Source organism: Lutra lutra, chromosome 3 (assembly GCF_902655055.1).
Source record: "Lutra lutra chromosome 3, mLutLut1.2, whole genome shotgun sequence".
Lineage (NCBI taxonomy): Eukaryota > Metazoa > Chordata > Mammalia > Carnivora > Mustelidae > Lutra > Lutra lutra.
In genome coordinates, this window is record NC_062280.1 from 175,696,353 (window position 1) to 175,840,531 (window position 144,179).

Below are 144,179 nucleotides of genomic sequence, written 5' to 3' on the forward strand. Positions count from 1 at the left end.
AAACCCCACATCTGTCTACTATATTCTATTACACTTAACTTCTCTTAATCTGCCATGAACATAAACATTTCTTCTAGAAATTCTACGGCCAAACAGCTGTTCTTTTCATGCTTCTTTTCTCACTTAAGATGATATGAAATATCACAAAACCAAATAGTTCCCTGGATACTGCTTTTCATTTAAATCATAATGTTTGTATCACAAGACTTAAGCAACATTTGGACACTATTTTAATAGCCATCATATTCTTCTACCTTAAAAAGTAAACAAGATGACTAAGACAAGTAAAAGTAAAACAAAATAAATGTTTGAATGAATGTTTGAATGATTTTTACCCCCAAAGGGCTTTATTCATGAAACAAGAAGCTCACAGAAATGGGTTTTATGTAAAGCTCTTCTCTATTTGGGTGTAAGAATATGTCCTTTAAATACAAGGATGAGGGCACCTGGGTGGCTCCATTGGTTAAGTATCTGTCTTCTCCTCTGGTCATGACTGCAGGGTTCTGGGACTGAGCACCACATCGGGATCCCTGGTCAGCTTCTCCCTCTGCTCTTCTCCCCACTTGTGCTCTCTCTCACTCTCTCTCTTTCTTAAATAAATAAATAAAATCTTAAAATAAATAAATAACGAATAAACACAAGGATGAGATGACATGTTTCTGTATGGAAAACTAATGTGTATACATTCCTGTATTTTCTGGACTGAGAAATACAAGTATGACAATCTATGATTCCTTAGATGTCATACAAGTATGACAATTTCCTTGAGAAATAGGGAGAAATAGGAATAAACACATACAACTTCTGAGAAGAATTTCTGAAAAGTCATATGTGATTGAATTCTAAAATGAGCATACAAGTAAGTACTATAAGAACAGTATATAGGACAACAACAAATATATTTCCATTTTATACATAAAATGGAAATATATTTGTTGTTATATATATACATATGTGTGTGTGTACACACACACACACACACACACACACACACACGTATATAAATGGAATGTGTAGAAAGGAATAGCTTATGTTTTCCTTTTTGCTGTCCTGAAAGGAGAGGAGATGCTTTTTTTCAGGACTGACTGATACCAGCATTTATAGTATCAACACGCAATTATCTCTGTTTGGGAACCTGGTACCCTGACATTTCTTCACAATAGAAACAGATACATTTGTCCTCCACTTCTTCATTATATAATTGTTTATACAAAAAGCTCCTCTTCCTTAAAATACGGAAATTCCTAAAAAATGTTTACATTTGTTGGTGGACCTACTCATGTTCCTGTGTGGCAAAATTTGTGCAGATGTCTAGTTTCTCTTTGTCTTTTTCTTGTGAGGTATTTACCAGGCCTTTTCTATAATTGAATTGTTCCAGAATTCACTACCATTAAAATAAATGGTCTACCTTTGCATATTTTTCTGGCTTGGTAAATAAGTTACTTTAGAAATATAAGATCTAACAACAATTTTTACCTTTATATGTACAACACTTTCTAAAATATAGTACATTTTATTTTTAGTCTGTGATGGAATGGAATTTATCAGACCTTAATATATGAAATCTACATGTATTGCTATTTTATGTTATCTTTCCATAAAATTTAAATATTCCATTTTATTTTTGTTTTTTTATCTCTCTTGAATTTTTTTATTGATTCCAATTAATCAATTTTTTGAAGTTATGACATATCTACATGACAAGGTAGGGTTAGAATCATATGTTAGATATTTTTTAAAAGGGATCACACCCATTTGATGGGTATGGTTATCCTTATTAAGATTAGAATAAGAATTAAACAAGTTCCATAAATATAAGTAAATGACTTTTTTGATATCTACAAAAGATACAACAAATAAAAAGCTACTTCATTTTAACAGACTAATTTTGCATACATTTAAAATAAGAGGAGAAATCTTACAGGAGTACAGTTCTTTAAAATTTTATACTTAGATCGCTTCTCAGTCTTTTGGCTAAGATCAAATGTAAAATTTTATACTTAGATAACTGGCATAAAACAGCTATCATGACAACACTTGTATAGTTTACCCTTGAATGATACAGGGGTTAGGGGTTTTGACCCCATACACAGCTGAAAAACCTTTGTATAATTTCTGACTTCCCCAAAACCTAACTACTAATAGCCTACTCTTGACTGGAAGCTTTACTGATCGCATAATCAGCCCATTAATACATATTTTGTATGTTATATGTATCATATACTATATTCTTCTAATAAAGTAAGCTAGAGAAGAGAAAATGTTATTAAAAAATCATAGGACGCATGGGTGATTCAGTCCTTAAGTGTCTGCCTTCAGCTCAGGTCATGAACCCAGGGTCCTGGGATGGAGCCCTGCATTGAGTTTCCTTTTCCTTGGGAAGCCTGTTCTCCCCTCTCCCACTTCCCCTGCTTGTGTTCCCTCTCTAACTGTGTCTCTCTCTGTCAAAAAAATAAATAAAATATTTTTTTAAAAAACTGTCTTAGACTGTTGGTGGGGATGCAAGTTGGTGCAGCCACTTTGGAAAACAGTGTCGAGATTCCTTAAGAAATTTAAAATAGAGCTACCCTATGACCCAAAGATACAGATGTAGTGAAAAGAAGGGCCATCTGTACCCCAATGTTCATAACAGCAATGGCCACAGTTGCCAAACTGTGGGAAGAACCAAGATGCCCTTCAATGGATCAATGGATAAAGAAAATATGGTCCATATATACTATGAAGTATTATGCCTCCATCAGAAAGGATGAATACTCACCTTTTGTATCAACATGGATGGGACTGGAAGAGATTATGCTGAGTGAAATAAGTCAAGCAGAGAGAGTCAAGTATCATATGGTTTCACTAACTTGTGGAATATAAGGAATAACACAGAGGACATTGGGAGGTGGAGAAGAGACTTGAGTTGGGGGAAATCGGAGGGGGAGACAAACCATGAGAGACTGTGGACTCTGAGAGACAAACTGAGGTGTCTGGAGGGGAGAGGAGTGGGAGATTGGGTGAGCCTGGTGGTAGGTATTATGGAGGGCATGTATCGCATGGAGCACTGGGTGTGGTCCATAAACAATGAATTTTGGAACACTGAAAAGAAATTAAATTAAATTAAATTTTTAAAACTGTAAAAAAATCATAGGGAAGAGAAAATACATTTGCAGTATTGTACTGTATTTATGGGAGAAAAATCTACATGTAAGTGGACTAATGCAGTTCAAATGCCTTACTGTTCAAGGATCAACTGTATTTTGTTTGTTGTTTGTGCATGGAATTATCAATCGAAGAAGCTGTTTTCCTTTACAGTCAATCAATATGAAAAGTCTAATTTACTTGCTTTATATACTAGTGTGATTCCTTAGATGTGCAGGGACTAAAACAGTGAGGTAGTTTTAACATTATGAAACCATATAGTATTTAAGTGCTCACTAAGGTAATTTCTACCTTGCTGGTGAAGCTCAAAAAAACAAAAATCAGCAGTAATTTGGATCCAAGAAATGCTAAACACTTAGATATGTTGTCACTATTACAGAGACAGGAGAATATTGCTTCTGTTTACTCTCTCAATTTATCAAAAACTATGCCCATTATTGAATTCATCGAGAGAATTAGATTAGCATACATTGTACACTTAAAAACTAAAAATGTATTATGGTACATGGTTTTTTTTTAATTTTCCCTAAACTATAAAATAATGTGCTGCTGGTATTTTTACTTATTTCAGCAATGTATATAGACATTTTTTTCAAGTTTCTTAATTATCTATTTTTGATAAATATTAGCATAATTATTTGGTACTTTCTCTCCTGCCTATAAATAAATTTAAGCTTCACCCATTTTTAAGTAAACCAACCGGAAAAACAAAAAACAAACAAAAAGCCCATTGCCTGAACACACACATAAACACCTACTGTATCATCCTTTATCTACAAAAATTTATTTTCCTTTAGAGGTATTCTTCTAAGTGTTCTATACCTGCTGTTTCTCCTTTTCAATGCAACATTCACTACTCAAATCGTATTAATATACTCACTGAGAACTCAAAATTATGTCTCTGCTAAAGATCTTCAATGAACTTCTTTGATTGATTAAATGAGGGGATATATTACTATTATCTTACTTAAATTTGCTATAATGTTTAAAACTATTGATTTTTACTTCCTTATAATATTATTATGTTATATATATATATTATTACCTTTTTCCTAAAAAAATTTTCATGTTACTACTTATGTGGTAGTAATCCCTTAGCTTATATCTCCTTAGTGATTCAAATTTTATTCTGTACTAAGTGGTCTTAAGTCAATAAGACTTACTTATTACTTTTTTGTCTCATTGGTTTGTCAAACTCTGTAAATTCTGCACTTAATAATTCTTCCACCCATAGATTACACAATTTCCTCTGTTTTCTCATTGCTTCCACCCACCTGCACCAACTGAGCCACCTAGGTACCCCTAACGGGCTTATTTTTATATGTCACCTTATGTCACTTAACATCCTGTTCTGTAACATCAATTCAAACAATGGTTTAGCTTTAGTTCTAGAATTAAATGAGTCATTTCTTATTACCATTTCACGTACCGTGACTTATTTCTAATTTATTTATTTTAGTTAAACTTTTAATCAACTGGATCATATTATCAATATGTCTTTAAATAAGAATTCATGAATTTTTTCACACTTAACATTAGGATTTATGGCCTTTATACTTCAATGCCATTTTGGTTACATACAACTTTCTTGGATCAGAGACCTTCCCCAGATCTTTGTAAGCATTTTTCATTATGCTTTTTGATAACCAATTTTGAGATCAGTCTAATATTTCCTCCTTGTATTTAATTTAGTTATTTTACCTTGATGGATTAAGAAAATTTTCCAGTCTCTAAAGTTAAATAATTTAATGGAGACTATGTTGTTGTCCTTATGATTATCCAAAATAAATTCTTAGAACTTTCTAAGTTCTGCAGGTAAAATTCACTTGATGACTTGTTCTGAACTATGTGTTGAGATCTCTAGTTCTAAGGTACCAGTGATAATCCTTATTTTGCATCCTCTTTGCTCTTCACAACTATTAGCTTTCCTCTGATTGCTTTATCCTTTTCTCATTCACTAAAATTATCTCTGCTTATTTCATTACATCTGTAACGTTAATTCCATCCATATATTTGAAGTGCTTTGTTATTTCTACTTATTTTATTAAACTTAGCATGACATTTTGTTTCTCAATATATTTTGTTTTGTTTTAACCCACTGAGCCACCGAGGCGCCCCTTTTGTTTTGTTTTAACACTCATTTCATCTCATTCTGTTGTTCTAGTTCTCATCTTTGAACTTCTAGTTTTGATTCCATATTGTTACCAACTTGTCCTATAATTTAAAGAATTTGAAAGAAATTTCTTTCTGATTATTTATGTTCTTTAAATCCAAAATTGCATATATTCTCCTTCTTCTTCCCTCTCACCTTATCATCACCTTTTTCTTATAATATATTTACGTAGAGTTTCTTTTCATCTCACTCATATTAGACAGCTTTTTCCAGAACTCCAATGTGCTGATATGGTAGGAACATTTCTTAAATCCCTAACTGTTCTAATAATTAGCTTTATTAAGAGCTACTTTTTGCTATTTCATATTTTAGACATAATGTCTTTCTTGACATTCTGAGTGGGGAAGGGAAACCACAGCTCAGTTAGTAGGTATCTTTTTTTTTTTTTTTTTTTTTAGAATAACTGGGCTTTTCACTTGCTTCTTAGTTGCCATGAAGTACCTTGAATGCCTATTTATTCTGCCTAATCGTTGGACATAATTGTATCCATTCCATCAATTCATACAGCAAGGAGAATGAAGTAATCTTACTTTTCTAAACGCCAGTTTAATCCATTACTCCCCAACAGCTCTTTTCAGTATTTCTACAAAGTGGAAAAAGATTAGAAAACAACTGAATTTACTTTGCTCCCTGATTGGAGGTAGTAGAGAAATTTTTCAGAATTTCAAAACTCAACATTTGGGGCTGAAAAGGGGGCAGGGTCAATCTGGGTAGCATTCTGTGCTATGTAAATCCTTCCATATCTTTCTCGAATATCACTTTCTGAGATAAAAATAATTGGATTGTGGATTCCGTACATCATTAATTATCATTAAATTAGTATCAAAATATTAAATTAGTATCAAAATATTACTCGATAGAGTTACCTCTCTTTGCTTTCTGACTTCCTTTTTTCATTTTGTTGCTTTCACACCTAATCATACTTCCACCACAGTGTCTTTCCTTATTGAATTCTCAGAACATGAGGATTCATCCTTCCTCTTGAGAACTTAAGAAGAAAAGAAGTTATCAAAACTCATCATATAATGGAGTGATGTTGCCTATATAGATTGGGACAGATTGGAATAATGAAATAGGTCTACCATGTGAAAGATTAGGTACCGATTTCTTTTTGTTTTCTTCCTCCATTTTTGAAAAGACAAGACTAAGAATTCTTATGTCTGCTAGAAGATGTAAAAGAATTCTACACACTAGAAAATATATTTGTTGTTTTCGTATTTATAGGATTATGAATTATTTGAAGCTGTTTCATTTCTTTGCTTTCTTTTAATACTTTCAAAAATTTTGACTCAGAGATTCTAGTCTCCATGTTGTTTTCTTAATTGATTCTTGCTTACTTATTACTGTGTTGATGCCTTTTCCTAAATAAACACATTTGGCGTAAGAATGACAAACTGGTCCGATTTGCGGAAGAGGAGAGTTTGAGGGAGTACAGAAGATGATTTACTATTTCTGCAACACCAAGGCTTTCTGAGAACATCAAGACTTGAGGACAAACCTAAAATGTTAATGGATGATTAGATACTGAGAGACCTTCCAGAGACCTAAAGTGAGAGACCTCACTTTAGGTAATAGGTATATATTTATATTTCAAAGGACATAAAACCCTTGACAGTAAACTTTCCTTGTAGCGGAGACATTTATTTGATAATGAAAGGCAAGAACCCAGGGTTCTTCTCTTTTCTACCCCAGGAGAACAATTACATTAACAAGATTTTGTCTCCCCTTCTCAAGACTGGAGGGGAAATGTATACATATGCTCCCATCATTGTATAGTTGAGGTTCCTTGTCTGTAATATAGACATAGGACATACAGGTTGCTTTCTGATGTCATTGCACCACCTTAGATGCGGGAATTATTAGGTCAGAGGGAACCAATGTATTATTATTGTACCAGAACTCTGATATTTACTATAGAAAACTTGTTTGCATTCAAGGTAATAAGCATAAATATAGATATTAAAAATTATCTCATAGGAAAGAGAGGGCTAGGACCTCTTTTAATCTGTTATTGAGAAACAGTGTTCATATTCATGTCGCTTTCCAAATCTTCTATCCCAGTTCATTTGAATAGGAATGGATGCATAGAATTAGAGAAGTTTTGCCTAATAATATATATAGCACTGAGAAAGATGAATGTCAAGAACAGAACTCTAAAAAAGATAGAAATTTGAGCAAAAAGCACATTTAGGAGCAGTGCCCCTTCACTTCTAGAGAGTTTATGTTGACTAAATCCATTTTATCTTAAGGACTTCAAAATTATAGTGAGAGAAACAGAGATATTTAGCAATTACCATATGCTAAGTACAGAGATCAAGTCTTAATTATCACACTAAAAGTAGAATGTAAATAAAAGGCAGTTATTATATTCTGGATACAAAAGGGAACAACATATAAAGAAATCAATAAATTCAGTTCACCAGATTGTCATAAGTAGTATTTGTATTCACATTTCACATTTGTACTTGACTTTAAAATAAAGCACTTTATAAATGCAGCATTTCATCTCTTTGGAACAGTTTTCTTCCTCCTTCACAGACCTGAGGTTATCTTTAGACAAAGGAAAAAATATCATTTTGGAAATCATATTTTCATAACTTAAAGAATCTTTAAAGCGTCTATGCAGGATATACTAATTGCTGCATCCATCTAATTATAAAATAAGAGGGGAGGGGCACCTGGGTGGCTCAGTCATTAAGCATCTGCCTTCTGCTCAGGTCATGATCTCAGGGTCCTGGGATCGAGCCCCGCATCGGGCTCCCTGCTTGGCGGGAAGCCTGCTTCTCCCTCTCCCACTCCCCCTGCTTGTGTTCCTTTTCTCTCTATGTCTGTCTGTTAAATGAATAAATAAAGTCTTTAAAAAAAAAAGAATTAGAGGGGAAAACATTGAAGACAATAGAAAAACAGTCATTTACCAAGAGTTTAATTTTGACTTTTCTTCTTTCTGTATGGAAATATGAATACTTTATTGGAGATACTCCTATTTGGAGTGCAGTGGCATAAAGTATGATATTAAGTGACATTTCACAAACAAAATTTCTAGAGTCCCAACTGATTATGCCTTAAAATGGTGGAAGTAACAAAAGTTCCTTCCAAAGTGCACAACAACAAATTATAGGTAATTCCCTAATGTGACCCTCTAGTAAAATACATTCTACTGTTCCATGGACTAAAAATAAATTATTGCTCCTATAATGCACCGATTTATCTGTTTTGCCATTTCATTCTTAAAACTTAGTGTCTTCTTTCCACTTTCCTGGGCTTCTATGCTCTTTTATCTCACTGGGTCCAATTTGGGACCTATGAAGTCAAGAGCCAAAGAATGTATGTCATAAATTGTATGCATTAAATGCTAAGTTGAAGAATTACTGGAGAACCCATGAATTTAATAAAAACTTCAGATTCCTAAAATGATTAACAAAGGTGTGTGCGCACATATGCGTGTGCACACACAGTTCAGCAGAGAGGGCCACTGTCTGTCCAGCCACAGACTTATTGTTTTCCTTTTTCAGTGGTATTAGGGCTGAGATTTTACTGTGGTATTGTGAAGAGTTCTTTTGGACTCAGAAAGGCCAGACCATACTATGAGAGTGTGCCTTTGAGGCAATTTTTACCAATAAAATATTAGCAGATACCCATCGGGAGGCTCTTGAGAAATCTTTTGCTTCCTGAAAAGAGTATAGGTTATCACAAAAAGCACTTGCACTGTTGTCAAGAACTCCCTCTCCATGTTAAATGTGGAATAAATATGTAATATTTAAAGTTGCTACATCCACATGGCCTTTTTTTGTGACCCTAAGAAAAAAGCCAGGAGATCCCTGAATCACAATTTTCAGAGCCCTCACCTCCCTGACTTCTAGAATAATGCTAACAGTTGTCTAATATCATCTTCTTGTCATGTGAGAAAAGTAAAACCTTTTGGATAAAATCTATTAACTTTTTTTTTTTTTTTTTGCTACTTTTACCCCATGGTTTTCTTCCCTATTTAGTCATTCACTAAGGGGAATGTCTTTCCTAACATGTTAACCAGTTCACTGTCATTAAAGTGATAGTATAAGTAGCAAGACATGAATAGCAAGATTTCAACATCTAATCAAATACAAATGTTGCCCAACATGAATAACAAGATTTCACATTTAGTCAAACATAGCATTGTTACCCACGTGGATCTCATATAAGAATATTCGTCCCTCACTCCTGAAACAAGGTACCAACTCAAATTTTAAATCTGTTAAGAGGGATATTCTTTGTATGTGTGTCATCTGGCTGGGCTACTTCAGTTATTAAGCTAAATTTCTTATTTACTTCAGAGATCAGCTGTGTTAAAGCTCACTAAAATAATAAGCAATGCATGAAGTAATTAAATATACAATTTGTAGTTATTTTTGAAAAGTCTCAATGATCACGATGTTTCATGAGGAGAGTCTTTATTGCTTTAAAAGTAAAACAGCACTAGATCAATAATACTTTTTTTTCAAAAGGTTAAGTATTCAAAAAGATGTTACTCCCTGTTTCTTATTTCTGTCTCTTCTCATATATGTAAACATATGTATGTTGTATCGTGAAAATTAGAACCTTGTGATATATCACAGTCTGAAGCAATCTGTAATTCAAGGGACACGGAAAATTCTGAAATGTCTGCTGTTTATTACTTGAGTAACTGAAAAGAAACTAAAGGTAAAATTGAAAATTTTAATTTTAGTTCTGTGCATTTTCTTACTCTCTACTGATCATCAGTAATAGAAAGTCATTGACGATCTAAATAGTTAAAACCACGGCATTGCTATCATTTCTTCTTGATTAGTCTTCTTTGTTCACATTAGAATATGTAAGCAGGAAGGATTTCTAATTTAGTCACACACATTATAATAAAAATTATTCGTTTAGAGTGTACACACTTTCTTATTAAATTATACATTTCAAGATATATGTGTGTGTGCACACACACCTTTAAAAGCATATATATAATATATGTAATTTTAGTAATAGCAATCAGTTTCTTTAGATAACCAACTCTAAAACAACATAACTGAAGGTTAAAAAACCTTACAACTTACATTTATGTTTGTCTATTTAAGATTCATATCATGTCTCTATACATCAAGATCATTTCTCTTAATATTGATAATTCTGTATAATTTTATATATTCTCATGACTTTGTTTCTTTCCATTCCTCAATTATTCTACTGAATTTGCTGTCATAGTTTTTTCAAAAGTCTAATGATAATGAGTAAATAATTTAAATAAACACAATAATTCTGAAAAAAATTTAATTCTCACTTCATCTAAAGTACCTTTTTATTTTGAGATTATGTTTATGATTAAAACTGTAGGCTTTTGTATCAACTAATCTATGGAAAATTCCAATAAATCTTTTTACTAAGAAATTTTCCATATATATCTTAACCACTAAGACTGAAATAACTGTAGCCAGCTGTGTTAATTAAATGTTATATAATGCTCAATGATAATTATTAGAAATAACGTACATTAATGTAGAAAACATCATGATTTTATTTACAACTATATTTGTGGAAGATTAGAAATACATGTGCCTTCAGTGGTATTTAGGCTGTTAGCAAAACCCAGACAAGAAAGAGTGGATCTATGTAATAGCCAATGAAATGAGTCAAAGTATTAATGAATATTTTCTTCCTTCCTTCATTCAAGAACACAGCCCTCCAAATGACAGACTCTCAGCTACTCTTGAAACTATGGGGATTAATTGTATTTCTTACTTATTTATATTCGTACATAGGTAGAGATAGCCATGGGGGGTGGGGAATCACAGAATGACAATATCCCAAATTCATAAATAATTATAGCATTGATTTTCACATGATTGTGTGGGATTGCTTAACTAAGTGTGGCTACATAACTAGGTTAATAACCAATTTCATTTCCCAATTAAATTTTCCAAAATGTCTATTCTTTTTAAGATACTATCATATAGTCTTATATTACATCATTAATTTTGATGTCATAACAGCATTACTAATAAGGTTTAATACTAGACAATATTTTATGTGTTGAGAAAAAAGTTAACAAACCACAGCTAACATTTCGTACAGGGAACATAAATTGTAAAAGTCCAAGTACCTGAAAAGAAATTTCCTATTCATATCATTTGAGTCTTCTATCAGCAAGCTTTAGTGGGAAGTTTCAATAACATGCAGTATAGTATGCTCCATTGAAAATGACTGTAATATTTCACTCAGTTTTAATATTTTGTTTGTAGATGCCAAGTCAAACTATGTATTTGAAAAATGTTATGTGTTTAAGAGGATTATTTTTGTTCTGATAGCAATGCCACAAAAAATGAAAACATCAAATATATAGACATTTGCCATCAGGAATTTTATAAACATTATCAAAAGGTGAAAGGACTTTTAGATATAGAAGACTTAAAGATCTCTTGTCCTTTGTATTTTATAGAGGGCATTTAATCATGACTTAAGAGCACTTTTCTTGTTTTTGTTACTTTTTATTTATTATTCTAAAACTAAGGTTTGTTATAGGAGACTATTGAATGAAGTCAGTATTCCCTTTTTAACTCAGTGTGATAGTAGTGAGATCACAAATCTTCTTGGGGTGATTGCACAGCACCGTTGTGTCCAACATCCAAGAAACACAGCCAGTTTTCCCAGGCTTAGTAATCTAGGCAGAGCTCCAAAAACATGGAGAAAAGCTGCAGAGATCAAGGCTAGTGGGCCTTTGTTATCTACTAATTATTTTTTTTTTAAGGAAAGGAGATGAATCTTGATAAATTCATAATACAATGGCTTAAATATTGCCAGTGGAATTTCCCCAGGCATGTACATCTTTTTTTTTTTTTTTAAAGATTTTATTTATTTATTTGAGAGAGACAATGAGAGAGAGCATGAGCGAGGAGAAGGTCAGAGAGAGAAGCGGACTCCCCGCAGAGCCGGGAGCCCGATGCGGGACTCGATCCGGGACTCCAGGATCACGACCTGAGCCGAAGGCAGTCGTCCAACCAACTGAGCCACCCAGGCGTCCCGCCAGGCATGTACATCTTAAAAAAAAAAAAAAAAAGCCTTTGTATCATCAAGTTACTTTATAAAAAGAATAAACTACCTGAGCAATTTTCCTTGACATCACTACAATAAAAACATAAAAGTGTTCAGAAACATAATACTAGAATACTGTCAGAATTGATTTGTACACTCAAACTAGCATAAGACTTAATTCTTTCAAGGAAATTCACCCATGGTAATAATTAAAAACTTGTATTTGCTGACTTATTTGACTCAGAATTGGGGAAGATTCTGAGAGAAGATTCCTATATATTCACATGTGAAGGTAGATCCTACTGCACTTTTTTCTTTAGACGTAATGAGAGAAAAAAGTCCTCCTTTCTGGAGCCAAATCACCATGAACAAAGAAGTAAAGACAATACTCATCATAAAACTTTGTCTCTAAAACCTTCATTCAAATGTAACACTAGAAATGAGGCCACATTGATGGGAATATCCAATTGATTTCAAGAACTATTGAACATGCACCCATGGAAAACTCAATTCTTATTTTAGACTCCAAGAGATTATATGTAATAAATATTTCTATTCCAAAAATGTGTCAATGATAATTTAAACTTCAAAGACCCAGATATAATTTGAGTCATTAACAGCAAAACAAACAAATGTAAAAAAAAAAAAAATCTGAAAAAATTAGAATCTTTAAGTTCATATTTTGGAGAAGCTCCTATAGCTCTTATAACTCTTAACTGAAATTTTTTAAATAAGTAATTCCACATGAAAAGCTTAACTATGCTATTTCCATCCTTATTAAAATTTGATGCAAAAAGAGTCATCAAAAGAAAACCTAAGCAGCGATTTTTTTTTAAATCAGATTTCTGGGGTCCTACTGGCTTCTCAATGTGATCCATGTCTCTCATTAGCATTATTAAACACATGGCCTAAAATGTGCTACTAGTAAAGCACGAAATTCTTAGAAATACAGAGAAAGGTATATTGTGCTCATAGAAGCATGTAACAAAATACAATGGCTTCAATTACCATAATAGATGTTCAGTGCTTTCAAAAACAGAGACATTTAACAATAGCATCTGAATTGTGGGCAATTAAATGAGAAGTAAAAAGAGAAAAGTCAGGAGTGTTTTAAGAGACAAATATAATATGTTTGCCTCATAGTAAAAATGTTCCCTTTTATGTCTGACCCCTATAAACATGACTCCAGATACAAATATATACATGGTATTCTTGATAGTCTCAATCAAAGTTGAGAACTGGTTTCTGTCATACTTTTTCAACCATCTTTTTTTTTTTTCCAGCCATCTTTGAGAATTCATTTTTCTCATACTTGTTTCAGCTTTTCTCTGACCCAGAACCAGCATCTAACTCAGAGCCAACCATATGAAATTAGTCTCCCATGCTTTCAATTTTAGACTATGCCCCCTCTCATTTGATTTTGATCATATTTCACTCTTACAATGCACTTTACACATTTTAGAGCTAGTTGGAAGGATAAAAATGAGCTAAAAACCTTTTTTATAGCACTACATATAATCCTATGCAAGATCACATAAAAATATATGCAGAATAAGTACAAATTTTTGTTATTTTTACAAAAGGATCTTATAAAATCACTAAAAGAGGGATGAATTATAAATTCCCCAACAATTATGACTTTGTAAAATATTTCTTGTCTATATATTTATAATAATTTAAGTCCAAAGTGTTTATTTCGATAGGAATAGACATCCACAAAATTTAGTTTATTTTTCTATTTAAAAAACTGAAAAATGCAATTAATCAGATAAAATAAGGTCATGACTTCACCTTATCTAGAATAAGATTATTGGAATTTTTTTCTTGAACTATTCATATTTAAGTAAATATGACTAATAGCTTGACCTATTTCATCACCTAATAGGCCATTCCTTTAGGCATTATATTATACCATTCCAAGCAGTGTGCAAATTTCAAGCAGTATTGAAGTCTCATCTTGGGATGTTTTCAAGTGTCAAGAGTGCATATAGATGCATTAATAGAAAATGTTTCCTCTCTGCTGTAAAGTTTAATGTAAAAAACCTTGTAAAATGTCTCAACTCTGTCATTGGGCCAATCACTCAAAATATATTAGACACACCTTGTAAGTAAACATTTTTTTTTTTTTAGATCAATTGTAATACTCCTAGAAAGCCATCGATTTTAAAGACAGGGCATCGTCCAAATGAAAATCATAAATATATGGTCTCAAATGTAGTTTCCTTCCTCCATCTGCTTCAATCTTTTCTTACCATTTCTGTCATTACAGTAATCTAATGCATAAAAACGTTTGTATATACATTATTTCAAGATAAAGGCTTTACTAGTTTTTGTCATGAATAAAGATTATAATATTACATTATAAGATTTTGGCTGAGAACATAGATGAAATTAGCCCATTTTTAGTCACAAGAAATGTAATCATAAGAGAGGCTTTGAAATACATCCTTAAATACTTATGTATTTATGAAATATGTATATTTCTCTCCTGATGATAAAGAATTAAATACATGTGAATTTTTTTAGTAAAATACTGTTTAAAGTTTGCTTACTCTTAAGTTTGAAGTCATGACTATTGATATTATTACATTTTTTATTATGCTTTCCTACGTCTTAGCAGTTTTTGTGTGTGTGTGTGTGTATTGATGATGGTTCTAGCAGTCATTTCCATTCCTTCTTACTTATGGACATCTTAAAGAAAAATTCTTTTGATCTTCCCATTAATGACGTAATTTTTTAAATGATGTTGTTATGTGAATACAAGAGTTCTGCCATAAGTTCCCTACATTTATAGGTCTTATAGAAATATGAAACCAAAACAAATGGGTAAGTTATGTGCAAACGTCTAAAACATAAATGCAAAAGAATACTTAATTGCAACTAAAAAGTTTAAGTTAAGGATTACTCTGTGAAGTAAAGAGATTTATTTTATGTGCAACTTACATTTTAAGCTTCAGCTTTGCTTAGACATTTTTTCTTATATTATCATCCAGCATCAGAGCTCTACAATTAGTTTATTTCTTCAGTGTGTCTTTTGTATATTTTCTCTATTCTCTCCATTGCCAAACATACAACGACAGTAAGTCCCAGTCATTTTCCTCTTCTAAAGGTTATTTGCAAACTGTCCAATTATTGACTGTATTATTTCTGCTTCTCAGGAAAAGCTTGACATTTATACTGTGTTTTCCTCTCCTACACTAAGGAGTTTTCTAATTTTATACAGTATAAATTTAACGTTTATCTTGGTGAGCCAAGAATGAGATGTGTTGGTCTGTCTTTTCCTTTCTGGTGTACCATCATAGCTTATACACAAATGGACTTTGACCTTATAGGTGTGCAGTCCCCTGAATACAAGAGAAACCAGTACAATTTTAATACCAGAACCAAAAATAAGAGAAGCATATTGGATGATCTCAGGGGGGACAAAAGGTCAAAATATATAAGATCTCAGTGCCTTTTGTAAAAACTTGGACATTGCCACTATAAAGTAACTACCTGTTATGGTTCTTGTTACATTTCCCACTTACTTACACATCAAGGTGTAAAAGCAACAGTGGCAAAGTGGGGTAGAGGAATAAGGCTTTCTTTCTTTTCTTTCTTCCTTTCTTCTTCTTCTTTTTTTTTTTTTTTAAGATTTTATTTATTTATTTGTCAGAGAGAGCGAGGGAGAGAGAGCGAGCACAGGCAGACAGAATGGCAGGCAGAGGCAGAGGGAGAAGCAGGCTCCCCGACGAGCAAGGAGCCCGATGCGGGACTCGATCCCAGGACGCTGGGATCATGACCTGAGCCGAAGGCAGCTGCTTAACCAACTGAGCCACCCAGGCGTCCCTTCTTCTTTTTTTTTTTTGAATAAAGCTTTCTTAAACAATATGACCCAACTCAAAAGGAACTGCAAACCACATGAAAATAAAAACTGCTAAAATTGTCAAAGTAAGGAAACTATGATCAATATGAATTTTACCAAATAAAATTTTGTTTTTGAATGATAGATGTCTGCAAATGAATAAGGGGCTATTTTCAATAGACCAATAGAGCTGAAGGAGAAAATAGTGTAGAAAATAATAAAAAGATATGAGGAGCATTCTACAAGACTTCCTTACCATTAACAATATGTGGTATGAATACAGGAGAAAGGCTCATTACTTAGGAATATAGTAGATGCTTATGGACACAAGAGTGAATTATACACAGTTCATATTTTAAGTTTCACTTTTTTTTTTTTTTGTCAGGGATTTGGATAAAAATAGTGCAGGGGCACCTGGGTGGCTCAGTCAGTTAAACGTCTGCCTTCTGTTCAGGTCATCATCCCAGGGTCCTGGGATGGAGGTCCAGATCGGGCTCTCTGCTCAGTGGAACCTGCTTCCCTATTTATTACACTAGTCTGCCCTGAAGAGGACAAGATTCAATGTTTGTTTGTTTGTTTGTTTTTCCCTGCTCACTGTTGCAGGTATGGTAGATAGATTCAAAAAGAAAGAGGAAATATGTAAATTTATAACAAGAAGCCTAAAAGAGGATTATGAACATATAATCCAAAGGGTTTAAAAGGGCTAATATATGAGATAAAATTCTATTCATTTTAAATATTATTGAAAAAAATACCTCCCTCCATAAAGTAATGTATGGCAAATGTAACACTCATAGGAATAAGTATCACAAGAAATATGCTGAATGGATATCAGAAAAATAAAGTATTCCTCTAAATATAAAAGAAGATGAGGGTAAGTGAGGACTCATACTGAGTTACTAAGAATATTATAAATAAATGCACTTATAAAATTATTTATTGTGATTCCAAAAAAATTATATGGGTCATTTTTAATGAAATGAAAGATTTCTAATGGATATCTATGAATACATGGGGGGAAATAAAAACAATATTTAAAATATGTTTTACCCGTCAACATTTGCTTGAAATGTATATAAAAAATACTTAAACAAAATAGAAACATATTTCTAGCTAAACATTTAAAATTCCAGAATGGACATTGTAAGTTTGATTTGTCAGCTCCATGGTGGTAGAGATCTAGGATCCTTCTGTTGTTCTCTGTTATCTTCTATCATAGCTTCCCTTCTCAATTGTTCCTCAAGTCTCACCAGTCTGCTAAACTTCAGTTACCAAATCTTCATTCCAAGAGCATGGGGGAGGAAAATATGATTCAGGTCTTTTTAACATGACTCCCACAAGTTCTGTGCCGTATTTGCATTCCCACAGCATATACCTGACCTCAAGCGATATATGTATGTATAGGTATGTGCATGTGTACCTGTACCGATATCGCCTGTATCTGTAGCTGTATCCCCTATATCTGTACTATAGCTGTCTCTACACTATTGCTCGGGGCTCAGTTACTAAGTAATAGGTAATGAATATTTGGAAAGGCAACTGAAGTATTTCTCACAATAGCTAATGAGAAGAAAAGAAGAAGAAAGGACATGTCTATTAGACATTAAATTAATTTTGTGCTATTTATAATTTAAACTCTGATGCTTATTTAAGTATTAATAAATGTATAAATGGAATAAGAATAAGATATCTTTTAAGGCGAATGTTTTAGAATAATTTCATTAAGAAGGAAAAGCAGTAAATTTTAAAAATCAGTTAAAATTTTTACTTAGAGGGACGCCTGGGTGGCTCAGTTGGTTAAGCAGCTGCCTTCAGCTCAGGTCATGATCCCATCGTCCTGGGATCGAGTCCCACATCGGGCTCCTTGTTCTGTGGGGAGCCTGCTTCTCCCTCTGCCTCTGACTGCCACTCTGTCTGCCTGTGCTCGCTCTCTCTCTCTCTCTCTGACAAATAAATAAATAAAATATTTAAAAAAAAATTTTTACTTAGAGTTGGATAAAATCCCCCCCCCCCTTTTTTTAAAGCCCTATCCCTATTTCCCCCAGTCCCTCAGCTACCAGACTCTACTCTGGTAACCATCAGTTTATTCTCTATAGTTAAGAGACTTGTTTCTTTGGTTGTCTCTCTCTTTCTCTCTCCTTTTTTTCCCTTTGCTTTCTTGTATTTTGTTTCTTAAAGTCCACATATAAGTTAGATCATATGATATTTGTCTTTCTCTGACTGATTTATTTCACTCAGCATTGTACTCTCTAGCTCTACCCATGTTGTCATAAATGGCAAGGTCTCATTAGTGTTTTTGTATTTTAGGGCTAAATACCCAGTACTGTGATTACTGGATTGTAGGGTAGTTTTATTTTTAATATTTTGTGGAACTTCCGTTTTGTTTTTCAGAGTGGTTGCACCAGTTTGCTTTCCTACCAACAATACAAGAGGGTTCCATTTCTCCACATCCTCACCAATACTTGTTTCTTGTGTTGTTGAGTTTAACCATTCTGGCATGTGTGAGGTGACATGTCATTATAGTTTTGGTTTGCATTTCCCTAATGATGAGTGATCTTGAGCATCTGTTCATTTGTCTATTGGCCAACATTATGTCTTCTTTGAAAAATGTCTGTTTATGTCTTCTACCCATTTTCTGGGTTTTGAGTTGTATCAGCTCTTTATATATTCTGGATACCCTTTATCAGATATGTCCTTTGAAAATATTTTCTCCCATTCAGTAGTTTTGTTGATTTTTAGTTTTGTTGATTGTTTCCTTTGCTATGCAGAAGCCTTTTATTTTGATGTAGTGTCAATGTTTTTTGTTTTTTGGTTTTTGGTTTTTTTTTTAATTTGACAGAGATCACAAGTAGGCAGAGAGTGAGAGGGAGAGAAGCAGGCTCCCTTCTGAGCAGAGAGCCCGATGCGGGGCTTGATCCCAGGACCCTGGGATCATGACCTGACCTGAGCTGAAGGCAGAGGCTTTAACCCGCTGAGCCACCCAAGCGCCCTTGCCTTACTTTTATTTCCCTTGCCTCAGAAGACATATCTAAAAAAGTGTCTCTATGGCCAATGTCAAAGAGATTACTGCCTGTGTTTTCTTCTCGGATTTTTGTGGCATCAGGTCTCATATTTAGGTCTTTAATCCAATTTGAGTTTATTTGGGGCATGGTGTAAGAAAGTGGTCCAGTTTCATTCTTTTGAATGTGGCTGTCTAGTTTTCCCAACACCATTTGTTTCTGTACATTGACTTTGTATCCTGCCACGTTGCTAAATTGTTGTATGAATTCTAGTAGTTTGGGGATGGAGTCTTTTGGGTTTTCCATATAAAGAATCATGTCATCTGCGAAGAGAGAGAGTTTGACTTCTTCATTGCCAATTTGGATACCTTTTATTTCTCTTTGTTGTCTGATTGCTGTTGCTAGGACTTCTAATACTATGTTGAACAAGAGTGGTGAGAGTGGGCATCCTTGTCGTGTTCCTGATCTCAACGGGAAGGCTGCAAGCTTTTTCCCATTGAGGATGATATTTGTTGTGGGTCTTTCATAGATAGATTTTATGAAGTTCAGGAATATTCCCTCTATCCCTATACTTTGAAGCGTTTTAATCAGGAACAGATGCTGGATTTTGTCAAATGCTTTTTCTGCATCAATTGAGAGGACCATGTAATGCTTCTCTCTTCTCTTATTAATTTGTTCTATCACATTGATTGATTTGTGAATGTTGAACCATCCTTGTAGCCCAGGAATGAATCCCACCTGGTCATGGTGGATAATCTTTTTAATATGCTGTTGGATCCTGTTTGCTAGGATCTTGTTGAGAACCTTAGCATCCATATTCATCAGTGATATTGGTCTGAAATTCTCCTTTTTGGTAGGGTCTTTGCCTGGTTTGGGGATCAAGGTAATGCTGGCTTCATAGAAAGAGTCTGGAAATTTTCCTTCTGCTTCAATTTTTTGAAACAGCTTCAGGAGAATAGGTGTTATTTTTTCTTTGAAAGTTTGGTAGAATTCCCCAGGGAATCCATCAGGGCTCTTGTTTTTTGGGAGGTTTTTGATCACTGCTTCAATCTTGTTACTAGATATCCGTCTATTCAGGTTGTCAATTTCTTCCTGGTTCAATTTTGGGAGTTTATAGTTTTCCAGGAATGCATCCATTTCATCTAGGTTGCTTAGCTTATTGGCATATAACTATCAATAATAACTTCTGATGATTGTTTCTACTTCCTTAGTGTTAGTTGTGATCTCTCCTCTTTCATTCATAATTTTATTAATTTGGGCTTTCTCTCTTTTCTTTTAGATTAGTGTGGCCAGTGGTTTATCGAACTTATTGATTCTTTCAAAAAACCAGCTTCTAGTTTCAGTGATACGTTCTACTGTATCTCTAGTTTCTACCTCATTGATCTCAGCTCTAATCTTGATTATTTCCCTTCTTATGTGTGGAGTTGGTTTGATTTGTTGTTGATTCTCCAGTTCTTTAAGGTGTAGAGACAGCTGGTGTGTTCTGGATTTTTCACAATGCTTGGAAACTGGAGCTCAATCACAAGGAAAAGTTCGGAAGGAACTCAAACACCTGGAAGCTAAAGACCACCTTCCGAACTTTTCCTTGTGATTGAGCTCCAGTTTCCAAGCATTGTGATCTGAGAATGTGCAGGGAATAATCTCAGTCTTTTGGTATCGGTTGAGTCCTGATTTGTGACCCAGTATGTGGTCTATTCTGGAGAAGGTTCCATGTGCACTTGAGAAGAATGAGTATTCTGTTGTTTTAGGGTGGAATGTTCTGTTGAAGAGACTGTCTTTTTCCCATTGTGTATGGATAGAATAATTTACCAGGAGATGGTTCTTTCCACAGATAATAATTGTAAACCCAAGCAAATACTAAAGCAGCTACCTAACTAGCTTAAAGGTCAGGAGTGAAAAAAGACAGATTTTGAGGGGGAGCCAAATTTTGAAAGAGCAGACAAGCATGAAATAAATTCTCTGTCTTTGAGACATTGACTTAAATGACTAAATGCAAGCTATGTTATGGCAAGGATCCTATGACCAAAACATCAATGGAAAATATGCTGTTTTTATGTCCTGCGACTAACAGAGCCAGGAGTGGCAACAGTCTGGAAAATGAGATTGAACTCGCAAAAGGAAGAGTGCCTGAGAGGGGAGCCTGAGAAGGGGAGGCTCAGTACTCTCTACAAGTTTCTGGCTGATGTCCAAATAATGTTTTTGCAGGGCAGAGTGCAAACAGCATAACTCAGTGGAGAGGGAGAAAAAGAGGGAAAAGAAAGAACTGAACTGTATCTGACATTCTGTCCTCTGCGAAAAAGACAAAATTTGTATTGTAGTCGATTTAGGTGTAGTAATGCTAAAAAGCAAGTCACATCTCTCTTTGGAAGAAAGTGGGAGAATCCAGACTCCATTTCATTGTATGCACAATATGCAGGAGAAAATACAAAATTATAAGAACACAAAGACCCAGGAAAATGTGACTAATTTTCAAAAGAAATGACTATCAGCAGAATCTAAATATGAAATAACACAAATTTTTATATTTTCAGAAAAAGGTGGATAAAATAAAATGGATGCTGCAAATATACTCAAAGTATATTATTCTCATAATGAATAAAAATATATCATTTTAAGCAGAGAAAGAGAAATTATAAGATCAAAATAGAAATGTTTGAATTAAAACATTAGTCTTTGAAAAAGTTTCCTTGAAGATAAAAATAGAAAGCATCACAAAGAACATGAAGCTAGATCCATAAGTTATCATCTTACAAAGAAATAGAAACAGAATTTAAAAAAAAAAAAGAGAGAGAGAGAGAGCTCTAGTGACCTGTTGGAAAAATACCATATGGTAAAACATACCTACCTATATTGTTACATGTTTATATTTACTATATTAGTGCATTACTATGATTATATTTACATTACATAGACTGAGAAAATTTAAGGGTACTTATTCTAAGTTAATTAAATTTTAATTAAATTTAAATCTAATTTTAATTAAAATGTAAAGATACAATTTAAGGATACATCTTCTAATAAGTTCATTTTAAAATTAATTGTTAATAAAATTAGACAAACAACCTAACATGTTTAGCTAAACAACTTATATTTGCAATTTTGTAAATGACCTAAATTTTAAACTTAAAAATTAAAATTTGTTATTTAAAACTTCTGAAGACTTAGAGACTATGAGGACCAAAATTTAATAGTTATCCAAATGTACAACTGTACTAATTATTTATATCTCACGTTAGTTCAGTCTGGTCAGTTTTGATGTTCATCTGTTTTTAATTTATTATTTTTATTATCCATAGAGAATACTCCAGACTTACTATGACAAATGTCCTTAGCAACATCTCTACCTTCCCCTGAATTATTTCTTCTTTTATTTTGAAGTCAAATTCCAATATTCAAAACTGAATAATATTATAATACTTTTATATCCCGAGTTATTGATATTCTCATGTTGTCTAAGTCAATTTAGGCTCCTGTAAAAAATACCCTAGATTTAGGGACTTAAACAGAAATTTATTCCTCATAGTTCCAGAGGCTGGACATCTGAGAATATGGTATCCACATAGTTAAGTTCTGAGAAAGACCCTCTCACTAATTTACAGTCAGCCATCTTCTCTCTGTGTCTTTCTATGCAGACAGGAGAGAGAAAAGCAAGCTCTCCTGTCTTTTCACATAAAGATACTAATTCCATTCATAAGGGCTCCATTCTCAGGTCCTAATACTTCTCAAAGGCCCTACCTCCAAATACCATCATATTGGAGATTAGGCCTCAACATATGAATTTGGAGAAGACACATTCAGTCCATAGCATATATCCAGTCCATAACGCATGTCTGCAAGAATATATTAAAGACTGTATAGAATTCATTCTTACAAGAGCTGCACATTAAGTACTTCAGTCGTGCTAGGCACTTGGGCAGGAACTATGGATTCATAGGTGCCCAATCTGTCAAGGATCCTGTGATCAGAGTGTAAGACTTTCTAGTATTCCTTTTTAATTGTAATGACCTTAATTTCAAACAAACAAGAAGAAAAATATTCCATTTTATATATTCAGAATAATTTCTGTGCGCTTACGTTTATAGTACATACTCATATATAAATATTACTTAATTCAGTCATGAATCTGGGTTTCTATAAGAATCATACTAGTAATGAAGTAAGATGCCTAGGAAAAGTGACATGTACACTTTAGAAGCTAACCCTATATGACAATACAGCACTTAAGAAATGTTGGAAATAATTTTTACTCATTCTTACATTAACAGATAAAAATACGTCTTAAGATGCTAGAAGAGAGACACCGCTTGTCTCTTAAAATTGACATCATTTCTAAGCAGTGTTTCATTTTCTTCCAGGAATCTGGCAGTAAAATTATCCATTATAGGGACGCCTGGGTGGCTCAGTTGGTTAAGCAGCTGCCTTCGGCTCAGGTCATGATCCCAGCGTCCTGGGATCGAGTCCCACATCGGGCTCCTTGCTCATCAGGGAGCCTGCTTCTCCCTCTGCCTCTGCCTGCCATTCTGTCTGCTTGTGCTTGCTCTCTCTCCCTCTCTCTCTCTGACAAATAAATAAATAAAATCTTTAAAAAAAAAAAAAAAAAAAATTATCCATTATATATATATAATGTGAAGAAGTTTAACAGTATAAAAATTAAAGTTCAATTAATTATGTTAGTTTTGAAGTAAATATTCAAATAAAGCTTTGTTTCTCTAAGAAAATAATAAAGAAAATATATAGATATTTTTGTATCTTTAAATTTTAAAAACAACTTCTCATTTTTCCTTCTATTGTTTTTCTTTATTTTTTTTTATTTCTCCTTTATTTATAGGTAAAATGTCTATAACTCTATCCTTAATTTCTAGCTTCAGTTTATAGAATAGTGATCAGGAATAACCGTTTATATTTTTCAAAAGTATATAATAAAAAACACATTTTCTAAATTAGACATTGTCACATAATTAAAAAATAAAAAAGCACTTAGAGACAATGAAAAACCACTTTCTCAATGTTGGTCAATATTGTGTCAAGATTTAACACCTGCCTGACATTGTACAGGTTTGCAAATCTGGTGTTATCTGACTTTACAGATCAAGCCAGGACTTGTTGTAACTGACAAGACTTTAATTAGGTTTAGTTTCATGGCCATGTGCCCATTACTCAAATGTGTTGCCTTTTAAAAATTATACCAGTAAGATACTGGCACAATTTCAAGTTCATTTCCCTGCAGTCATGGGAGAGATATAACCCAGAAACAACCAGAGTGCTTGTCTCAAATAAAAGTGCATAATAACTTTGGTTGAATATCCATAAGAAAATAGTGGTTTCAGTTTTATTTTGCATGGCAAATGTAAATCAGGAAAAGTGTACATTCAGCAAATATCAAAAGAGCTTCCACTTCAGAAACAAGAATCAATGAATGGTACTGAATGATATTAAGCGCCAGTTAAGGGGATATTTAATTATTTGAATGTAAATTAAGATATTAGCGTTTATTTCTTAACATAATCATCACAGTTGCTGTTGTCATGCTGAAATATTTAAAACTTGGTAAAAAAAATAAACCTATGTATTTGGAAATATATGAACACATATATTGTATATATGAACACATATATTGACATATATATATGAACACATGTAGATCAAAGTACCCAAGTAGTTCTATCTAAAAATACTCTAGTGCAAAGAATGAATAGATGGTTGGTTAAAAAGATCCACAAGAGGCAGTTTCCATTTTTGTTTTGTTTTGTTTTGTGTGTTTTATTACATCTTGGCATCAGTAGGTACTGCAGAGGCAAAGTAGTGTTACCTCACTTTTCAGGTAGAATCAAGCACCTCTGGAAGGTCTTTCCAGCCTGTTGAACTTCCTCCTTGCCTTTTTCTGCATTACACCCACCATTATTTCTTTGGGGAATGTCTAATTTGTCATGAGTCTCATACTTTTCTTGGACACTCCAGTGCCCTGGTAATATTCCTATACAGAGACTTACAAGGACAATGACTACTATTTATTAATTGGCCTTATACTAATAAACAACTATTGTGATGGTTTTATATATAGTTATTGTAAAACTTAAACCTATTGTGATGGCTTTGTATGTAGTTATTTTAACCTTTCTAACAACGTTTTGCATGTTTATTATTATAATTCCCATTTTCACAGAAAGAAAATCAAAGCCTAGTGATGAGACTTGTCTACACACAGAGCTAGTAAGTAGCTAACATGAAATTTAAAATGAGGCAGACTTTCTCCAGTATCTATGCTCTAATTTAAATGAAATGTATTTTTATTTAGATATGCTTTTCTATGACTGATAAGAGTTGAAGCTTATTAATATTGAGCTCTAGTAAATACTGAATCTGATATAGAAATGTAAAATCAAGGGAAAATTATTAATTTTATTATTATCATCATATTTCTTAGACATAATAACTGTAAGAAAATGATTCTGTAGAATTCAGTATTTTTTTTCCTGATATTTCTGTACCATTGGATCATTTCAACTCAAATATCCTTAGGTCATATAGGGCTCACCTTTTAAAATATACATGAAATATACAACTTAAAAAGCCATATTTCCGTATATAAAGTAGGTTTCATGTTCTGTGAGACTCAACCTCCACCATTTTAATGTCAATGGACTCTTCAGTGTGTATATAGAGATACAGAGAAAAATATCCTTCATTTTTTAATGAATCATTTTTTTCCCACACAAGCTAAAGAAATATGAACAGATTTGTGTGAGGAAGCATCAGTAAATATCCTGATCAATATAAAAATTGGACATGCCACATGCTGAAGTCACATTAAAATGAAAATTGAGGAGTAAATCCATAGGAGGATTGTAATATGCACAGATGGCAGGGATGAACCTGGTTGCTTTCCAGCCAGTACCTGCTCTGGAATATATGAAACTAGATCTCCAGAACATCTTTACTATATTAAGTGCTTGTGGGTGGCTGCCAGATTCCAAAAGGACATCCCTCCTAAAAGAAAGTGAACATGAAACTCATAATTTGAAAACCATATTTGCATATATAAAGTAGGTTTCATGTTCTATGGAAGTCGAAATTGAACAATACAGTGAAAGTGCAGGCACATAATTTTCTTAACCTAAACTATATTAATATCTGTAAAAAGCTAGAAGTTCCAAATTTAAAAGGAACAGAATAAGAAGCCGGTGCTTTAGGTTCATGGCCAATAGCTCAGAATAAGGAGCAACCAGGGAAACAAGAATTTCTCCTCCCACTGTTAATTATAATCTATGAGCAGGTCCCCTTTGGTTCAAGGTACAGAAACTCAGTTAGGACTATGTTGGGCCCAGATGGTTGAATGATTGACTGGTTACCATTTTTGTGCCAGATTGGCCCATTTCCCTACTTTTTCATCCAGGTCCATATGAATTGGAAGATTGTATATGAGGGAAAAGATCATATCACACAATGAAAAATAAAATATTTTTAATATCCAGAAAGCATCACACTGAAAAATTTGGGAATAGTTCTTTAAACTGAATGATTAATGTAACATGTTTTCTTTCTTAGATATTTTCAATAATTAGAGATTATGAAAAAAGACTAAAATATTTTATATTTAAGCCAAATTATAATGATCAGTCTGTATAATGACAAACTGCATATATTTCTTTAATTTTCTATAGTAGCTCTATATTTAAGCAAATTCAAGAACCTAAGAATATTCATTTTAATATAGCAGAATATTGCTTTCTTGAAACAGAAGAGAATATTTTTTTTTTAAAGATTTTATTTATTTATTTGACGGAAAGAGAAAGACATCACAAGTACGCAGAGAGGCAGGCAGAGAGAGGGGGAAGCAGGCTCACTGCTGAGCAGAGAGCCCGATGTGGGGCTCGATCCCAGGACCCTGAGATCATGACCTGAGCCGAAGGCAGCGGCTTAACCCACTGAGCCACCCAGGCGCCCCCAGAAGAGAATATTTTTGAGATAAATATTGGTAGAAAGGGTTAAATGTATACATATATTAGGATTGATTAAATTAATTCTACTGTATTTCTCAACAACGGCTTTTTTACATAACTTTATAAGCTTGTACACATTCTAAGAAATGATATTAATATAATATTATTAGTGTTCTAATATTAATATATTTGAGTAGAATATTATATTATTTGTTACAAAATTTCTATTTATTCTAATGACCAATCATATTTGAAAATCACTAGTATAATCTGAATATTATAGTAGATACTTAAATGCAAGTCAACATCCTCTTGTTTTTGTCTCATTTTCTTCCTCCACATTATTGAGGGGAAACTATTGATAAAGAAGATAATGATTGTAAAAGCATATTGAGTTTCATGGACAGAGAATAAAATATTATTTCTGTCATTTTCTAAAAATGATAGTGTAGTCACTTGATGTCCAAAGATACTTCTATTTCTGACTCTGTAATTTACTGGAAGTATGACCACTGGCTATGAAGTTATATTATCTGTGGGCCTTGGCTTATTTTAAATTTTAAAAAGGCAGATAGGTTGATTTGTATCTATATGTGTTCCTAGATATTTGTATGTTATTTTTAGGACCTCATAATGGTATTTATTATCCATATAAAATGGCACTATTTTTGATGCATAGGCACTTTGCAGGCTGGGAATTGGCCTCTTACCTCATTTACCTACGCATCCTGCCTTTGTTTATTGCCCATGGGCTCTCAAATTCACAGTAAATAAAGCACTGAATATTGTATATTTTGTAAAATTTTCACTAAAATCATTTTTGTTGTTATTGTTTTGACAGCTTTCCTTGTTCTATTTTTGTCACTAGGATTTGAAATGTATCTCTCCAACAATTTTGATGTCCTTTTAGCTTGCATTTTTCAGATTCTTAATTTAATCTCTGCTGTGAGGATATTTACAGCACTCCATAGAGCAACTGAAACATAGATGGAAAGTTCTGTTGGTCTAGAAAGTACAGTCTCATTTTCTCTTTATTTTTCAGACCACGTGGTTAAAAAAAAAAGGAAAAGAGAGTCTTCAGTATCTTTCATAAGTAATAGTATTATGTGGTAATTAGTAATTTTTAATCACATTCATGGAAAATTAGTTAAATCAATAACAGAAGGACCTCTTAAATTATAGCAATTTATTTAACTCCAAATTATATGAGATTGAAGTCCTAGTGTATTTCTTAATGAAACTTAGCTCTTTCACATGGAAAGCTGTGTGGAATTTAGATAGACTAGAATAGAACATTTGAAATATAGTATTCTGGCTTCTATGACAACTATTAGGTTTTAACTGATTGACACCATATCCCTTTAAGAATGGCAAAGTGTATAAGAAAGGAGCAATGGCATGGGATCCCAGGACTTAGAATTTAATCTTCAATCTTGATTTTACCTAGTTCTTTTTTCATTAACAGGTCACATCCTCTCAGAGTATTCTTTTAATGCATAAATTAAGGAGATTGCACTCAATAATGAATAAAATCTCATCTAGCTAAAAAAAAAATTCAGTTAACCACTCTAACTCTTGATGTTCTAAAATGATCACTAGTGGGGTCCTGCTGTCTCAGATGGTTAAGCTTCTGCCTTCAGCTCAGTTCATGATCCCTGGGATCAAACCCCACATCCTTGGCTCCCTGCTCAGCAGGGTGTCTGCTTCTCCCTCTTCTTCTGTGCCTCTCCCCCTGGTGCTATCTTTCTGTCTTTCTCTCTCAGATGAAAAAATAAAAAAAATAAATAAAAATTAAAAAATAAAATTATCACTAATATTAAAATAATAGTGTTCTTGGAAATACCATGGAGTACCTCATTTCAACCATGTAATATTCTTTATGAATTCCAAACTTCGAATACATTTACCTTATAGTAAATATGCATTGTAAAAAGAGATATGCACTATAAAAACAAAAATAGCAATGTTATAAAACTATTGCACATAATTTATAAGTAGAAAACTAATTTGTAAATGGTCACTATGTCTTCATGATAAACAAGAATGATTACTCTTTAAAAAAAAAAGCCTTGGGGCACCTGGGTGGCTCAGTGGGTTAAGCCTCTGCCTTTGGCTTAGGTCCTGGTCTCAGGGTCCTGGGATAGAGCCCCGCATTGGGCTCTCTGCTCAGCAGGGAGCCTGCTTCCCCCTCTCTCTCTGCCTGCCTCTCTGCCTACTTGTGATCTCTCTCTGTGTCAAATAAATAAATAAAAATCTTTAAAAAAAAAAAAGCCTTTCCCAAATGCAGTACAGCTTATTTTACATAAGTTGCTATCCTATTCAAGTAAACAACTTTTATTAATTTCAAGTTTCATCTCAATTTCAGCATTCTGTCAATCACTAACAGCAATCAGTTAAACAGTGAATATGATTTTTCTTTTTCTATATTATGCACTGAATTTATTTATTAAAGAAGACACAAATTGTTTTATTTAACAAATATTGACTACAGTATTCCTTTGAAAATTTGCAGTTTTCCTTAAAAAATAGCCAATTCATGTTGTGAGGATGAAAATCATTCTGGCATTACTAACACAGAAATTGTCCATTTTGGTACAAACTCCACATAGAATATTTAAATTCATATACAATATCCATATTAACTATGCAGTTCATGTATTTTAAAAATATTTAATCTCTGTTCTACAGAATTAATTCCAACATTTTTAATGAAATTTATTATAAATTCTTTATTGATCAGCTGAATTATAAAAAAAATATATATTTTTTAAGTCAAGAGAAACTTTGTAATTATTTGTTCCTGGGGAAGATGATTATATTATAAATGCATCCACTTTTTAAGTATAAGTTTGTCACAAAACTCAAAATATCTTCTGATTAAAAGAAATTCTCAAAATTTTGCCTACTGAACACATGCGTTACAGTTAACCAGATGTTGGGCACATGGGTGGCTCAGTCAGTTTAACATCTACCTTCTGCTCAGGTCATGGTCCCAGGGTCCTGGGGTGGAGCCCACATTGGGCTTCCTGCTTAGTGGGAATCCTCTCCTTCTGCCCCCCATCGTGAGTACGAACCCTCTCTCTCTCTCTCTCAAAAAAATAAATAAAATCTTCAAAAAAAAAAAAAAAAAGCTAACCAGATGTTAAAATTGTATTAGTGGACCTCACCCAAGGCCAGATGAAATGCAGTCTATTCCGCTTTGAAAACCCATCCACAATTAAATAGCTGTGAGATGTCAGTTATTTGGCTTTATTATTCAGAAGAGCTACAATGACTTAAGTCAATATTTGTTTTGTGAAAAATCGAACTCTGAACAGTGACTAAAACAAAGCCAGAGAGAGAGAGAGAGAGAGAGAGAGAGAAAAGAAAAGTAAACAAAATGAGTTTATTGCAAAGGTTTCATCCTGTAAATTGGAAAACTCAAGGCTACAGGAGCAATGAGTTCCAAGTTGCTCACTGACTAAGGGGCTTTTATGGGGCTAAATGTTCAGCTGATCGGTTGCCTTGTGGTCTTCATTATTTGGATCAGGGTAGCTGAGGGAATGAGGAAGTGTAGAATTGAAGTGAACAGACTTGGCGTTTGGTGATTGGCTGAGGTCCTCTGCAGATTTCTGAGAAGAGCTGTAAATTCCAGCAACTCCTGTTAGGTAAGGTTAAGTTTCATTTTCTTTAATGCACCTGTGTTGGCCAGCTCCATTTGTCCCTGACATGCGTGACTCTGTTTTAGTTTCAGATCCACAGGTTTTTTAGGATGGCATGATATATATACAGATTGGGAAACTGAGCTTAGATCTTAGAGGTAATTTGAAAAGTTGATCTTAATTGGCAACTGTTACCTTTATTAAAACATTAAAACAACAAAAAACATTAAAACACATTTTGACTTAAAATTCTCAGTAGTATATCTCAACTGTATTTATTAAATTAGATATGTTAGTATCCTTTATTTGTTAAACAGTTAATTTATCCTTCTCACCTGTCTCTCTTTGCTTCTTTCTGAAACAAAAATTTAAATGATTAAAATATAGTCTAATAAAACCAATTATTTTTTTTTCAGGAACCACTTAGTTTGATCTTTTGAAGTAAAAAGTACCTTTGAAATCTGATCTAAAGGTGTTTCATGCAGCATTTCATGTCATCTCTCAAACAACAATTCAGTTTCTGAACACTGTATCATTTCCAATTAAGAATTGCATGTCGCAAAAATGATTTGGCTCTCTGCAGCTCTGACTTCCATTAGATACTCAATTATTTATAATGGGTTGAAGCTTAATTAAATAAACTTAATTAAAATTAGATTAACCCTTTTCACAAAGTATTTTCCAAGTTATATTAAGTGAAGGACAAAAGAAACTTTAACATCATCCTTAAGCAAGGGGATACTTGAATACTGAGTTTAAGGAGATTGCATTATTAAAATTTAAAAGCATAGTGTTAAAATTAAAAGATACTAAAGCTATTAATGTAGATCTCTTAAGAAACTCAGAGCTTCATGTGGCATTATTATAGATAATGCTAAAGTGTTTTTCCAAGTTAAGCCAGTGCCAACAGCTTCAGTGGTGACCTTTGAATTCACTATTTGACAGACTTTAATATTCTTTAATACAATATTTAATTGAATAATTGTACACTAAGGAGGTATTTATTTCAGACTTTTGGTCACTGTTTAGATGGAATCAGTTCTGGTTTTTAAGATGATCCCATCAGTAGGTTTATTTTTATTGTTAAAGAAAATAATTTTGTTGTTACTTTATCGAGATAATGTTGTATTGCCTAACTACAAAGATAAATGCAGTATTATCTCATTTATATGTAAAATCCAAAAAGCAAAACAAAACCAAGCTCATAGACACAGAGAACAGACTGGCATTTGCTGGTGGAAGGAATGGGGAACAGGTGAAGAAGGGCAAAGGTACACCCTTCCAGCTATAGAATAAATAAGTTAGGAGGATGCAATGTACAGCATGGTGACTATAGTTAATAACACTATACTGAATATGTGAAAGTTGCCAGGAGAGTGAGTCTTAAATCTTCATCATGAGAAAAAAGAGAAAAAAGTATTTTAGTATCTATGCCTGGTGACAGATGTTAGACTTACTGTGATCATTTCACAACATATACAAATATTGAATTACTATGTTGTACACCTGATAGCAATGTACTATTATATGTCAATTAGACCTCAAAATATATACAAAGAGAAAAAAGAAGATATTGGGTGCCAAGTAATATAAAGATTTGATCTCATATTGGATTTGGTAAATAGGGTACCATTTTTCCTCACAAAAGGAGAAGGGCAGAAGTTAACTCTGGGTCTGGTGCAAGAGTGTGTTGCCAACCAAAAGCCATCCTTCCTTTACCTTCTCTCCTTTCCTGTTCAATTATCCTGATTTAATCATATATTATATAAATTTCCTGAAGATTAAAATCTCAGTGACATTAAATAGTCATACTTATCTTATTCTTCTTGGACAATCATTCATCTAAAGCTGGGCTTGGGACTTTTCCTCGGGGAGATTGTTCCGGTGAATAAAGAAGTTGGTCCCGGATGAAGCCAGAGCAGCGCCCATCTGTTGACCAGATCCTTACACATATTTAAAGCTTTTCTTCTTCATCTGTAAGTATAAACCAAGAGCCAGAGATGACCACATATTTGGGGAAAGCATTCAGTATGAAAGGCAAAAACAAAACCATTTTTTAAAGGAATGAAAAGACCATCACAGAAAGCAAAAGAAAACTTCCTATGAAGTATAATTAATACAATCAGCCACAGGAGATCCTATTGCATCATTAAAACAAGAGGAAAATATTACAGATATCATCAACCAGAAAAACATTAAAGAGCTTTTGGAAATTATGTCAAGCAAATACAGAAATAATAGGCCAGTAACAGAAAAAGATGACTATCCAAGGATTCTGGAGGATATCTAATAGCCAAATAATATTACATCAAGAAGAAATAACATGGGAAACAGAGACGAGGAAATTATCAAAGTAGCAGGACAAGATAATTTTCTAGAAAGGAAGTTTGTCTTAATGAAGGACAAGTACAATGAAATAAAATGAAAAATAGATTTGTAGGAGGATGTAATATCAGGGCATTTTAGAACAACAGGGCAAAATGAATATCCTTAAATTTCCCAATGGAGAATGTTGATAGAACATTCAATACTCAAAAGAGATTTGGCTTTTAAATAACAATATTGGAACTTATAAAACAATAACTCAGTATCTTCAAAATGAGGTAAAAATAATTTGAGAAAAAAGAATTTTCACCTTTGAGTGATCACATATAAGGATAAAATGAAGTTATTTTCAGATGTGTAAAGTTTTAAAAATTTTTCTCCTGAAAAATTGGTATCAGGAAACTTCTTGAAAATATGCTCCAACAATATAATGACATAAAGTAGAAAAATGGAATTCAGTATAAAATAACAGCTTATTTGATTTATTGACCAAGTATAATATACATGAGAATTAATTGGCAATACTCTTGATCAGTATGAGAAGACTTAGAGATTCTGTGAAACTCAGTAAGTTTTTTTAGAAAGCCAAATATTAAGTACAAAGGAAATCAGACTTTGAATGATAAAGGGAATGCAATCACATTGAAAAATATTTACATTGTCCTAATAAAATCACTATTAATTTAACCAAAAATTGTGACATAGCAATACTGGAAAGATGGGTGCAGGGGGAGGCAGAAGAAAGAGATATAAAATATTTATATATTGTAACTAATGAAAGGCTTTATTTAGTAGCATTAACATAAAGTTTTAAAAATATAAAGGAAATTCTGGGCACCTGGGTGGCTCAATCGGTTAAGTGTCTGCCTTCTGCTCAGGTCCTGATCTCAGGGTCCTGGGATTAAGCCTAGCCTAGGATTGGACTCCCTGCTTGGCAGGAGTCTGCTTCTCCCTCTACCCCTGCCCTCCCCATTCATGCTCTTACTCTCTCTCTCTCAAATAAATAAAATCTTTAAAATATATTATATATCTTATATATTTTTATATTTACATATTTCATATATATGAAATATTATATATATATGAAATTCTGTAGGAGCAAGCAACAGGTTAACAATGTTTTTATCTTTTTAGATGGCTAATTCTGGAGGCAGGACAAAATAGGGGTAGGACAAGTGAATTTTCTTTTCCATTACATGTTCTCTGTTTTTTGTTTTTAGCATTATAATAAGTAAATAGACAATTAAAGTCAGTTTAATAAGCATAAAAATGACTTTTAAGGGATGCTGGGATGGCTCGGTTGAACATCTGAATCTGGATTTTGGTTCAGGTCATGATTTCATGGGTCATGAGATTGAGCCCCAGGTGGGACTCCTGTTCAGCATAAGTCTGCTTGGAGATTCTATCCCTCTACTTCTCTGGCTCTCTCTCTCTCAAATAAATTAAATATTTCAAAAAATAATAATAATAATAATTTTTATGAAGTGATTAAAAACATCCTGAAGAAAGAAATACTCATATTCTCCTCCAGTTAGTTAGAATCTTTTCTTTAAAGATTATTTATTTATTTATTTATTTGACAGAGAGAGATCACAAGTAGGCAGAGAGGCAGGCAGAGAGAGAGAGAGGGACGCAGGCTCCCTGCTGAGCAGAGAGCCAAATGCAGGACTCGATTCCAGGACCCTGAGATCAGGACCTGAGCCGAAGGCAGAGGCTTAACCCACTGAGCCACCCAGGCACCCCTAGAATCTTTTTTTAAGCTGATTCCAATATATAGTAATAAATTTCCCCAGTGACTTTAAACTTTATGTTTATTATGTAATAAATTATATATAATTTAATTGTCTGGACTGCATTACAAACGACAAGTATTGTGTTTATGGTTGTACAAAAGTGGAGTGAGATATAGAAAACAAGTTTAAATAATTTAGTAAAAGATAGCTAAAAATCTTTGACCATATAACCAGAAAAAAAAAAGATATAAAAAGAATACAGATGAAACACTAAAATTGGAAATATAATAAGATAAAACACACTATTGGATATTTTTCTGAGTTTTTATTGCTGTGGTAATTTGGGTTTTGTTTGTTTTGTTTTATGGCTTTTTAAAATCAGGTCAGTTTAAATTTAAATTAACTTAAATTTCTTTTCATGAACATTTAGATCCAAAGAAAAAGTGCTTTGAGAATTTTTGAAAATAGCTTACAGTTAGCACTCAATAAATTGAAGGTTCAGTATATTTCAAGTCAGTAGACATTTAATAAATCATAAATCCAATATCCTTTTTTGAGTAATTAGAAATGAAAAAATAAAATATAGTACATCCCACTTTCATGGAGCTTATGATTTGGGTAGGTACAAGATATAGACATAAAAATGTACAAAGCCAAGAAGTAACTTCCAGTCTTCAGTAAGAATAACAGTATTTTGGGGTTGTTTGCCTAAAGAGCAGTTTTCAAGCCCCACAATCAAAGATTCTGATTAAGCCAGTTTGAGGAAGAGCTCAGAGATTTCATTATTCTAGTGCATTCTAGGAGTTTGTAGAGAAATTTTGAGGGAAAGTGGTTTAGACACCCTAATGAAATAATATGTATTCATTTTAAGAGAATATATCAAGGGAAACAAAGAATGAAAGCCACAGAGAAGAAGAGTGATAGGCTCATCTAAGTCCATTAAGAGAGCTACCTAGTCAGGCTGTTGAGTACTCATTTCTCCTGACAAATATTTCTGTTGTTATAAATGAATGTGGTAGCCTTTTAGAAACTGCTAGTACCAGATTTTTCAAATAATACTGGTTACTTCAGTTACGTGCATACTAGGGATCCTTCAGATCATTTGCCTTTGCTTACCGTGGCCTACAGGGCTAGAGTATGCTCAAATTCACACAAGTATTCAGTCTACTCTAAAACTGTATTTCACCCAGTAAACCAAACCATAACACTGATCTTTGTATCCATTTTTATAAGCTTTGTTAGTATGAGATGATGTGCCTGAATCTAATTAACTCTAATATATTGCAAGTTTGTGTTTCTGAACCTGTAAAGTCAAATCGTGGACTTTGGTAAATTTAATGAGTTAAATGCTATCTTTTTAAAATTAGTTCACTAATTCACTAATTAATTAATATTTATGTATTTACTTATTATTTATTATTGGATGATAATTGGCATACAATGCTATATTACTTTCAAGTATACAACATAGAGATTTGACAGCTACATTATGAAATGCTCACAATGGTAAGTGAGGTTACCATCTGTCACCATACAAAATTATTACAATATTATTGACAATATTCCCTATGCTATACTTTTTATCCCCCATAATTTCTTTATTATATAATAGAAGTTTGTACCTCTTAATCTCCTTCATGTATTCACAATTACCCCACTCCCTTCATCCTCTGGCAACCACCAGTTTGTTCTCTGTATTTATGAGTCTGTTTCTGGTTTTAGTTTGTTTAGGTTTTTTATTTTGTTTTGTTCTGTTTTTGGTTGGGTTTTTTTGTTTGTTTGTTTGCTTGTTTGTTTTTTGTTTGTTCGGGTATTTTCTTTTTTGTTTTTTGTTTTTGCTTTTGTTTTAGAATCCACATGTAAGTGGATCATATAGTGTTTGTCTTTCTCTCTGACTTATTTCACTTAGCATGATACCCTCTAGGTCCATTCATTTGTCATGAATGGCAAGATCTCATTGTTTTTTTTTATGGTTAATTAATACTCCATAAATGTGTGCGTGTGTGTGCGTGTGTGTGTGTGTCCTTATCCATTCATCTATTGATGGACATTTTGGCTGCTTCCATATCTTAGTTATTATAAATAATGCTGCAGTGAACAGGGGGGTTCAGATATCTTTTTGAGTTAGTATTTTCATTTCTTTTGGATAAATACCCTTCAGTGGAATGGCTGGACAATATGGTAGTTCCACTTATAATTTCTTGAGGAACTTCCATACTATATTTTAACCTATATTTCCACCAACACTATACAAGGTTTCCCTTTTCTCCATATCCTTGTCCACACTTGTTGTTTCTTGTCTTTTTGATATTAACAATTCTGACTGGTATGAGGTGATTATTCATTGTAGTTTTGGTTTCCATTTTCCTGATGAGTAGTGTTGAGCATCTTTTCATGTGTCCATGAGCCATCTGTATGTCTTCCTAGGAAGAATGTCTGTTGAGATCCTGTGCCCATTTTAATTGGATTATTTATTTTTGTTTGTTTAAGTATATGAGTTCCTTATGTATTTTGGATATTAACTTCTTATCAGATATATCATTTGCAGATATCTTCGCCCACTCAGTAGGTTGCTTTTTAATTTTGTTGATGATTTCCTTCACTGTGCAAAAGCTTTTTATTTTAATGCAATACAGATACTTTATTTTTGCCTTTGTTTCCCCTTACTTAAGGAGACAGACCCAGAAAAATATTGCTGGTTTTTGTTTTGTTTTGTTTTGTTTTTTCGTTTAGGAGTTTTATGGTTTCAGGTCTTAACACATTGAGTCTTTAATCCATTCTGAATTTTATTTTTATGTATGGTGAAAGCAAGTGGTCCCGTTACATTCTTTTATGAAGTTGTAGTAATCAAAGCAGTTGGTACTGGCACAAAAATAAACAAAGATAATGGCACAGAATAGGGAGCCCAGTAGTAAACCCATGCATATATAGAAAGTTGATCTACAACAAAAGAGGCAAGAGTATATAAAAGGAGAAAATCTTGTTAAAAAATGTTGCTGGGAGGGGCGCCTGGGTGGCTCAGTGGGTTAAGCCTCTGCCTTCAGCTCAGGTCATGATCTCAGAGTCCTGGGATCAAGGCCCACATCGGGCTCTCTGCTCAGCAGGGAGCCTGCTTCCCTTCCTCTCTCTGCCTGCCTCTCTGCCTACTTGTGATCTCTCAATCTCTCTCTGCCAAATAATAAATAAAATCTTAAAAAAAAAATGTTGCTGGGAAAACTGAAGAAGCTACATGATATGTTTTGAGGCTTCTTGTTATTAAATGAGTCATTAAATGAGCCAATACTTCATGCCATGAACATTTGTTCATCCTAAACCTATAGATTCTATATTGTTCTATCTCTAAGTTCTCCTTCTCATCAAGGATCTGTTAAGGATGATGAGTAGTTTATTTTTATATTTTTTCAGTAAATATCCTTATTCCAAATAGGGTTTTTTGTTTATCTAAATCCTGTTTGAAATAACTGTTGACATAATTACTAATAGCCTTTCTTCCCCCATAAGTATATGGCACATTTAAATAACTGAAAATTATATTTTTCCTTGATGAGAACATATAACTATGGCACAGTGGCTTAATCACTGGGCTTCTAATAATTATATATTACCTATCTCCTTTTAAAGATTTCATTGAAGCAGGGTTCTGCCTTATGTTTAAGTAATAGTGGAATTCATATCTAAGGACTGTGATACCTTGGGTCCAGAGAGATAGAAATATTCTTGCATTAACCATTTTCCTACTAACAAATAAGTGGAAAGATATTTTCATCCTTTCCCAGATGACTTTGAAAATTAAACTCATAAATAAAGTGAGGTGGAAAAAAAAGATAATATTTTCTACAAAATCCCAAAACAACTCATGTAGAATATGTGATTGAACTTTCTGCTTACTGTAATGGAGAGATTAATGAAATCATTTCTCATTACTAATACATGTCAATCCTTTAATATATTCAACTTTTCTGTAATGTGCTTCTCTTTGACTCAACTGACCTTGTAGCAAATGTCCTCTGCATCCCTTTTCCTGAATACCAATTATGGATTTAGTAATGTTTTTGCAATCTTTCCTCATTTTTGAATGATAAAATGAAAACTATTCCTTTCTAATAGAACATGGATTCTGAAACAAATATCATTCATAAACTTCTCTGTAAATGGTTAGATATAATTGTATTTTCCTAATAGGTTTATGAATTTTTTCCCAACTGAAATTAAATTCTTAATAATGCTGCATTTGTAAAGCATGCAATACCACCAATGATGTCTCTGGTCAAAGAGGGTGGGGGTTAGGCTGCATTTAGAGAGATAAGAAAAAATCTGAAATCAATATAATTGAATGTATAAGTTTTTTTTAATTCCACTAATAATTATTTTCTCATATTTCACAATTTAGTATCACAATTATCTAATTAAACAATTGTATATGACTTTTTTAAACTAATGCGTCTTGTCTTTTTAAAAAGAACAGATTTAGGAAAAAGAATGTAGATACCATGTGGCTTAATTTACTAATAGTCAAAAAATACATGACTATTTGCATAAGTACTGAGAGAGAGCTGTACACCTGTGTATATTATAGAGTCTACATATTATACTCTGCATGCTAAAAATAGTAATAAATTACTCTTCCAGATTAAGACCCATTCTTTCCAATGTATTTTAGTATCTTAATTCTTCAGCTACAAAGATTTTAAATACATTTTGATTCATTCTCTTGGACTCCTAGTCCTTTTCTTAATGAATCAAATTTTCTCTTATATTTATTCTGTCATCTATGTATGTGATTTGCCACCAAAATATTGATGGATTTCTCTACCTTATCCTCAAGTAATTACAAATTAGTTTATGTGGCCTCAAAATAAAATCTCTACACTGAAGGATATTCTGCATAAACTCTAATACATGGAAGAATTTTTTTAAGAAGGATTTTTAAAAAAGTAATTGTATAGGTTTACTAGTTCCATGGTAAATTACTTTCAAAATGTATTAATTTGAACATGTTGACAAAGTTGATTTAAGGAAATGCAGCTTTTAAACTTATTATACATATGTAGCATTTCTACTTTTATAGGCCCTTATAGATACAATTTCTGACATTAAATATTTCCATGTGCCTCTAAGGATGTGGTTCAAAAGTATCTTTCAGTTGTTATCTCTTCTATCCATCCTGTCTTTCCTTACACGAGAAAAAATAAGGAGGATTAAGAACTTCTGATTCCTGCGTATTTGCCTTGGGAAAATGAGATCCTCTCAGATAAATGTCTGCCTTATTCGTTGGGCTCTCCAGGGAAGAAGTCTTCAGTCAGTAACCTAATTCTGACAAAAAGTTCCCTGTGTCAAAATGACAAGTCCTCTATTTCCATGTAGATGTTCTAAGGATCTAGCTATTAAAAAATTATTCTGCAGAATCTGTGGGACACAACAAAGGCAGTCCTGAGAGGAAAATATATAGCGGTACAAGCCTTTCTCAAGAAACAAGAAAGGTCTCAGGTTCACAACCTAACCCTACACCTAAAGGAGCTGGAGAAAGAACAAGAAAGAAACCCTAAACCCAGCAGGAGAAGAGAAATCATAAAGATCAGAGCAGAAATCAATGAAATAGAAACCAAAAAAACAATAGAACAAATCAACGAAACTAGGAGCTGGTTCTTTGAAAGAATTAATAAGATTGATAAACCCCTGGTCAGACTTATCAAAAAGAAAAGAGAAAGGACCCAAATAAATAAAATCATGAATGAAAGAGGAAAGATCACAACGAACACCAAAGAAATACAGACAATTATAAGAACATACTATGAGCAACTCTACGCCAACAAATTTGACAATCTGGAAGAAATGGATGCATTCCTAGAGACATATAAACTACCACAACTGAACCAGGAAGAAATAGAAAGCCTGAACAGACCCATAACCAGTAAGGAGATTGAAACAGTCATCAAAAATCTCCAAACAAACAAAAGCCCAGGGCCAGATGGCTTCCCGGGGGAATTCTACCAAACATTTAAAGAAGAACGAATTCCTATTCTCCTGAAACTGTTCCAAAAAATAGAAATGGAAGGAAAACTTCCAAACTCATTTTATGAGGCCAGCATCACCTTGATCCCAAAACCAGACAAGGATCCCATCAAAAAAGAGAACTACAGACCAATATCCTTGATGAACACAGATGCAAAAATTCTCACCAAAATACTAGCCAATAGGATTCAACAGTACATTAAAAGGATTATTCACCACGACCAAGTGGGATTTATTCCAGGGCTGCAAGGTTGGTTCAACATCCGCAAATCAATCAATGTGATACAACACATTAATAAAAGAAAGAACAAGAACCATATGATACTCTCCATAGATGCTGAAAAAGCATTTGACAAAGTACAGCATCCCTTCCTGATCAAAACTCTTCAAAGTGTAGGGATAGACGGCACATACCTCAATATTATCAAAGCCATCTATGAAAAACCCACCGCAAATATCATTCTCAATGGAGAAAAACTGAAAGCTTTTCCGCTAAGGTCAGAATACGGCAGGGATGTCCGTTATCACCCCTGCTATTCAACATAGTACTAGAAGTCCTAGCCTCAGCAATCAGACAACAAAAGGAAATTAAAGGCATCCAAATCGGCAAAGAAGAAGTCAAACTCTCACTCTTTGCAGATGATATGATACTCTATGTGGAAAACCCAAAAGACTCCACTCCAAAACTGCTAGAACTTGTACAGGAATTCAGTAAAGTGTCAGGATATAAAATCAATGCACAGAAATCAGTTGCATTTCTCTACACCAACAACAAGACAGAAGAAAGAGAAATTAAGGAGTCCATCCCATTTACAATTGCACCCAAAACTATAAGATACCTAGGAATAAACCTAACCAAAGAGACTAAGAATCTATACTCAGAAAACCATAAAGTACTCATGAAAGAAATTGAGGAAGACACAAAGAAATGGAAAAATGTTCCATGCTCCTGGATTGGAAGAATAAATATTGTGAAAATGTCTCTGCTACCTAAAGCAATCTACACATTTAATGCAATTCCTATCAAAGTACCATCCATTTTTTTCAAAGAAATGGAACAAATAATCCTAAAATTTATATGGAACCAGAAAAGACCTCGAATAGCCAAAGGAATATTGAAAAAGAAAGCCAAAGTTGGTGGCATCACAATTCCAGACTTCAAGCTCTATTACAAAGCTGTCATCATCAAGAATGCATGGTACTGGCACAAAAACAGACACATAGATCAATGGAACAGAATAGAGAGCCCAGAAATAGACCCTCAACTCTATGGTCAACTCATCTTCGACAAAGCAGGAAAGAATGTCCAATGGAAAAAAGACAGCCTCTTCAATAAATGGTGTTGGGAAAATTGGACAGCCACATGCAGAAAAATGAAATTGGATCATTTCTTTACACCACACACGAAAATAGACTCAAAATGGATGAAGGATCTCAATGTGAGAAAGGAATCCATCAAAATCCTCGAGGAGAACACAGGCAGCAACCTCTTCGACGTCAGCCGCAGCAACATCTTCCTAGGAACATCACCAAAGGCAAGGGAAGCAAGGGCAAAAATGAACTTTTGGGATTTTATCAAGATCAAAAGCATTTGCACAGCAAAGGAAACAGTGAACAAAACCAAAAGACAACTGACAGAATGGGAGAAGATATTTGCAAATGACATATCAGATAAAGGGCTAGTGTCCAAAATCTATAAAGAACTTAGCAAACTCAACACCCAAAGAACAAATAATCCAATCAAGAAATGGGCAGAGGACATGAACAGACATTTCTGCAAAGAAGACATCCAGATGGCCAACAGACACATGAAAAAGTGCTCCATATCACTCGGCATCAGGGAAATACAAATCAAAACCACCATGAGATATCACCTCACACCAGTCAGAATGGCTAAAATTAACAAGTCAGGAAATGACAGATGCTGGCGAGGATGCGGAGAAAGGGGAACCCTCCTACACTGTTGGTGGGAATGCAAGCTGGTGCAACCACTCTGGAAAACAGCATGGAGGTTCCTCAAAATGTTGAAAATAGAACTACCCTATGACCCTGCAATTGCACTGCTGGGTATTTACCCTAAAGATACAAACGTAGTGATCCGAAGGGTCACGTGCACCCGAATGTTTATAGCAGCAATGTCTACAATAGCCAAACTATGGAAAGAACCTCGATGTCCATCTACAGACGAATGGATAAAGAAGATGTGGTATATATACACAATGGAATACTATGCAGCCATCAAAAGAAATGAAATCTTACCATTTGCGACGACGTGGATGGAACTAGAGGGTATCATGCTTAGCGAAATAAGTCAATCGGAGAAAGACAACTATCATATGATCTCCCTGATATGAGGGAGAGGAGATGCAACATGGGGGATTGAGGGGGTAGGAGAAGAGTAAATGAAACAAGATGGGATTGGGAGGGAGACAAACCATAAGTGACTCTTAATCTCACAAAACAAACTGAGGGTTGATGGGGGGAGGGGGTTGGGAGAGGGGGGTGGGGTTATGGATATTGGGGAGGGTATGTGCTATGGTGAGTGCTGTGAAGTGTGTAAACCTGGCGATTCACAGACCCGTACCCCTGGGGATAAAAATATATGTTTATGAAAAATAAAAAAAATTATAAAAAAAAATTATTCTGGTTGAGTTCATAGGATCATGATAACAATGCTAATTTCAAATAACATTTTGGCTGGTGGCTTCTTATTCTTTCTGAAATTTGGAAAATTACAATCAACTTCTGCTTCCTCAGTTTACAAATTACCTGATTATTTCAAAATACATGGAACTTAATGTACATATCAATGAGTGAATTTGGTCACTTTTAAAGATACAGGCTACTTTCTTTTTGTTAATATAGTTCTTAGAGTTATCATCCCTGTTCATTATGCATTCTTAAATAAGGTATTATAAATATTTTAGTTACATTCTTTAGACTTATGATGATCACCAGTCATCAACATTTGTATTTTTAAACTTTTTGTGAACCAATAAAGCTAGTAATAAGTATGTGTTTTGCCTAATGAAAGAACATCCAAGACTTTAAATATGTATGTACCTAAATATACATATATAAAAATTTCTGAAGATGTTCATAAGTCAGACATCTTATAAAGAAATGATAAATAATCATCTCATGAGACAGAATTTATCCATAAGACATAAACACTCACATATATAGGTGTACACACACACACACACACAGAGAGAGAGAGAAAACAGCCAATGATAAGATATTTCAACAGCTGTGACCATAGTTATCAGCTTCAAAGTAGTCTGAGTGACACCTATCAAGGTAGACACAATTGGGCTCAAATTAATACTTTGAACTACATAGCCTACATACACTTTTGACAGGTATGGTGTATGTTTTAGAACAGCATTGCGCAACATGATTTTCTGTGCTTAATGCAGCTCATCAACAAATTAAATATTAAACATTGCAATAGTCCTCATTACATTTTTAACACCCTACATATACGTGACTCAAGACTAACTCATTGTTGATAATAGGAAAGCCTTAAAAAATTAAATTTAAACTATCATTTCTGATGTGATTTGTAAGATTAATAATAGAGTAGAATAAATTTAATATATGTTGGAATGTTCATTTGCTCACAGGTGGCTTGAACAACGTCTGAACAACTTTATGTTACATTCCAGTCTTAAACCCATATTTAGATATGGCCTCTGGTTGTGGACTTACCAAACCAAGTCTGAAACAAATAATTACTCATTTTTCCTATTTTTTTATTTCTTTATTTACTAATTTCAGGTCACTCACATTAAACCATTTGCTATATATCCTTGCAATAAAAATAAAATGAATGATTATAAAAGTTTATACACATTTGCATCATAAATTTTATATAAATTTGATATATATTATATACAAGACATATATATATACAATTACTGTTACTTTATAATTGATTTTAAAACATAGATTTGAAATTTTCTCTTTTTTCCAAATGAAGTCTTTTAGACTCTATTAAATATTTGTCTAATAGCTATCATGCAACACTTATATGCTGTCTGTGTGACAGAGAAATAAAAATAGAGACTGTGGGCAATAACAACAAAAAAGGTTTTTTAAATTTTTAGTAAAGGCAGATTATTACTTATTACTAAAAACCCCTAGGAATAAACAATTTAGTTTGTTTTTTTAAATTAGGACTTGATGAAAAATGTAAGCATGATGTTGTTTTGTTGTTCTTGTTGTTACTAAGCATAGCAACAGGGATGTAGGAAGGGGAAGGTGCATACAGTTGCCAAAAAAAAAAAAAAAAAAGTTTGATTTTGAACATGGAATTTACCTAGTGATAAAGTCATAAAAAAATCTGAACAATAAATTGATGTCTTGAATACTACATTGATGATTTTGAGTTTTTATACGGATTTCCTTAGATCTCAAATGTTTTTCACGGATCAGTTTTTGCACATTTTACTAGTAGCAAAGCTTGGAGAAAGGAGAAAGGAGAATAAGAAAGGAGAACCTCCAGAAAAGGAAACATCCTCTTCAATGATGAAAGATCATTGGTGAATCTGATTTCCTTTCACAGAAAGGATCATATATCATTTATAATTTTTCAACTTATGATATTTGTCTTTCATTTTCAAACCAAGATACACTTAAAGCATTAATAGAAATGCAACTAAGAGGCTGTCAAAACTTAAATAACCTATTGATTTTTTTTTCTATAGCAGATGAGCCTTTCATGGTGTTTTAGAACTTCTTGCAAGTGAAGGTAATTGAAAAGAGAAAAGTCTTTATTAATCTCCTCAGTTATATTTTTAACGAGTTGGTTATCTTCACCTGGTGGCCCATCAGACAAAGGATGAAACATGGGGTGCCTGGGTGGCTCAGTGGGTTAAGCTTCTGCCTTCAACTCAGGTCATGATCTCAGGGTCCTGGGACTGAGCCCCGCATCAGGCTCTCTGCTCAGCGGGGAGCCTGCTTCCTCTTCTCTCTCTGCCTGCCTCTCCACCTACATGTGATCTCTCTCTGTCTCTGTCAAATAAATAAATAAAATCTTAAAAAAAAAAGGATGAAATATTATCTCCATTATTTACATACTTATTATTTTCCTTCTCCCTTCTCTGGTTAGTAGGGGGAGTTTATATACTAGATTTCAATATCTCTGAATTCTGAGTACGTGTCAACAAAATGGCCATTTCAAAACATTCAGAACTATTTTCTCAGTCTCCAGAAATTGAATCAGTAATCTATATTTTTTCTACCCTTTCTTTGTTCTAAGAATGTTAAGTTCAGTGAAAGCTCTTACTTTCTCATAGATGGAAATCAAGTTATATCTCATCATCTTTGCCTTGTGGTGGTCTGGAAATTGGCAAAATGAAAATCATACTGCAATGTGGAAGATTATCTTTTATAATGCATGCTTTAATTTTAGAAAATGCATCTACAAGAGGGTTTAATTTTAAAGGAGTATTTTATTTCTCTGAAAAAAAACATAGGAACACAACTTGGGATGGGGGAGATTAGAAATGGGAGGTAGGATATATTCTGAGTAGGAAATGTTCCAAATAGCAGATTCACTGTAACTACATATGGATGATAGATTTTGGAAGCATTAAAGATGTTCTGAATAATGATTACTTTATATTATATAAATGTTTTCAGTTGTTTGTTAGAAACCTCAGATTAAGTGTCTGCTTTGATTGAATTTTGCTAAATAATAGTGAGGGATAGAATGAGTCCAAATTTTTGCTCAAACAGAATAAAGAGAGCTGAATCAGCATGGAGAGATAGTGATGATGTGGCCAATGGTGACTAAAGAGAAACTGGGAATTTGTATCAACAGAAGAGGTTAAAAAAAAAAAAAGATACATGATATGTGAAAACAATCCTTCAAAATGCTCAGAAATTTTCAAAAGTTCTGGACTTAACTGCATGCAAATAGGACATGGAATTGAGTTATTTTATTTGAATGTTAATGAAAACATCACATAAAATTCTCCCAGTTAAATGCACTATCTTACCACATCTCATTTCTTAACAACTTCTCCCTGTCTAATTGTTGAAGGCAGAGGTTTAACCTTTTCTTTCTGTGCCACTGTCTAGTTTTAGTAACTTATTTCTAACTAGAGCCAGCACATTGTTATTTAGTTAGTTTACCTGTCTTCATTCTGTCTCATATATTCTGCACATTGCCAGAAGACACAATTCTGATCTTTTTATTCCTATGATTAAATGTTTTCAAATCTAAATGCCATTGCATGAAATGTGAGTTCTTTCATAGTCTTATCGTAATGGACTGTTTAATGTTTTCCATAAACTCAACCCCCAATACACATACACATGCACATATACATTCATACATATACCCATAAATGCCTACCCTTTACTTCATCCATATTGACCTGATGTCATTTGTGAATATGTATTTTTTAAAGATTTTGTTTCTTTATTTGAGAGAGAGAAAGAGTGAGAGAGCATGTGCATCTGCCCAAGGGGGAGGGGCAGAGGGAGAAGGAAAAGCAGACCCCTCACTGAGCAGGGAGCCTGATGAGGGACTCAATCCCAGGACCTTGAGATTATGACCTGAGCAGAAAGCAGACACTTAACCAACTGAGCCACCCAGGTGCCCATATTTGTGAGTATATTATTCCTCTTTGTTCTCTCTCTGGTTTTGCATATGACGACTTCTCTGTCAGAAATAAATCCTATTCTGATTTCCTCCTCTTGCTCTATCCAGTAAGGCTAGACTGAATATCGTCTTTGCTCATCTTTCCATATCTTGGAGGTAGATTTAGCCAAACATTCTAATATACTTCTTCAGTTCTATATGTTATCATGTATTTCATGCTATATTCATTATACCTGCCTTTTCATCCAAGTGTATACTTCTTGGAAGGCAGAGTCCATGCCTTACTAGTGGCTACACCATCATAGTCAAGTAAATAGTGGATTTCTAATAAATATCAGTTGCAAAAATAAGAAATTTATTAAGTGAATAAATTTATGTGTAAAACCATAACTTCTCTATAACTTCATAATCAGAAAGACTTCTATTGTCTCTTCTTGTAAAGGAGACCTTAGTATAGTTTCTCTTTTATAAACTATAGAGGACTTCCCTACATGACATTATATTTGCCTGAATTCCCACATGTGAATGAAAGAATAAGCTGCTTGAATTTCAAACACCAAGATAATTAGCATTTCATTTGCCCAGAGAGGAAATAAAGGTCCTAGTTCATTCACTGCAACACTGATTTGGCACTCTTCTTGTCTCAGGAGTTAATAACAGAAGGGCACAGATTATTAAACAAAGTGCTCTCTACCCCACTTTTCCAATTCTTTAGCATTTATTTCCACATTAATTCTAAAATATGGTTTCTTTCTCAAAAATCCAGTGAAGCTTCTGCCTTGATAAATTGTATATGTCAGAATTCTTAATTGGAAAAAAACAGCACACTAGCTAGTTCAAAAAATAATTTTTAAAGGATATTAATTAGGTTGAGGAATATCTAGGGAGAGAGTAAGTTGGGCTTTCGGGTTCTTGGGGCTCCACAGCCAGATTCAGTGCCCAGAGTTCATCAGAAGACTATTCTGTGAAGGCCACAGTGACCCACAACTGGGCATAGACACTGCTTCCAAATACTGAGGTTGGGCTGGACACCATTGCTTCATCTCTCCCATTTCTAAAGACCAAAGCCTGCCTTCTAACATTACCACAAATGGATTCTGAGTACTACGCACCTCCTCACTTGCTTACCTTCAAATTTAAGTGTTAAGGAGGCTAATCTGTATGCTGGAGCCTACATCATGTCCCTGACCCCTAGCTGCAGACCAGGCTGTATATACTAATTTTCAGTGGCTACTATGAAAGCAAAACAAAAAACAAGTTCAATGGCTTAACAACCAAATTTATTGTTTCATAGTTATGGAGGTGAGCAGTCCAAAATGTATTTTTGTAGAGATCTATTTAAGGATACTTTAAGGAAAAATCTATTTCCCTGCCTTTTCCAGCTTATAGAGGCCACTTTCATTTTTTGACTTATGGTCCTCTGTTTCCATATTCAAAACCAACAGGTTGGGCCTGAATCCTAATATTGCCATCTCTCTGGTCCCTTTTCCAATTCTTTCCATTTTTTAAAAGAACTTGGTGGTTATACTAGGTCCACATGGATAATCCAGACTAACATCAGTATTTTAAGGTCAGCTGGTTAGCAATCTGAATCCCATCTGCAATTACTTTAATTACCTTTTGTTGTGTATTCTAACATTTTCACAGGTTCTGAGGATTAGAATTTTAGTATCTTTGGCCAGCCATTTTTCTGCTTACCACAGTTCACCCTTTGGTCACCACAGAGTCATGTCCTTTACACATAAAATATACATTTATTATATTCCAAAGCAATTGTGGGATAGATATAGGATTAACAGTTATCAGGATTCCTGTTTGAAATGGGAGAAAATAAAAGGCAAATGGAATCACAAGTCCAAAACAATTTCAAAATCGAGTTGGGCAAAATCTGTTTAGTTTCAAAGCCTGGAAATACTCCTCTTTGATTCTTAACTCTGTCTTCTGAATCATTCTTCCTTTTTGATCGATGGTAGAATGTGCTTGCAGCTGAATAATTTCATTTAGCCTGTTTCTTGCATGCAGAATTTTGGAATTCCAACAACCTTCTTTTATTTTGTCCTCTTTCAGTTCCCTTTAATGTAATCTGACTGTGTATCTTGTACAATATTCCTAAGAGCTTTGTGATTCTCTCTAGTATGTTATATTTCTTTTATTACCTAACACTGTATGTATATCTGTATGTATGTGTACATGTATGTGTGTATGCATGAATATATATATGCTAATAGTCAAGAGGGTCCACTAGAGGTCATTCCTAGATAATTTCACCTCTGATTTTGATTCTGCTATGATGACTGATGGGCTTTGAGTCCCATACTTAATCTTTCCAATGATTGAGCCATAATTCATTGTTTTTCCTCTTCTTGAAAGTAAGTCTCTTAATTTTAGCCAGCATTGTAATCAAGATAGGCTAACATCCAAATCACAGTCCTGGTTCCCTTTTGTTTAAAAGTTCTTCAATTTATTCATTCATCTCAACTTGTATTACAAAAAGCAAGAAGAACCAGCTCATATCCTCAACACATTTTTTGGGAATTTCTTGAACTAAATACTCAGTTTCAACATGAGTTCTGCCTTCCCCATAACTAAAGGCACAGTTCTACCAACCTTTCTGTCCCTATAATCATGATCCTTTTGCCTTCAGTTTCCAGTAACACATTCCTCATTTCTTTCTGTGCCCTGAAGACCACCTTTAACTTCCATAGTTCTACTAACAATCTGGTCATAGTTATATAGGTATTTTGCAAGGTTATTTAGGCTTTATTTACCATACTTCTGACTTCCTCTGAGTACTCAGTAGCAGAAACATTAAGATTGATATTTCCCTAATAAGCTCTTACAGAGTTTAGACCCCTTTTATTATGCTCTTCAAAATTCTACCAACCTCTGCTCATCTCAATACATACGATACAAAATCAAAACACATTCTTGCATTTTCTATATACTAATAATGAAAAGTCAGAAAGAGAAATTAAGAAAACAGTCTCATTTAAAATAGCATCAAAAACAACAAAATTAGGAATAAATTTGATCAGGGAGGTGAAAGATCTGTAAACTGAAAACTATAATACTTAGAGGGGAGAAGTTGAAGAAGACACAAATAAATGGAAAGATATTCCATGCTTATAGATTGGAAAAATTAATCCTGTTAATATTACTGTATTACTCCATGCCATCCAAAGATTCAGTGCAATCCCTATCAAAATTCAAATGGCATTTTCACAGAAGAAGGAAACAGATACTAAAATTTGTATGGAGCTGCACATGACCCTGAACAGCCAAAAAGTCCTGAGAAAGAAAAACAAAGCTGGAGACAATAAAAGTTCTGATTTCAAACTATATTACAAAGCTATAGTAATCAAAACAGTAGAGTATTGACATAAAAACTGACACACAGTTCAATAGAACTGAATACAGACTCCAGAAATAAATCCACTCATATATGGTCAATTAATTTTCAACAAGCTAATCAAAAATATAAAAGGGAAATATAAAATGGGGAAAATGAAGAGAACTTCTATAAATGTTGTTAGCAAAACCAGAGAGCCACATATAAAAGAATGAAACTGGACTCCTGTCTTACACCATATACAAAAATCAACTTAAAGTAGATCGAAGACTTGAAATTAAAATTTGAAACCATAAAACTTCTGACAGAAAAGATACATCCAAATTGAGAGTGAAGGTATGGAGAAGCATCTTTCATGCCAATGGGCTTCAAAAGAAAGCTAGGGTAGCAATTCTCCTATCAGATAAATTAGATTTTAGGCTAAAGACTGTAGTCAGAGATACAGAAGGACACTACATCATTCTTAAAGGATTTATCAAACAAGAAGATCTAAAAATTGTAAATATCTATGCCCCCAACATGGAAGCAGCCAACTATATAAGCCAACTGTTAATCAAAATAAAGAGTCATATTGATATGAATACATTAATTGTAGGGGATCTTAACATGGCACTCTCAGTAATAGACCGATCATCAAAGCAGAAAATCAAAAAAGAAAATAAAAAAAAGAGGTTTGAATGACACATTGGACCAGATGGACTTCATAGATATATACAGAACATTCCACCCTAAAAACAACAGAATACTCATTCTTCTCAAGCACACATGGAAGTTTCTCCAAATAGACCACATACTGGGTCACAAAGCAGGGCTGAACCAATACCAAAAGATTGAGATTATTCCCTGCATATTACCAATGCTTTGAAACTGGAACTCAGCCACAAGAAAAAGTTTGGAAGGAATTCAAACACTTGGAATCTAAAGACCATCCTGCACAAGAATGTTTGGGTCAACCAGGAAATCAAAGAACTTAATTCATGGAAACCAATGAGAATGAAGACACATGGGTCCAAAACCTATGAGATACGGCAAAGGCGGTCCTAAGGAGAAAATACATAGCCATCCAAGCCTCACTCCAAAAAATTGAATAATCCCAAATACACCAGCTCTCTTTACACCTTAAAGAACAGGAAAATCAGCAACAAATTAAGCCAACCCCACACACAAGAATGGAAATTATCAAGATTAGAATAGAGATCAATGAGTTAAAAACTAGAGATACAGTAGAACACATCAACGAAACTAGAAGCTGGTCCTTTGAAAGAATCAATAAGATCGATAAAGAACTGGACAAACTAATCCAAAAGAAAAGAGAGAGGACCCAAATTAATAAAATTATGAATGAAATGGGAGAGATCATGACTAACACCAAGGAAATAGAAACAACCATCAGAAATTATTATCAACAGTTATATGCCAATAAGTTAAGCAACCTAGAAGAAACGGATACATTCCTGGAAACCTATAAACTTCCAAGACTGAAACAGGAAGAAACTGACAACCTGGATAGACCAATATCTAGTAATGAGATTGAAGCAGTGATCAAAAACCTCCCAAAAAACAAGAGCCCAGGAACTGATGGATTCCCTGGGGAATTCTACCAAACACTCAAAGAAAAAATAGTACCTATTCCCCTGAGGCTGTTCCAGGAAATAGAAACAGAAGGAAAACTTCCAGACTCTTTCTGTGAAGCCAGCATTACCCTGATCCCCAAAACAGGCAAAGACCCTATCAAAAAGAATTTCAAGCCAATATCCTTGATGAATATGGATGCCAAGATTCTCAACATGATCCTAGCTAATAGGATCCGACAGTACATTAAAAAGATTATCCACCATAACCAGGCAGGATCTATCCCTGGGATGCAAGCGTGGTGCAACATTCGCAAATCAATCAGTGTGATAGAACAAATCAATAAGAGAAGAGAGAAGAACCACATGGTCCTCTCAATTGATGCAGAAAAAGCATTTGACAAGATACAGCATCCGTTCCTGATTAAAACTCTTCAGAGTATATGGATAGAGGGAACATTCCTCAACTTCATAAAATCTATGTATGAAAAACCCACAGCAAATATCATTCTCAATGGGGAAAGGCTGACAGCCTTCCCTTTATGATCAGGAAAACGACAAGAATGTCCACTCTCATCACTGTTGTTCAACATAGTATTAGAAGTCCTAGCAGCAGGAATCAGAAAACAAAAAGAAATAAGTTATTCAGTCGGCAAAGAAAAAGTCAAACTCTCTTTGCAGATGACATGATACTTCATATGGAAAATCCAAAAAACTCCACCCCCAAAACTACTAGAACTTATACAGCAATTCAGTAATGTGGCAGGATACAAAATCAATGCACAGAAATCAGTTGCTTTCTTATACACTAACAATGAAAATGTAGAAAGGGAAATTAGAGAATTGGTTCCATTTACTGCAGCACCAAGAACCATAAGATACCTGGAAATAAACTTAATCAAAGAGGTAAAGGATCTGTACTCAAGGAACTACAGAACACTCATGAAAGAAATTGAAAAAGACATAAAAAGATGGAAAAGCCTTCCATACTCATGGATCAGTAGAGTAAACATTATTAAAATGTCTATACTGCCTAGAGCAACCTATACTTTCAATACCATCCTGATCAATGTTCCATTGACATTTTTCAAAGAGCTGGAACAAACAATCCTAAAATTTGTATGGAACCAGAAAAGACCCTGAATTGCTAAGGAAATGTTGAAAAAGAAAAACAAAACTAGGGGCATCATGTTGCCTGATTTCAAGCTGTATTACAAAGCTGTAATCACCAAGACAGCATGATACTAGTACAAAAACAGATACATAGACCAGTGGAACAGAATAGAGAGCCCAGATAAGGACCCTCAACTCTGTGGTCAAATAATCTTCGACAAAGCAGGAAAACTATCCAGTGAAAAAAAGACAGTCTCTTCAATAAATGGTGCTGGGAAAATTGGACAGCTATGAATAGAAAATGAAACTCAACCATTGTCTTACACCATACACAAAAATAAACTTGAAATGGATGAAAGACCTCAATGTGAGACAGGAATCCATCAAAATCCTACAGGAGAGCATAGGCAGAACCTCTTTGCCACTGGCCACAGCAACTTCTTTCAAAACATATCTCCAAAGGCAAAGGATATAAAAGTGAAAATGAACTTTTGGAACTTCATCAAGATAAAATCTTCTGCACAAAAAAGGAAACAGTCAACAAAAAAAAAGAAACAACCCACAGGATGGGAGAAGATATTTGCAAATGACACTACAAAGTGCTGTTATCCAAGATCTGTAAAAACTTCTCAAACTCAATACCCAAAAAACAAATAATCAAGTCAAAAAATGGACAGAAGACATGAACAGACACTTCTCCAAAGAAGACATACAAATGGCTAACAGACACATGAAAAAACGTTCATCATCATTAGCCTCAGGGACATTCAAATCAAAACCACATTGAGATACCACCTTACACCAGTTAGAATGCCAAAATTAATAAAGCAAGAAACAACAATTGTTGGAGAGGATGTGAAGAAGGGGGAACCCTCTTACACTGCTGAAGGGAATGCAAGTCGGTGCCGCCACTTTGGAAAACAGTATGGAGGTTCCTCAAAAAATTAAAAATAGAGCTACCCTATGATCCAGGAATTGCATTATTGGGTATTTGCCCCCAAGATATAGATGTAGTGAAAAGAAGGGCCATATGCACCCCAATGTTTATAGCAGCAATGTCCATGATAGCCAAACTGTGGAAAGAGTTGAGATGCCCTTCAAGAGATGAATGGATAAAGAAGATGTGGTCCATATATACAATGGAATATTACTCAGCCATCAGAAAGGATGAATACCCAACTTTTGCATCAACATGGATGGGACTGGAGGAGATTACGCTGAGTGAAATATGTCAAGCAGAGAAAGTCAATTATCATATGGTTTCACTTACTTGTGGAACATAAGGAATAGCATGGAGGATATTAGGAGAAGGAAGGGAAAAATGAAGTGTGGGGGGGGAATTGGAGGGGAAGATGAACCATGAGAAACTGTGGACTCCAAGAAACAAACTGAGGGTTTTGGAGGGGAGGGGAGTGGGGGGATGGGTTGGCCCGGTGATGGGTATTGAGGAGGGCACAGATCGCATGGAACACTGGGTCTTATATGTAAACAATGGATCTTTGAACAGTACATCAAAAATTAATGACTTACTGTATGGTGACTAACACAACATAATAAAAAATAATAATAAAAAGAAAACACAGGGACTTTAAACATAAAGGATCTTTAAGTACTTGAAACATAAAGTACTTGATTTTTTTAGATTTGAGATAAAAAGCAAAGGCAACAAAAGCAAATAATAAACAAGTGGATCCATTGTGCACTATTGGTGTGAATCTTAATTGGGTCAGCCACAGTGGAAAACAGCATCCAGGAACCTCACTCTGGATATATATCCAAAGGAAATAAAAAACAGGATCTTGAAGAGATATCTGCATGTTTTTGTTCTTTGGAGCGTTATTGACAAAAGCCAATGTTTGGAAACAACCTAAATGTTTATCAAAGAATGAATGGTGATGGGGCGCCTGGGTGGCTCAGTGGGTTAAATCTCTGCCTTCTCCTCAGGTCATGATCTCAGGGTTCTAGGATCGAGCCCCGCATCGGGCTCTCTGCTCATCGGGGAGCCTGCTTCCTCCTCTCTCTCTCTGCCTGCCTCTCTGCCTACTTGTGATCTCTGTTTAAAAAGAAAAAAAAAAAAAGAATGAATGGTGAAAGAAGCTTTTATATACCCAAAAAGGCTAACTTAGGTTTTTGTTGCTAAGAATGGCAGATCTAGAAACCCAAAGGTCCCATACATTAGAAATCAATTCTCAGGAACAAAAAGCTTCTCTGGAACTCCTTGTTAAAAGAATTTAGCCTCACCTGGAGTGCTATTTGTGTGGAGGATAATTATTTCTAATTTTTTAATGGTAGTAATAGTTGGGCAATTATCCTAAGAGGGATTCCCCTCCCCCCACCTTGGAGAGCCCAATAAAAGTATCTGTTTTTTTCTACAACTCTACTCTGAAGTAAATTCCCAGACTCAGAGTGGTTTATGAGAGAGTACTCTTCCAATTGTTTATGCCTGGGTGCCCTAAGACAGTCAATCTATGAGGAAACTTAGTGCTTTTCTTAAATGGGGGCAGTATTGCTGCATAACAAAGTACTGCAAAACTTAAATAAGAATAGAGACATAGTGCAAGGAATTGGTTTGCAAGGTTGTGAGGGTTGGCAGGGAAAGTCCAAAATCTAAAGGATACTTCAGGGTACAAGCTTAAACTCTAGAGTACAAGTTTAAGTAGCTATTCACAGTTAAAATTTCCTTCTTCAACTAAGCCTCAACTCTGCTTTCAGACCTTACAGATTGAATAAATTGTCTAGGATCTTCTCTCTTACTTAGAGTCAACAAAATCTATCTATCTATCTATATATATCTATATATAGATATATATATATGTCTAGGGCATATATCTAGGGTAACCAAGGCAGAAAATAGAATTAGTGATCTAGAGGACAAACTGATAGAAAAGAAGGATCAGGAGAAGGCCTGGAACAAACAGCTTAGAAGCCATGAAAACAGAATTAAGAAAAGATGACGAAATGTTCCAACGTCAGAATTATTGGGATCCCTGAAGGGGTGGAGAAAGAAAGAAGACTAGAAGATATAGCTGAACAAATTCTGGATGAAAATGTCCCCAATCCGGGGAATGGAACAAGTGTTCCTGTCCTAGAGCCAGAAAAGTCATCCCCCAAGTTCGAAGACCTCCAGACAACTAATTATGAAATTCACAAATCATAATTTTAGACAAGAGGTCCTAAGGGCAGCAAGCGGGGAGAGATTCCTTATATATAGAGGAAGGTGCATCAGAATAACATCAGATCTGTCCACAGAAACCTGGCAAGCCAGAAGTGGCTGGCAAGACATATTCAGGATAAATGAGAAGAGCATGCAGCCAAGAATACTTTATCCAGCAAGGCTGACATTCAAAATGGATGGAGAGATAAAGAGCTTCCAAGACCAGCAAGGTTTAAAAGAGTATGTGACCACCAAGCCAGCACTACAAATTAACCAGACAGTAAACAACAGGCGTTGGAGAGGATGTGGAGAAAGGGGAACCCTCTTACACTGTTGGTGGGAATGGAAGTTAGTGCAGCCACTTTGGAAAACAGTGTGGAGATTCCTTAATAAATTAAAAATAGAGCTACTCTATAACCCTGCAGTTGCATTACTGAGTATTTACTCCAAAGATACCGATGTAGTGAAAAGAAGGGCCATGTGTACCCCAATGTTCATAGCAGAAATGGCCACAATCACCAAACTGTGGAAAGAATCAAGATGCCCTTCAACAGACGAATGGATAAAGACGATATGGTCCATATATACAATGGAGTATTATGCCTCCATCAGAAAGGATGAATACCCAACTTTTCCATCAACACGGATGGGACTGGAGGAGATTATGCTGAGTGAAATAAATCAAGCAAAGAAAGTCAATTATCATATGGTTTCACTTACTTGTGGAGCATAAGGAATAACACGGAGGACATCAGGAGAAGGAAAGGAAAAATGAATTGGGGGAAATCAGAGAGAGAGATGAACCATGTGAGACTGTGGGTTTTGGAGGGGAGGGTGGAGGGGGATAGGTGAGCCTGGTGGTGGGTATTAAGGATGGCATGTATTGTATGGAACACTGGGTGTGGTGCATAAAAAATGAATCTTGGAGCACTGAAAAAATAAATAAATGAAAATAATAAAATGTCAAAAAAAGGAAGTAGTTGTAAACCCTTTTAATGCTTAGATTATAAACTCTAACCTTCTTTTTGTCTTTTTGATGGTTAGTTTCTTAAACTGTAAATATTATGCATCCTAGACTGATAATAAATAAATAAAATGAAAAATGAAAAAGTTTAATATACATGTCATAGTATATCTATGGTAGATTATTATTCATGATTCACATTCTCTTTCCTTGTAAGAGACCTGAAGGACACAGTCCTCCTGGGGTTGGTAATTAGCAATGCCTTCAGGAGATAGAGTATAATTTCTAATTCTACTAACTTTAGAGTGACCGTGTGACCAGTTTTGACCAGTGTGAGTACATATGGCTATACAACATCCACAGACACTCTTAAGTATTATGTGTTTATACCAGTTCTTATCTTCCACTTTACTGCAGAATATTCATGTACTACACAGGAAAAGGTGCTACTCCTTCTCCTGTATTCTGGAATAAAGCGATATGCCAGTCATACCCCAAATGGAGCAAAACAGCAGCCTGAACCAATTAGCCTGAAGCCCAGGAACTGCAGCCAACCCACAGTTATATACGGTGTGAGTGATAATTACATACTCATTTTAAGCCACTGTAATCGAAGGATTCTTCACCATTATAGCAAGGATTAGCAATATTATAATTGTATTCCATTAAAGAACCTCATTAAATACTCTTTACCATTTTTTTAGGATTTTATTTATTTATATGAGAGAGAGAGAAGGGGCAAAGTGCAGGGGGAGGGGCAGGAGGAGGAGCAGAGGGAGAGGTAGTCTCTGCACTGAGCTCAGTGGGGAGCCAGTTGGGGGCTAGATTCCAGGACCTTGATATTAAGACCTGAGCCAAAGTCATACACTTAACTGACTGAGCCACCCAAACACCACAACTCTATGATTCTTTAAATGATTTTGCTTGAGTCTCATTTTCTCATAATAAGGAGCATACACCTATTCTAATGCATAATGTCCATTTCTCTTAAATTTTGAATACATATTCTATGCATTCAATACATATATATTGGTTAATTTCTGATATAACTGCATTTTCTGCTTGAAGTTTTCTACTTTTTTTCAATTCTATTGCAAAATAAAATAACAATCTTAATAAAAGTTTGTATATTGGAAAAAATAAGGTGGTTGTATTAAATAATGAATAAAATTTCAACTACCTAACAAATTCAGCTAAATATACCTTACCACCCTGCAAGTCTTGAGCTGACCAAATGTATTACCCTTTCTAGAGAAACATTGAGTCAGTTAGAAAGAATGTTGGTCTCATGTGGATTTATGTAAGAACAGAATCATGAAAGTGAATATACATTCAAACTCTGCCCAAAGAGAAAGAACACTGTAGCTGATGGATGCTTAGTATTACATTCAGTAGTTCAGTCCATGTTTGTTGTGGAATTGATTACATTATGCCATTTTAGTTCAAAACCATTGAACATTTAATTGATCTAGGCTATTTGCCAATGACTCTGATTGTCATGCACACGAAGTCATACTTCCAAAAGAATTAGAATCCCATGTAGGGAGGGGGAAGAGAATCCACTGTATATGCAGACACGTGTATTCTGGCCCCTATGTCAGTTACTGTCTTTTTTGTTTTATAAAACAAAATAAAATTGAATTTGGTTAACGTGATTTTTTTTTCTCTTAAACTTTGAATGGTTGCTTCTCAGTGATTAATTCTGAATCCAGTAAATTCACTAATGCAATTTAAGGAGTATGGGATAGATACATGAAAAAAAAAAAATCGCTGCCCTCATAGAACATAAAAATTCACCAAGGCAATGCCATATTCTGATTTTACTTGAAGGTAGCCTATTGGCCTTCTCTTTTTGGCTTATCTCTACAATTTCCATCTGCTACAATTCCTATATGTTTTGTTAGCTGAAAGATGCATTTAATCATCCAACTCATATCATGCTGGGAAGCCTGCTGGAAAGAATCAATGAATATGCATTTTCCTGTAATCCTTAATTTTGTTTAGTGGTAGTCTTACTTTATTCCTTTCTCAATGGTCTTGAATTTAGATGGCACCCAGTCAGTTGAAGATTATCTTTAAACTGTGTTCTGTGCTTTGGACATGTTAATTCATTTTCTACATTTTTTTCTCTGAGGTTTGGTTCTTCCTATTTTTGCTCGTCATAAGAAAAGGATTGCATGAGTGTCCACATAAACTTGATAAATTGCAGTTTAGATTTTCTCTTTAATTCCCTCCAGGATGCTTGGGAAAAACCAACATGAGAAGAGTCATCACTCTACAAATACTTATTGAGCATCCATTGTATATTCTACCAAGTACTGAAATTTTGCAGGAGTCATTGAAGACACTGATAACAAAATATTCAGTTGAGAAACAAAACGGGCTGGACTACAATGAAATGGGACAAAAAGATTTGGTAATTTGATCGACCTATCTGGAATCCTGGTTCTGACATTTAAATATCTTTGCAAATTTGCAAGGCATATCAGCTTTCCAAGTTTTGATTTCCTTATTCAAAGAATGAGATGCAATTACCATGATTGTGAGAATTAGGATTTTAAAATGTATCTAAAATCTTGGTTAAAAAAATAGCAGTTTAATAATTTTAAAATGCATCTACTGCTGGAATAAAATACACCCTGCTTCTTTACTATAGATTTACAAAGCTCTGTGTGTGTGTGTGTGTGTGTGTGTGTGTGTGTGTGTGTGTGTGTTAAGTGTATATACAAAAGATATTTAAATAACAGAACAAGGAAAGAAAAGAGACTTGATTAAATACCATAAAAGTTCAGGACAAATCTAAAATGACATAGAGTGAGGTAGTTAATGGAAACTTCCCAGAAGAAGAACAGTTTTAGAATATGGGAAGACATGTCTTTCAGATGAAATTATGTGCATATCAATTCTAATTTTAAATAAGATGGCCATTTTATAGCACTATGTGTTAGTGGATAATGTGGAAAATAATAAGGGGTTCTTTCCTTAATGGCCTTAAATAATGAGTTAAACATTCCTTGCTCTGATCTGATGGCATTGAGGGTCAACTACTGATTTTTTAAGTTAGGAGGAACATGATAGAATGGTGACTTTAGAAGAAAATATACACCTACATCTTTGCCCAGTAGGTGATTCCTATAAGTAGAATGATTTACCTTGCTACTTTTCAATGTCTTACAGCGTCATTAGAGGTCATGCCCACAGGCCCATATAATTCATCTGATAAACATTTGAAGGAAAAATATGAGGCAGGTTATGATAAAAGACATTGGAAATACTTAAGTTCCTCACTAATATCTTGTATTATAAAGTGATTAAATATCTCTGTCAAATCCAATATGCTTCTTTTCTCCTTGAAATAGCATTGTGAATCTAGTAAGAAAAGTCCTTTGACTTTATATGCTTTAGGGCAACCAAGACATATGATTAGGTAGATGGCCCAGCCTTAATGCATTTTACTCTGGGAAGAATACAGGTATGAACCTAGATTTCCTGCTGCAGAAGGTTAAAGGCCCCTCTCTGCAGGTAGAAATTAAATGTATTGTAAGAGGGTCCTTAGAGAGTGTTGGAAATTCTGGCAACAGAACTCTGTTCCCATATCCCATTTTCACTTTACGGGGAGGCAGATTCCCTTGGGCCAAAGACAGCGTATTGTTCACACATTAAAGCTTCCCTCACCATGATTATAACAGCAAAATATCTTTTGAATGAGCTATGCATCTAAAAGATCAATGTTTTAAACAAACAAAAAAATAGCATATTATTTTTCAGCTATATTAGCTCATTTTCTAAAAAAAAAACCCCATGGATTATACTGTCAACACAGTCCAGGAAATAATAATTGCTCTGGTACTTCTGAAAAGACTTTTTTTTTTCCTTAAACATCACTGCCATCTCAAACAAGCTGTAGAGAAAAACAAAACAAAATCTTGAAGCCTTTTCATGTTATCTTCAATTTGTTATGGAGCAAGAAATATTTTTAGGTATTATTTTTTCATTCTTCCCAAATGATAAATTCACCAAAACATATAATTTATTGTAGTCCTATCATCTGAATATTTTGGGGAGAAATTCAATTAAACACTTGATAAGGTTTTTTCCCTTTTTTATTGAACTATAATCAACATACAATATCTTACTAGTTTTGGATATACATCATTGTGATTCAGTATTTTCATACATCACACCTTTTTCACAGAACCAAAGAAAGAATCCTAGAATTTGTATGAAACCACAAAAGATCCAAAATAACAAAAGCAATCTTGAAAAAGAAAAACACAGCTGGAAGTATCACAATCCTGATTTCACATTATACTACAAAGTTATAGTAATCAAAACAGTATGGTATTGATAAATTTTCTTTTGATGACTTGCTAATTTTCCTCTTAATAACTTAAAAGAAAGTAAATTCAGAATGTTAAAAATGGATTTGGAAAGATCATCTTTGATTAGCATATAGAAGGATATGAAATATTTTCACTCCCTCTATAATAATAAATCATTGGATTAATTTAAAATATCATATTTTCCTTTAAAACCATCAATAACCCTAATGCAAAGAAATTTAAGAAAAATCAACACCCGTTGATGAAATATGTCATAGATTAAGCAGGAGATAGAATGCTCCATTCTTAAAGCCAGTAGCTAAATTTGAGTTGTGGCCTACCAAATGAGCAAGACTAGCACCAAAACAAGGAGAGTGTATGCTCAGAGGACAAGAACCATCCAAACTTTTGATAACTGAATGGCCTGACATGTCATATTAGATTCTGAAGCGCCCCAGTGAATATGTTATACTCTTAGTAATAGAGCAATTCTCCCTAACAACTGTTGAGTAAGGAGAAGTAGGGCACGCAACTGAAAAGCAAAAAGAAATTTCTACTGTATAAAGAGATTATATGCTTATAGAATATATGCCAGACTTGTATATTTTTTTAGGTCTTTGTTTCAAGGTAGTACTACTGTGTTACAATGTGGGAAGTTGTTCTACATTTTTAATTCTTTGGGTATTTACATAAGTTGAATTTTTAAAATGTATTTATCTATTTTTATTTTATTTTTTTTAAAGATTTTATTTATTTATTTGACAGAGAGAGATCACAAGCAGGCAGAGAGGCAGGCAGAGAGAGAGAGGAGGAAGCAGGCTCCCCGCCGAGCAGAGAGCCGGATGTGGGGCTCCATCCCAGGACCCTGAGATCATGACCCGAGCCGAAGGCAGCGGCTCAACCCACTGAGCCACCCAGGCACCCCGTATTTATCTATTTTTAATCTGAAAGTTTATACCCCATAACGCCCTTCTCCTATTTGCCCATCCCCCCACCCAACTCCCCTCTCAACCACCAGTTTGTTCTCTGGATTTAAGAGTCTGTTTGTTTTGTTTTGCTTTGTTTTTTCAGATTCCACATATAAGTGAAATCATATGGTATTTGTCATTTCTCTATCTGGCTTATTTTACTTAGCATGACACCCTCTAATTCCATCCATGTTGTCACAAATGGTGAGAGTCCATTCTTTTTTATGACTCAGTAATATTCCATCATATAATTGCACAGACACTACATCTTCTCTATCCCTTTTTTAAAAATTTAATGTTTCAGTGGACTCACTAGAGAGGACATCTATATCTAGAGTTCTCATTTTGGAATAATTAAAGATTCTAATTGCTTCAATAGATTTGGAATTGTTAATATTTTTCATTTGATAGTTTTGGTTTAGTCTTTTTTACAATAATTCATAGGAAACCATCAACAAGCTTTTAACAAAATGAAAAGGCAACCTAAAAAGTATATACAATATATGCAAACATTGAATCATTATGTTGTAACCAAATATAATGAAAATAATATATCACATATCAATTGTATCTCAATAAAATATGAACAAATTAAAAAATAAATGTGGATAAAGTTGAATATATTGTTAAAACTTTAGACAAAACAAACAATAGACAAAAAATATATTTGAAAAATGCAATATAAATTAGCACTCATATATACATTTAAAAAACTATTATAATTGCACATGTTAAGAGATGAGAGTGGTCTAGCCTTGGATGCTTGTGTTGAAGTCTATTGAAGTGGCCACATTTTGGACATGCTGCCTTCCTTGCCTTTAGACTGTGTAGTTAACATCATTTTTGCTATAACATCTCATGAAAAGTTATGAATTTTTCAGGTAAAGCACCAGAGGTGCTATTTTGACTTGTATCTCAAAAATACACTAATAATATATTCTTTTTGCAGAGGATATAAAAATATCTTTATCCTAATTCAAGAAAAAATTCACTTTAAATTCACTTTTTTTTCCTGGTCTAGCTTTCCAATATCAATAAACTCACTTTCAGGAGAGGAACTTCTCATGCATAACACTGACATATTTTCATCATGGTTACCAGTTGAGAAAGTGTATCACATGCATCTTACTTAAACCTAACAATGCTGCAAGGCAGACAGGCTAATATTATTATCACCATGAAGCTAATGGGGAAAGTGACAACAAGACATATTATTTATAGGCCATTTATTTCCTAAGCATAGCTGTAAGTAATATTGAGAGTTATGATATCAAAACAAAAACAAAAATACATGGTCCCTGTTTTTTCCTGGGAGATCATTTCAAATACCATCAACAGGAGTTTAAATGTCTGGGATAATTCAGAAAGGCTCCTTAGAGGATCAGTTAAATCATAAATTGATCTAGGCCAAAGTGAGGATAGAAATTGAGAAATAAGAAGGGCTTCCAGCAACAGCAATAATTTACACAAAAGTCTTGAAATGTGAAATTGCAGAATTTATTCTGTAAATGAAGAAATCAGTAAAATGATCCTAGAAATGTGAAATAGCTGAACACTTGATTTTAAATATGCTGAAAGCCTTTTTTCAAATGTATAGCGTATAGCTGGAGGTTTTCAAATAGTAGCTTAACAAGATTGGGTTTAAATTTTTGGAAGATCATTGTAGTAAGATATACATTTCATTGGAACAGCAAAAGATTAGAGATTAAAAGGGAAATGGGAGGTTTACAACAATCCAGGCAGCACACACGAGGACCTGAAAAGTAGACATTGGCACTGGGAACTTGAAAGTGATAAAAGATACTGAAAAGTATTATAGAAGCAGAAAGTTAGGATTTCCTCAATGCTTGCAAAAGAGAAAGAACAAGAGGGCATTGTGACAGTGGGACCGAGGATGAGAAGTAGAAGCGGAAGTCAGGTCACTGGACAGAACGGATTTCAGGAGATTATGAGGACTTTAGGTTTGACTTTGTTAAACAGAAAGCCATGGAGGTCTTGATTTAAAAAGGAAAGCAATTTGCTTTAGGTTAAAAATCACTTTGACCGTCAGGTTGAGAGTAGACCATGGAAGATTAAAAGTTGAAAAAGGGAGATGTATCATGAGCTATGGTAATTCAGATGAGAGAGAATAGTGGCTAAAATCATGTGGTAGCAGTACAGAGGGCAAGTGGTGGTTGGATTCAGAAATGGTTTTCCCTTCCATTCCCTCTTTTAATCCTTTTAATCATGTAATGAAACTGCATGATCAGATTCTAAACAGAAATTATTTTCTGAAAAGATTCTGTGAAATTTATATTCCAGGCTTCCAACCCTTGTGATACAGGAAAGGATATCTAAAGAGGAAAATAGTACAATCACTGAGTACCTTGAATATTAGCCTACATAGTATAATAACAGAAACCCTCACACTTTTTGCTCTAAGTTGTATGCATTTTTGGAAATTGTATCACAAAGATGAGATAAATTCTCCTCTTTACTACATCAGAAAGTAACAAAATGAAGTTTTAATAAATGAACACTTCAAACTATTTTACATACAGTATGGTATGTTTCTTTTTCATTATTACAAGTGTGTTTCAACTTTGGTTTTTAAATCTACTTTGAGATTTGAACTAAATATTGTAATATGTTTTTAAGATACTGTTGAGTTGATGATTTCCACTTCATCTGTTATATTCATATTATTTATATCTTAATTCTAGGAGTACATCTTCTAAACTTTGAGGGCTGAATTTTCTTTTTTTTTTTGAGGGGCAAAATTTTCATATAACTTATGTAAATTTTATGTTGATCAAATTTTTTTGCACTCTCAGGAAAATCATACTATGAATGCTACCATGAAAATGTAATAAATATGGGCTTTGTTTATGCATATAATGAAAATATATTTCTGTTTATAAATAAGCATAATATCTGTCATTTTCTAAGTAAATATCTGAATATAGATAGAATATAAAAATTTTTATTACATAGGTGAGATATATTATTTCTTCTTACCATTCCTTGTGTTTTTTTCCTATGTCATAATTACTTTTCTCTTACTGTTTTGCCATTTCCTTTCTTAGTTTGACCATTTTTCCTTATCTTCATTAGTTATTATTTTCTTTCTTTTCTGAAAGAAAAGTTATTATTTTCTTTCTTTTCTGTATTTGTATTAAACAGTCAACTGGATTAGAGGTTTTGTTCTAATTTGCTTATACAAGAGTCTGACTCCTATTTTATTCCTCAGTGTTATTATATTATTAAAAGCAAAGGTTTAAGTCAAAATATATATTTGGTAGTTAAACTAAGATTTCCTAAACTCCTTGCATTATCTGCTAGTGGTTAATGTATTAATTTATACTAAACTTACATAATACAAGATTATATGTTGCAACCTCCTTAATAATCACTACAATAAGGAAATATATCTAAGTAAAAAATTAATAGAAGGAAATGGAATATAAGTAATTTATAATTTTCAGTTGTTCTGCCATTTGAAGGCATTATAGGTAAATAAATGAATATTGAAGAAATTGTCATCAGCATACCTGCACTACAATATATTCTAAAATAAAGTTTTGAAGTTGAAAGGAAATTACACCAGATCATAACTTGAATATATTGAAACAAGTGAAGCACAATGATAATTATGCACAAGTAGGTAAATATAAAGGATTACTTATAATAATAAAATAAATTTTAAGTTACTTAGATTACATGTTAAACTCTCATTAAAACAAACTTGGGAATTTCTTTTAGAAGAAATGACACTGTCACATTATTTTATTATTATGTTCTTTCTGCTGTTGAATTTCAGATGAAGGGCAAATATTTTGTTTGACAGTATATCACATAATTTCTCTGAAAACTTAGAAACTGTAGGTTTCAAGTTGACAAAATTATTTTTAAAATGACTTCTAAGTCTCTGTATATATGATTTTCCTTTCTTATAAGGAAAACAAAGAAGAAACTGCTTTTCTGTTCATTATTTTCATGATGTGCAAGGCAGATATTTTAAAATATCCTTCTTTTGATATGAAGTAGTAAGAATGGAGAAAGGAATAATATTGTTTATATTGTTCAACTATAAATGGATGCTAGTAATTATTGATTGACTATCAAACCATAGGTCAAGTGTTGAAAGTGTAAATATTAGTGAAAACTGAAAGCTTTTGAGTTCTATAGAGGATTTCCATTTTTATTAGTATCAAATGTACCAAATTGTAGGATGAGTTTGGCAAATATAAAGAGTTTAGATACACAGCCAGTGGTTCAGAGATTAGGACGTATCTGCCCTTAGAGCAACATTTTAATCCCTATAATATCTGTCTAAAATTCTAATGGACTTCAACTTTAAACTATATACTGATGGCTTACAAGCTATACCAGGCATATTAAGATGTGAAATCAAACCTCGATCAGAGGAAAAATTCATTTCACATCACAGTTACTTCTATGAAACAGCTGTTGTTTCCTAAATGATATAAAGGAAGGAAAGTAGACTTTCAGTTACCATTCATTTCCATGGCAAAACCTATGTTAAAAGTTTTTCTTATAAGAGCTTATTTAATAGTGTTATAGGGTGTTATATTTGTTGCCAGTCATGCATGTATTTGAAATTCAAAGTGACATAAAGAGAATGGTGTAGACCACAAAATGCCCTAAGATTTACCAATATATATATAAAATATTAAGTTTTTATGGATGGCTATTTAAAAGTATTCATGATTTTAATAAATTGTGATTAATTTCCAGATCGGAAATATATTGAGTTTGCAGGTGAAAAAAATAGTTTATTTCTTTGGAATTGAATATGGTTTCCTGGAGCATGTTAAATATGATTGGTGCTGAAAAGGAGGGATAAGGTAATTTTCAGAAAGGTGATAGAAATATTGTTAATAAAGACCCAGACCGACCTAACATTTATTAGATATGCTTAAGTGAGGAGCTAGCCGGAAAAAGACTTTATCTCATACCCATGTGATTAGGGAACTCACAGGGAAGCGAATTCAAATTGCTCAGACTGAAAACCTTGCTTTAACATTTCCTAGCTGTGTAAGCTTGTAGAAACAAAGAAACCATTTGGTTATTATTTGGAAAATAGAGAAAATGTATCTAAAAGATTCTCATAAGGAAGAATTGAATTTAGGATTCCAACTTTGAAGAATAGTTATAGCTATATTTTCTTTCTCCTCAATCATTTCTGAAATAATTTTAAGATGAGATATAATTAATACACTATAAAATTTATTATTTAAAAGGGTACATTTAGGGGGTGCCTGGTTGGCTTAGTTGGTTAAGTATCTGATTCTTGATTTCAGCTCAGGTCAGTGATCTCAGGGTGGTGAGAACAAGCCCCACTCTGGGCTCCACACAAATTGTAGAGTCTGCTTGAGAGTCTCTCACTTCCTCTCCTTCTGCACCTCCCCTCCACTTAAGCACACACACACTCTCTCTCTTTAAAAAAAAAAAAAAGTGTATATTCACTTGTGTTTTTGGTTGTTTCATTTTGTTTTAGAATATTACACATTTGTGCAACTATCACTGCTATCTAATTCCAAAATATCCTGTCTTTATTACCCATTAACAGTTGCCCAGTCCACTCTTTCCATTATCACTGGCAACCACTAACCTACCTTCTGTCTCTATGAATTTGCCTATTCTGTATATTCCCTAAAAATGGAATAATACAATGGTCATTAGTTTCTAGCTTCTTATACTTAACATTTGTAAGGTTAATTTATGTGCTACAGTGCATCAGAACCTTATTTTTATGTCAGAAAAATATTTCTTTGTATGGATATACTATATTTTATTTATCCTTTATCAATATGTAGATATTTGAATTGTTTCAACTTTTTGGCAATAATGAATAATGTTATGAAAATTCTTCTATAAATTTTTGTGCAGACAAATCGTTTCAGCGTTCTTAGGTCCGTACTTTGGAACGGAATTGCTGGGTCAATCTTTACTTGCTATGTGTCTAATCAGTCCTCTAATTCTTTTTGAGCTGGCTTCAATAGTTTCTGGCTTTTCCTTCAATTTTATTTAAAATATTTCTATATCTATTTACATTAAAAAGGAGCTTTTAAGTATATGTATTAATATATATTTTTAATAAATATATTCTTGTAGAATTTAATTTAAATTTTGTCATTTGTTTCCTCCTAATTTTCTCAGAGGTGTAGATGGATATAATGTAACTGTAGTTTTTATGGGTAGAAGATATCAGCTAATACAATGCATATCTGTAGATACAGGATAGAATTGGGGGTTAAAGGAGAAAGAAGTTATCATGATTATTTGGGTAAAAAAGGTTTATACTTACTTATTTATTCATAGACTGCATGTATATGGGAAAAATGAGCCCAAATATGAAACTCTTGGTTTCTATAACACCTGAATAATTGTATTACCCACTCCTGTGTTCCTCATAATGTACTATCATATCTCTCGTAGTGTCAATGTTGAGGAAAGTATTTTAAAGTTCATATATGTGCATGCTTAATTTGCATCTCTATCAACCAGTGTTTTTTGCCAGAGATTCGATGCTATGTGAAACCGAGCCATCTTGATTTACGCAGACATCAGTATACACCATGTACTTGCTATGTTTCATTTATATTGTTCATTCATCCCTAAGCTTTTCATTTCAAGAATGTTTACTATATGGAAAATAAAATGAGTCCACTGCACCAGTTAGGATCCAATTAGTAGACACTAACAACACAGCAACCTAAGAAAAAGAAAGTCTCCGTGTGGAGAATCAGAACTTGGAACTTACTGCAAAGATGCTCAAGGCATTCCTGAAGGAAGTCTTCCACAGGGAGGCTTGCTGACAGCAGATCACCCACTTTGGAGCACCAGGGGAATCTGACCATAGAGAGTCACTGTATTAACAGAGACAATGGCTTGAGGTCTCTTTGGAAAAGACTTAAAGTTGATTAATAATATGCACGTGCCTAATGTGCATAATCCTTCTTGGGCACTCCTATGACCAAGAGGCTCTGGATTTGAAAATTGTCTTAGATCTGCAAACTGAGCAAGAGTTCATGACCTTATTTTATGGCAAGAATTATAAAGATTTTGGCTACCAGACATAGGGCTTTCTCATTATACTGATCAAGCACTCCTCTAGTCCTCCACCAGCTTTGGACACTTTAATCAATTTGCCATTATATAAGATATATACTAGCCAAGACATTCTGAGATGGGTGTGTTCCTGTTCCCTTTATGTTGATGTTCTTATCAAGTTGTTGGCAGTTAACAATGGAACTTTATCTCTGCTAGCCCAGGATCCCATAACCCCACTGAAATAGAGGAACTCACTTCATGGCAATATTCCCTATAGTTATACCTGGCTTAGAGTGAGAACAACCACAAAATTTATGAGAGCAATTTCTTCACTTACGTATTTTTCAATGCTTTACAGCAGGTAGTGTCTTCTGGAACTTCTGTTATCCTTTATAATTCTATCCAGGACACTCATCAATTCATATTCTAGAAGTAAACCTTTGTGGGTCCCAGTGGCTTTCTCTGAAATTTGAATGTATATATTCCCAGGTTTGGTGGTAACTTTCAACTCTCAACTCTTACTTTTATTAGACTATATGGTTAGTTAATATCTTGGGTTGTCTTTTTTGGGGGCGAACAATTTCCCATGACCTTTGCATGGCTTTTTTTCATTTTCATTCTGGCTCCTAATAAAGTTCATAAGAAAGTGTGACTAAAGAAAAATATCTGAATCTTCACATGTCTAGAAGTTTATTTTATTATTTCTCTCAATTTTAGTTGATAATCTGCCATGCTATTAAATTTAATTAAATTAATATAATAAATTACTAAATTAATATTTCCTTGTAATTCCTAGTGTTTTCTACAATCCAGTGTTATTAGAAAAATATCTTCAATAAGTGAGATTCCTATGTATTTATAGATGAGCTATTTTTACCCTCTAGAAACCTTTAAAAATAGGGAACTATTTTTAAAATGTAATTTTTAAAGAACTGAAAGGAGGCATACAGTTTTATGTCAAGTGAGCTCTGTGTAAGTGCCTAGCATAATTAATGGGGGGAAAATACAGCTATCAGAATGTAATAGAACTATATATCTCACACAGATTCAGGTGAAAGAATAATATTTGTTTACACACACACACACACACACACACACACACAGAGGCAGAGACAAGAGATTGACAGAAACATGGGAAGAATGTACATAAAGATATAAACTATGTTGTTAACCTAAATCCTAAATTAACTGGGGAGCATAATGTATGGGAGTTGATCTAGGGAGTAGAGGGATAGGTGGAAAACAAATAAGAAAAAGTAATGTAAGAAATAAGATTGGAGACATGATCAGGATCCTGATCATAACCAGTGTTTTAAGCCATGATAAGAATTTTAAGAGCATAGAAATTCACCAAAAGTTGTCAAGATGGGAGGAAAACATTTGGATGTATACTTAAGTAGATCATGCTGGGAATGCATTGAATTTGATAGTAAAAACAGGGAGAAGAGAAAGGAGTGTATTATGATAACATGTGAACAATCATGGTTTGGACTGGAGTTTTGGGGAGCAAAACAGAAATAGAGACAAATAAATATATTTCAGAAGAAAGAGAATTAATAGACTAGACCTGGGATATATTCAATCTAGAGAATAGTGAAAGTGGTAATAGCAGTGACTTTGGGTTATTAGTGGAAATAAACAGGGTGGATACGAAAATAATGACTTACAGGTTTAAAGCATGATGAATAGGGCTGGTGATATGGAAAAAATTACAAATGAAATTTTTAGTTACCATAACTTTGAATTAGTTAGAAACCCAAATTTTAGAAGTCATATCTGGGACTAGGGATAATCAATTATTTCTTGAAAATAATTGACATCAAAATTGAGAAAGGATCTATAGGATTTAGTCAGACAAAATTACTCCTTAGTCTGACATTCTGGACTCCTTGTAAATAGCTTCCTCTGTTCTTTTTAGGTTTATCTCCAAATAGTCATCATTCTGATCCTTCTGTTTCATCAATATTGATTTATTCATTCTTCTTTCAGAATGAATTGCTGTGTGCTACATCCACCCACATTTAATTTTCCCTTATAATGAGCATATTAATAAATCATTCACTGAGATGGACTGATATTAGTCATGTATTTATACATTTATTATTAATCCCTACTTAATATGAAATAGAGAGGTATGACAATTTTCCCTCTATAAAACAATTTCTAGTATCTCATATACAATATGTATGTGATTTATCAATATTTTATGTTTAAAATGAGATTACACACATGAACTTCTGATTTAGAATTTCATAAGTATATTTTTAAATCATTTTAATGTTACATTGCAGAATTCAAAGTGAAGCATATTCAAGTCTCCATAGCCTATGTTTTGAAAGCCATGAACATCACTCTTGCTTTGTTAATGTAATCCTAGATATTTATCACATGAGTTTACAAATAAAGTTTGTTAAATTAAGGAAGAAATAGATACATCAAAATACTCAAGTTAAATAGAATTGAAATCTAGCTATTTAGTGATGGCAAGTACCATCTCTATCTTGCTGGCAAATTTCTGGCATCCTGCTTTAACGGAAGGATGATGCAGTCATTTCAGTAAGCTAAAGACTAGTCTGCTTTTAGTGGTGTGTTAAGAGTGTGGAGAATGTCTTCATTTTCTTATATGTCACCAGTCATGTCTTATTTTCTTTCATCATCCCTTATGCTGTGGTGAAGGTGGCTATCTAACCAACTGATAGTCCCATCAATTGTAATCTTAATTTTTTTTTCACGTCTATAAATTCTGCTTGATGATTTCGTAGTTTTTTGTTGTCTTTTACAATTGCCTACATTTTCATTTAATTTGCTGAACATATTAAATACAATAATTTCAAAGTTCTTGTTTGATAACTCTAAAAGCTGGATCAGAGTATTTTGAATACTCTTCATCTGTTTCTATTTACTTGTTCTCTTTTTCTTTAGTCAGTTCTTATACATTTGCATGTTGTTTTCTGATTCAATGCTAGACACAAATGCATAATTATAGGAAACTTTGAGGGCGTAGAGCCAGCCATCTTCCACACCTGGAGTGATGCTATTGTAGATCAGCCAGCCTGCAATATTCTTGCCATCTTAACCCTAATGGATGAGTGAGCACAACTGAAGCCAGAAGAGGCCACTATAACCATCAGTTTAGCTTATTGGGCTTGTAGGCTTAATTATAATAATAAAAGTTCAGTTTTAGAGCCACCAAATTTGGGTGTGGTTTGTTTTGCAGTAATAACTAATTAATAAACCTTCATCCTTACTGAGATTATTATCTCAGAGCAAAATATAGTTATTTTAAATGTGTGAAATGTACAGATCATGGAGATTTTATGAGAGCATTTCATTGTCATTTGCTCAAACATGTTGACGATTTCTATTAAATTAAAAAATCAACTTCAGGTGCACGTTTTGATTAATAGATGTATTTTTTTGTTTTTTTTCTCAAATTTTCTTATTTATAAGTTCTTAAATTTTAGAACATGATCTCAGCATGACTTTATGCATGTGACATTATCATTAGTCACTATTTCTTTTTCTTTCATACAAAAATTTTCTGGGGCACCTGGGTGGCTCAGTCAGTTGAGCATCTGCCTTTGGGTCAGGTCATGATTCCAGGGTCCTGAAACGGAGCCTGTGTGTTCCTCTCCATTCTCAGCAGGGAGTCTGCTTCTCCTTCTTTCTCTGCTACTTCCCTGTTTGTGTTCTCTCACTGCCCCTCTTTCTCTCAAATACATACATAAAATCTTTTTAAAAAATTCCTTTATGTATCTCACAAACTGTAGAAAATTTTATATTTGTCAGCCATATTTGTGTATGTTATATGTGAGTTTAGATTAAAATTCTGTCTCCTAATCAATAACAGACCTGATTATCTAAATAACATCTTTTCATATTGGCCATCTGTTGCTTTATACTCCTTTTTGGCAGTCAATTTTCTCCGTAACATAATCTGCATTTGAAGATTTTATTACGTGTTCTTGATGAGTCACTTTTGCCTCATTGACCTATCCCTAAAACACAAAACACATACAATTCATTATCATGAAGTAAAGCCTGACTCATGAAAAGTAAATAGTAAATAAACGAACTATTCCATACTTTTTTTTTAAAAGATTTTTATTTATTTATTTATTTGAGAGAGAGAGATTGAGTGAATGAATAGGAGGAGGGGCAGGGGAAGCAGACTCCCTGTTGAGCAGGGCCCCCCCCCCCCTTCCCCCAAATCAGAACTCGATCCCAGGACCCTGGGATCATGACCTGAGCTGAAGGTAGACGATTAACTGACTGAGCCACCAAGGCGCTCTAACTATTCCATAGTTTTAAAACACAATTTCATGCAAAGCTACTTGTGCACAGTCATCTTATTTTGTCAGCTATCATTTTCTAAAATGATTTTTATGTCAGATGTGATTTTCTAAAAATGATTTCCAAAAGTTGTGGTTTAATTTTTCAAGATTGAATATAATATTATGTAATAAATGGGTTATCATGCTGCATTATTTGGAACATACACAATCACTGATGTAGTGAATCCCATAGACAAATATGACAGATGAGTTGGCATTTATCCCCTACCTTCTGTGACTTCAACCACAGCACATCAATTCAAACTTAAACAATGTAAAATCTGTCTCTATCCCTGTCTTTGTCTCTCTCTCACATATACACACACAAATTGTGATGGAAACTTTTTATTTCCAGATAAATACTCTGATAAGAGACTGTGACCTCTGATGTTCAGTGTGTCCATAGTAAAAGCATTGTATCTTGGTAAGTGGCCATTCAGATAAAGACTATGGTAGACTAAATCTAGCCTATTCTTTAAGCATGTAAATAAGTTATGGTCAGTAGAATGTTGGTGAAAGTGATAAATGTAAATCCATGTGTGCCCTTAAGTACTAGGGTATGCCATCTACTATGCTTTCTGTTAGTAATCAGTAGTCACACACTGGACTCCCCTATTCCTTCTGCATGCCAGGTACATTTCCATGGTAGGGCCATTTCACTGACTGTTAATTCTTGCCTCCAAAATCCATAGGTATAAATACCTTACCTCTTTCTAGTCATGGCTCAACTATTATCTTCCTGAGGGAGCTATATGAAGATAACCAATTCACTAATTTCAACATTTACTTAAACAGCTACTGCATGACAGGAACATAATTAAGATTAATGTAATATTTCATTTGGGAGATAGTGAGAGCTTGGCCCAATTCATTGGTAGTCATGGTGGATATAAAGGGGTATATAAGAGAAAAGTTCAGGTGTTCACAACTTACATCTTAGTGAAAAAATGGATCCAGAGAACTGAACAAGGTTTCTGATTCTCACACCCTTCTTTCCAGTTTTGGTTTTTCAGTTGATGGTCTTAATAGGAAAGGGAATAAGTTTTAGAGAAAATAATACAAGTGGGGAATTTTTTATGACTCAAATTTAACCTGTTAAAATATCATTTGACTGTCATATATTCTTCTAAGTAAATCATTCTTAACACTTTTCCTTTTTACAAAGTCCCAGTTATTGATGTAGTTCAAGTTCATTATACATTTACTTATCTGTGTCTAAGCACTAGTGACTCAGTACTAAAGTTTAAATAAGAATGTACTCAATCTCATAAGTGCCTGGGGGAAATGAAAATTATATTGTAAGAAATAATGAAATTTGAATTTGTCATTGTTTTCATATGTTCAGGAAATTATCTAATATTACTATACCATGTTTTTGCAGTATGTAACAAATTAGCATAATTAGCTTGGAAAGCATATCCTTGCAGTAGTCAGTTTCCCAGGTGTAAATTGTTGGCACATTTAAATTGGTATAACTTGAAAAGAGTATAATTCCTTGAAAAGGAAATATTTCAGGGAAATATGCAAGGCTTGGGGGAAACATAAGAGATAAGACAGTAGCCTGGAGGTTAACATTAACAGAGATTTAATTCTCCCAATGAGAGGGAGAAGTTGTTACCCAAACCCCAAAGGAGAGAAACTTCAGAGGGATAATTAATAACCTTCAAATGAGGGACACAGTCAAAGCCAGGTGATCCTGTAGGAGAAAGATAAGAGAGCACTCTGCATTCACTCTTATTCCTTTCTCTAATCTCAGCAGATTTACCTTTAATCAAATCAAGAAGGCACAGGACAAAAAAAACTATTGATACAGCTTATTTAGGTCAGTTTCCCTAGACAGTGAGCAGAGAGAAGCATATCGAGTGAATATGAAAGGATAAACAGAAGATGGCCAGCATAACTTTTGTTTGAAGTTTAGTAATTATTTGCCAATATAAATTTATTAACAAATTTTTCCCAAGTTAGGAAACTGTAGCCCTGTGATGGTAAATGTATAACATAAACTTAACACATACAACCACATTTCTAAATTTTTAAGAATTCTCAAAAGGCAAATACCAATGAATGGATGTTTTTACATATTAATATGAGAATTCAGGAATATAATACAGTGTAGTATGTGTACTAAAATGTTTTTAGTGAATATCATCTATATTTCCAAAATAAAACCAGTGTAATTTCTGTGTCACAATAGCATCAGAATTTTGGTGGAAACATTAAATGCCTTTATTTTTCTTCAAAAGAGCTTACTAAAATACTGTTGAAGAAAGAAAATGTTTATTTTCATTCCTTGAAATGCATTTTTTCAGATATAAATTTCATATATTTAGTTCATATGAAAAAAGTTGAAGTTCATTTATTAACTAGTCAAGAAAATTTATTATAGTATGGAAATTTTATGTGGTAAGAAGAAACATTTTGCTTCTACTAATTAGTATTTAACAGTAGAGTGCGTCAAAGTGGCTTTAACAGAGAAAAATACAATACACATCATAACAGAATAAGAGAAAAGGGGGAGTGGACACCTAGTTTACAACTATGGTGCTTAAGTTATGCTTTTTTTTTTTTTTAAAGATTTTATTTATTTATTTGACAGAGATCACAAGTGAGTAGAGAAGCAGGCTGAGAGAGAGGAAGAAGCAGGCTCCCTGCTGAGCAGAGAGCCTGATGAGGGGATCGATCCCAGGACCCTGGGATCACGACCTGAGCCGAAGGCAGAGGCTTTAACCCACTGAGCCACCCAGGCGCCCCTAAGTTATGCTTTTTGATTGCATTGTTTTAATGACCCTTTCCTAACATAGTGGCAGCCTGTATTTTGCAGCTATTGTAGAATTTAAACTATCCTTAAAACTCTCATCCAAAGACTGGTCCTTTTCTTCATTCTCAGAAGATTGATTATCTTACTTACTAGTCCCAGCAAAACAAAACAGAAAAAAAAAAAAAACCTATTAGATACAATTTCTTTTTCCCCCAAATCTTAGAAACTTAGTTCATTTGCATGTATCTTGTCTCCCTCCGTAACCTGCAGTTGAAGGGGTTGTTCTATTAGAGTAGATGGTTCTACTCTTCTCAAACTCTAAGCAGTATCTTTCTTTTTATTTTTTATAATTTTTATTCTTTTATTAACATATAATGTGCTATTAGCCCCAGGGGTACCTGACTGTGAGTCATTAGGTTTACACACTTCAAGCACTCACCATAGCACATACCTTCCCCAGTGTCCATAACCCAACCACCCTCTCCCTACCCCCCTACCCCCGGCAACCCTCAGTTTGTTTTGTGAGATTAAGAGTCTTTTATGGTTTGTCTCCCTCACGATCACATCTTGATTCATTTATTCCTTTCTTACCCCTCAAGCCCCCCACGTTGCCTCTCAACTTTCTCATATCAGGGAGATCATATAATTGTCTTTCTCTGACTGACTTACTTTGCTAAGCGTAATACCCTCTAGTTCCATCCACATCATCGCAAATGGCAAGATTTCATTTCTTTTGATAGCTGCATAGTATTCCATTGTAGATATATACCACATTATTGTGGACTTTGCTGCTATAAACATTCAGGTGTACGTGCCCCTTCAGATCACTACATTTGTATCTTTAGAGTAAATACCCAGGAGTGTGATTGCTGGGTCGTAGGGTAGCTCTATTTTCAACTTTTTGAGGAAACTCCATGCTGTTTTTCCAGAGTGGTTCTAAGTGATATCTTTCCACTGATACTTTCTTCTCTCTCTCTGTTACCAAATTCCTGCTTATCAGCATCTAAACATCTAAACATATTTTCCGTCTTAAACAAACTCCTCATCTTCAATAAAAATAGCCCAACAGAAGTGTTCACTTAAGAGTAAGATTTTGTTCATATCTTAGTCCTTTCCAAATTTACTTGATCTTGTGCTTTCTCTTTTAGGCATGTCTATGAAGATAATGTAGTAATTATTAGCATGAATACTTAATAAATATTTTTTCTAAGTCACTGAGATGTTTGAGTCCACTTGTTACTCTAGAACAACTCAACATACCTGACCTGGTACAGAAATTCATTCGTGGGAACAGAGTGGTATAATAAAAAATGAGTAAATGTGTGGCACTGGGTTAAATGTGTGGCAACAGCATGCAGACCTCAAGGAAATTGTGTTAGAGGTTGGATTCATGATGATCTACATTAGGCAGTAGTACAACACTGATGAAATTATTGACTGAGATAACTCAGCATAGACATCATAAATACCTAAAAGAGAAAGATTGATATATATGTTGGTTTCTGGAAGCTGTATTTAATAAGATAATTCAAATAAAATATCATCTCAGAAAACAAATTGGCTTTTCTTCAAGTAGAGAAAAAGAGTCATGGAGGGGATCCAGAAATTTTGAGGTATTGATGGTTTTTCAACTCCAAATACTAAATTTTTTTTAATATGTGAAATGAGAAAAGGTAATTAAATCTTTGCCTCAATAGGAAGAATTAAAGAGTTTCACCTTTGCACACAATTATTTAAAGCCCCTCAATGTGTTATTATGGTAGGATGAAGTAAATCCTTTCAGATGGAGAAAGTGCTCAGGGAAAATCAACTATATCCTGGATAATATACAGGGCTACACTCAGTGCCGTCATTTCCTTTCTTCTAACCAGTCTTCAAACCACTGTAATCTGATCTTTTTGCTCACTGCTTTTCCAAACCAAAATTCTAAAGGACATTAATATGATCTGTGTCATTTTCCCTAACAGCTGTCTTTTTTTACTTATTCTGACTGACCTCTTATCACCACCGGCAGTTTGCTTACATCTTTATTTGATATTCTGCTTCTTCTCATCTCCATGACTCTACATTCTGGTTTCTCTCTTAGCAATGGCCCATTTTTGCCAATTTATTTTGCCATGACACTCATGTTTACCCCTTTTGTAATTGTCTTATAGTTTTTGGATATTCTGTTCTGGGTTTTTTGTTTTTTCTTCCCCAGTCTTCATTCTCTTTGTTTTCAGGTTTTTTTGTTTGTTTGTTTTGTTTTGTTTTTTGTTTTTTTAAGATTTTATTTTATTTATTTGACAGACCGAGAGAACACAAGCAGGCAGAGCAGCAGAGGGAGAGGGAGAAGCAGGCTTCCCACAGAGCAGGGAGCCGGATGGGGAACTCGATCCCAGAATCCTGGGATCGTGACCTGAGCCAAAGGCAGTCGCTTAACCAACTGAGCCACCCAGGCACCCCACTTTGCTTTCAGTTTTCAGGGCTACTATTGGTGTGCCCTCTAGCTCAGAAATTCTTTCCTCAGCCATGTCCAGTCTCCTTGTCAGCCCATCAAAAGCATTGTTCATTTATGTTACAGTGATTTTTATCTCTGGTACTTTTAATTTTTTCTTAGAATTTCCATTTCTCTGCTTACATTGCCCATCTGTTCTTGTATGCTATCTACTTTATGCATTAGATCCCTTGGCATATCAATCATAGGTATTTTAAATTCCCAGTCTGCTAATTTTAACATCGCTGACATGTCTGGTTCTGATGCTTGCTCTGTCTCTTCAAATTGTGTTTTCTGTCTTATGATATGCCTTATAATTTTTTCTTGATAGCAGGACATAATGTACTGAGTAAAAGGAGCTTCTGCAAATAGCCCAATTAGTAATGTAGGGGTGAAGGGTGGAGGGGAGGTAAGTGTTCCTAGTCCCATTATTAAGAGGCAGTCATTTAAGGAGCCTGTTTCTGGACCTTGAACTTCGCAAGAGATTCTCAGTTTTTTTTCTACCCCTTAGGTGAGACAGGATGGCTAGAATAAGCTAGAGTTCGATAATATTCTTCTTCTAGGTGGAAGGCAAAAGCAGGCCAGAGGAGGTATTTCCCTTACCCCAGTCAATTAGACTCTGATAATACACAGCAGATTAGGGGCGCCTGGGTGGCTCAGTGGGTTAAGCCGCTGCCTTTGGTTCAGGTCATGATCTCAGGGTCCTGGGATCGAGCCCCGCATGGAGCCCCGCAGTGGGCTCTCTGCTCAGCGGGGAGCCTGCTTCCTCCTCTCTCTCTACCTGCCTCTCTGCCTGCTTGTGATCTCTCTCTGTCAAATGAATAAATAAAATCTTTAAAAAAAATAAATAAAAATTAAAAAAAAAAAAATACACAGCAGATTAGGCTGCAGTGGATTAATTTCCCCTGAAGGCACACCTTGTTAAGAGGAGAGGATGTTCCAGCCCATTTCAAGGTGTGTCTTTCTCCCCTCCCCCCACCGGAAGTACAAGGGGATTTCCCCGTCTGTGCTGTGGGAATCTGGCCAACCTCCCGGAGGTAAATCTCACAGTCTGGTGGGATTTCTACTTTGATTGAATGCCCTTGGAGTTTTTAACTCTCCAGAGTCGCCCTCACGGAACCTCCAGCAATCCAGAGACTATGCTTGGCGTTTTTCTTCCAGGTGCTGATTCCTGCAGCGGTTTCTACGCCTGATTGTCGCTTCAGGTAAGACCTGACTCCTTGTGTCCACCTGTTTCTCCAGTCTTAGGGACAGCAGTTTGCACGATGCCCTGCCCTCTCTTGAATCCAGGAAGAACTGTTAGTGTATCGTTGCGTTCAGCTTTTCGCTTCCTACGGCTCAGTGGTGACTTCCGTGCGCCTTACCACGGAACCAAAGCCTGCCAGTTTGCAGGTGTCTCATGTTCTCACAAATGGAGATCTCATCGTTCTGTTCAGGTTTTCTTCTTCTCCATACTCAACTCTGCATTATCATGTATTCCTGTTTACCAAAAGCTCTCGCAGATCTGTCTTTCCAGTTATATTATTTCTCGAACTTACTGTCTTTTGCACGTTGTTCTTGAAGTACCGAAAATGAATAAAAATCCATAGTCACGAATAAGTATTCAGTGGGGAGTAAAATATGACACTTACAAATGACCCTGTACACAACAAAAGTTATTTATATAAAATGAAATAAAATTGAAAAATGAAATATATGCCAAAAATATCTCAAGGAATTAGAATATGATACAACTACAAAATGTAACCATTTCATAAAAGATAACAGAATGTATAAGCACTGCACCATGACAATGAGTGTATGCTAATATTGGGGTTGTATTAGGGGGAAATTGCAAATTATGGTAAATACTTAAGCAAAATAGCAAATGCATATGCATTCATTAAGAGGACTCACACAACTCTGTGTGTCCTTGCTTTCAGTGAAATACAGTAGTATGTAAGAATTTGAAAGAGTAATGGAAGAACATTATTCCTATTCAATAGCCATAGTAAGGAGTATATTTCTGCTCCTTGTTAATAGATCTCATCTAGGAGAAAAGTGAAATTCATGTTTGAACTCACTATGGAGAGTCCTCAGACTCTGTCATTACCACCACCACTAAAAACGGCAGTAAGTTGATTACGTGGATGTATTAGCTGTTTAGTGCAGATCTTAAAACTTAATCAAGCATACAATTCAAGAAAAATGTAGATGGCAGTTGTATGTGATCTCAGTGTTGAGGACATGTGTTTTCTGTGTGCCTGATGAAAGAATCACATATACTGCTTACCTAAGATTATGACAAAATGAAATGCTCTGTAAAAGTCATTTTTTTTTTACGATTTTATTTATTTTTCAGAAAGAGAGACAGAGAAAGCACACAAGCAGGCAGACAGAGGCGGAGAGAGAGGCAGGCTCCCTGCCGAGCAAGGAGCCCGATGTGGGACTCCATTCCAGGGCCCTGGGATCATGACCTGAGCCAAAGGCAGCAGCCCAACCCACTGAGCCACCCAGGCGTCCCTGTAAAAGTCATTTTTATAGATGACTCATTTTTTTTTCTTTTGACGTGCTAAAAATTTGAAAAAAAAAATACCAGGTGAAGTACTTTAGTGACATATTTCTAAAGTAGAGACAGTTCTGCCTACCTCAGTAGAATAAATTTAGCATGATATGCTTTTTCATGATGGCTCAAGGTCATATCAACAAATATTAACATGAGTTATGGTCATACAGTGATGTTCATTGTTGCTAATGAGGCGCACAAAGGTTTGGTGGGTTTTTTTCCCCTTTTTATTCTTTTCCTCTTCCTTTTTTTTTTCTTTGCAATCTATAGATTCAAACTATTTTCCTTTTTCAAAAATAGTGGAGTAACTTTTTTCTGCTCTTTTGGATTTGGTCTTGCCTTCTAAAAGCAGCTAGTGCTTTTTCCTGCCTTTTATATAATACCTGCTCTATTACTCAACTTCTCATGTAAAGATAAAAGTGTATTATTTTCAAAGAAAATAACTATGTTGCTTAAAATTCTAATATTAGAAACTTTGAAAGAAATCATATATGTAAATCATAGAGTTATTTTAATTCTTTGAAATTAAAAAAAAAAATTTAGCCTCTGAGTACCACTTCTGAGTTGTTGTTACTTGTGAATTTTTGTTAGAAAAGTGAGCCCGTATTATTTTACCATTAATGCTGGGCACGTGAAGTGGTGGTTGATAACAGCAGTGTTACCTAAAGGCACAAGTGAAAATATTTTGTACAGTTTCTCCCCGACATTTTAGGTGTAAACAATGCATAAGAATCATAGAAAACTTGTTATGACCTAATTAACTTTGAACTAGAGTGAGTCTAGATACAATACCACTTGTAACTGCTTCCAAATAATTTAAAATCCAAAATTGTGAAAACAAGGCTTCTCCTTCAGCTGAAAAATCTCATTACATGGCCAGTAATATTTTTATTTTTTTAATCAAGAATGCTATGAAATATAGCACTACATAAAAGACTGTTCAGCTGATGGTCTGCTTTTTTATGTTTTTAAATTCTGATATTTATGTACATGGTACTTGCATGATAATAGTTAAGTACTAGTAAATCAAATTGTAATATGACTAAAGTTAGTGGTATATAGAATGTGGTACAGATTTCCAAATGAGAAATGATCTTTTAAGCCAGAAATCAGTAGGGATATAAAGCAGAAATGGGAGAGGAGTTGGCTGTTTATTTCCCTTCCAAATATTTTGCAGGCATGAAAATTTCTACAACCCCATGAAGCTCTTCTTATTATATAATTTTTGTGCAGAGCTTGTGAAATTCAATAAGAACATCAGTATGGCAGGTGACTTTAAACTTGCCAGTCACTGCACAGCTGAGTTTCTGAAGAGTAAAGTCCTTGTCTCCTCATATTTAACTTGAAGAAGTCGTCAGAGTATCTGGCATGTATTAGACAATCAAAAATTTTTGAAGAAATTAGTGTATGCCAAATTCACACAGAATCCAAACTATTACAAAGTGGAAAAGAAAACTGGAAATTTAATTTTATTTTAGAAAGTAAAATACTATCACTCTTCTTCCTCTGGTGTATTCTTTAGTCCATAAACAAATAACTACAGAAACGATCTTTTTTGTCTTGAATTATGTGGACTGTTCACACTTTTAGATACATACATTTATTTGACATAATTTCTTCATGCCTGACTTTGTCCAATATGCTGTTGTCTAGCAGGTCAACACTTATGTAACAACTGCTCAATCACAAAGATAAACCCTAATCTTAGGTAACTGGCTGTCAAGTTAAAGAAAGAATAAACCTATATGGTACAAGAAATAATACCTAGAAGTTTTACAAAAAGAAACATATAAATAAATGCAAATTAGTCATTGTAAATTATGTACTTAAGTATCCAAATGTGAAATGGAATTAATTAGGGAGGTTTTCCTTAACTAAAAACCACTATAATCAATTGTCTGATGCATAGTATCATTACATTTGGAAAGTGTCACTTTAGTTTCAAAAACTTTATTTTTTCCCTTTCAAGCCTTTGGAACTACTTTGGATTTTTTATAATCCTTCGGAAAGCTGTTAATTTTAATTATTAGATTCCTTAGCACATGCAGTATTACCTCATCAGATATTTACTGAGAACCAACCTTGCAACAAACACTGAGTAAAGGTGTGGGAAGACATGACTAGATCATAAACAATCCCAAACACAAGCAGATTACATGGCAGAGGGAATAACATGTGGTCTGAAGAGTGACCTCAAGAGTTGATTGGATCGTTAGTGTGAGCTCAAGTTCATGGAGTGCTGCGGTGGAGGTTTAGATGATGTTTTGCTGGGTGGGGATTCAGGGAAAACTGAATCTGCATCATGAGCTGCGTCTTAATTATGTTCATGACTACAGTTTGGCCAAGAGTTGTTTGCAGTTTAGTATTTGAAAGTACTATGTACACATCAAAGTTCAGTAACAGTTAGTATATGCTGTTAGAAGAAATTTTGATTATGTATGTATTAGAAAATTCTGGAATAATCTTAGAAATGAAAAATAAAAATCTGAAATTTTGGTGAATGTATATATATATATATATACGTATATATATATATATATATATATATATATATATATAATGTTTTTCCTGCATAAGAATATAGAACACTTTGAAATTAGACACTATTATAATAGAGCTTTATCACTTAGGTAGCTTTACTTAACACTATCATTTAAAAATGATATGGAATGAAACCAATAAAAAATGATGGTTTGGTCTTTCATATACAAGGTAAAAGTAAATAAGAATAAATGCATGTGATTGGGGTAAAGTATCTTTTTATAAATATATATTATAATTAAATATAAGTTTTATTTCTAACTTCTAGCCTAAAGTTAAAATATAACTTCTGCAGGTGGAAAATCATACATATTCAAGGTTTACCTAATTATTTTAACTGGCTTTGGCAAGGCAGAGTTGTGAAATTACATTACTTTTTTTTTCCTTTTTCCAAATTGGTTTGTTTAGTGATTCATGGACATACTTAGAATGGAAGAATTTCTAATTTAGTTTCAAACTTTATTAGAGAATGTTGCTTTATACAAATATAATGGGGCTATTATTTTTTTAAATTCATAGATTTTAAAAATATGATTAAAATGTTAGGTTTTTTTTTTTTTAAGATTTTATTTATTTGACACAGAGAGAGAGATCACAAGTAGGCAGAGAGGCAGGGGGAGAGAGTGAGAGAGGGAAGCAGGCTCCCTGCTGAGTAGAAAGCCTGATGCGGGGCTGGATCCCAGGACCCTGAGATCATGACCTGAGCCCAGGCAGAGGCTTAAACCACTGAGCCACCCAGGTGCCCCAAGTTGTTTTATTTCTTAGAAAATAAATTTGTTAAAAATGCATGATAATGTTCTGTTATGTTCTAAAATCATAATGCCCTATAATGGAAAAAGTGTGTGTCAGTGAATTTATTTTAAAAACTGTAGAAAGCCTAAGAAGTTTGTTTTCTGTATTATTATTTTTTAAAAATACTAATGTATATTTTTATTAAATTATAAATTAAACTGTAAGTTAAATTAGTTAATTGACATGTTTTTACATGTTCTTGGAACAAAAGTAGTTTTTTTTAAAGATCTTTCATTTGGTTTAGCTATATCTTAAATTAGCTATATCTTATGTTTCTTAAAAAATAAGAGTATAATATATATAGTATATATTATACATATGATATATATTATTTATAAATATATTAATATATCATACATTATGTATAATATATCATGTATATCATATAATATATGATATATTATATATCATATATCATATTTATATATAATATATATAATATTATATTCCTGAAATGTATATCCACTGCATTAGGTCAAAATGTCAAAGTAAGGTACTAAGTTTAACAGACAGGATCAAATAGTTAAGTACATTTAATCTCATGGAGAGACACATTTCTCAGTGTAAGTTAATTTGACATTTGAGTATAACATTCCTACATTCAAAATAGAACTTTCCAAAATCTTTCACATCATTATATGACACATTACAAATTTGAGTTGAAAATGTCCTTTAATGGGATATAATTCTAAATACTGTAACCTTTATAGATCACCTATGACAAAGATTTTTCTTTGTCTTTTTAGTTTTCTTTCTAAATGGCCAGTAAGAGAGTTGATGTTGTGTTAGTATGGATTATCAGTTTCTGAGAACAGTCCAAAATTGATATCACTGTTACCTCATTTGGATATGATCCTCTATAAATAATGAGATAAACAGACAAAAACTTTGGCCATGTCCAGATACAACTGAAGTGATAAAAGCCCCTTTCATAAAACAATGCCGACCAATATGAAATTAAAAAAAAAAAAAAAAAAAAGGTTCTGGGACTCCTGGGTGGCTCAGTTGGTTAAGCATCTGCCTTCAGTTCATTCATGATCCTGGGATCGAGCTCCACATGCAGCTCCCTGCTTGGTGAGGAGTCTTCTCCTCTCCCTCTGCCTCTTTTCCCTGCTCACGTGATTGCTCTCTCTCTCAAATAAATAAAATCTTGAAAAAAGAAAAAATTGAAAAATGGCTCTAATAAAATTATCTTTTAGGTAAACTTTCAGTTTTTCTGTGAAAAAAGTTTTGTGCTAGCCATGTGCTTTTAGTTTGTCTCTTTTTGTCTCTTGTGAAGATGTGGAAATGTGGTTTTGTTTTATGACTAAAATTAAAGTACCTGTTCATATTCCATGCACAGCTGCCAAGAATGGAGCTAAAGGAAAAATACAAGGAGAATTGAAAACTAAGTAGTTACTTGCTATTTTTAAGCATTTTCATGATAACTAGAAATCATTCATGCGTAGTATCATTAGTTGCATTTAAAGAAAATGATAAGGATAAATATAATATTCAGTGTTATCATTTATATTATATATATATATATAAATACATATATAATGTGCATATATGTATGTGTACAATGCATGATCTGGATCCAATATAGAGAGACACTAAAAATGAAAATTTTTATACTGTAGTAGTAAATGCTAAAATTCATACCAATACATGGCAGACTGCTACATGATTAGTCATAAGTTGTATACAAATACTAAATAGGGGTGCCTGGGTGGCTCAGTTGATTGAATGTACAACTCCTGGTTTCAGTTTGGGTCATAGTCTCATGCGTCATGGGATTGAGTCCTCTATCAGTTTCTGCACGTGGCAGGGAGTCTGCTTGAAGATTCTCTCCTTCTACTCCTTCCCCTGCTCACTCTCTGTCTCCCTTTATCTCTGGAATAGATAGATAAATCTTTAAGAAAAAATACCAAATAGCTCTATGTTCAAATTTCACAAAAGGAATCAGGAAAACAAAGTTAATGATTCAGGATCTCCCACTAAATACTGTCAGTTTAGAACTAGAATTTATATTTTCGTATTCCAATAGCAGATCTTACTTTATCATATATCATTTCTTTTTTATAGGAAACAGATCTTTGTAGAAGAACATGAACATCTTTTTTTTTTTTTCCTTTGAGAGAAAGAGAGAGTGAGTTTGAGTGGGATGGGAGGAAGGACACATGGAGAGGAAGAGAGAGAAAATCTTAAGTGTCATGGCCAGTGCAACAACACGACCAGGGTCTAGAGGGCAAGAGGATGCTGAGACCAAGACGAGACGCAAAGAAATGAGTAAATGAGGGGCAAAGTGGATGATGTCCAAGCAGTGCCAATTTTATTCAAGGCTGTGAGGCATTATATAGCTAACAGAAACAATTATAAGGAAGTATCTATTTTTAGCTGATTACTAGAGAATTTGCAACATACACATAAAACTCCTCAAGCTTCCCTATTATCTATTTCCCAAGCACTAATGGCAGACCCTCTGACGTCAGTGGTCTCTGTCTTCAGATAACTCCTTAACCAGCTGCACTAACTTCAAAGCTACTCAAAACATAGTTTATGGCCCGTGCAAGGACAGCACAATCCCACAATGGTTTAATGAGCAGGCCTGTTTTACCCATACCAGATAAGCACATGCAGGCAACCACGTCAGCGAGTCTTAGGATCCATAGCTCAGGCCCTTTCTCAAGCACTGCTCAACTTTTCCACCCACAGGGCTATTAGCCCCTGGGCTTCAAGGAGGCACGAGTTGGGGCCTGGTTTGGTCTCTTGACTCTAGCCCAGTCCGCGGCTGCCTACACTTAAGCCCAGTGCAGGGCTTGATCTCACAACCCTGAGATCATGACCTAAGCCAAAATCAAGAATGGGATGCTTAATCAAATGAGCCACCCAGGTGCCCCTGAACATCTTTATTGAGAGTAGAATGGGTCCTTTGATGGAGTAGCCAGTTATTATCACCTCCATTCATATGTATATAACTTGTTTTGAAATTTTTAACAGTTTTATTCAGGTATAATTGATATACAATAAGCTGCACATGTTTAAGGATACAACTTGAAAAGACATGGCATATGTATTTATTTATGAAAACATCACCACAAACAAGATAAGACCCACTCCCCAGAAGTTTCCTTTTTCTCCTTTACATCCACATTCTCCCACCTCTCTTGCCCTGCTTCCATCCCCAGTCAACTACTGATCTGCTTTCTACTGCTGTAGATTAGTTCATATTTTCTATAATTTTATATGAGTGGAATGATACAGAATATATGATAGGGGGGTACTAGCTTCTTTCGCTCAGCAAAACTAGCGATGATTCACTTATTTTGTTAACTCTTCATTCCTGTCTTTGCTGAATAGTGTTCCATTGTAAAGATATACAATGTTCATCTCTTTCCAAGTTGCCACATATTTGTGGTGTTTTCCAATTTTGACTATTCCATATAAAACACTTGAGTGAAAGTACTTGCTTCGACATATACTTTTATTTATATGTGGGGTAGGTGCAGAATAACAGGGGCATGATCAACTTAAAGAAATGCTTTCCAAAATGGTTCCTCCATTTTATATTCTGCCCAGCACTGTATGATGATTCCAATTGCTGATACTAACCAATACTTTTTTTTTAATGTTTATTCTTCTTAATTGTAGCCATTCTGAGAGGTATGTAGTCGCATTTCATTGTTGAGTTTCGATATTCCTAACAATTATTTGTGTTGAGAATATGCTCATTTGCTTATTAATTATCCATATAGCTTTTTGGATGAAATGCCTGTATGAGTCTTTGGTCCTTTCTTTATAAATTGAGCTATTTTTCCTTCTCTTATTATTGAGCTATGAGAGTTTGTTTTGTTTTGTTTTTATTTTTAAATTCTGAATTCCCACCTCATATCAGATATTTGATTTACAAATAATTTCTTCCAATTTTCCTTCTCTTTTCACTATGAGAGCAATGTCTTCTAAAGAACAGTGGTTTTGAATTTTAACGAAATACAGTTTATCTGTGTTTTTTAACGATTGAATTTGTAGTGTCAGATCTAGGAAATCTGTGCCTAACCTAACTTCACAATGGTTTTCACTTGTTTTTGTCCAGACATTGTAAACTTTGTTGTTTTCCATGTGGTCTATGATCTGTTTTGACTTAGTTTTTGTGTATAGTAAGTTAATAGTTCTTTTTAATGTTAAGTGGTATTTATTAGTGAAGCCAACTGGGCCTACAGTTTTCCTCTTGGGAAAATTTATACTATAAATTTAATTTCATTAATAGATACCAGGCTATGTATTTAATCTGTTTCTTCTTGAATGAGTTTTTGCGATTTTTGTCTTTCAGGAAGTTTATCCATATTCTCTAAATTATTAAATTTACTCCTGTACAATGGTCCATAACATCTCTTACTATTTTAGTATCTGTGTAATCTGTAGTGATTTAATCTGTGTGCACCACGAGATTGATAATTTGTGTTTCATCTCTTTTAGTCTTGATCAGTTTGACTAAGATTTATTAATTTAGTTGATATTTTCAAAGCCTGCAACTTTTCCTGGGCATATGTGAAGACATTCCAATTTTACTCTTGTATGCAGCTGCTTTTGAATACCCCCGAGTCTTTAAAGTCTAGCTCTTGAAAGGGGAGAAAGAAAAACGAAACTTGAAAATTTAAAGGCCTTTTAACACCTGGAAAATCACTTCATATGGCTGGGGGGGGGGGCGGGGGGAGATGGTGGGAGGGCTTGCCACAATTTGGGGAAGGTACAACAAAAATGGGGGAGGGCTTGCAACAATTTGGTGGAGGTACAACAAAAATGGTCACATACCTCTTTGCATTCCTGAAGTCAGAAGCTATAAACAGTGATCAAAGCACAGATCCTTTTTTTTGCTCCAGTAATCTACACAACTTCCTGCCACTGGGCTGGGGGGTAGGAGATGAAAGCTGCTACAGATCTAAGAGCTAAAATTGACAGAAATTAACTACAATTTGCCCTTTAAGCCTTCTTCCAACACTTCAAGTCTTCAGTAGGCTTTAGAGTTCCAAAATAGCTACATCAGACAGATTCTTCCAGTGCAGTTATTGTCTAGATGAGGAGACAGTCCTGATGCTTCCTACTCTGTAATCTTCCCAGAATCCTGCTCCTATGTTAGTCAATTTTAAAACTGTTTTTTCCCCCAAAAGACTTTAGAATCACATACAATGAAATTCAAATTCTGACTTTGCCTCATAGTAGTACAATAACCATGAAGATGTTAGATTATTTGAACTCCAATTTTTTTGATTTCTTAACCTATAAAAAGATATTATTAATCTAGAATACATTTATTGGATTAAAATATTTAATACATACAAAACAGCTGAATAATGTTTTTCATAACAGTAGGTACTAAATTAATGTTAGCTTTTATTTTTAGGATGTTTTTACATATTTAAAACACCTTAAATTTTGTGTACCGTAAAGTGTTTACAAAATACAGGAGCAAAATCAAAGAAAATATGAATACAAAAAAGTGACCTAAAAGAAGAGAGAGGAAATTTAAAGGAAAAATATAAAAGTTATTTTAGAACATTGCCGGATGGTTGACAAGAATAAACAAGCCATAAATATCTATATTTATGTTGTACTTCTTAAAAAATCTTGACATAATTTTCTTTGGATTATGCTGTTTTTATTCCTAGAGGATGTTTATTTTTTGAAAGAGAGTTTCTGACTACCAGACAATTAATCTTAGAGAAACATGCATTTTCAAACCTTAATAAGTCCCTTATCAGGGTAAGGAAAAGGAATTCTACTGGGCATAGAGAATAACTTTCATTCTTTTATATCAGCATACTTTTACACTTGATCTTAGCCAAAAGGCCGAGAAGCAATATATCAGAATACTTTTAATCACATTTTGCATACAATTTATAAAAAAGTCTGTTTTTAAGGGACTGTATACAAATTTTATTTATGAAGACAGTGTTGAAATGTCTTCAAACACTAGACTTTTTCTACAAAATTGACCTTTCCTACTGTTTGAATGTAGATGGCATTGAAGTCTATGTGGAACTTTATACATTGTCAGCACTAACATAAGTATGGGAGAAATTTGTTTGAATACTATTTCACTGATCTGTCACCTTCACAAATAACTTTGGATAAATCATGGAAAACCCTTTGCTTTATTCACAGTAACTGGAAAAAAAAAAAGATGCATTGCGTTTTTTTTTCTGATTTAGAAACATGACGCAATTGAAAGGAAATAAGTAGTGACATTGTTAGATATTTCTTGAATAAGGTATATTAAGTCCAGTTACTTCATTAGGGCTTTACTACCAATTATTATTACAATTTTCTTTGTATATAAAACAGAGAAGTAATGACATACTTCATACATTTAAGCAAGTAAACTCTGGTTAAAAGTAAATGGATAAAATAATATATTATCTTTAAAATTATTCTAAAGAGAAATGGGATGTATCATGTTGGGCTGTATGACTTCTTTCCTCAAAATAACAGAAATATATTTTTCCAGACTAAGTAATTAGCAATTATTAGTTACATTTCTTTCAGGACATAAAGGAAATGAATATTAATAAGAATTCCATGATGAAAAGGAAGACAGGATTCTGTTTGGAAGAGTATAACCTGAGTATATAACACCAATTATTTTTCACTTTTAGGGAAAAAAAAATGCTTTCCAGTCTCAGTTTTTAAATGTAGTTATGTGAAAGTAAACTTTTCCAAGATTTGTCTCTTCTACGAGACTATGGAAAAGCAAAAACTTTTTAATTTTTATTGTTTGTTTTTTGGTAGATCTGGAGTAAAAGATATTAAATTTATATTTGTTCCCCTCCCCCACCATCATTTTTGTCTTTTTGGCTTTGTTTGGAGTAATTCTATCACCGTGCTTTCAAGTTATTATTTATCCTGTGAATCAAGTCTATTCTTAAGCCCATTCCAAAAATACTTCATATCTGATATGAAGTATTTTCTAGCATCTTGTTTTTTCACCTTTCTGCTGAAATCATCATTAGTTACATGTGCTATTCACTTTTTCTACTTCATTTTAAAACTTTTTTTTTTTAAGATTTTATTTATTCATTTGACAGAGAGGAATCACAAGTAGGCGGAGAGAGAGGGGATGGAAAGCAGGCTCCCTGCTGAGCAGAGAGACCAATGTGGGGCTCGATCCCAGGACCCTGAGATCATGACCTGAGCCCAAGGCAGAGGCTTAACCCACTGAGCCACCCAGGTGCCCCTAAAACATTTTATAACAGTTTAATTCCGTGTCTGAAAATTCCAATGTTTAAGTCCTCTTTCAGTTTCTTCTATTAACTATTTCCATTCTTGTACATAGTTTATAATTATTTGCTTTGATATGTGTCTTAAAATTTTTTACTGTATACATGACATTTTATTTAAAATCACAGTAGAGGTTCAAATAAATATTATTTACCCGAGCAAGGGGCACAATCTGTTTTTCTGTCAAGAAAATTGTGTGAAGAACTGAGTCAATATAATATTTAATTAAATTGGGTGTAGGGATTTGTTACATGTTTAGCATTTTCAGGTCACCAGCCATTGGCTTTAAATATTTTGATGTTGGGATCAAAACTCCTGCTATAGAGTGATCCATAAAATTCTTTAAGTGTTAGCCAGTTTCCCAGTGTTCTGAAACATTTGAGTGTTCTTCCAACTTCACAGCCTGTTTGCCAGTGTTTTCTAGCACCAGGAAATTTTCTTTCCCCTCAAGTCCAGCTCCTGGTTATATGCACTGTGTACAATCTGTCTTCCCTGTTGCCTCCCCGCTAGCATTCAGTTGTGCTGCCGCACAGTATTCAGCAAGTATCTGGGCTGGCCCAACGTTCAGCAGTCTTAACAGTTACTTTCCACCTGGCTTAAGGTAGGCACCAAATGCTTTAGGGAACTCTTTCTTAAATCTTCTCTGGTCTTAGCCTTCTGTACACCAACCCATACATTGTTAAAGGCTTATGGGTCTTATATTGCCATAAGGGCTCACTCAACTTCTATCTTGTTTCTTTTTATGGCCTTAAGTGATGCTTTTACCTATTTATTTTCACTCCATCAAGGATGAGTCTTGTCTTCTAAGATGGGCTTGTGTTTTGCCAGATTTTGGTACTTCTTGTCTTTTGTGGGATTATAAAAATATAATTTTATAGTTAATCAAGCTTTTTATTATAAGGTTGAAGCAACAGTGTTTCCTAACATCTACCTTTTTATCAGAATTGGAAGTTTTAGCAACTTCAATTCTAGCTCTCTCTTTATAAATTAATAAAATTATTTATGGAGAACACAAATACATTGTTTTTTAATTAATGAGTGTATAACAGACTTTGATATCAGCATATATTTATTTACCCTAAGACTGTTCGTTCATTTTACTTACTCAGCATGTGCTGTGAGCTTTATTTGATCAGTGACTAGTAATTATATTTCTTTTCTGCTTTACAAAAACTCACAATGTTAAACGTACAGTAAACAAACAAAAAACTAGTGAATACTTACTGATGAATCACTCTAGAGAATAATTTTAATTTGCTCACTTTGTAATAGTTTTCAATATTCAAATATGATTACCTTTAAAAATAGTTTATTTTAATCTTGGATTTATTCCATAGCATTTTTCTTTCTTTTTTTTAGAAACAGAAAATATAATGTTATATATAAAATCTCACCATATCAATATTTATCTTTTATCACAAATAGAATTTTTAAATTATCTCTAGACATGAAGATAAGAAGTTGAAAAATTATACTGTAGGCAATACCTGCATATTTTTCTTAAATTTGTACCCATTATTCACAGCAGTTTTCCCTCTAATATAAATAGGAGTTATATTTCAGTTCTCTGGGCTAGGGACAATAGCTGTACTTTGCTTTTCTAAACCAAGAAAAAAAATTTTTTTTTATTTACTCATTGTTTCAGAGAGTCATGGTATGTAATCTTAAAGAAAATAAAGTTCCATGTGACAAATTTATTTCATTAACAACCTGGACATGAAGTTTACATTAATTCTAGTTCTTCACCTGATCAGAAGCAGAAACTTTTACAAGTCTCCAGTATATTTTGGTGTCCTCATCATCTCTACATCTGGATGGGCCACACTACTTTAACCATGTAATGAGACATAAAAAGCATGTATACTTCGATTACAGTATAGATATCTGTGTTTTTCTTTTTCATTTCAGGTGATTAGGACAAATGGTACTGTTTTGCTCTTTTTTTTACTATCTAATTTGGAAGAAATCTCAGTTTATCCATGTTGAATAAACTGCTTGCAAAGACCCATAGCTAAAACCTAAAGATCTCTACCAGATTATTTTATACTGGTCTGTTTTATACAGATTACTACCCAGATATCATTGCAAAATTAATTATTATTTATGTTTACAGGATGACATCAAAATTTACACTTAGTTGACTTTAAAAATAAATAAATTAATTAATTAATATGTTTAGAAAATAAGAGCTAATAGAATGGAGTAAGTATTAACTCATTTACTTTAAAAATTGTAGGAATATAGTTTTAAGGCACTAAAGAACTCCCAAAAAGGGAACATTTTTGTTCTTTTCAACTATTTTTGTACAGAACTTCAAGTGCTAATGCTGTCAACTTCAAAAGCAAGGTCAAATTTGATGCAATTTGCAGGGAATGTGCTACTCACTTTAAAATAGTTAAGAAAGGAGGATATAACTGATGGCTGCAATCTAGAACACAATTGATTTTTGCAATTTTTTCTGTGCACTTAACTGTTCAATTTTGCTATGTGGTCATATATCACCTAATTTCAGCTTTTGAGACAAAAGTGATAATTTTTCTTTTTTTTTTTTTTAAGATTTTATTTATTTGACAGAGAGAGATCACAAGTAGGTAGAGAGGCAGGCAGAGAAAGAGGGGGAAGCAGGCTCCCCACGAAGCAGAGAGCCCAATGTGGGGCTCAATCCTAGGACCCCGAGATCACGACCTGAGCTGAAGCAGAGATTCAACCCACTGAGCCATCCTATGTGACTCAACATTTTACTAGATTATAACTTTTTCTTAAAGACATTTATAAGGGATAAAATTCAGTTGTCTTAGTTGTGTATTTTGGGGGGAAGGTCTATATATAAATGAAATGAATTTGTTTGATTCTTTTCCATGTATTTATTTTATCTTATACAGTTACAAAATGATCATTATTACCAAAGTTTAAAAAAAAAAAACCTGAATATTCCTTTAAATGAATTCCTGTGTTGTTGTTGTTGTTTTTCTTCTTCTCCTCATCCCACCCACCTCCCCTTTAGTAACAATCAGTTTGTTCTCTGTGGTTAAGAGTATGTTTTTTGGACTTAAAAAAAAAAAAAGAGTATGTTTTTTGGTTTCTCTCTCTTTTTTTTTCCTTCGTTCATGTTTTATTTTCTTTCATATGCTTTATTTCTTAAATTCCACATATGAATGAGATCATATAGTATTTGTCTTTCTCTGGCAGATTTATTTTTCCTAGCATTATACTCTCTAGCTCTATCCATGTTGTTGCAAATGGCAAGATTTCATTTCTTTTTTTTAATGGTTGAATAATATTTCATTGTATATATTATATACCACATGTATCTATTCACCTGTGGATGGATACTTGGGCTGCTTCCATAGATAGGCTATTGTAAATAATATTGCAATAAACATAGGGCTGCATGTATCCCTTTGATTTAGTGGGAGTTTTTGGGGTGGTGGTAAAGGTAAATACCCAGTAGTGCGATTGCTGAGTTGTAAGGTAGTTATATTTTTAATTTTCTGAGGAACCTCCATACTGTTTTCCACAATGGTTGGAACGGTTTGCATTCCCACAAGCACTGCAACAGGGTTCATTTTTTCCACATCCTCGCCAACACTTGTTTCTTGTGTTTTTTATTGTAGCCATTCTGATGGGTATAAGGTGATATCTCATTATAGTTTTGGTTTGCATTTCCCTGATCAGTGATGTTGAACACCTGTTCACGTGTATGTTGGCCAACTGTATGTCTTCATTGGAGAAATGTCTATTCATGTCTTCTGCCCATTTTTAAATTGTATTATTGTTTTCCGGATATTGAGTTGTGTCAGTTCTTTATATATTCTGGATTCTAACCCTTTATCAGATATCTCATTTGCAAATATGTTCTCTCATCAGTAGATTGCTTTTTAGTTTTATTGATTATTTCATTTACTATGCAAAACCTTTTTGTTTTGATGTAGTCCCAATAGTTTATTTTTGCTTTTATTTCCCTTGCCTCAGGAGACATATTCAGAAAAATGTTGCCACAGCTGATGTCAGTAATGCAGTATTAAGTATACCAAATTATCACCTTGTATGTTTTAAATTTACATAATGCTAAATATGAATTATATCTTGTTCAAACTGGAAGAAACACATATAAATTTTAAATATATATATTATATATATGATAAGATACTGAAAAGGGTGAATAATAACATGAATAATTTTTTTGCAATGAAAAAGTTAAATATGTAATTAGTAAGATAACAGAATTAAACACTGAAAATAAAGCTAAATGTTTTTTGTATTACCTATAGAGAGAGTTGATAAGGAAAATCAAATTGTACCAAAAAAAGAGATTAGACATGCCATTAAAATACATCTTTACAACAAGAATGCCCTAATGAAAGATTTCAGAGTAAAAAGTTTTAGAAATCAATCCTGGCAACAAAAAAATCTCTGAGTTATCAAGAACCATGAAAATCAAATATCACAGAACTCCAGAGTAAAGTTGACCACGGAGAGCATAGAGAGGGGTGCTAAATGAAGAAAAAGGTTCAAAATGTTAGAAATTTTGCCGGATTTTGCATTGGCATAGCAGCTACCATCTCCCTTCCTCCAGTCCCATGACAGGCAGCTATGGGATTGGTAGATCAAATTACTGGTACCTGTACCTGATGTGATTGCTGGTGCCAGTTGGATATAGGAACTTTGTTCTCCAAGGTTTCAGGTGGGTGGGTGTATTTTGATTTGCCTGCTGGTTTTCTGAGGGACCAGTGCAGGGGCTGGTCATTGTTTCTGAGGGACCAGAGCACGGGCTGGCCATTATATTTATATTCAAGGCAATCTGTCAGATCACCGGCTAATTACAAAAATGATGGAACCAAGAGTTCAGTGACCATAGAGATAAGGAATACAGTCCTTGTAAAAATAGTTTGGACAAGTCTGTAAACAACTGATAACTGCATACGACTCCCTCCAAACACAAACACACTGGCCCACCCCAATAACAAAAAACATCAGCGATTCTGAAGAAGAATAATTTTAAAGGATTTTAAATGTTCTACCACATAAGTGGAGAAATAAAGAGAAGATGCAATTCTATGTCTTACTATTTTTCCTATTCTACTAGTTTTTCCAAAGAAGTGAAAGATAAAACCTATAACTTCTGCCAGAAAAATAATGAAAAACAAAAAAGCAAAGTACAAGAATCAAGTACTATGCCATCTAATAGGAATATCATTTGAAGATTCTTCTTGCTATTTTTTTAATATTTTGAGCCTAGTCTTCTGCAGTCAACTGTAATTTACTGTAGTAATAAATGGTTTAAAATGTTTTATACTTTTGTCCCTATGTCATAAACAGATCACATTAATATCTCTGGAATGATCCTTGAAATTTAATTTTATAGTTTGCTTTTTATGTCAGGAAATATGCATATTTCAGGGTCATTAAAATTGTTCTACATCTGTGGAATATACCACCACCACTTAGTAACTGATTTTCTAGTAGAAAAAAATATAAAGCCAAAATAGAAGGAAAATAAGAATAAAGAAAACATTCTTAACTGTTTTGTTATCTGAACAGGTTTTTTCACAGTGGCAACTTTGGGAAAGACATGAAAGTTAGCTAAGACTTTAAAGCAGCTGTCAGGGAAGTTTTCTAAGTTTAAAAGAGGAAATAAAATGTTTAAGGGACTTTGCTAAAATTTGCAGCTATCAGACCTGTAAGGATTTGATGTCTCTTTTCAGAAAAAAAAAAAAAAAAAAATGGGGGAACTGTGAAAATGGATTAAAATAAATTTTAACCCTAAGAAATTTCCTTTAGTAGACACTCAGTTGTCTAAAAAAATCAAGATAGTAGCATATAACTCAAAATCTTATATTTATTAATATAAAATTTACTTTATGGATGTATACAGTCTCTGACTTACGATCATGCAACCTATAATTTTTTAAGTTTATGATAGTGCAAAAGTGATACACATTCAGTAAAAACCATATTTCAAATTTTGAGTTTTGATCTTTTCCCAGATTGGCAATATGTGTATGATCGTGTGATGTTGGGCAGTGGCAAGGAGCCATAGCTCCCAGTATCCACACAGTCATCAGAGTAAACAAGTGGTATACATAGAACCATTCTGTACCCATACAACCATTCCATTTTTCACTTTCAGTACAGTGTTCAATAAATTACATGAGATAGTCAACACTTTGTTATAAAATAAGCTTTGTGTTAGGTGATTATGACTAACTGTATACTAATATAAGTGTTCTGACCACATTTGTGGTAGGCTAAGCTTTGATATTCAGTAGGTGAATTGTATTACACTTGATCTTAGCCAAAAGTCTGAGAAGCGATTCAGTAAGTGAAGTGTATTAAATGCATTTTTAATTCATGATATTTTCAACATTACAATGGATTTATTGGGACATAACCCCAGGAAGATCAGTGTGTGTGTGTCCATAAGTGAAAGGTTTGTTATATTATTAACATATAACTTATGATTTATTTTTCAGTTAATTAAGGAAAAAAGTCCAATTTTAATCTGCACGTATTTTTGTAAACCTAATTCTCAGCCTCGTTTCATGAACCCAAATTCCAAGAGTAACATCCAGGTATAATACTGTTTTACCTCCCTTACTGATACTCAGTATCCATTTTCAGAGAGTGTCAGGCAAAGACTGTCTATGCAATTTCTTCATCAGTTCTCTTGCATGGCCCTGTGTTGTTCTTACTGCTGTTAATGGATCCAGGGTTGATCTTCCTGCTGTCCAAAATCATTCCCTAATTAAATTGTATTCTGACTCTTCTATTCTTCAACTTAGGATCGTATTTCTGAGACTTAACTGAGAAACCTTACTTGAAATTTTGAGAAGAGCCTTTGTGTAAATAGCTCTTTAGAGAAAAAGTCAAACTCTTACTTACCTTTTAAAAAAATTTTATAGCAAATCAAAGCTCGTTTGAGTGAAAAATCAAGTTCTTTCATAAATTGGGATCTGCTCATCTTTCCATTTGCTTTTCTAAACAAGACAATTTACATTCTTAATACACTGACCATTTTGTTTTGTTTTCCAAATATGTTATTGCTCTGCCTTTCTTTTTTGCACAGCTATATTCTGTAACTAAAATGTCTATTTCTTCATTTCTTTGCTTACATTCATTTGGATATGTCCTGTCACCTTTCAGCCTTTGGTTTAAAAGTGTATACTTGGGGCACCTGAGTGACTCATTTGGTTAAGTGTCCAACTCTCCTTTTCAAATCAAGTCATTATCTCGGGGTTGTGAGATGGAGCCCCATGTTGGGGTCCGGGATTTCTTCTTTCCCTCTGCCACTATACCCTCTCTTTCTCTCTTAAAAAAATAATTAAAGTGTATACCTGAAACTAATATAATGCTGTATGTTAACTGTAGTGGAATTAAAAAAAAACACAAACCCTCAATTTAAAATAAACAATAACAAAGTATCCTATACAATCTTATTTGATACTCATTCATATAGACCTAATAGAATTAATATTCTACCAACCTGTTTTACAGGTAAGCAAAGTGTTGCTCAAAGAAACTTAAGTTCAGAAAACTGTTGTATTAGCATTGAGACATTTCAGAATTATGTTGCTTTTAAGAAATAGAAATAATGAATTTATGAGGTGCCTGGGTGGCTCAGTGGGTTAAGCCTCTGCCTTTGGCTCAGGTCATGATCTCAGGGTCCTAGGATCGAGCCCTACATCGGGCTCTCTGCTTAGCAGGGAGTCTGCTTCCCCCTTTCTCTGTATGGCTCTCTGCCTACTTGTGATCTCTGTCAAATGAGTAAATAAAATCTTAAAAAAAAATAAAACAAGAAATAGAACATAAATTCAAAAGAAGATTCATACTGTTAAAAATATGATTTTGATAGTAATCCCAGTTGAACACTTCATTTTTGCTACACACATAGATAAGAAAAATTTTCCTAGAATAAGTAACCTCCTATTATTTTTCCTAATTTTATACTGTAAATTGTAAAAGTTTTGCAAAACTTTATCATGAAAGTTTTCATCCACATATGATTGTTTAAAGATAGAATTAAAGTTCAATTTTTCATCTCCCCCTGAGACCTCTTTTTGCAAAATATACACACACAATGCCCATACTTTTTAATTTAGGGAAGTTTATTTAATAAACCAAATAAATATAAATAGCTAAATTGTTTCATATGAAGTAATAATGATCCTAATCTTAATGCACATGTTAAAAAAAAGACCACTGTTGTAACAAAATTATAAAGTAATTCTTCCTGTTTCATTTTGCCTGCTCTTGAAACAAACAAAAAACACTACATGGAAAGGTATATGATAATTTATGTACTACAATTCTGAAAGGGTCAAACTTACTTATTCACTTAATGAATAGTTATCTCCTAATATTACTCAGCAATAAAAAAATAAGGAAGTCCTGCCATTTGTAACAATATGGAGTGATGTTACTTATTTCATCCTTCTCTTCTATTCTTGCCTATTTGCTTTTTATTTTTAAGCTTGTTGCCTCATGGTCAAAATAGGTCACAGCATTAATAATAATAATCTCAACCCTGCTGAATCAACACAGACAAAAATAGTAGGGTTTTTGGTTTTGTTTTGTTTTTTACCTACCTCTTTTTTGGGTGCATCAATCTTCAAATAAAAAGACTCCTTAATTTGAAGATTAGAATTGTGTTATGGGTCTATCCCTAAAATGAAGGAAGAATGGAGGAGAATGAAGTAAACATTTCCCACTTAGCTTAGAAATGGCTCATCCTGGATTTAATGGAAGAGCCCTCCTTTACTGAAAATACAGTACCAAACACAATTCTGTAAGGAATTACATGCAGGAGGAAGAAATGTATAGATACTGTATAAATATACAGCATCTGATACATTTTTGAAAACTCAGAAACTTTAAGTAAAGTTAGTGGAACTGCTCAAAAGGAAGATATACATTTTGTCTGAATTTGAGAGGTAGTGGTATGGGAGAGCAAGACCTCAGTGGGTAAAACAGGTGGTAAGAACAGGAGCATGCGTAAATGGCAGCAGCTCTTTGCGAGTGGCAGAAACCATTTATTCCTGCCATCACCCATACTGAGAACAGTACATGCTGTAAACAGCAATGATGGTGGATAAGATAGCTACGCCTGCTCAGCTCAGTTCTCCCATCCCCTGCAGCCCCCTAGTTAATGTCTCACTAGGATCCGTGCTATTATTCATATATACAGTTCCCCGCTGCCCCTCATGTGATTGCCTTCTTGAGCTGTGTTTCCCTCCTTGCTTCTGCATACTTTACATTGTACGATAATAAAACCAAGAGTCCACCCAGACCCTGGGCTTCACCTTGGAGCCTGCACTCTTGCCCTGCGCCTGGTGGTGCAACCTCTTCGGGCCTCTCTTTGTTCCAAATTATTGGATTCTGAGTAATCATTTTGTCTCTTGACAAGTACACTGCATGGTATAGTGGAAACTGTGTCTGGACCAATAACTTTCACTGCTCTTATTGTCTCTACCTTCTAAAATATTTAGTCATGGTCTTTGGATCTAAAGCAGATGCCTTCTGAATTCCACATCTCCTGTTTCCCATTTGGTATCCAAATCATTAAGTCAATTTGAAACTTGCTAGTGTTGGGACAATTACTCCTTTCTGGGTGGCTTTGTGGGTTAAGCATACAAGTCTTGATTTTGGCATAGGTCGTCATCTCAAGGTTGTGAGATTGAGCCCCTCTTCAGGCTCCATGCTGGGCACAGAACCTGCTGAAGGTTCTCTCTCCCTCTCCCTCTGCACCCCCCCCAAAATCATCTTTATAATCTGCTTTACCTAAAATTTTTCTTTGTTACTTGTATAGAGTTAATTTTTTAATAAGCTGGTTCATAGCTCATTTTTATGAATGCTGCAAATCTTTATCCTGTGGTTGGTTTTCTGACAATAGTACTTAATATGTTAATAATACAGTTCTAAAAGAAAAATTGTCATTTAATAAAAATAAACACCATAGCTAGGTTGATATGCCCCAAATCCTAAGTATCTTGTGGTTTTTACCATAAGATAAGCTTATATCTATATCGTATCAGTAATATTAGACATTGGAATGGAAAAAGAGGTTGCAAAATGGCTTGCTAATTTCAAGTATTTCAAGTATGGCATCCGTTATGTATTTTTTTTAAAGATTTATTTATTTTAGAGAGAAAGGTAGAGAGAGTGCATGAGGGAAAGGGAGAAAGAGAATCTCATGCAGACTCCACTGAATGTGGAGCCTGATGTGGGGCTCCATTTCATAATCTTGAGATCATGATCTGGGCCGAAATCAAGAGTCAGATGCTTAACCAACTGAGCCACTCAGGTGCCCCTTATGCATGTTTTGACTCAACCTTATTTCTGGGACATTGCTGTTTATCTTTCTCAATTTTATCCCATCAGCTGGCTAAATTCAGTGATTGAGACTTAGCTGGCACAGTCTCTGGCTCTGAAATTACTGTGTGCTGGAATGAATATGGACTGGAAGCAGCAGGCTCAGAGAATCTTTCCCAATCCCGTTAAGGCAGGAGTGGAGAAAGGACCAGATATGGATTTGAAGAAATTTTGTATGCATGGCAGAAGATACTGAGAAACTGTCTAGCTACATGAAATAAAATATCAATCCACGTTAATGAAAGTAATATGTGTTCTATGTAGCTCAAATAAAAATGAAATTCTGAGATTTTTCTGAATATATTAGAACAAGTTAATATAATTTCCCCTTCTTATTTCTGAAACTAAATTTTAAGCCATGATACCTACTTCCTTCATTTAATTTTTAAACATTTATTATCCTTCAGATATCACCAGTACTGTGTAAAGCATATAAAAGATATATTTAATTATGTTTATAATTTTAAAAGAACACAAAAACAATTGTATTCTTTCCAAGATAGAAAAGGGATATCTGTGTAGAATATGATTTCTCTCCCAAGTAAAGATGAAATGCACATCATACCATTCATTTTCCTAAGTTTACCAAACATGGTCAGCACAGGTTGGCACACGAGCTGGTTTCACTGGGGTTAGAAGCTAAATTCTAAGGGTAGCTGCTTACTTATCCAACAATGACTTGTGCAGTATTGAGTAGACCAGCACCATTATGGGCAATAAAATACGGGCCATACTTACCATCAATTTGTGAAGACACTTGTTTGGTTTGCTGTTCATATGTCCTGCTACATCAAGATATGACTTGAGGAGATTTTCATAAAAACCATGATGCAGATATATTAAAGGGGATAGATTTAGTATTCTAATTCTAATTCTGAGCTGCTAAGACTTAGTATTTAATACTGTATATTAATTTAGTATTTTTGAGAACCCCAGAAACTTGAAAATACTAATTGAAACAGAAAATTTGCTGATTTAGAGAGGAAGTAAAATATTCTCTTATATTTTTTCTCTGATTCCCTTAAACATGTAGAACACAGGCAGTGAAAGAAAGGCATGAACTGATGCTACGTATTTAAAGGCTAATGGAAAACTCATAACTTCAAATCTCTGGCAGTAGCAGGCTTAGCATTGACCTTTTTGGTAATATAGTGTCAGTGTAAATGAGGGAAAGGGCCACAGAAACACATAGGTGAAATGAAACAACCAACACAGTGGTTTCAAGGCTTTTTGGTTTCCTTCAATTTTGTAAATAATGAAATTCTCTTTCTCTCCATCTATATACTGGAGTTAAGTTCATTGAAAAAGATAACAATAGGTTCTATAATAAGAGTATATTTTAAAGTCATTCCCAGGAAAAGATTTATAAATACATACTTTCACTTGCTTTTTCAGTGAACTCATTGCAAAGCTATACTAAAACATAATGGCATTGACATAGCACATATTGCATTAATGCTGAACCATATATCCCTCAGATTTGCATGCAATGTCATTTTGTCATAATTTCTAGACTTGAAAATGTGTCATAACTGGCTATCTCCCAGGAACTCTGGACTCACACATAGTGTGATGAGAATAAGAAAGTATTCAATTGGCCAATAATTACTCAGCTGTCCTTTGTTTTTCTATGTACTTTTTTTGGACACAACAATGTACTCTAGGGCAACCTAAAAATAAAGGTTAATTTGTACTTAATTTACAACCATGCCCCGTGTCTGACCAGAATTTACATCAATGAAATGCACTTTATTTTTTTTTAATTTTTTAAAAGATTTTATTTATTTATTTGACAGACAGAGATCACAAGTAGGGAGAGAAGCAGGCAGGAGAGAGAGGAGGAAGCAGACTCCTCGCTAAGCAGAGAGCCTGATGTAGGCCTTGATCCCAGGACTCTGAGATCATGACGTGAGCCAAAAGCAGAGGCTTTAACCCACTGAACCACCCAGGTGCCCCTGAAATGCACTTTAAATAGTTTTTCTGTATGAGAAGCTGAAGGAGTAAAGAGGTTCAAAAAGATGAATAGGTAAAATGCACTGGCGTGTATTTGCTTTTTTGTATGTAATGTGCACAAACCAACCTGATTTTGCATTCTGATATTGATTGCTTTGTGCTGGTAAAGCATACTGTGTTATGCAGTTTTCCATGGAAATAATCCCTGCCTTAAGGGTTTACAGCTTGAACATTCAGAACTGTCCAATCAGTACAATTGAGACATATGCAGCTTAGCAAGCTGACTGGAAAAAAACTGGCACTGAACTTTTAGTCAAGATCCTGTGTCAGCACCATGGACACAGGCACAAACAAGGATGATCTGTTCCATCTGTGACAGAACCAATGAACTTGGAATTAAAGACAACTAATAGATTTTCAGAGTTATCTAATATTAAACATAATATTAAACTGAATAAAGGACAGTGAGATATTAGTGTCCCTGTTCTTACCATGGTTTATTTTTGCATAAAATCAAAATTTCTAGTTCGTTTTTTAAAAAGAAATTGATTCTGGGAATATTGAAAAATGTTGGTGAGGTTAAGTCTGCCTTTATACTCATATTTTTTTCTTCTGAAAATATTCTTTGTGGGAAACTTCAAACATCAAAATGGCTGTTGGTGAGTTAGAGGGATTAAGCAAGAGTAAAAGAAATACATTTTATTAAAGTATGTTTTATTTAATCACTAGAAATGATTTATTTAATGAGTTTCAAAACTTTTGACTGTATACAGACACTCTTAAAAGTCCTATTTCATATGTATAATATATCTGAATTCATAAAAAATTATGAAATGTATTAATAATGACACTGAGTAATAAGAAAAAGCCTCGATTTTTGAATACTGGATATAATAAACATATTTATATACAGGAGAACTCTATTCTGGAGCTCCTGTCCCAACATCTCAAGATACCATATGAAATAGTCCCATTCTGATGACAGTACAAGATAAAAAAATGAACAATGCTGAATAAATTTACATTGTTTGTATGTATGCTTGATATTTTACATACATATAGCAAGGATACCGAATCCCTTCATGCCGATGTCAGGAGTAAACATGCTTACTTAAAATTTAGAAATTATTTTATATAGAAACTATAAATAGATATATGCTTAAAATGTATATAGTAAATGTAGTACAATTTTACTTCTAATTTTATAAATAAAAATCTGTACTCAATCTAAGGATTTAACTTCTTTTTAAGGCTTTTTGATTTTTTTTCTTAAACCTTGTCAGAAAATATAGTTCATTTTCCAAGTAATAATTCTATTGAAAACCTATCCAAATTACATATCTTGGTGCTCTCCATCTTTTCTCCTGAGGACGGTTATTTTTTAAAAAGTGATATTGGAAAGAATATAACCAAACTATCATAAAATGATTACTTATTAAAAATACAATGTGAAGCCAAGTAGATGAGGTTTAGACAGGTGATATTTAAAAGAATAACCACTTATTCTCTACTAAAAGTCATAAAAATTTGCCTTATAAAACTTGACAAAAGAAAATTATTAAAAAAATAGATGTAATCAACCACATTAGGAATAGCTTTTAGTAGAGTTTCAAAAGATACCAAATTATATATATCCAGGCAAAAGATGTTGAAAAGTTCTTGAGTGAATAACTGAAATCCTACTTAAACTTCAAGTAAGAAAAATGTATTCCTGAGAAGTAATGCAGCTGTCCTCAAGGCATGCGTGCTCACGCTATCCCCACATGATAGCCATGCAACGTCAGGTTAACTACTCTGTCCCTAGTCAAGTCAGGCTCTTTTGTATCCCTCCCTTCCTCCGTCCCCCCATTCCCACCACAGCCATAACTGAACCAGCACAAGCCTTGTCCTATTGGGGTGAGCATACCTGCCTACATGAGGGAAGGTAAAACAAAGGATTCCTTTTTGCAGGTAGGTTGCCAGCCTAAAGAACCAAGTGAGGAATTGGCTGAGCCACAAGAAAGAGTGTTTTTCCTCTCACATTAGATGTGGCTCTAGATATTTGATATGAGGTCCCCATTCATTGCCCAACTAAGGAAACTCACTATAATAGTTGATAGCAATATTTGCTTTCTCAAACTTTGTTGTTTTTTTCCTCTCCAAAACTTTAAGAGAAAGTAAGGCTTTCCCATCTCAATTGTATGACTGAATGGGGACAGGCACTGTAACAGTCTCAGCTACCATAAATCACACTCATGAGAGCTTTTGTTCACTGGACTTTCATCACAGATGTCAGCATACCCCCTGTTATCTAGCCCAAAGCAGGATTACCTTCCCAGAAGCAGGCCATTTGATTCCTATTACTTTTTGTGAGTTCTCCTGCTTCTGACACAGGAACAGTATTCTGGTTTAGAGCTCTTGAAATTGATACTACTGGGATAGGTGTTACTATAACAAAAGCAAGGCACAAAGCCATTGTGAATTCATGTTGGGATTAGAAAGGAAACAGGTTGTATCTGCATTCACTTTGTTATTCAAATAGTGTTTTGGACATATCTTTCTCCTCTCCCGTAGTTCAAACCTCTCCAGGTAAAGGTAAGAACGAAGCAAAGCCTTGCACTGGTTTCTGAGATGTTCAATTGCGGTAAGATGGCCTCTCTAGAAATGTGAATACGTGTTTCTAAACTAGATACCGGTGTGTCCTTCTGTGTTTTTCTTTAGTATGGATTTTGCTTTTCCAGTCCAGAACATGTCAACTAACATATATTTTAAGTTAGACCAGATGTTAAAAATAATAGTGCTATATTTTCACGGCAAAAATATTTTTTATTTTCTATTTTTTTTCCTGATTTTGAGATTTCTGTCTCAGATGCTTTCATTGAAAATTCAGAATCCTTTGGGGAGTATCCCCTAATTCTGTTCTCCAGATTGAAAGCTGACCAGTGACCCGTCATCCTCATGTCAACCATACTTTAGTGGAGGGTTAAAGAAGGCTGTCAGTCCCCCTATGCTGTAAGTCTCATATAACCCAGATACCACATAAAATGATATTCTATGAAGAGACTTTGAGTTATCTCTTTGATATAATTACTGTAAATCTGCTTTATTATTTTCCTGCAATTCCCCTTAAAATGGCGATTTATTTGCTACATCTGCTGGAAACACAGCTGTCACTATTATTATCCCTTGTCTTATCAAAATTTAATGAAAACCTGCAGTGTACCAGGTAATATGCAATATATTGGGGTTTAAAAGCAAACAAAATTTAAAATATCTCTGTTTTTACAGAGCTCCTGTCTAATAAGACACATAGAAAAGCAAATAAGCTATTATAAAGTAGTACAGTAAATGTTCTCATGAGGGAAATAGAGGTGTTTTGTTTCTTGAAAAGTGCTGATCTTAATACACAAAAATATTTACTAATACACCATAAACTTTACCTTTTCTTATATTGTTGCTTGATTTGTCTGTATTCATTCAGGTTTTTACCAGTAGTAAGAACTTCATAAACTGCTAACTAGCTTTAGCTCTGTGATGCATTGTGATTTCAAACCACAGATTTACTTCACAAAAAGTCACATTGATTACTTGTTATTCTATGCCCATTCAAACAGGTTTTATACTGCCACAGTGACCTTTGCCTCATCTTATTTGACTATGTTTTAAAACAGATTGATTGTTTTGTTTACACTTGGACAAAGATGGTCTAGGCCATGACAGGAAGAATTTCATTAATTTGCATCTTTCTGGGGAAAGTGCTGAATAATAGAAGTTATCTGTATCAGAGAGCAAAAATGGAGAAGAAAAAAATGAAGAGGGAATTTAATAGGAGAACAAAGATACGTGAAGTAGAAGGAAAATCAAAGTGTTAAAAGTTGAATATAAGACCATTTCTATGGCAAGCTTCCTCTTCCTTCCCTTCCATGAACAGAAATGTAACTAAAAGGAACCGTCCTGAAAGCTGATGAGAATCAAGAAACCAATTAAAAAACAAAACGTTTAAAAGAGAGAGCAGTTTAGACACAACTAAATAGAAGAGGCAAGAAATTAATTGTTTTAATAACAAAAGGAAGACTAACAAAGGAGAAAGTCAATTAGAAGTCAGATAAACTAAATTCTAAATAACTTAATAAACAAAAGCCAAGTTCTAATTCTGTTGTGGGCAAGTTATTGGCTTTTAGAAGATGTCCTTGGAAAATATTTCATCATTGTGGTACTTACTATTTCTGAGAAACAACATGGGGAAGTTGTTTCTGTTTTTGGTTAACTTCTGAAAGGGTACAGATATCTCTGTCCCTGAAGTGAAAGCTCTAACAGAGTCTTCTGCCTTGTTGTAACCAAGGTTTTGGGTTTTTTTGTTTTGTTTTGTTTTGTTTTTGTTTTTGTTTTTGTTTTTAATTAAACACATTGTAAGCACTGATATGTGTTTTTAGGATTAATGTCCAATGAATTTGTGGCAAAATAATTTATTGAAATATCCATGTATGTTTTATTCCGTTTCAAATAACTGAAAGTAAGGTGGTGAAGGATTAGAAGTGCAATTTCTTTTTAGTCTCTCAGTCCTTCCTGCCTCCATCCTACAGGGAAAAAAGTAGTGGTATGCACAGTAACTTGAGCATCCATTGTCCTCAGGGACATAATTAAGTGGCCTTTGTTGAATAAAACCTAACAATGTGGGAGACAAGTAACACATTTTTCATGAGGAGGAGGCTGTAGGTCTTGAAGACTAAGGGATCATGAAAATTTGGAGAAGCTTCCCTTAAGACAGGAATATTTCAGCCAACACAGGAAAGGACACGGGACTTAGAATCTGAATAGAAGTACAGACCTTTCCATATATATCACAGTTACCTGTCTCTCTAAAGTAACAGAAATGTGGATATCATGCTAAAGTAATGGAATCCCGTAAAGAAATAGCTCTGAGATTCCCATTGACTAAAGGGTTCATTCAGGGAGCCAGAGCTCTCAGCCCTAGCAAACTGAAATCCCCACCAATCTGACCAATATGATTGGAGCAGAGTTAAATCGACTTAGAGAATGAACAATTTTCTCAACCAACTAAAGGGAAGGTTTTGTTTACCTTATGGATTAGGTTTATTAATTCCCATTATTATATGACCTCATAACATTCCAGTTTTATAGTCATGGTCACAAATAATAATTTTTATTTATGTGGCTTGGTTAATAAGTCTTGATTCCAAGAATGCAGGCTTTGTGAATGTGGATATCATGCTTCTTTTTTTCACCTTCTAGACCATAGAAATCCCATAATAAAAGGTGAATTAATGAATGTCCACTGTAGTGTATATTCAAGCCTACTAAAAGTCATATGGGGAAAAATTAATTCTTCTCATAAATATTTTCTAAAGAAACTCCTGCTGGGTGTATGGATTAGACATAATGATTGGATTTTCAAATTTAGATAAAACATTCAAGAGAAAGGTGAAGAAACTCATGCTGGGTATATGAATTAGACATAGTGATTGGATTTTCAAATTTAGATAAAACATTCAAGAGAAAGGTGATTCAAGAAGTGTCTTTCAACGAAATCTTGCCATTTCTAACAACATGCATGGATCTTGAGGACTTAGGCTAAATGAAATAAGTCAGAGACTTATAACCAATTATACCTCAATTTACAAAAAAAGAAAGATGCAAGAAAGACAGAAGTTGGTGAAGTTTGTGCTGCTGTTGATCTTCAGAAACGTATCAGGCCCTTCCAGCCATGCGGTTAGGCATGTGTCCTCCATGCACTCTCTGTTGGCAGTGCAACATTTTGTGTTTTCTTTCTTTTAAAGTCCCAAACTCAAGAGACTAGAAGAAAAAATATATATGTATTATGTATGTATGTATGTATATATAAATTTTTAAGCTAGTGATAGTAGCATATAGTTTATATATTGGGTTAAAAACATGAAAAAAAATAAAATTTAAAGTGAATCTCTTAAAACTGTAGGATAATGCAGCAAACTGTAGCACAGTAAGAAACCTCAGTTTATGGAGTCAGGTAAAGGAGGTCAAGAAAGTTATCCAGATACTATGAGTCTCTCCTTTGTTCCTTTGTTAGTTTCCTGGCCGCATGTGTGAGGTGTATGATAATGGAAGTAGAGGTTGCAACAGAGTCCTCATGCATTTTTCTGGTTTGTCTTCTCAGAGTGTCAATAGCATTGGCTATAGGACTGCCCTTTTCTCTTGCCACCCAACCAGCAATGAAGGTAATTAAAAAAAAAATTGTTGGTAATTTAGTAAGTATATAATTCATTCATAGAGTAAGGGAGTTCTACCAGCAGCAGTTAGTGAGAATGAAATGTTTCCACTTGTTAGCTACTGTATATTGTCTTATATAATGCAGATTGTATTTGTCCAGCCAAGTATGGTTTTAAATTCCAACTCAAATAAATGTGATAATATTGGCAATTTATTTAACCTTTCAGTGCTTCAGTTTTCTCACTTCTAAAATGGGTATTTCGAGTAAAACATGATTCTAAAGAATAACTTAATATGTAAAATTATATACAATTAAATGTGTGTGTATATATACATATATATGACTTCAGGGTGTGACACATAGAAAGCACTCAAGAAATGGTAGCCGGTAGTAATAATAATGATTAGTCCTCTATTATGTCCCAGGGATTTTTCTTATATATTTAAATTAATAATCTAGATTTGAATTTATTGTCAGCTTTAATGCAATCTATAGTTTTCCCTTTAACTTTAGTTTGGCTCTGTTTCATGTGTAGAAGTTTGCTAGCATTGCCCTATTGATTCTTTTCCTGTGTGTTTTCTTTGATTACCTGAGAAAGTTGTGGTTCTTCCATAGGTCTAATAAATCCTCTAATTTATAATCTTCGTTTTGTAGGAAAAACTGATACTTAGTTAAGTTCAGGTGGATGAGGTTAGACAGTAGAGAGATACGCAAAAGGTTTTTCTTGGGGTACCAGAGGGGCTTTGGAAAGTATCTTTTCTTGTGAAGCTATGGACATTTTTAGGATATTTGAGAAAAAACACTGAGCTACCAAATCCCACACATGTTTACAAATAAAAATAAATAAGACATGCTATCTAGCCAGTGATCAAACATTAATTGACCATATAGTATCAACTCCCTCATCTATTATTCGATGCCCCGTGCTTGTTACGGGCACAGAGACTATTCTGATGTAGATTTCGAATCTTGGATTTCATGGAGGAGAAATGTGCATTGGATTCACCATTTGCCACTTCAGATGTATGCTCCACCGCTTGCCACGCAACTCTGAGCTTCAGGAAGCAGATCCTAAGACAACATCCCTTGTCCTCCTCTTTGCTGGGTTCACTTAGTTGGGTCTTCTAGAAGGAGATCAGAGGGCAGAGCAGAGAGAGATCAGTGTAGCTCTTTCCACAGCTCCCTCCCTCACCAGCTGCTGGGAGGTGACAATCGTGTTCTTCACCTAGGACCACATGCCCTCTTATTCCAGCTACAACCTTCTCACCTTGTCTCTTTGACCACCAGGCAATAATTCTTCCAAATATTGATGGTGCCAGGGTACTTCGTCGTTCGTTGTTAATTTCCCTGAACCTTGGCCCCCAGCTTAAACCCCTTTAACTAAACACAATTCCGTGTAAAAACAAACAAAAAACTGTGGAAGCCAGGGGGGAAGAATGTGCTGCCAACTTAATCAAGTAACAAACCTAGTCACTTGACCTGAAATGCATAGCTCAGATGCTCCTTCGGAGATGGACTTCTGGAGAATGCTGTCAGCAGAGAGCCTGCACCTCTTGGTCCTTCCAGGATTTGTCTCACTGGCAGTGTGCTTAGCCTACCTCTTCTTGCTTGGTGGTATAGAGTCCTGGCCGTGTTGACTCAACTCAGGACAAACCCGAAAGGCATTCTGGTTTCAGAGTTTCTCCATGGGATTGGAAGAGATTAGAAGAGGCTGCTCTCGTACTTGAATTGCCTCTCAGCGTCTCTCTGCCTGCCTCTACCTCTTTCAGTCCCCTTCCACGGTGTTGACCCGTAGCCCTCCTAATAAACGCCCTGCATGCTAAGCTCTGTCACAGAACATGTATTATCATTTAACTCTCCACTGCATCTTTTCTTTCCTATAAGTAGTGTTTTTAATGAAGGGGATCATAAACTGAATTTCAAAACATTTTGGTGGGTAACTAAGCAAAGTAAGAAAAGACAGTGGTAATAGTGCAGGCAAAACAATCATTTAAATATAAAGTAGCCTATAGTTTATATACTTATCATACCGCTTTTTATTATAGCATATAATCTTATATTTTGCACTGCAGATTTTGTAGAAAAGTGTTATGGATTCCACATGGTGATGCAGTGTTAGGTTTAAAAATGTATGTACATAGAGCTGCCAAGAAATTTATCTATCAAAAAGAAATCAACTACCTGCCTTAAAATGTGACCCAGATCTAAGAAACAATCTAGCTGGGCTGACAATCAACTTGATGTCCTCTGACATTTTTATTTTGGTTCTCTCTGAAAAGGTGTCCTATTTTTCAGTTTTTAAGATTTGGAGAAATTTCGTTTACTGTTTCTCACGGTGAAGGAAAAAAAACAGGAACGAATCAAAGATATACATAATTTGATGATTTGGTAGTTTCATACATTCCTTTAATTTTTTACAGGCTAGATTTTTACACTTTCATATTGAAATAAAGTCATGTGCATGAATTTCCCTCTACTATATGTAAGTTGTTCATAGATTATAACATTATATAAATCTTCAGTTCATAACATGTTCCTAAAACAAACATATACTGAACGAAATAAATTGGAAAATAGTTCCTTTTCAAGGCTCCAGGTCGTGAAACTTTACCACTGTTTAATGGATTATTTTAGCTCAGCTGTAACTAAAGTCCTTTGGAAGAATTATAAAGTGTTCATTGGGACCTTTCCTCCACTTACCAGATTTCCTGCAAGAAGATAAAATAAATTCAAATTACCACCTAACTTTAAAGTGCTTGTTCTTTCAGTTTGACTACTTTTGGAGGAATAGGTTTTTAGTTGATTTTTTTTAAAGATTTTATTTATTTATTTGACAGAGAGATCACAAGTAGGCAGAGAGGCAGACAGAGAGAGAGTGAGAGAGGGAAGTAGGCTCGCTACTGAGCAGAGAGCCTGATGTGGGGCTTGATCCCAAGACCCTGAGATCATGACCTAGGCTAAAGGCAGAGGTTTAACCCACTGAGCCACCCAGGCACCCTGGTTTTTAGTTGATTTAAATGACAGTCTCAACCATCTTTCTCTCTAGGCTACCTAAGAGAAAGCTAGATACTAGTCAGAGAAGGTATTCTTTGATGATAATTCCTAGGAGTTCTGGGGAATTTCTCCATCCCTTTTGGGGTGAAGTTGATACTTTTCTACTCCCCCAGAATCAAATGAAGAAGGCAACAATGAATCCATCTGTAAAGTCAGAAGCGTTCTTGCAAGAATGTACACTTGCATCACACTCCCCAGATACAAACCCTCAATGGCTTCCATCCAGACTTGAAGATAGAACAGAGAATTATAAAGGAGCATGTCCTGTATCCTGCAGTTTTCAGGACAGAAGAGAGACTGCCCCTTGTCCCTTAGAGACCGGGTAAAGGTTCCACGCTCGCTGGAATAGCTGACAATGACCTGGCTGGAAGAGAGAAGTAAACAGTTTTCAAACTGCATTTTTCCATATACAGTTCAAGACTTCAGAATTCTATCAAGATGTTGTGGAGGGTATCAGGCTGACGTTTCTTGCAAGAACTTCACCAGGAAACCTGGAGCAAGAAAATCTTGGTGTACCATCAGGGGAAGGAGCTAAGCAATTGTCACAGGAATTCTACCCGAGTTTGCACAGCACAACCAGAAAATGACATTATGAAGAAAGCTTGAGTGGAACAGAGAGTACGCCAGAAAGCTAAAAATCCACTCAATGAAATAGCTGGCATTTGGAGACTGGAAGGGCCAAGGTCATTCAACAGCCAAAGGAAAACTACAAGGAGCAAAAAGGCTTTAAGACAAGAGAAAAGGATACTTTCCCCCTTTACTTCATAGGTTCTCAGGCTATCAGGTTATATAGTTCAGTCGGCATTAGGTTGAGAAAGAAATTTTGAGCTGTATTTGAACTTAAAGGTTTTATTTTGAATTGTTTTGTTGCACTTTTTTTTTTTTTGAACCACATCAAAAAATACTTTGTTTACAGAACATCAATAATGTCTGGTATAGTCTTACTTCCTTTGTTAGTAGTGAAAATACTGCAGTCTGCATCGAGGGGGTTCAGACAGTCTTACTAAACACATAATCATTTTGATATGTGTTTTTCATTAGTAATGTGATGCTTTGGGGGCAGCAGAAAACTATTTTTAAAGATATGCTAAATGATTCTTGGTTTTAAAAAACAAACCTATGTGGCAAATGTTGAACATGACGTTTTGATTGGTGTAGACAGTTACATGTATGAAAATGTCAAAAATGTAGGTCACTACCTGAAATGCTCTCCAATTCTGTAGCTAGAAAATCTGGAGGAGTTCATCTAAAAGCTAAAGCCAAGAGGCACCTGAGTGGCTCATTCAGTTAAGCAGCTGACTCGTGATTTCGGCTCACGTCAGGATCTCAAGCTACTGGGATTGATCCCTGCTTCTGACTCCATGCTTAGGGGGGAGTCTCCTTGAAGATTCTCTCTTTCCCGCTCCCTCTGGCTCTCCTACCTCCCCAAAATAAATGAATAAATATTTCTAAAATTTTTTTTTTTTTAAGATTTTATTTGTCAGAGAGAGAGAGAGAGTGCACAAGCAGGGGGAGCAGGAGGCAGGGGGAGCAGACTCCCTGCTGAGCAGGGAGCCCTGTGGGGGACTTTGACCTGAGCTGAAGGCAGATGCTTAACTGACTGAGCCACCCAGGCATACCAATAAGTAAATCTTTAAAAAATATAATAAAATCTAAGGCAGAGAGAGAGAGAGAATGTAAATATGTGTGAAACTTTGTGAGTTATAGCCTATTAAAGGCACATGGCTTTCAGATTATGGCTTTTTTTTTTGACAGAGAGAGAGAGAGAGATCACAAGTAGACAAGTAGGCAGAGAAGCAGGCGGTGACAGAGGAGGAAGCAGGCTCCCTGCTGAGCAGAGAGCCAGATTCCGGGCTTGATCCCAGGACCCTGAGATCATGACCTGAGCCGAAGGCAGAGGCTTTAACCCACTGAGCCACCCAGGTGCCCCAGATTATGTTTGTTTGTTTGTTTGTTTGTTTTATTTCTGTGTAAATATCTGGAATTAAAGAAGACAAAAATATTTACCTTTGTAAATTGTTAGCATTTTCCTACCTTAAATGATGTTTGTCTCTTGATGAGTGTTGTTTTTTCTTTTATCACTTGGAAAAGAATGAAGTGGTACATGAGTAGAGGAGTAAAGTGTTTTTCTAAATTTTAGGAAATCCTCACATGGAAAGTAGACTATTTTATTCAGTTAACTTCTATCAGCAAATTGTTTGAAAGTACTTTTATAGATTGCTTAAATTCTTTTTGATGTTGCTTACATTTTTGAGTATGAAGGAAGATTTTATGTATTATTCTAGAATCTCAGTTTTAAATCACAACCAAGAAAAATAATGAAGGGACAAAGAATTTATTAACTAATATAATTGAAAAAATTCACTTGTCTGAAATCAGATGTTCAAATAATGGGTCACAAGGATATTCTCTTCTACTCTTTATCCGAGGGAGAGAGATATCATCATTTATTCATGATCAATTTTATTCATGACAAAATTGCAGTTCATCAATATGGAAAATGTCACAAAATAACAATTTGGAGAATTTAACATACTCTCAAGTCTTTTCAATCTTTATATGATTTTGTATTGCTTTTCACTGAAAACACACATTTGTACATATACATATATGTGTCCATGTACATAGGCATATACATGGATGTGTATTTAATGAATGTAAAAGAATAGAAAAAATATTTATGTAGTCTTATAATTTTTTTCTTCCTTGATGTAAGCATTAGATATCATTTGGCTCTTGATAAGGAAAAAAAAAACCCAGCATGTTTGCATTCTTGGTCAATTATCACTGAAAATGTAAACTATTTTTTAATCTGTATAACTCATCTTTTTATATTCTACCATGTTATAAGCATCCATTAATGTGAGTGTTCAAAGCAGAGCCAGTGCATTCAGGAAATATACAAGACAATCTTTTGGGGGAATTGAAAAAATATTAAGTACTTCTACTTATATTTATTTTTGTCCATAATAACACTTATTATAAGTGAAATACTTTTATGGTAGGTAAATATAGATCATTTACATTTGATAATTAACTCTATTACATATAGGAACTGTGACTGGCTCTAACTCAGTTTTCATGCCATGCTCTCCTGTCACATGGAATATTTAAAGCATTCTCATGGAGAAGTGGGAATTCCTTGGAGACCTTAGGGGTTCACACTGTTACCCTCACTTGCTTTTTTATTTTAGCTTATGGCAGATTGCTGCGGTTTACATGCACCTAGAAAAGTGGGTTTAAAAATTGTCATAATTTTGGGTTTCTCCCCCTTTTTCTTTCTTTCTTTTTTTTTTTAATTATTTATTTGACTGACAGAAATCACAAGTAGGAAGAGAGGCAGACAGAGAGAGAGGAAGGGAAACAGGCTCCCCGCTGAGCAGAGAGCCCGATGTGGGGCTCGATCCCAGGACTGTGGGGTCATGACCTGAGCAGAAGGCAGAAGCTTTAACCCAGGGAGCCAGCCAGGCACCTCTCTCCCCCTTTTTCAAGTAAATCAGTTGCATAGTTCTATTAACCAACCCGTTCCTCATAAAGTTATTTTGATTACCAAAGGCTCCTTTCTGGTTTAGTGTTGTATTTGTTTTGATTTGGTTGCTCTTCATCCTGACCCCTCTTTCGACTCTTCTGGGAATGGCCAGCAATCCCTGTACCAAGGGATGAAAGATGACTCCAAACTTTGCTGTGAAAGGGAGAAGGCAAGGGGGTCAAGGCTCAGAGACCAAATCCCTTTGCTCTTCTTTGCTCCCACCTTTTTTGGTCCTTCAGGGTAATCACAAGTTCTTATCGCTGTTTCTCAAGCACATGATGTGTGACAAGGAGTCTTACTGAACCGAGGAGGATCTGTTTATGGGAAATATACGATATGCTAATCTGTGTGTTGTAGGAGTTCTGCTAAACATAAGGGACAATGCATACATCTCTTAGATCACAGGGCAGCTCTTTGGGTTAAGAAAGCTTGGGGAAGGCAACTCCCCAGGGGCATTCCAGCCCTGGAGGGGTCAAAGGCCCAACCCCTTCTTGAAACCTTCTTTGCCCACCAGTGGCCTGGTACATTTTAGCAAGTCAGGTATTATGGCTGATTTCATGCTTTACATTAACCCCAACACTACCTGTTTAATGTAAATACTTAAATGTATATTTAAGGTATATTTAAATGTATATTTAATATTTAATATTTAATCTTTTGTATTCTGTGGGATGTTCTTTTGTGTATCTGTCCCATGCTATAAATCTTGTGTAATATTTTTGTTATTTTTTTCGCATTCAACATGGCACTTTAAAGTTATGCTTATGTTGCTGCACATAATTATTTTTGATTGCTTCTAACTATGATTACTCCAAAATTTGCATCTACTACATTTTACCTATGAATTCCCTCCCTAATTGACATTTTAGTTTTGGTAGAATCCATATGATTCCATCAATAATCAATGAACCAATCAATATATAGATACATAAATTAAAAAGTAAGTGTCCCCCGTAACCATCTTCATGCCTTTCCTTTATAATTGTCCATAAGAATTTCTAAAAGTTGTGCACCAGTACCAGGAATGGGGTTGCTGGATCATGGGCATATGAAACACTTAATTTTACTAACAACTCCCAACATGTTTCGTGTAAATGTGACAGGTGCTTATACTTCCCTCAGCAGTGACTGATAGTTTCTAGATCACCTGTTTACTACCCCTTGCAAGTATAAGCTTCCTCTCTCTCTTTTTTCCATTCTTATGTGCATAAATATATTTCATGTGTTATTTGAATTTAACATTTCTAGTGTGTTTCAAAATCTCTTCATTCTGCTTCTGTGGATTGTCTACGTGTGCCTCTGCTCATTTTCTACTTGATTTTTTGTTCCATTCCTGTTGAACTTTGGGAATTTATTGTCTATTCTAAGTAGTAATCACTAGTCTATCTTAGGAATTGAGAACTTTTCCATATCTATTTTCTTTGTTTTTGGTGTTCTTCGTTGAATAAAATTCTTGCTTTTGGTAGTAAAATACCCACTGACTTTTTTGCTTTAATTTATATTCATTTGGGGTTATTTTTAAGAAGGCAATCCTTTTTCTTTACCTATTGTAATGATTGTATGACTTCCATGTTTATTCTTTGAGTCTAGTAAGTTGAATGAATTGATAGTGAAAAATTAAAACAACTGTGCACTTCTGAAATAATCTACTTTATGGTGTACTTGGTTTTTTATATATACCTGGATTATATCATCTAATATTTTGTTATGGATGTTTACATCTGTATTCATAGATAGATATTAATTGATCATTCTATAGATAAATAGAAATCTATTTGTAATTCTCTTTGATTTCAGAATCAAGGTAATGACGGCCTCTAAAAGTGAGTTGATAAATATTCCCTCCTTCTCTAAATAGTCTTTAAGTGTTTGATGAAATTCACCAATGAATTGATTGCAGTGTGGCATATTCTTTTCAGTAATTTTTTTCATAATGTATCTAATTTTTATGTGGATATAAGGATAGATAAAATTATAGATACAGTGGGTGTTTGTGTTTGTTTTTTCTGTATGTTCATTTTGGTCTGTCAATTACATCTAAAGTATTTGAAACTCTGTTAATTTGGCCCGTCACCATTTATGATAATTTTCTCTTTATCATTGATTTTCTTATCATGTACAGTCTTCCTCTACCTCTGATAATGCTACTTCTCTTAGAATCTATATTGGTTGATAATGTTTTACTTGTCCTTTTTTGGTGCATAGTGTTTGGTAGAGTTCTTTCGTCCATCTACTTTCAACTAGTTTGTTATTACACGTACAGAGTGTGTCTCCTATAGATAAACTGTAGCTTTATTATTAGGTTGATATCTTCTGTCTTTTATTGAAATGCTTCATACATCATGTAATGTTCGTCTGTATTCTTCCTCTCTTATGTGCTGGGTTCCTCCAATCTTTGTTACTTTATTGTTCATTTTTTGACTCATTTTGCATGACAAGTATTTATTTTAGAATTCAATTTTATCTGCTTTCTTGAAGTTTTGCCATGTTTACATTTTAGTGACTATTCTACGCTGTTAATTATCTGTTAATTATCTGTTAATTATCTGTTAATTATCACAATCTACTTCCAACTGACAGTATAGCTCCTCTTGCATAAGTAAACAGACTTACATATTATCATGTACACAACTCTTTCCTTTGTCCTTAACATATCATAGTTAGTTGATTACCTATTTCATTAACATCATAACATAGAATTTATAATTATATGTATGTTATTGCTCTAAATATTTAGTTGACCTTTAAAGAATTTAACTGGTGGTAGGGGCACCTGGTGTCTCAGTTGGTTAAACATCAGACTCTTGATTTCAGCTCAGGTCATGATCTCAGAGTTGTGAGATCAAGCTCCACCTAGGGCTCTGAGAGGGGTGTGGAGCCTGCCTTTCCCTCCCCTTCCCATACCCCTCCACAACCTTAAAAGGAAGGAAGGAAGGAAGGAAGGAAGGAAGGAAGGAAGGAAGGAAGGAAAAAAAAAGGTGGGGGGGAAGGAAGGAAGGAAAAGGGAAAGGAGGAAGGAAGGAAGAATTTAACATGTGGCTCAAAGGAAACATAATTTGTTTATCCACATTATTATTCTTAGTGACAGTCATTCCTTTCTAGATCCTTTCATCTAGTGCCATTTTTCTTCATATATTAAGTAAAAGAAAGGACAAAAAAATAACTTGATCACAATAGTTGCATAAACACTTTATAAAAGTCAGCACACCTTCTTAATAAAAATATTGAACAAACTAGGGGTGAAAGGTAACCTCCTTAATCTAATAAAGAGTACTTATTAAAAGTTTAGAGATAATAGCAGTCTTAATGGTGAAAGACTTATGGGTTGCTGCTAAGATTAGAAGGAAAGTATTTTGGCTCTCACCATTTCCATTCCTCATTATACCTGAAGTTCTAATGCATGTTATCAGGAAAGTAAAAGAAAAGAAAATAAAATAAATGCCAGCCAGATTGGAAAGAAAGAATTTAAAAGTGTTTTTCTTTTGTTGTTATTTATTTGTTTGGCTGATCACATGATCTTATAAGTAATCCATTAAAAAAAAAAAAAACTGGAAGCAATAAGGTCAGCAAGTTCATAGGATACAACATCAAGATACCAAAACCAAATTGCATTTCTGTACATTAGTAATGAAAAATACAAAAATGATTTCAAAAATTATTTTACTTGCCTTTACATTCTTTTCTTTTATATTTAAAACCTCCTTTTCAATTCTAGAATTAATATTCTCCTGAATTTTCCTTTAGTTTTTTTGTATTTTTAATATATTTAGTTATTTAATTGTACCTGTTACTTAATGATAAATTGTTCTAGGTAATAAAGTAAAGGAAATCTGTATTACTTGGAAATATTACTAGAATAGCTTTAAGCTTTATTGTACTATTTCATTATTTTATTAAGGGCAAATATATAAACCAGAGAAATGAAATGAACTGGATTAAACTTCTCAATATTTAGCCCAAATAGACTGCCGCATCTAATTTTCTACCCCTTTCCTGAGTATATGTTACCTTTGCCTGTTACTTCTGAATATTTTCAAAATGCATTAGCTGTGGTTCAAAAATGATGACAATTTTAACTTTGGAAATGTATTAAATATAAAAATGTAAGTGTATAAACATCTTACCAATATTTTGTTTTCCCGCCCAAGAACAGGCTGGGTTTCTATAAATGCTCAATATCTCAAAGTAAAAATCTATAGATTTATTTAATCTAAGATTAAGGAAAGACAATAAAACAAATGAGAGACTCACAGATTTGTCTATACCTATATATATTTATTTAAGAAGAAAATATTTATTTGGCTATAGACTTTTTGTGGAGATGAGGCCATATCAAGGTGTACCTAGTATAAATTTTACCTACGTGCCTTCCTTGATCTTAACAGAAACTTGCAGAGGTCATATACACGTTTGCTACTCAGAGTGCGATCTTTAGACCAGTGCATCTGTATTACCTACAAGCTTGTAAGAAATTTAAAATCCTAGGCCTACCTACTGAAACAGGACCCACATTTTAACAAGATCGCCAGATGATTCTTATGCACTTTAAAGTTTAAGAAGCACGGATTAAGACCATCTATAACTTGTACCTAGAAAACAACTTCAAAAAAGAACAAACCATGTTATAGTGGAAATAGTGCTATTTAATATTAGCTATTATTGGTAAATATTAGTAAACACAAGATTTTTTTCCATTACTAATGACATTTGTTTGAATTCTTTTTTAAGCCTAAGTTAGCTAAAGGCCCACTTAGCTGTAGTGAAGGTTTTATAAAAGTATGTTGAGGAATGTGTAATGTAAAGCATCATTTGTAAAGATGTATCCCAAATTCTGAATACAAGAGAGGTGCTCAGTACTTATTTCTGAACAAAATAGTGAATGAGTGGTTTAATGAATGGTTATGAAAGTGAATTCAAATGAAAACAGAAGTCTCAATACTTCCTTGTTAAAGAAATAGATTATCTTGGGGCGCCTGGGTGGCTCAGTGGGTTAAGCCTCTGCCTTTGGCTCGGGTCATGATCTCAGAGTCCTGGGATGGAGCCCCGCATCTGGCTCTCTGCTCAACGGGGAGCCTGCTTTCCCCCCACACCCCTGCCTGCCTCTCTGCCTACTTGTGATCTCTGTCAAATAAACAAATAAAATCTTTAAAAAAAAATGGATGATCTATGTTATAATTCTAGACTGTCTATACATTATTTCCATGAGATGTATGAAAAGGAGTGTGTTTGTTTTCATTTTCTATTGTTGCATAGCAAATCATCACACATTTAACAGTTTAAAATATATAAATTCCTTACCTTATGTTACCCACGCTTCGGCTCTGGGTGCGTGTTCCATGGGTCCTCAGCCCAGGATCTAATCAGGTGCAGTCAGTACTACACAGGGGTCCAATCTCATCTATAGCTCCGTCTTCCTCTTCCCAGCTCCCTTGTTGGAAGGTTTCAGTTCCTTGTGGTCCTCAGACTAAGTTCCCTGCTTTCTTGCTGGGTGTCAGCTGAGATCGTGCTCAGCTACTAGAGACCATTAGCCATTCTCTGCCATTGATTCAACCCTTTCTATAACATAGCAGTTTTCTTCTTCAAGACCAGTAAGACAGCTTTTCTCCAGTCTGCTAGGATGTAATTCTGTATAATATAGTCAGTGTTCTGACTCTCCTATCACTTTGATCATGTAACATAATTTCATCAAGGCAGCAGCTACCCAATCATAGTTGAGTCCCATATATTTAAGAGGAAGGGATCACACAGTACATGGACATCAGGGGGATCTCACGGAGCATCTTTGAATCCTGCCTACCCCAGAATTCACATATAAAGAGACTTATAAAGAACACCAAAACTTCCTTGACCTTCAAAGAACTGACTCAGAAGCCCTAAGAACACATCTCTAAATCTATTTTGCTGCTTCCAGAAATGACACAAGTCACAAAATGATACTAAGTCACAAAAATAATACATCGAACACTCCAGTTTTTACTAAAAATATATTTTCCCGGATAAATATCCATTATGCTCCATACGCATTCCGGTGTTTGCAAGTGATGTTTTTTTACTAAAGCATTTCTATCCATCACATACTTGAAATAGAATATCATTACTTCTCTTAATTGTACCTTCTTTGTTCAGAATAAAATACAAAGTGCTGGTTATATGATGCTTGCTGCTACATGCAATAATGTTCTAGTGCATTTATTAGATTTTTAAAAAGTCCAACTCTAAAAAAATCCTGAACAATGAAAAGCCTAATAATTTGAAAAGAGCAGTATTATTTTGTGAAAATGCCAAGTTAATTTGAAAAGCCACACACTTACTGTAGGCTAGATTATTTTAAAAGGTAACTCATTTGTTAGAATTGTATAGTATAGATTATGTAAGAATGATACTTCAAAATAATTTAAGAGCCCTTTTTTCCTGCCTTTCTTTGTACTGTTAAAATCAGAAGAGGGAAGAACATGAAAATGTGATACCTTTGCCTTGATGATTACCTTTCAATCATATAATAATATCATGCCAAGCTGTTATGAGTGTTATGAGTGCAGATCACGGAAATAAAAGGACAGAATTATACATGATTACTAAAAATAAATTTCATAGGAACTAACCTTGAGACAAGTATAATATGTATAAACTACTTCTCTGTAAAGATAATGCATTGGAGCTTTTTAAATTTCTTGGTTCTTACGAACTGATTTTCCTAGAGAGGGGGCTAATAATACATAAGTCATTGTTTAAAACTACATGGACCTGGGTGTCTCTGTGGTAACACTAGAAGCTGACTTTAATAACTTCATTTTTCTTCATTTTATTAAAGCCCAAAAGGCAAAGAGTAACCATAATTTCAATGAACACAATTACAACCTCAAATTGTTTGATGACAATTTAATCCTATTATTAAAAGAAACTCTTATGGTAATTTTGATTGCTCATTATAATGCATGCTGTACCTTGATTTGGCACTTTTCATTTACACTCTATGGTTTTTTTCAGGGCTTGGCACTAATGCAAGACAATGGTATAACTGAATGTCTTGGATATCCTGATACCATGCCTAAAATCTCACAATACACTGCATGGTTTAATTCAACTCCTCTCTTCTTATTCATAGCAGAGTCCTTAGGCAAAATGAGTCTGAAATTTTAAGAACAGGACTTCGAGGTGAATCTAATCTTTCAGCCCCTCTGAAATGTAGTTTCAAAATAATATGACTTGCATCTCAATAGCATATGTAAGAACCCCAAATTTAAATGCTTTCTTTTCCCATTTGAGGAATAATATTGATTTTAATAACTTCAAATTTAATGCAACCCGATACACTCTAAAATTATTTATTAACACCCCCAGAGCATATTTCCTATGCTAAATTCAATATTTCATATACCAAATGATTAATGATTATTCTGACCTAAATATCACTGATGTATTACCATTGCTTGTTCCTGGCAGAAATGTTCAGGCCTCAGTAGACCTGGCAGAAAGGGCTGAAGAGACGGAAGCATCTGTGGTACCCACATCACCATATGCAGTGCCTATATTTTCCTTGTCTCTTCTGACATGGTCCTCTAGGGATCTTTTGTGATCATGAGTACCATGGTACCTGCTCTTTTACCAAACACTCTTCCTACCTTATCGGTATTGTCACAGAAATTGCAAGTAGGGTGAATGGAATCCGGATGGACAAGAATGGATGTCTTGAGCAGGGTGGGTCATGAGCAATAGACAATGCTTTTCTTGGGCACAAGACTAGCTGGGAACCCAGTCTGTTCATTATAGGAGCTTTAGGCTCACCATGACCCACGTATCCTAGAAGCTGGATAGTCCATCTATGTAAAGCTGAACATCCAAATTTTGTTGTTGAAAGACTCTCTAAGAAACATGTTGAATATACAGATCCAAAGTCTAAATCATACAGATTTGGTCTCAGTAGTATAGGGGAACCACTGAAATTTGCATTTTAACAACCAATGCAGCATCTTTCAAGACCAGACATTCCGAACCATCAAACTGTGAATTGTATAGAAATTTAAAGATCATTGTCTCCCATGACACTCAAGGGTTCCGAGGGGAAGGGGAAAGCCTGAGGAAAGCCATACATATGGTTTCCTTTCTTCTTCCTAGGAAAAAGGTGGAAAGAATAGCGGGAACTCCTCGTGAAACTAACTCATGACTAGAAACCTGAAAAGTGTTAACAGTTCCAAAGTGTGCCTCTTCCCAAGAAAAGAACATTTAATTTCATAATAACCCAAATAAAGATGTTTAAATGTTTTAACTTTCTAGAACTAGGCTCTTTAACCTTTTATAATACTTAAAACATCATATCTATGGAATTGAGGGACCGAATGTTTAAGGTAGGTAAAGGTTTTTTGGCACTATACTTTCTGGAACCTCTAGACTACTATTTTGAACAGTTTTAGTGGTGAGAAGTAATCATAGCATTCAAATATAGATTTTATTTTGTAAGAGACACTGCTATTTGCTTTACATCACTGCTTTTCATTTCGTCTAAAACCCTTTTTGGGAGAAGAACTAGGATACTTCAAATGTGTTGAGGAAGTTAGTCCCAAGTGTCCACAACAGTACCATATCTAATATAAGATAATCTATCTAATATAAGAAATCTATCTAATATAGATATCTAATATAAGAAAATCCATGACAATTCTATAACATTACATAATGGTATACTTATATAAAATTTAGAATATTATTTAAATTATTTAAACCTAAGCCTTCAAGTAACTTAACATTCCGATAAGATCCATGACATTTATATTGTAGCTTCTCAGTCTAAGTTTTCATTATCACAAACTTCCTGAATCACCACTCTATATCCCTAAGATTAATATTTCCCAAATTCTTCTAATCTTAAGAACAATCCTGAAGTGGCAGATGATTACCCTACTTAATGCAAGTGAAAGATAATCCTTAAGAAAGCAAGTAGTTTCCCAAGGTCACATACGACCAGTGCTTACACAATCTGTCATTTGAACGGAGGTCTGTTCTAACCTTAAACCTACAGTCTTCCCACTGTTCGTCCTGTGAGAAGGAAACTTGATTTTACAAATAATAAAAGATCACACAGAGGGAAATATGTAAGTAGGGTAGAAGTTTGAGCTGAAAATGCTGTTTAAATATGATATAATTATGAAAGAGCAAGACTTCATTTACTGCTTAGTAAAGAATAAATATGTAAATGATATACCTTTAGTGTCTACATTGTATCCAATACTCTGCTAGAAGCCAGGGGAGAGTAAGACACAGTTTTTAATTCCTAAAGAGTAAATAAGTAATCCACTGATAAATTTTATGAAAAATGTCCAATATAGAGTAAAGAATTGATACCCTGTGTTCTGAAACTACACAAATTAAAGGGCTAGTCAAAGCCCACCTTTATGAGTGGGTGAAATTCTCTGTACTGTGTTTGTTCTGGTTATCTAAAGTTGTGGGCTATTGTGATAAATTATGAAGATATTTTTCCTTTCCCTCTATCTTTGATCTTGAAATATGGCTTTGTACCTCCTCCTATTAAGAGATGGACTTTTGGGGCGCCTGGGTGGCTCAGTGGGTTAAGCCTCTGCCTTCGGCTCAGGTCATGATCCCAGGGTCCTGGGATCGAGCCCCGCTTCGGGCTCTCTGCTCAGCAGGGAGCCTGCTTCCTCCTCTCTCTCTGCCTACCTCTGTGCCTGCTTGTGATCTCTGTCTGTCAAATAAATTAATTAATTAATTAAAAAAAGAGATGGACTCTTTCTTACCCCTTGAATATGGGTGTCTTTAAAGTTTGCTTTGGTCAAAGTGACAGCAGCAAACATGAGGGAGAGCAGCCTTGCAAACTGCTTGTACATTAAGCTTGCAGTCTGGCTCTGCCTGCGGAGCACTGATGCCCTGTGAACAAGCCCAGACAAGCCAGCTGGAGAATAACACATGAGAGAGACCTCATCTATTCCCGCCTTCCCAGACAAGACATCATAAACCAGCCAGCCCCAGCTATTACCCTCTAGCTGACAGCAGATGTATGAATGATGGGGCCTGGATAAGAACAACTGCCCACCTGAGACCAGCCCAAGTTGCTGACCTGCAAAATCATGACTGAAATAGATGCTTGTTGTTTTAAGCCTTAAATTTTGGGATAGTTGGTTACACAGGACTAGATAACGGAGATGGATGAAAAATAGACATGCGCCCTCATCCCAGGTGTTGACCATGACAGAGAAGGCAAAATAGCAACTGGAGGGGAGGGGTGGGGGAATGATTTTTACATGTGATGATTGACAGTAGAAGGAGGAAAACGTTCAGATGGATCCTCCTGATAAACTATTATCCACACAAAATAGGAGGTTGGGTCTTCAGAGAATCAGGTGATAAGATCATGAGCTAGATGAGAATGGTAAAAATTTGAAATGTACTTTGTGGAAAGGGAGAGATGACAAGGGACTCCTGAAAATGTGTAATGTCCTTTTGAATTTGGAGACTCTAAAACTGTTGGGGGATCTGTTACAGATTAACATGAGCCATTCCCTGGAAGTTATTGCACTTTTGAAGTCCCGGAGAAAATTAAAGGAAGACACATGGCATACAGCTAGCAGAATCTAGAGATTTTATTTCAGCAAATATTATACCCTTAAGCAATTGAATTCAATCAAACACTGACTCCAAATTTGGCTCAGAGATAAAACTTTTAAAATGATTTCATAAACCAAAAGCTAGGCTCCTATCAATTCTTCCCCGAGAATAGACAGCAAATCACCCACTGACAAATGGGGAGGAATTATGAGGGGATATTATTAGTTGAGACTCTTCTTGAGATGTTTCTGAATTCTTATGGCCCAATAACTTTGTAATATTCCAAATAGGGCAGGACTAGACACTTAGAGGCAAACACAATCATTCTCATATACTGTTCTAGCAGACATTTTAAACTAACATCACTGTCCTTCAAATATACATGATTCTGAAACTGATAATAAGAATCTTCTTACTATGAATATTATGACTCAACTTCCTAGGAATAAAAGGAAACTAATTTTATAAATCTCTGGGTGTTCTGCCTGAAGATTAGCTAACAGCTCTTCTCCCACACCACGCGATTGAAAAGTTTCATGCATTTTTAGACCTCCCTTTACTTAATGCAGGATATGTAAATTTCTCCAACATTATAACCCATCGTCTGTCTCCTTTTCTTTTCTCTTCCTGTCTTCTTCCCTCCCTTCCTCCTTTTCTTTCTACCTTCTCCAAAGTTTATTTAATGCTTCTATGTGATCATTTGCTAACAGTTCAAATGTGATTAGGTAACATTACTATCTTAAGTTCATCTCAGTCAACATTATTCTGCTGTAATTCCTTCATGGATATTAAATTCATGTATTTTTCCACAGTGTAAAACATTAGAAGAGTTTGCTATTATTAGTAGTAACACATATCACTACTTGATACTAATTTTAGTTAGTTACCTTGATATTTATTAATCACCTTGAAAACTAGAATAAGAGCCTAAAAAGATCAGGGATTTTCTCTGCCTTATTCATTGCTGTCCCATATGCTTAAAACAATCCCTAGCATATATTAGATACTTAGTAACTATTTGTTGAAGGAATAAATACCCCAGAAGTCCTTACAGGCTTATGGAAAAATCAATAAATATATCAATATAGGAAATTCTAAAATGGAAATACTTCTGAAGAACAGGAAAAAACCATGATGGAGTTTCTTGCTTTGGGACAGGAGATAAGCTAAATATTTTCCAGGAGTTGACTTCTAAGTTTAATTTTGAGCAGAGAGGAAAAAAATGCATAACATGTAGATATATGTACTTTATAAACTGTGGATGAAATTCCAGAGCAGATTTTAAGAGTATTTCAGCAATAATAGTACTCTTGCAATAAATGCAAAACTCTGAATATTCACAACTTAAAGAAAACCCACATTCTATTTGATACACTAGCTAGTCATAGTAAAACATCTATGTGAGTTGATAAAATAATAATGTAGTACTTGTTATTTACTGAATGTTTACTGTGTCTCAGATATTTGTTAAGGGCTTTGCATCTGTTACGGAATTTAATCTTTACAACAACCTTCAATTTTATAACAACAATATTTTTAATTATTGTTATTAAACATTTGGTCGCAGTTTCTCAAGCATGGCATTTTGTCATTGCCGTCATTTTGTTTATTGTTTCCTGTGCCAAGAATGATTTTCTTCTACATATTCTAATGTTTAGCTTCCTCAATTTATTCAAGTCTTGGCTTGGATATGACTCCGTTAGAGAGCTTTTTTCCGATTACCCCATCCATTGTAACATGCCCATTGCTAATTTTTTTTTTTTTTTGGCCATAACTCATCACCTGATGATAATATAATATAAAATACATGGGAGCTGAAGCTTCCTCTTACTTGTTCAACTCTGTTTCTTCAGCAACTAGATCAGTGATCACCAAATAGTAGATGGTCAATAAATGATTGAAAGATTGAGTGACATTTCAGTAAAACAGGTGGGATTTGAACTCAGGACTAACTGGGTTTTGATGCTTTCTCTTAACCAACTATTACTGAAAATATTTAAACACTCATCTTCATTCAATCAGCTACTGATGCAACATTTCTCTTTTGCAGTGGACTTGGTGATCCCCCCACCAAATGTTATGCTCTGAATTATTAGATCCTTTTCATTCTCATGGACTTTACTTACATAGTTATCCATTATCTGTGACATTATCAAGTAGTATTTTTCTCTTTCTAGTGATCATTACCATCAGCCAGCAAACATGGTTAGCATTTAAGTTAAAAAGCCTTCAGTAGGGGTGCCTGGGTGGCTCAGTCGGTTCAGTGGCTGCCTTCAGCTCAGGTCATGATTCCAGGGTTCTGGGATCGAGTCCTGTATCGCGGAGTGGGGGTGGGAGGTCCCTGCTCAGTGGGGAGTCTGCTTCTTCCTCCCCCTCTGCCTGCTACTTCCCGTACTTGTGCGCTCTCTCTTTCTGTCAAATAAATAAAAAGCCTTCAATGATCCATCATGTTCCAGTTATCTAGCCATTTGTCTAATATCCTTTAAATCAAAAATTTTCTTTATAAACATCCCTACCTGCAATGGAATACTCTCAATCAGTCCCACTTAAATGCCAAGAATGAAGTTGTTGACAGTCTCCTGTTGCCAAGTAAGTCACATCGCTGTCCTTATCCTCTAGGCATTGTATCTTCAGGCATTTGTCACAGGAAACCATGATTTCTTTCTTAACACGCTTAGCATTTTGGCTACTATGACACCACACTTTTCTGAATTATTTTTCTCTTATCTAAGTGACCACCCTGTCAGTATCCATCATGTGCTCTACTGCATGACTCAGTCATGGGCTCCTGCTTTTCTATTCTACATATACCTTCTCTCTAGGACATTTTATCCATTCCTAAAGCTGTACATTCTGTCCATACATTGATTTTCCCCACATTAATATTTCTAGTAATGATCTCTCTGGACTCCTACATTTGCCTCCTTGCCTGAGATATTGGAGGTCTAACAGGCATATAAAACTAAACGTAATCAGAAACAATCACCACAATCCAGACCTGCCTCATCCACTGTATCACAGTAAATGGCACCATTAACCACTCATTTTTTTTAAGCTAAAAATTACTAATATGGGTGCTTGGGTGGCTCAGTTGGTTAAGCGTCTGCCTTCGGCTCCGATCAAGCCCTGCATCAGGTCCCCGCTCAGTGAGGAGCCTGCTTCTCCCTCCCTCTGCAGCTCCCCCTGCTTGTGCCCTCTCTCTCTCTCTGTAATAAATAATAAATAATATTAATAATAAATAAATAAAATATTTTTAAAAAAACTAGTTTTTTTTTTCTAGTAAATGCCTCTCTGGACTCCTGCATTTGCCTCCTTGCTTGCCTCTTTGTTGTATGTGCTGGAGCCCTAAATCATTAATCCATCAGAAATCCCTGAATTCTTTCCCAAAACATGTTTGAATATTTTACCATTCTTCTCTTTCCATTGATACTGCTTCTAGCACAAATTACGTACTTCATCATATACTTACTCAAACTCCTTAGTTCAGTTCAGAAATCTAAATTCTCTAGTTCAGGCTGTTCCTATTTATTTTTAATAAGAGTTAATTTTATCTATAGACTCCACATACTTTATAGATAAAGAATACTTTATAGATAAAGAATCTCTCTCAGGTCTCAATAGCCAGGAGAAGTTTCAGGCCCCACCAGGATCATAACAAGGAAATAGAAATTTCAAAATCAAGCCCCCATCCGTCGGGGCACCTGGGTGGCTCAGTCAATTAGGCATCTGTCTTTGGCTCAGGTCATGATCTCAGAGTCATGGGATCAAGCCCTGCATAGGGCTCCCTACTCAGCAGGGAGTCTGCTTCTCCCTTTCTCCATCTCCCTCTGCTCCTCCCATCCATATGCTTGTGCTCTCTCTCTCTGTCTCTAAAATAAATAAAATCTTAAAAAAATAAAACCAAGACCACTTATTGCTGCTTTCTGGGTGGCAGTTCCTTCCTTCTATCCCCATGCCAGACAAAACGCATGGACCAAGCTTCACTTAAACACATCTCTCAGCCCCCAATTTTATGTCACCTTAAAATTTCAGTGCTTTTAGTGAGCCACTACATTATCCTTAACCAGTTTTTCAGATTTCAGGAAAAGATCATCTGATTGGCTCCTCTTAAATCAGAGGTCCACCAAATCCCTTGGCTAAATCATTTTAAGGGGTTTCTGTTCTGAAAATGAAATGTTGACAATCTCTCAAAAGGCATGAAGATAACGAAGAAAAAAATTTTCTTTGAATTTTTTTATATTTTTAAATTTTTATTTATTTTTTAAAAATAGTTTATTTATTTACTTGAGAGAGAGAGAGAGAGCATAAGAGGGGAGAGGGTCAGAGGGAGAAGCAGACTCCCCACCGAGCAGGAAGCCCAATGCAGAACTCAATTCCAGGACTCCAGGATCACGACCTGAGCGGAAGGCAGTTGCCCAACCAACTGAGCCACCCAGGTGCCCAGAACGTTTTTTTAAAGGCATTCTAAATATTGAAACAATACAAGGGGAAAAAATTACAAGAGTATAAACTAGAGAAGGGAATAATCCAGAGGCCAGAAACCTCAAGAAAAATCTTCAAGGTATAGTTTGGATTAAACTAGATTGAAGGCAGGCTTAGAAGATGGACTTAAATTTCTCTCATCTGGGAAAAAGAAGTATTGCTGAAGATTAAGAAGAAACCACTTTGGGGGCGCCTGGGTGGCTCAGTGGGTTAAAGCCTCTGCCTTCGGCTCAGGTCATGATCCCAGGGTCCTTGGATCAAGTCCCGCATCGGGCTCTCTGCTCAGCAGGGAGCCTGCTCCCCCCCATCCCCCACCTGCTTCTCTGCCTATTTGTGATCTCTGTTTGTCAAACAGGTGAATAAAATCTTGAAGAAAAAAAAGAAAGAAGAAGAAGCCACTTTGGAAAGTAAAAAATGTTCAGTAACTGAATGCTATCCGGAAGCCAAATAATGGAGTCAGTACCCAATGATGAAGCTCTCGTGGGACCTGACGTGTATATACTCATTACTTGCTACAGATTCATAACAGAGGCAGAGACCTTGAGAAACAAAAATTAATAAAATTAATAGTTAATAAAATTAATAGTTAATAAAAATTAACTTAAAAAAAAAAAACCAGAAACAGTGAGATTGTGCCTGGATTACGTAGGAACTATAACCAAAAGAAAAAGTAGAAGGACACGACTCTCTTGACAGAGCTGGCAGGCAGCTCACAGCCACAACTTGTACATTGAACAGAAGCCAGACTCAAAGGAAAACTAAATAAAAAATAACCAATACCAATATAATACCTTAAAAACACCATAAGGAAGAAAATGATAAGGAATTCTTCAACTTCATCTACTCTATCTATTCTTGCCATCTAATTGGTAGAAGATGAAAATTGTAATACATTATCCTTACCAGCCTGTCAGCTTTAAATTTTGATAAAGGATCCATAGATATTGAAGGCCATCATTGCCCAAATAGATTTCTTCTTTTTAAATGGTGAGAACAGTTTCTTTTTTTGTTTGTTGTTGTTGTTTCTATTTTGTTTATTTATTTGACACAGAGAGAAGGAGCAAAAGCAAGGGGAAGGCCAGAGGATGAGGGAAAAGGAGACTTCCTGCTGAGTGGGGAGACTGATGTGGGTCTTGATCCTGTGACTCCAGGATCCTGACCTGAGCCAAAGACGGACGCTTAACCAACTGAGCCACCCAGGTGCCCTGAGACCAATTTCTTTATAAGGATGGAACTTTGAAAATATTCTTCAATATGAGTCAAACGCTGAACTTGTGAAATTGGGGCTAATATTTGAAAAATATTTGTAATCAGAGGCAAAAGCAAACATTTAAAAGGATTTTTAAAATAGAATCTATTGTGGACTTGGCATAATTGAGAAAAAAAAAAAAACCTAAAAACCCAAATATCTGATGATAAAATAGCAGGTCCAATTGATAAGGAAATAGTCTAAACCAAACTTAAATAAACAAAATGAGTAAGATAAGGAAAGATGACAAAGAGGCTAACATTTTAGTAGGGTAAGTTTATCGGAAGAGGGAGTTTAATATAATTAAATTTAAAAGAGCATGACAAAATAAATAAATAAAAACAGTATTTTGTGAAGGAATATCAATAGATTTCCCTGAGATGTACAAGTAAAGAGCAAAAAAGATTGATATTTAAGATAATTTAAAATAAAGATACCTGAGGACAAAAAAAATCGATTATATTTATGGGTAATTATCTTTCCTTATGAAGAAGTCAAAAAATACTATAAATGCAGTAAACCAGGATATAATAGAAACAAAAAAGCAAAAAAATAAGTCAAATAAAATCTTGTCTTTCAGACCTATGGTAATGGCTTTTTTCATTAAAAAAAATCTTCTTCAGTTAGTGAGAACAGGTACAGTGTAGGTCTTCTGTAAAAGCCAAGTTGCTTGACACAAAATTTTGGAAAGAAAGAGTACCTATCTTGCTGTGAATTTATTTTTTTTTAAGATTTTTATTTATTTATTTGACAGAGAGAAATCACAAGTAAGCAGAGAGGCAGGCAGAGAGAGAGGAGGAAGCAGGCTCCCCGCTGAGCAGAAAGCCCGATGTGGGGCTCGAACCCAGGACCTGGGATCATGACCTGAGCCGAAGGCAGCGGCTTAACCCACTGAGCCACCCAGGCGCCCCTCTTGCTGTGAATTTAAAAGGTCACAAGGTACAGCACATTTGGTAGGAGATAGGAAAACAATAGATTAATTTTGGAATATTTTTAATTTAAAATTTTCTGAATAATTAATTTAGGTAAAATAACCCTCATGTTATTGAACCTGTTACTTTTGGAATTGGTAAAAAGGTTGTCAGTAATAACTACAAAGACATAATCATTTCTTTGGGGGGAAAAAAAAGCAAGTATATAAATGACACAAGACTACAAACTTTAAAATAGTCTATTCATATGAGATTGTTCTCTCCCAAGAAATGAACTGTTCTGACAATGACTTTGGAGTCCAACAGTCTGGTTTATTCTTAACTATTTGGGAATTAAATCAGAGTATATAATCTTGGCATGCCTAAAGGTATTTGGAAATGGCATCATCACAGCCTGAAAATCTGGCTAGTCCTAGGTTATTGGAAACCAATATCATAGCTTGGAAATATGGCCTCCTCCTGTATATTTAGAAATTAAATCAGAGCATAACAACTTGGCATATCCAAAATGATCTGGGAAAGTTAACATAGTATAGTGATTTGGAAAAACTTCAAATATCTGGAGTACCATCACTGTCCAAAGTTTGATACTGCAACCAGAATCACACGTTTCAAAATATGTTGGGATAACTTTTATAAATGCCCTTGCCATTTTAAGATCCCTGAATTCTGGATAATTTAGTATTTCATACTAAAATCATAATTGATTAATTTATCCATCTAACTAAGATACCTTTGAAAGTGAAAGGGGCACTCTTATTCTGGGAAATGAGACAAAAATTGAGACTGTTATAAGCAAGTTTTTTATCATGCTAAACTGAGCATAATATCTGGGCATGATATTAGAACAGAATAAGCACAGGACAGAAATCTAACTCAATATTAGAGAAACTAGCTTAAAGAGGAAGCAGAAAAAAGGAGACACTTATTGGCTTACAGCTCCAGCCACCTTTCACCCCAGAGTAGGAAGAAGAGTAGTGCTGGTGTCTCGTGTTCATTTGCTTCTGTTTGCCTGACTATACATATACACTTAACACTAGAAAGCCCACCAACTCTACAAGGTCATTTGGATTTACAGACTGAGAGCCCAAAAAGTTGAGAGGAAACAGATCCAATTATTTCAGTGAGAGACTCTTTTTGGTCTAATTATGGCTAGGAATATTGAATAATTATTTTGACCCTGTCTTGGCCACGTGCCCATTCCTGTAGGAAGCATGCAGCATACATTATAGAAGGGTGCATGAGGGAGCCAGATTAAAAAAAAAAAAAAAAAAAAACAACCAGCTACTAAAGACATTTATTTAAGAATAATAGGATGGGGGCACCTGGATAGCTCAGTGGGTTAAAGCCTCTGCCTTCAGCTCAGGTCATGATCCTGGGGTCCTGGGATCTGCCCCCCGCATTGGGCTCTCTGCTCTGCAGGGAGCCTGCTTCCCCCTCTCTCTGCCTGCCTCTCTGCTTCCTTGTGATCTCTGGCTGTCAAATAAATAAATAAGATCTTTAAAAAAATAAAAATAATAGGATGGTTTAAGTAAACAATTTCTTCCAATTCAAGAATAATTTGTCATTCTGTTCCTAACATAATATTAAGAAGTAGTTGTTGTAATTATAAAAAATAAAAGTTAACTATTATAATCTTTTTGTCTATTTTTGTCACTCAATGTATGATTTTTAAATATTTTAAAATATTAGTCTAAAAATAAAAATTTAAAGATTTAAAGTTGTAGAAAGACGATTGTCATGCAAGTATTCCATTTATTTCACTCTTTTGACTTTTTAATTTTTGATAATTTAATATAAAAGTAGATTACAAAAATACCAGAAAGTTCCATAAGCCCTTCACCCAGATTCCCCACTGAATTGCCATGTCTCCTTAGTCTCCTCTGATCTGTGACAATTACTCAATCTTCGGTTCACTTATTTTTCATAACATTGCCATATTAGCAAAGCACTGATCAGTTATTTTGCAGATGGATATTGCCAAGAGCAATTATTTCTGATGTGACATCTCAAACAGTAAATTTCTACTTCCCTTCCTCATTCTCCATTTACTAATTGAAATTTGTCTCTAAGGAGGAATTGTTTCTTATCTTTATTCTGTTATTTCTGTATATCAGCACAGACTCATGAATATTTGTTTCTTTGGGTTATAATCACAGGCCATGCTATTTTTCTTCTGTTCAAGTTGTTCCTTCTTTGCTTTCCCCAGCACTGGACTCAACTAGCTATTCAAAGAGTTCTGAGTCTTCTCACTGGAAAATAGTATTTAGAAACCAAGAGATGGGTAGTCGTTGAGATCTTCGCTACTACCGTTCCACTGCTTCAGGTACATGTTAGTGGATAGAGCTAGGGAATATATGTATATACCTAACCCATAAACCCATGCAAATGCCCATATCTGTATTTTTTTTTTTAAGATTTTATTTATTTGTCAGAGAGAGATTGAGAGACAGCACGGGGGAGCACAGGCAGACAGAACGGCAGGCAGAGGCAGAGGGAGAAGCAGGCTTCCTGCCAAGCTAGGAGTCCGATGTGGGACTCAATCCCAGGACACCGGGATCATGACCTGAGTCGAAGGCAGCTGCTTAACCAACTGAGCCACCCAGGCGTCCTCCATATCTGTATTTTTGTACTTCCCTGAGTGTGTGTAAAACAATACTCAGAACGTTCTGCGATATAAATTGTCATATATAGATAGATAGATAGAAACACATACACACACACACACACACACACGTGTACATATATTTATCTGCATATATATTTGTATATTATTTATGTACTTATCTGCATAAATATTTGTATATATGTATATACAATAAACATATGTATTTACACATCCATAATTATATATATACATATATATCTGTGTATATATGTATATATACATATATCTCTGCATATATGTGTATATATATATAAAATTTGTATATCCATATAAATAGATATACATGTATATGTATGTGTATGTATTTATGTCTTTTTCTTTCATATGCCACTGTACAACTATAAGCCTTCCATACAGAAATAAAATCTTACAGCCAATTATTAGAATAAAATAAAGGCCCTATATTGAGAACTTTCAACTACTAAATTTTTATCACATCCTAAGATGTTATTCCAAGAGGAGTTAAGTAGCAATGCCACTGTGCAATCAGACACCCTGACTTGAATTCCAGCTCCCCTCGTACTGTTTTACGACCCTGGCCGCATTTCTTTGCCCCTCCCTTGTAGTTTCCTCACCTCTGTAATGAGACTGATAATTGCTCGCTACTTCTTAGGATTGTTTGGAATTAAAATGCACAAAGAAAACCCTAAAAAGAAAAAAAAAAGTTGGCCTTCTATCTTAAGATCTTTATATGATATGAATTTCAATCTCCATCAAACTTTTAAAAAACTGTCATTTGCCAAAAAGGGATAAAACTGGCCTACCTTGGACCTCTCCCTTGAGGATGACCCATGCAAGTGGAGTTTTCAGAGTGAAATGATGTGCTCAAAGACAGGAAATATAAAAAAAGGAAATAGTAGGATTGAGAGATGTATGACTAATCCACACACTGGATGATGAACCAAACGCTGCACGATGACTGCTTTAAAAAAAAAAAAAAAATTTATAACAAAAATTCACTATTCAAAATCATTTTTAAATTGAATTTAAAATTGAATTTTAATTCATGCAGCAAATTGAATTTTCACTTAATACTTGTTCATTTTGGATCTATAGATAAATATGTATTTGGAATATGTATAATGATGTATAACTACCATTGCCTTTGATTTTAGCAACTGCAACAACTGTGATTTTTCTGCAATGACTAGTATCAGCTGGAATTTTTAATTGTGTATTTTATTTATTTATTTTTTTATTTTTAACTTTTTTTTTTAAGATTTTATTTATTTATTTGACAGACAGAGATCACAAGTAGGCAGGGAGGCAAGCAGAGAGAGGGGGAAGCAGGCTCCCTGCTGAGCAGACAGCCCGATGTGGGGCTCAATCCCAGGACCCTGGGATCATGACCTGCGCAGAAGGCAGAGGCTTAACCCACTGAGCCACCCACATGCCCCTAATTATGTATTTTAAACTGTAAAAGCTATATTCATATAATACCTCACTGGAAGATTTTTTGAAAGATTTTTTGATTACACAGAGAACAAAAATGGGACTGAAAAATAATCTCTATTTAATCAGATAGATAATTGTATAACTTTGCATAGGAGATATTTTCAGAATTAAGTTGATAAAAATGCACGCAGCATAGAAGACATGATAGTCATTGCTAGGCTACAATATACAGTAATGACCTTCTTTGTATTTCTCTAATGTCAAATGTTATTTGAATTAACAAATCTGCTTTGAATAAGCTTAATATGGATATCAAATCAGTGAATATAAATGTATCTGAGACTCTGGTCTGTCTTTCAAAAAAAGAAAACCAGCTATTTTCAAGCTACATTTTATTAGCCAGCATAAGAACTAGACAAATGTACAAATCTGCAATTTAGATTAAGTCCTTGATATTATCACATTACTATTTGATAATGGCACCCGTGTTCTGACAAAAACTAAATACGCACACACACACACACACACACACACACACACACACACACACACACACATTCTATTAAAATGTTATTATAAAAGAAATCCCATGTTTTAAGCAAAACTAGGAATCTGAAGCACTACTTGCTTCATTTAAGTTTTATTTTACCTCATTACATTGAATATCTTTATTGACCAAACTATTTGTTTACAATTAGTTATTTTTTTCTCAAAGATTTTATTTATTTATTTGACAGAGAGATAGAGAGCATAAGTAGGCAGAGCGTCAGACTGAGGGAGAGGAAGATGCAGGCTCCCTGCTGAGCAGAGAGCTTGACTCGGGGCTCGATCTCAGCACCCTGGGATCATGACCTGAGCAAAAGGCCGACACTTAACCACTGAGCCACCCAGGCACCCCTAAAGTATTTATTTTATAGGTGGCATTTGGAAAGTCATATCAGACCAGTATTAACCTTATTATTATAATGACAAAGAACTTACAGGGGCGCCCGGGTGGCTCAGGTCATGATCCCAGGGTCCTGGGATTGAACGCCACATCAGGCTCCTTCCTCAGTGGGGAGCCTGCTTCTCCCTCTTCCTCTGCCTGCCACTCTGCCTACTTGTGCTTGCTCTCTCTTTCTCTCTGCAAGTAAATAAATAAGAACTTAAAAAAAAATAAAGTAACATAAAATGACAAAGAGCAAGAAAAAATAGCAGACCAATATACCTGAAAAACATATATGCATGTATTTCAACAAAATATGAGAAAATTGGATCCAGTGGTTAGTAAAGAAGGATAACACTTCATACCCAAACAGGGCTTGTCCCAGAAATTCACTGTTACTTAAAATCAAAACAATAGCAACAACAACAGTATAATGCACTACGTTAACTGGAAAAAAAAAATAAGCAAAGTCATATAATCCTATTATAATGCTTATATTATTGTTTTCTTAAATTTGTAATATTATTTATCAGTGAAACCCCATGAAGTTTTACTTTGTGGAAATGGTCTTCTATTCATGTAAGATTTGTTGTATGTAGTATATATGTATAATGTATACCTCATTCTTTCCCTTCTTTTATTAGCATCACTAGGCTATTTTTTTAAAGGAGCTTGTGTATTTCATTTAATTTAATAAATACACTAGCATGAATTGTTTATAATACTCCCTTATTCCATCTTTAACATATTTTAAAATCTAAAGGATTGTCTCCTCTTCCTGATACTGGTAGATTATATTTCCTATGTTCTTGCCTAATTTTCTTAAAAGAAACTTAAAAACTTACCAGTCTTTCCAACAATTCTATTACGTGGTTTGCGGGTGGGAGGTTCCTACTCTCACTTTTGTAATTTCATTCATTCTACTTGCTTTGGGTATAATTTTATCTCCTCCTTCTAACCTTTTTTTTTTTTTAAGATTTATTTATTTATTGTCAGAGGAGGAGATGAGGGGAAGGGCAGAAAGTCTTTTAAGTAGACCCCACACTGAGCTTGAGCTCGCACTCAAGTCTCAGGACACTGAGATCACAACCAGAGCCAGAACCAAGAATCCCAAGTCAGATGCTTGACTGACTGTGCCACCACCCAGATGCCCCTCCCTCTTTCTAGCTTCTTTAAATGAAATAAAATCATTGGTTTTTACTCTCTTCACATCCTCTACCTTCCCGCCTTTCTTCAGTCCTCCCATTCCTCTTCTTCCTCTTTCTTTTCCGCCTTCTTTTCTTCTTCTCTTTCTCCTTCTTCACCTTCCTCTCCTTCCTCCTCTTTTCCCTTCTCTCCCCCCCACCCCTTTTTCTTTCTTTTCAGTCTTCTTTCCTGGTTGTTACCAATCATTTACCACTATGTAATTTCATCCTTGGAACTCTTTAGCTGCAACTCACAAATTCTGATGTTTTGCTATCATTGGAACTACTAACAGAACATAGTTTAACTTCCTTTGTGATTTCTGCTTTGATCATTTGCTCATTTAGTATTGTCTAGTATTTGATGATTTTCTAGATTTATTGACATTTTTGATTGCTAATTTATTTTCATTTGTGTTCTTTCTTGCAAATTGCAAAATTTGGGTTACCTTTGATTCTGTCATGATTTTTTTAATAGTTCACAAATTCCATCCTGACAGCTTTTAGTTGTATGCTAGACATGATGGGTGGTATATTGCAGGGTCATAGGAAGTCCCTACTATTTTGTCTCCACTTAAAGTGTGGCGAATTTTGTTTTAATAGCCAAATACACAACTGACAGATATTCTTGGCCTTTCATATTTGTTTTATTTACTTACATGAAGATTTTTTTTTAAGGAATGATAAATTTCATTTTCGACCTTAGTTCTAGGGCGTTTCTTTATCCAGGTTGTATTAATAAACTCCAAAATTATGGCCTCTCTGGGCTCTCAGATGAATGACTGAAAATATTGGTGCGGTCTGTGTCATTTGGTTTGGTTGGCATCCCACCTCCCTGTATCTCTAACTCTGAATGACTCTCCTCATTCACATCTCAGCCATGCAGCAATTAGAATATGCTGGGTCTCACAGAGTTGACCTTGTGCAGGTGCAGCTTAGCCTTTATCTGGGGAACCCCTGTGAACCTCCACAAGTATTGTCTGTTGCCTGCTCTGCTCAGCTCTCTTTTCTCCAGGACCTTGGCCCACAAATCCGGCTGCAGAGTAGCGATGAACTTTGAAGCCTGTTTTTCAGCCCACTGAGAGCTGCATGTTCTGCATTGACTCTATCTCCCTAATGCTGTGAAAAGACTTCCCTCAGACAGGCCAGGGAAAATGTGGAGCTCCCTCATTTATTTCCCTTTTCAAATAATTGCGTTCTTGGTTGTTTGCCATGTAGTGCCTAAGAACAGTTGCTTCATACATTTGTCAAATTTTATAGTTGTTTACAGCAGGAGCACCATTCTGATACTAATTACTCAATTATATGTAGAAGCGTAAGTTTGCAATTACTTTCCAATAACATTACAAATATATCAAACTTGTAATATCATTGATGTCTTTTAGAATAGACTAAATTTTTTAAGTAATTCAATTAAGAAAATTGCTATTTAGGGCACAAGTGGTACTTGGAACATGGCAAAAATATGTAAGTAGGATGTATAAATGATTAGTATTGAAATCCTAAAAGCTTTGTTAAAAACAGTGACACAGTACTTTGAGGAAGAGATCCATAAATTTGATTCCCATCTCCATAGTACATGAGGTATGTTGTTTTTCACTTCTAAATTAATCAACAACTCCATTCACTTACCAGTGTATAACTATGACTAATACGAGTAATATCTAATATCTAACGCATGCTGTACTTAGGACTAAAATACAGTGGAGGGAGAGTATGCCCATGTCTTAACCTGAGTTCAACCATGCATCCTTGGCTGAGCAAGAGAGACAGAGCAGGACAAAGAGAAAGAGCACTCCTAAAAAATTTTATCTTCAACCAAGTATTTTACTCAAAAAGTATGCTACCAACAAGAAGATGGGCTGATATCTTACAGTGTGGAAGTTGGCATTTACCAAATTGGGTTTGGATCTGATTCATTCCGGTTATCTACAGTAGCATAACAAATCACTTCCGATCTTAGTGGCTTAAAACAACCACAGTGATTTCATTTCTTTCATAGTTTTTATGGGTCAGACATTCAGAAAGGACTTGGCTAGCTGGTTTTGGCTCAAGATCTTTCATGCAACTGTAATCAGACAGTGGCTCAACTAGACTTTGTTGATACTGTGCTTTCCTGTATAGCCAATTCCTAAGACACACACAAGGATAATATTAATTATATGTAATCATCTGGTATCATGATGTAGAACTTCATTGTGTAAGAGGATGCTCTTTAATGCCAGTCTGTTATACATACCAAGTATGTATTTGTAATTACTATCATTACTGGTAGACTTAAAAATATATATAGGTTGAGATGGTAAATTTTTCAAAAATTTTCTTTGAAGATTTTTCCATAATCAAATCAGCATTTTGGATCAAAGAGAATGATACCCTATAGTACCAGCACACATTCTTTAGACAATCTCTGGGTTTATTTGGTATAGATAACCCAGCTTTGCTGTATCCATAATCATGCGGCCTTCCAACAACTATATGTATATATTCTTAACAAGTACATTTACCCTTAAATATCTACTCTACATCATTACCAGAGATTTCAGAACAGTATAAAATACGTGAAAAAAGCACATTTGGAAATCCTGTTTTAAATAAAAAGACCTGCAAAGACCAGCTATGAAGTGTCTACATATATTATAAACAAATAGTTTGGATGTTGGAGAAGTTTAATATATGAACATAAAATATGTCTTAAATGGAGATAAGTAGTGTTTACATTCCTGGGTTTCCTAAAAACATGGTGTGTTTCCATAATAAAATATTAATGGCATGTGCATATGAAAATATGTGTATATAATATGTATGTATATATACATATGTATGTGGCATATATATATATATGTATATATGTCTGTAGAAGGAATTAAGATAATAAACATGAACTGTACTTTCTATAAAAGATACTAGTTATTTCCAGTAGTTCCAGTGAATTCTCCTAAAACGTAAGCTTAATAAACAGATTTACATAACTATATTTTTGAACTCCATTTCACATTGATATAGCATATTTATATATTTTATATATTATATATTTATATAGATT